The sequence below is a fragment of the Nelusetta ayraudi genome, unplaced genomic scaffold (assembly GCF_046127955.1).
Source record: "Nelusetta ayraudi isolate G7.1 ecotype Tasmania unplaced genomic scaffold, CSIRO-AGI_Nayr_v1 ptg000092l, whole genome shotgun sequence".
NCBI classification, from domain to species: Eukaryota; Metazoa; Chordata; class Actinopteri; order Tetraodontiformes; family Monacanthidae; genus Nelusetta; species Nelusetta ayraudi.
The window spans coordinates 5,380,796-5,488,495 of record NW_027466142.1 but is presented as its reverse complement, the minus strand read 5'-3'; the positions used below and the strand labels follow the sequence as shown (position 1 = coordinate 5,488,495).

The 107,700-nt window shown below is 47.4% G+C and overlaps 2 protein-coding genes and 1 long non-coding RNA gene across 6 annotated transcripts; 2 read left to right on the top strand and 1 right to left on the bottom strand.

Annotated features, from left to right (window-relative positions):
• The first annotated feature begins 5,318 nt into the window (after positions 1 to 5,318).
• LOC142902263 (LIM homeobox transcription factor 1-beta) lies at positions 5,319 to 61,204 on the top strand. 4 transcript variants are annotated; one of them, XM_076047180.1, is made up of 10 exons: positions 5,319 to 5,833; positions 5,985 to 6,107; positions 6,592 to 6,778; positions 31,005 to 31,031; positions 50,129 to 50,361; positions 54,302 to 54,477; positions 54,980 to 55,057; positions 55,504 to 55,570; positions 58,408 to 58,569; positions 59,838 to 61,204. In XM_076047180.1, exons 2-10 carry the CDS (start codon positions 6,038 to 6,040, stop codon positions 59,993 to 59,995), a joined length of 1,158 nt encoding a protein of 385 aa, XP_075903295.1. In that variant the 5' UTR covers positions 5,319 to 5,833; positions 5,985 to 6,037; the 3' UTR covers positions 59,996 to 61,204. The 4 variants fall into 4 exon arrangements, with proteins under 4 accessions (XP_075903295.1, XP_075903293.1, XP_075903294.1 ...); XM_076047178.1 differs by having other exon boundaries at positions 5,320 to 5,605; XM_076047179.1 differs by having other exon boundaries at positions 5,320 to 5,823.
• Positions 61,205 to 93,255: 32,051 nt separating this feature from the next.
• zbtb34 (zinc finger and BTB domain containing 34) lies at positions 93,256 to 105,247 on the top strand. Its single transcript, XM_076046946.1, has 2 exons — positions 93,256 to 93,414; positions 102,750 to 105,247. Exons 1-2 carry the CDS (start codon positions 93,397 to 93,399, stop codon positions 104,376 to 104,378), a joined length of 1,647 nt encoding a protein of 548 aa, XP_075903061.1. The 5' UTR covers positions 93,256 to 93,396; the 3' UTR covers positions 104,379 to 105,247.
• Positions 105,248 to 105,299: 52 nt separating this feature from the next.
• LOC142902115 (uncharacterized) lies at positions 105,300 to 105,947 on the bottom strand. Its single transcript, XR_012929053.1, has 2 exons — positions 105,422 to 105,947; positions 105,300 to 105,389 (listed from the first exon to the last, which is right to left on the bottom strand). It is a non-coding gene; the product is annotated as an uncharacterized LOC142902115 (long non-coding RNA).
• Between the last annotated feature and the right edge of the window lie 1,753 nt (positions 105,948 to 107,700).

Genomic DNA, 107,700 nt, shown 5'->3' with positions numbered 1-107,700 from the left:
TTGTGGCAATAGCATGGACGTTGTGTGACATTTCATTGGTCGAAAAAGCAAGTCCATAGTTAAGTCATTAAAAACTTAAAATGAGTGATTTAGAAGTTTTCTTTGCTGGGAATATAACATTTGAATTCAATACTGTGTGGGTATAAGTTCAGAAACAATGTCTTTCAAATGTAAAAAATTTTAAAAAAGTAAAAAAAAAATAAAAAAAAAGTAAAAAAAAAAAATATATAGCAGCAGTGATACAAGGCATTGCCAGCATTAGGAGGGAAAGAGATAGACGCTAATCATTACAACACGATGCTCTGTTGTCAGTGGATTGTCAGTAGATACCACAGTGAGGAGATGCAGAGGTTAGGAGTGAGCCATCAAACAACACGGGCAACAACACGCGGTCCGAGGCCCTCAAGCACTCTTTGGGTCAAAGTTTTTTTCAGGATGTGGTGCATCAACCCCCCCATCATGCACTTTGTACACTTTGCCATGTTTTCAGTGGGAGAAACGAAGGAGGCATTGATGCTGACAAATACAGTCAGGCAGTGTCTCATTGGATAGAAAAGTAACGGACGTGACGGATTTTAAAGGGTTGTGTTAAAAGAGGCGTTTCATTCAATCAGACTATTTGCAATCAATGTGTTGACAACCATTTAAACCGTATCACCTATTGTCAACCTCAAACTCACCACTTAATATTGTTTCTGTTAATCCATGACGAAAATATCCTAATCCCTTCTCATTCGTATCTAGTTTTTTTTTTTTTTGTCGTCGTCGTCGTCGTTTTTATCAAAAAGGTCGGACATACTTGTGTTTCCTGCTTTTGTCCAGTAGGGGGAAATCTTGTAATTCCGATGGTGGCTCGGATGCTCGAAGCCCCCCGAGTTTATAGACCGAGTCCGGAGGTCCAGGCACATAAATCTGACTGCATCCTGGATCACTGTCATCAGATGAGCTGCTCCAGCGCACACTTTCTCCGGACGGCGCTTTCAGACTTGTGGCTCAGAGTGATGATGGGGACCGGTGATGAGGGCTAAAAATATCATTTGGGTAGTCAAAACACGACTTATTGCAAAGTGTAATCATTGGGAGATTTAGTTCGGCACTTCCCAAATTTTTTATTGGAAAGTAAAAAAAATAAATGGAGACCTTTAAACACTGGTCACTTTTTTTTTTTTTTTTTTTTTTAAAGATATTTCTATTCTAGATATTTCTATGTGGTATGGCCATTTCTATGATTCTAGATTTTTTTTCTTAAAAATGAGTGTCTGCAATCTACATACAACGACTGGATTTCTCATATTCCAACCAAAGATGCAGATCGATGTTCAGTGTCCAAGTGACTCCGATAACGTGTTTCTTAAAATGATACGTTTATAAAACTGCGAAATTATGGTTTGCAACAAAAACAACGTCCTTAATAATCTTAATTTCATCGTATTGGGCGTTTAACTGCAAAGCAAAAAAATAAATAAATAAAAATAAATAATCATCCATCGTCTGGCCTATATGGTGATTTTTGGATGATAAGAGAATTAAAATCCCGGCCGCAGTTTCGATCCATGTTTTAACAAACGACAAAAACGCAGGTAAACACTTTTCAGGCGTGTGCCTGAGCTCGCGCTGTCACACCGAGCTCTGTCATACCATCTGTCAAGAACTCAATAAATTTGTCAGTGGGGGAAAAAAAAAAAAATCCAATAAATCATAACGTAAACAAATCTAGCCACGGGTTGACAGTGCTGTATTATACTCCATCTTAATCCCAGGGGGGGCTGCTGGGGATTATCCGGGAGTATCTTTTTTTTTTTTTTTTTTTTTTTTTTCATTCTTTCTTTCTTTTTGGCTGCCTTCTCCAAAGACGTCGGGGCGAATAAAAGCAGAAATATGTGAGTGAGTGAGTGCACAGGAAGGGGGATGTAGATAACTCAGCTGATTATCCTGTTGTGGAGCTGTGAGTGTAGGGGCGTTTAATGCTCGTAATTCGCTTTAATAGTCACACTTTAAAATGGTGAAAATCAAATGGACCCAACTTGTGTTTTAAATTAGAAAAGAAAAAAAAATGTTATTGGCTACTTAGGTATTCAGGAGCCCTTTCTCGCCCGTGGGGCTCGCTGTATATTATTACAGCGGCAGAGTGCCTCGCGGTGGAACAATGTTCATGTAAAAAAAAAAAAATAATAAAAAAAACTACAGAAGCGTCCAAAAAAAAAAATAAGAATAAAAAAAAAGATGCAGCAAACACAAAGAGTCAGCAAAGACGGATTAGATTCCGGCTGATTTGTGGCCCCGCAGACCTTGGGATCAGCCTTGCTGCTGATCCAGGAGCTTCTCGTGCGTTGAACTGCCTGGGAAGAAACTCACTGACTGAGGAATAGAAATAAAGGAGAGGGAGGGGAGGGAGGGGGACTATATCGAAATCCGTAAAATACATTTACGGTCAGAGATGATGTTTGCCGCAAAGGCCGGGCTGGTTTTACCGCTTGAAGTGATGTTTTTTTTTTGTTTTGTGTTCCACCGTAATAAGCTTTAAAAAGGAAAACAAAAAAACAAAAAAACAAAAACAAAAGGCCATAATGGGTCATAGTGAGGCTCATTAGAGATCAAAGTTACTTTACAATCAAGGTCTGAAATTACACTCGGAAGTAGACTCTGTCTGGAATTAACTGTAAATACACTCTTACTTCTCGTGTTCGTTTCGAGGTACTTTATTTATTAATAGCACGGTGAATATTGTGAATAAAATGTTCGCAATATTCACTTTTTAGATCATCAAAACTGTTTCAAAAAGAAGAAGAAGAAGAAAAAAAAAAGATGCTAAGGAGTCGGAATTTTCAAAGTGCAATCACGGCTCGTTATTAGCAGGGGAGTTCCTTCTGAGCAGGTTTAGCCTCCGGGTTTGAGGCCCGACACAGCAGGAGTTATTGAGTGCTCTCGCCTGCTTTTTCGGAAAAATAAACAACACGGACATAATGCAATTTGAATTGGTGAAGTGCCTCTATTTTGATATTGAAATTTGATGGATGCGATTCCGAGCGATCGAAGTCCCGTGAAAATTGAATATTTGTATCGCTTTGATCGATTTGAAATAAATTATTTAAAAATATAATAATGAGTTCCGTAGAATGCATAAGATACGGGGTATTGACACGAATTATCACCAATCTTTATTATCATTATTATTTAAGGTGGAGTCTACCAAGTTGGACCAGCACATGCTCAGTTTTAACTTAACCTACAAGAGCGCGCAATTTTACGCACAAAATTGTTCCCAATTCTTTTGAAACTTTTCCAGCGGCCACGCCGACGTTCCTGCTGGAACCTTCCTGCGCTCCGAAACACGTCCGGTCCCCCCAACCCACTCCCTCTCGATGCCCGCTAATTCCTCTCCCCGCGTGCGTTTAATCTCCGCAGTGATGCGCATCAAATGCGCGAACGGCGCGTCACGGTGATCTCTTACCTTGGCCTTTACGCGGACGGAACACTTCTCGGTCGCTTTTGGGGGGGAAAGTTTTTTGGAGTGAACCGTTGCCTTTGTGCGCCGCACACCTGCTGCCCGAGGTAAAAAAAAAAAAAAAAAAAAAAAAAAGGGAGGGCCTGTCACGCAGACGCTCATTAAACACGCCGCCGGCTAAGAAGCTGGCGGATTGATTTATCGGATGAATGTCTGATGTCCTCATTCACACGAGTGACCTGACCGACATCACAAGGGAGCAGAGAGCTTCGCAGCTCCTCCGTGTTTCTGGGGAGGAAGAAAAAAAAATGTATTGATTATATCCTATTGTGTCCGGCTCATCATGCCTCTTAGTGGTCAGATAATCCAATATAAACAGCATACACGGTGAAGCAGAGGGAGTCGGACCCCATGCTGACAGAGGTGTTGGGAGTATAGCGGAGGGTAAAATGTGGAATCTGGTGACAGACTTTGGCTTGATTTCATCTACTAAATACACACCGCGGCTGCGTTCTTAACACGTTTCCACCTCGCAGGTTTTCTGCAAGTGATCGGTGGCTGGAAGGTGAAAATAAAATGACCGAATGTTTGGAATACTTAGGGCTGTTCCCTCGCTGGCCGGCAGAGGGCAACAGCAACAATCTGCGCAGTGTTTCCTCTGGAGTGGACCGCAGGTCAGGATGCTTCATGGACGGCGTCAGAGAAGCCGACGCACGGTCGACTGATCACATTATTATTATTATTATTATTATTATTATTATTATTGGGCTTCGAATTGCCACGTCTCCCTTTAAAGCGCATCTGGGCGCATCATAACGACAGTGGATTTATATCGCGATAGGCCCTTGAGACGCCGCATCCAGTCTCGTATTTTCTCGTGCGGCCTGGCGCTCTCTCTCTCTCTCTCTCTCTCTCTCTCTCTCTCTCTCTCTCTCTCTCTCTCCTTGTAAGCATTGATAAATTCATATGAGAGTATAACGACGACGCCCGGAAACAGCTGTATGATTTCTGATGGGCCTCGCCACCTTTCTTCATCAAATCTGGACGATTTCTCGCTGTTTTCTCGGTCCACATCTTTAAAACCGCCTCGAGCTCATGTGCAAGTCAGAGGGAGATTTTTTATTTTCCTATATTTTCCTATAAAAAAAGGTGCATATATATATATATGTATATATATATATGAACAAGGACCCTTCGCTGTCCGAGGCGGCCAGTATGTATCATAAATATTACCGATAGCATTGTTTCGCTGTAATCCCAGAGGCTGTCTGACAACAGCGGCCTCCTCCCCGCTGCTGCTGGCCAAGGCGCGCTTATCGCCGCTGATCACCAGGTGCATCAGCTGAAAAGGCGGCAGCTTGAACTGGAAACAAGGGACAAAGGAGCAAAGACATGTATCACAGCGCAAGAGCATCGCCAATGTTCATTCGGATGCTCACATTTTTTTGTGTGTGTGGGGTTAGTTCAAATGTATGTATTTTGCCAAATTGGGATGGCGGATCCCATGAATTAAAGCCACCAAGAGCTATTATTCATTTATTACTACTGCTATTACTGCTATTATTATTATTATTATTATTATTATTATTATTATTATTATTATTATTATTATTATTATTATTATCATTATTATTATGTTGCCCCGGACTATGTCATCCAGCTCTGCTTGCAATATCATTTTTCTCTGTCTTCTCTCTGTGTGCGCGCGTGTGTGCGTGTGCGTGACTTGTTATTGGACTGTGTGCAGCCGCACACTGTACTCTGCTCCAATAGCATCCCCATGCCAGTGAATGGGGGTGAGGGGAGGAGGGGAGGGGAAGGGGGGGGGGGGGGGAATCAAAAAAAAAAAAAGTGCAGCCATGCATGCAGGAGTGGGAGGATCCACTCGCTTCAATCTCGATCTCAGACTTTTGCAGCGAGCGGGGCACAACCAGCCAACCGAGTGACTGCCGGGACGCCTACCACGGTTCTACATAACAAACACTCCGCCGTGTTGTTTTGGCTTTTTATTATTATTTTTTAAATCATTGTTATTTTTCCGGGGATTTCTTATCAGCTTGTTCCGGCGTCTGGTCGAGTGTGTATATCCCCGCGAAGAAGAAGCCCGCCGTCGGCTTGAGGAGAAGCGAAGCTTTGCGCACAAGTTGCGATCCTTAACAGGTGACGCTTTTGAGACTTTTTCCGCCTCAATTCTCGGCTTCCCCCCCCACCCCCCGTCTTCCTCTGAGGATCCGCGTCTGCTCCGTTTACCCACCGAGCGCCGTGAACGTCAACTTCAATTTTTTTTTTTTGACTTTTCATTTCTTGCCCTCTGTATTCGATACCCCTCCTCCGAACTGCGGCTGCTGCTTTGTCACACGGAACACCCCGAAAAAAAGGTTTCGACAGGTTTAGTCAACGCTCTTGCTCTTGTTCACACTTATAAAGTGACGGCGGGATTTTTTTTTTTTTTTTTGCTTTATTTTTTCTTCTTCTTCTTTTTTTTTTTTTTTTATAAATCGTCTCCAGTCTGACCGAATTCTTATGGATATCGCAACAGGTCTGGTGTCACTGGAACGCCTCTCCGCGGGACGGCAGCCCGAGACGTGCATCATGCTGGACGGCATAAAAATTGAAGATCACCCCCTGCGCTCGGGACAGGCCACGCTCGGAGTCATGCTCGGTGAGTTGTTGTTTTTTTTATTGGGCAAAAAAACAAACAAAAAAAAACAATACATGTAAATCTCCACTTTTATCTGCAAGCACGTCTCGCGACGCCGCCTTCAGCGTGAACCGCCTGCATCATCCGCTCCTGTTTTAGCTATTTGCACCAAATATCAGTAAAAAGTCCAGAGTGTTTGCACAGCGCGGGTTATTATGAAAGGATGATTTAATTCTGAGGTGCTTTTTGCTTTTGTTAGTTCACTTGGGGAAATATAATCTAAGCTGTTGAGATATCTAGAGCCTGGATAACTAGGCCCCAAGTGATGGCGGTGTGAGGGGAAATATCCCTCACAAGGCAACTATTTTTTTTTCTTCTTTTTATTTAAAAAAAAAAAAAAAAAAATGCGTCTTGAAAGCGCAGAAATGAACGGAACCTTCTGTATGGACGTTTCTCCCTGATGACTGACCCCCAGCCTTGTGTCTCCTCCGGCCTTGCACCGCAGGGAGCGACTGTCACCATCCGTCGGTGTGCGAGGGATGCCAGCGGCCCATCTCCGACCGCTTCCTGATGAGGGTCAACGACTCGTCGTGGCACGAAGAGTGTCTGCAGTGCACCGTGTGTCAGCAGCCCCTCACCACCAGCTGCTACTTCAGAGAAAGGAAACTTTACTGCAAGCACGACTACCAACAGTAAGCGGCCGTCTCTTCTCCACCCTATACCCCGTCCCCGACCCACCACACCCCCGGCCCCGTCCCCGTCCCCGCCCGTCGCTTCCTCTGCCTCGGCTCGCTGGCATCGCCCGTCATGGCTGGTTTCACTATTAATATTTCCTATTAATTGGAAGACATTTGGAATTTTTTTTTTTTAATTTATTTGTTGTTTTTTTTGGTTGGAGGACTGTTGTATTTATTTTTATTTAAATGCACATCAGACGTCCTGGCGGAGGTGTCGTTTTAATTCGAAGTGATTTCACGCGCTTCGGAAATCAGCAACGTGGACGTGTTGCTTCATTTCATTTTGCGTCCAGCTATTTTTTTTTTTTTTGCAAATCATGGACGAGCAATACAATATGACACGAGCCTGCTGTGAAATTGAAACGATGAGTCAGTCAGTGTGTGTGTGTGTGTGTGTGTGTGTGTGTGTGTGTGTGTGTGGGTGTGTGTTGGCTGTTTTTTGCTGTGTTGCTGGTCCATATTTCCAGTGTGTGTCAGTGCGGCGTGGTGTGACTAAAAGATGCCACTCGGCGGCTCCGTGTTTAATGAATGTCGTCCTCGGCCGCTGCTGTGTTTCCTGCCCGCGTCACGACGTGGCCTTTTCCCCGTCCGGCACCACGCGCCGCCGCTTCACGTTCACTCACACCCGCCGAAAACGCCGCTTTCACAGGTTTCAAGAGGGACTGATTTTTTTTTTTTCCATTTCATTTTTTAAATGTATATAACTATGGAATTAATTTTAAAAACGAGTTCATTTTCATTTGTTTTGTAAATCAGAGCGTTTTAAATAAAACGCCGGTGTTGTTTTTTATTTAAAAAAAAAATAGATCTAAAAATTACAAATCATGCGCTGCAAGATTTTTTTTTTCCCTTTGAATTTTAATCACCTCTAATTCGAGTTATTTATTATTTGAACGGCTATTCTAATTCGAAATATTTTTTTTGACTGAGCCTTTTCGGTATTTTCAATATGAATCAACCCCACCTTTTCTCGTATAGCGCGGATTTAGGTAGCTCTTAAAATAAATGATAATTACGTGCCGTGGTACTCGCCATCGGCAGGATGAAAAGGGATTGATAAATAACGGTGTAATTGCACGTTTTTCCCCTTATTTTGAATTCTTGCTGTGGGATTTGGGAATGTGTTTAAAGGCAGATTCATTAATTTGATAAATCACTGCAATGCAATGGAAGGGGGAAAAAAAACAACATAGCATAAATAACAATAAATGCAGTGTAATAACCATTTAGAAACACGCGTACAAATTAATAAATTACAGTGCACAGATGCCACCATCATTTCTTGATAGTAAATTCCAATGAAATGTGTATGAGGTGTGACAGAACCTAACATGATGGCTATTAACTAAGCAGAGTGTTGAAAGGGTGAGAGAGAGAGAGAGAGAGAGAGAGAGAGAGAGAGGGAAAAAAATGAAATGAAATGAGTGCATCATCACATGGCAGAGATGGCAGATGCGGTAAACAGGGAGGCTGAGGAGGGGGGGGGGCAGGAGCTTGCGAGGACCCCCGAGCTGCCCCTGTGTTTCTCATCGCATGAGCGCTTTTCATGCTTGTCACCGAATTTCCAAGCTTTTTGTGTCGGGCCCTTTCAACGAGCCCACCTCCATTACGGGGACACGGCGGCTCCCCGCGAGATGCCCTCGCACGCAACAAAAGAGCTACATCGATTGCCGTGCGTTGCTATTCAGCCGGGCCTGCGACGCCAGGGTGGTGGGCTAATGACAACAGAGTGTTGGGGTGGTGGTGGTGAGGGGGTCGGGGAAGGGGGGGGAAAAAAATCATAGCGGTAACTATGGGACACCGGGGCCCTGCCTGGCGTGACGGCTCGGAAGGTGGCTGGGAGCTGAAACAGCCCCGGAACTCTGCGCCTGTTGCAGCTCCGTCCACTTGTGGCTTCCACCAGACGAGAGAAGATGCACCCTTGCGTTGGACGGTCGGGTTTTTATTCCCTGTTTTTTTTTCTTCTTCTCCTTCCTCGCCCTCCTCTGGCTTTGGAGGGGCCGCATTTGATGTATTTCCATTCCCCCTGTTCGGTGCGTTTGTGTGGCAAGTGCAACCAGCAGCCAAGCACAACAACCTGCTGGGCGACGTCCTGCTCGGAGTCTCGCACGCTGTTATTCATCACACCTTTTAATTCCTCACTCTCCTCCTCCTCCTCCTCCTCCACCTCCGCCACCTCCTACTCCCACCCCCTCCCTCTCACCCCTCCCAGGTTTAAAGCTAACCGGAGGGCCCCTTCCATCACTCAAGCATCTTCCTCCGTTTCTTGTTTATTCCGTTTCCATTGATGGGCTACTTAAAGATGTAATTGGCACCTTTTTGACTTTTATGACACCCATTTAAGATGCATTTGTCAGCCCACAAACTGCTTTGGGCTGTGAGGAGAGCTCTCAGCATTACGGAGGTCTCCATTCCTAATTACATTCCTACAGCAACTGATTCATGCCCTGTAATCAGCTCTTTGCTGGCGATAATAAATCACGGGATTGGCAAGCAGTCTTTTTTGGCACCTTTGGAGCAGGTTTAAGTGCAGACGAGGGAAAACAATTGTGTACTATGTTATTAAAACTCCCACCAACTCTGCGTAGCATCACCCCGCTCCATACAGTGCAATTATGTATTAACAAGATTGGAGCTTATTTATCCCATATGTTAAGGCCCCTATTTATGTCACGCAGCCTCACCTCGTTGGCCACCCTGGAATGTGGATGAGGAATATTTTCAATTCCAAAAATACGATGAGGCCAAAATAGACGGGTGCTGTTTTGCTAATCGGGAAGGTTAGAAAGAAAAAAAAAAATTGTTGTGAGTAAAAAAAAAAAAAAAATGCACGTAGAGGAGGGATATTTCAGAGCGAGTTGGGTCGAGCTGCGATGTTGGACGGCAGCCACAGCCGCGGAGGAGGCGACAAGCTGGGACGAGACGGCGCGGTATGTAAAAGGTAGAATGGAATTACGCCGCCGCCGAGAGAGTTTGTAGTGTCCTGGGTGTTTGGAGGTCAATTATACGTCATTAGAAAAGAGAGAGGGGAGATCTTTTCCCCGGGGAGAGAGGCTCCGCTCTGCTCTAACCCACCCAGCAGATGCTTTGAAGGTGGTGGTGGTGGTGGGTGGGGGGGAGCGGCAACGTAATGAGGCCTATCACTGGCCGAGGTGTCGGACAGCACCCAACACCCCCCCGCCCCCTAATGGACTGCCTTGTTAGAAAGTGCCAAGGGCCGCGTCGGCAAAACTTAGTGTTAAGTGACTATATTCTGCTGCCCCCCCCCCCCCCACCCAAACCCCCCTACTGAAAACACTACTTTCACGCCCTATTAAGTTTTAACCGCCCGGCAAAGTGTATTTGTCACTTATCTAAATACATCAGCGTGCATTTGTCCAATGTATATGCTTGTGTATAATTCAGGAAAAACTAACTAAAAAAAAAAAAAAAAAAAAAGAAAAAAATTTCAATACTGTGAGCAAACAGAATTTAGGTCACACATCGTGTGAGTTAGTGGAAGAGCACAGCAGTGATGAAGCCATAAAGGCAGAGAGCTCCCAGCAAGCAGGGCCGGCCTCCCCCCGGCCTCACTGGACGATCCCCCGGTGTGCTGAGAGCTGCTTTTTTAAAACTGTTTGCAGTGCCCTCCTGTGAAATTGTTGTTTTTTAATTAGCCGTGCTCGGGACGCTCGCAGCACCGCGCGGCCAATAGATGCTGACGGCTGGTTTTCTCTGTTAGCCCGTGTGTGTGTGTGTGTCTGTGTGTGTGTTTAGTGTTCTTTACTCGCAGTTGGACGCTCCCGTGGGGCCTGGCACTTCGTCCACAATTACATTCACCCCCCCCGCCCCCCCCCCCCCACGACCCCCCACCCCACCCAAAAAAACTCCCAAAATCCTAAAAAGCAGCAAAAGATAAAATGAAAAAAAACAAAAAACAAAAAAAACACAAGGCAACAAAAAGTAGCATGTGCTTTGCGTTGTCACCTCAGCTTGGTTGTTTTGCAGTTAATTAAAGAGCGTTCAGGTCCTCCGCATTTTTGTGCACCCGTCTTTGCAACCTCCGGCTTCGTATTCCCTCCCCTTTTTTTTCTCTTCAAAATTCACCGTGGAATGATAAAACACTGCATCTTCAGCCACAACTCTTGGATGGATAAAAAGAGGACCTCGACAGAGAGATAAATCTAATGTCAGAATCACTAAGCCGGATAATATTACCTTGGCTTTCTTTTGATTTTATTCTCTCTTCCTCCCTCTCGGCCTCGGCGAGGAGCTAGCTTAAACTGGCCCTCCGTTCCTCTGCACGGAAGTATTGGGTTCTGTGTCAACACGGCCCGGGCTGTCCCTGCAGCAAGCGGACGAGGATACATCATTTGTCATCTCACCATATTCACACCACTGAAGGACCTGTTGGAGAGGAGCATTCATGTGCAAACCTCTGCAGGTTTTCCTTTCTAGCTTGTTCTTGCAAGCTTGATATTTAATGAAGCGTGCAAAATGTCTCCCTTGTGAATTCTAAATCTACATAAAAAAGATTTCCACCCTTTTTTTAAACATAAAAATATAATTAATACATAAATATGTACACACGCATATGCAAATTTGAATTTCCTGCCTGCGTTTTGGCCTCAGTACGCAGGGCGGACGCCCTGCCTCCGGTGAGCGTGCGCTGGCTTGCAGCAGTCGGAGCAGCACAAAAGCACTTTGCAGACGACGCTCTGGGAAGCCACAGAGGCTCAGCCACCGTAATGCCCATCACCACTTTAGAGGCCGAACTGGTGGCGAGGTCTCTGCGGCTGGGCTGGGCTGGGGAGGGTGCGCGTGTGTGTGAGAGAGAGAGAGAGAGAGAGAGTGAGGGAGGGAGAGGAGGGGCGTGAGGGGAGGAGAAGGATCTGCGCAGGGATCTGCCTGGTGTGCTCACATTACGGGCGGATGATAGCGGCGGGGCTGCGCAGGAACTCGAGCATGCAATTTGTTGGTAGCCACAATTTAACCTCATCTCCTAAAGCCGGCTGTTAGGCAGCCAGTGGGACATGTCAGTCAATGGGGAGAGCTAATCAGGGACGGAGGCAAGCGAGAGAGAAAGAGAGAGGGAGAGAGAGAGAGAGAGAGAGAGAGAGAGAGAGAGAGAGTAAAGTGGTGGCTTCAGAGTCGCACCACCGATTTTCATCTGCGGCTCGCCATCCTGGAGTGTTCAGGTTTATTTTCACTGTGTGACAGGTCGTCATAACAAAGTATATATATATATATATATATATATATATATATGTATTTAAAAAAATAAAATAAAATAAAAATCAAGACAACCACAAACCTTTTAATGCAATGTCCAAATTAGATTTTTGGCTAAATTCTTTAAAGCAGACGAATATAAGCAGGCTCGGCAAATACAGCTGATTGGGATCTAAAGCAGCAGAAATCAAACATTCTTCAGGCCGTACTGGCTGGAATCAACGCCTTCAAATATCTCCCACGTGTTATTGACAAGGTTCCGGGGACGTTGCCCGCTCCCACCTCCCAGCCCCCCCCCTCCCACCCCTCTGTTCCCAGCATTTCCTTAATTTCACTTCCGCCTTGTTTTTGCCTGTTTTTCTCTCGTCCTCTGAAACCGCCCCCCCCCCCTCCCCCCGGCTTGTTTCTCCAGGCAGCCGGGTCGAGTGTGCATGAGAAATTGAGACGGCGGCCTCGGGTCGGCTGGCTCGCAGCGCGGCCGCTGGCCCCGGCTTGTGTGTACGTGATCCCGCCCTGGAATGTTTTTCCAACACGTGGGCTTTTCGCGTATACACTCGAGAGGGGGCTGGCACGGCGGTGGCAAGTGCTGCGCTCAGACTGTTGTGTGCCCGAGGCTCACTCTCGCACCCGCGTCACACATTCGAGCTCTACACGGCAATGGGCAGAGCACCGTGTTTGTCTACACACACCCCGGGGTTTTTTTTTTTTTTTTTTTTTTTTTCCGTGTGTGTGTGTGTGTGTGTGTATCCGTGTGCGCGCGCTGCTTCCTCTCTCTGCCCCTTTCGGTCTTTGTCTCCGGATGGGAGCCGCCGCTCCCGCCGCCTCATATTCTCTCTTTGTGTATTTTTGAAAGACGCAAACCCAATAACTGAATTTCGGTTGCCTCTTTCTTTTTTATCCCCCCCCCCCGGACAAATGCGGCGAAACACATTTCTTTGTCTTTTCCCTTTTACCCCTTTTAATCTTCATCAAATGAGATTAACCCTCAAATACCGGTATTCCTGCCCAAAGTGACTGACAGAGATTTGCACTTTTATCATTAAGTGTGACACTAAGCTGCTCGGAGCTTTGTCTTGAATGGAGGGCCTGACGGAAACGGGGGCTCCTAATCCTTTTATTTGTGTCGGGCCCAAGAACGGGAGGAAGAATGGGGGGCCGGGACGGGGGGCCGGGATGGGGGCCGCAGAATGCCACGGCCCTTAGTCCGCCCCCCCTGCCTCCAGACCTCCACAGCCAAGTGAGCATGAGACTCATCTTATGTGGCCCATCCAGGCGAGCGGAAGCACATTGTAGCGCAACTTGTGCAATCTTCCGCCGTGGGGTGGAGGCGTTTGGTGACACGACCGTATACGCCACCGCCCGACCCCCTTCGGGCCCGACCCCCTTCAGCCGGACCTCCCGTCCCGAATGCGTCCGTCCTATGAAAGCCTGGAGCGGGAGGTTTTCCGACCGGGGATGAGATTAATAAAGTTTGCCGGTTCCCTGGTCGAGGTCCAACACCAGGACCTTTTGTTCTGCGGCTCACATCGGTGTTCGGGGGGGCTCGGGCTTCCCCTTTTGTGTGCGCACCCTCGAGGTAATCCATCTCCAGCGGGAGTCCCCCCGGGCACTTTATTTACTCATTCAACTGTTTGGAAGTCTGTTAGACCGCAGATCAGATGCAGTGAAACCAATGTGATTACTTTAACCAGCACTTCCAGATTCCTGCCCGCCGTCTTTCTCCCACCCCGAGTCGGCATGCTGTGTTTGCGGGGAGGGCGGAAGGTCCGTGACAACGCGACCCTCTCCGACCTGGTTCCTGGGACCTGGAGGCGGGTTCTCGGCGAAGAACTAAAACGGTGGTGAAGAGAAGCGGTTGAATTTGCTTTGCTGGCGTGAATATGCAGCAGCAGCAGCAGCAGCATAAAAACAGCACAATTATTCTTTAGTTTGCTGTTTCATTGTTTGGTGATGGGTTACTGGAAGTTGAATTGGATTGAGATATTTGCCAGAAGACAATCTACACAAGTTTAAGTCTTCAAATATTCGTCTCTTTATTCTCCCCAACTTTGTCAGGCATTGACAGGTTAAAAAAAACTTGCTGCACTGTAAATGAGTCTTCACTGATTTAAGAAGTCAGAGATGTCAAAATCTCACGTGTCTCAATGCTTGCTTGGTGCGCTGTCATAAAAACAATCAGTATCTACGACTTTCAAATCAATTAGTATCAGGATGATAAAAAAAAAAAAAAAAATCAAATATTCTATTTAAAAAAAAACAAAAAAACAAAATAACAGTCCTCCTAATGCCTCCTGGTGTCTATGGAGATAGAGGACTTGAATCTTTCACGGTGCCGATGCATCACACTGTGGAAGCCGGAGCCGGCGCTGTCATCTAGCATTTGTCAGGTCTGCCTCGCGCTCCAACCATAATTCAAGCAAACTTCCAGTGCGAGTGTGGTGTCACAGTGTAAAAACTAACATCTCTGTTTCACGGCAAACAATGAGACAGATTCGGTTATCCATCCATCAACATAAACCCAGAACTTTGTATTTGGGGCTAAACCCCCGTGTTAAACCACTGCAGGCTGTCAGCCTCCCTGAATTTACTCTCCGTCTCTTCCCCTCGCCGCCGCTGGGGAATTCGGCTGAAGTCGGCTGCCAGGAGCCCGCCATCGGCAGCCAGGAGCCTCCTTTGACTCGCTGTCAGGGACCAGCCGCTGATCGGCGAGGGCTGCCATTGGCAAGAAAAATAACCCTGTGAGGAGGCGGGGGCGGGGGGAGGGGGTGGAGGGAGGGGAGGAGGAGGAAAAAAAAAACAGTGCAGATTGGGTTTCTGCGCGTCTGACTCACTCCCGTCCTCTCTGACTGGCTCCCCCGCTGCCGGCCGGCATGATTTGTGCAAGAGGTCCCGTGACCCATGGAAGCTTCAAAAAGCAGCGAGGGGAAATATTTGGATGATCCTGACGGGTGGAGGGTGTGCGGGGGGGGGGCGGGGGGGGGAGTGGAGACGTGGGAGGGAGGGAGGGAGGGAGGAGGCAGATGCTGGGGAATCGGGGTCGGTGCCGTGATGATGGGTGAGGTTGAAATGCCGCCTTGGACCAGCGTCCCAGAGAAGAAGCACGAGCAGCTGCACGGAATGAAATGCAGCAAGGCAATAAAAAAAAAAAAGAAGAAAATGTTGGTTGGGTTTTTTACGGTAGAACTTTACAATGAGGTACCACGTCACCCAGTGGCAGAGCCAGAAATGTTTCCTTGGACCGGCCACAGGGTGAGGTCATGACTCACACTGTGGTGGCAGTAAGTAGGCACCTCAAATGACGGCATGGATGTTTATATCATTCCAACTGTTACTGTAGTTGTGTTTGTATTTATATCGTATAACAGTCGGCGTATGAATCGGAGGACGTGAAATCGATGCTAATATTAACATAATAAACCTATCACAGCTTGATCCTACTGTTCTAGGATCAGGGTTAAATATTTATTCTGAGTGTCTTGTTTCCACCAGAACGATGGATAATCATCAAGTCAAAAAAAAACCCAAACATTATACATATTAAACACATACATGTGTTGGTGCATGTTAAAAAAAGATACTGTACATCAATGAACAACGGTATGACTTGAGATGCTGTAGTGCAGGCATGGGCAAACTGCGGTCCGGGGGCCATAATCCAACCTGCCAAAGTTGAAGAAATGGTATTAACAGTCAGTCAGTCATAAAATAGCCGTGTTTCATTTATTTTGTCAGTGTCTTTTCCGTCAAGAGCGAAATACTGTGTAGCTTCAAAAACGCATATTTTCTTCTAACACTTTCTTTCTTATCAATAGACCTGTTTTTCACATATCCCATGATATATTTTTTCCTCCTATGAGGTGGCTCACCAAAACACTCCATCCATCTGCTGCTGCTCCGGCCCCTCTACTGTCAAATTTTAGAACCCACTGTGGTCCCACCAGTCTAAAAGTTGTCCCTCCCCTGTTGTAGTGTGTTAGCGTGAAGGCCTTTTGTCAAATGATCCCCCCTTGGCCATGCCCACCACCTTGGTGTCACCATACCAGCCGTCTCTACCCTCACCCACCCACCCCCCCACACCCACACACCCCCCCTTACCTCGGCTCTGCCCGCCTGATATTAATTCTACCCGGCGAGCCGCTGCGATCCGTCTTCGCCGGGAAAATTCCTCGGCTCCGGCGGGGGAAAAAAAAAGAAAAAGAAAAAAAAAACCTCACGTCTGCGAAATGGATGGATAAGGGGATGAAACATAAAGATTTTTCAGAGGGCTCCCGGTGCGTACGCGATTTCGGCAGCCGCTGCCGAAGAAGGATGGCCCGCTGCAGGTGAAGGCTGCAGTTTGTTTTGCGCCATACGTTTGGATTTTCTCCTGCGGGCCGACGGTGCCGCGGCGCTTTGATTCAATCTCGTCCGCCTGGCGTCGCGTTATTTATGCACAGAATCTGCCTCAGGGGAGGGGTGGGCGGTTTTGGGGTGGGGATTGGGGGGGGTGGTAGGTCAGTCAGTGGCAGCCCTAGTGATCAGGAATGGCCACAGTCAGTGCTATCAGGGATGAAATAAAATATCTAATAAACAAATACATGAAATGGTGATATTTTTCAAATAGTTTGAACTATAAAATAATTTTCCATTTAATTGTAAACATTCGACTGCTTTTTTTGTTTGTTTGTTTTTTTGACTGAATTTTTGCATTTCCATTCAAATCCAGGGAAGAGACGCACGGTGAGGCAGCAGCAAGCTGAGCCTCACCTTGGATTGTGAAGTCCTTCACAAACTAGACATATATGTGCCCCCTGACTTTCCATAGTTTAGCTGATGCTTATAATAGATATCTGGGACCTGTTTCGGGTGCTCCGCGATCTTGCAACAGGCAGTCAAGAGGCACTGGGTGAGTCAGGGAGTTCTCTTACCTAAAGGTAGGGGGCACTGGTGAGCCCAGACGTTGTTACGCGACACCACTGTTGTATTAGAATCAATGGAAGTAAGATTTTCATCTTGTGATTTCTGCAAGGTTTTCATAATCAATATCTCAACATCTGTCTGAACTGCTGTCGCTTTGCGGGGCAGCTGCCACTGACATGCCACTGTGTATGTGACACACAACTGTGTGACACAACTGAGAGATTAATGAAGAAAACCAAAATGAATGCAAAGATCAGCAGGTCCAGTGCAAGACTGACTACTGTTTTATGAAAGAATAATTGCTTGCGACAGAAGCAGTCGTGTGGCAAGTCAGCTGCCTCAGACACCGGCGACTAGATTGAATAGCAGGAAGCAGGAAGTGCCACTATGGGCTGCCACTGCCACAAATTGCACCAGCCCCTGCTGTCAAATGGTGAATAATCTACTCTGCTGGGTTCATATAGTTCATATAAATCTGACTCTGATGAAGTCAGTGCCTCACCAGCCATGAACCTCAACAGACACTGGTGGCTGCCGCCGGTGGACTCAGCCCCAGGGCGTCAGTCTGGCTTGACGCTGCCCCTGCAGGCCCACCCTCACTGGGGAGCGATGCAGCCCCGGCCCTGAAACCAGATCTCTAAAGTTGTGTTGTGATCCCAGCTGGAGGGACAGCCCCCCCCAAACCCCTCCGTCTCAGGGGTCATCGGCGGCCCCCTCGACCCCCCCCCGCCGCTTCCACTGCGCTCCTGCCGAGCGTTATTTATCGACCCCCTCGGTTGGCTCTTTTAAAGGCTTCACAACAAATATGGGTGAAGTTTTGACGAGGTCGCGTCATCAGTCACATCTGGGTTTCTCGGGGGCGGACGGCGTTTCGAGTGCGGCTTCGCGCTGTCAGTCAGTCGGTTAAGTCTGCGTTGGATCGTCTTCCTTCTGGAGTTCAGTCTGCAAAGTAACCAGAAAATCTGGTTTGAGGGGAAAATGCCACTTTGGGCTGCCTGCGGCGCGAACGTATCTTCACGCCGGACTTTTCTGCACTTCCTCGACGCGGCAAATTTACCCCCGGTGCCTTGGAAGTGGCGGCTTTTTCACTTTATTTATTTCTTTCCGACATTCCTGTGTGAACGTGCATGCGTGCGTATGTGTGTGTTTGCGCTCTGCCCGCCTGTGTGTGTGTGTGTGTGTGTGTGTATGTATGTGTGTGCGTGAGAGCCACGGCTCTGTCACCCGGCCAAGCGTTGGACACGGCGTTTGGCAGGCGACACAAGTCTGCGGATTCTCCTCGTGGTTGCGCTGCTTGTGGAGGGAGGGGGGGGGGGAGAGCGGTGCGTGCCACCCGAACCACCGCCGCCAGCCCAACCTCCACCCCCACCCCGACATGGCCATCAGCAAACGGGCCCGCTCCCAGCCCTCCCTCTCCTTCCCCGGGGCCCCCAGCGCCCTGGGCCTGTGGCCCTGTGGATGAGTGCTACATCCTGGCTGTCAGCGCAAGGGGGTTAGCTGGGGATCGGGCCCCGTGCTGGAAGTGCAGTATCAGGCCCTGTCTGTCAGCTCCTCGTTCCACTTCCTCCCGCCCCCTCGGCACTGCCGGGCGGCGGCTGCCGTTGCCGCCTGGGCTGCAGTCGGCGGCGTGAAAGCGAAAGCATCGGCCCCTCAGAATAGCCATATTCATAGCGGTGCCAGTAAGAAAAAAAAAAGAAAAGAAAAAGAAAGCAGGGGGGACTGTTTGAAAAAAAAAAAAAAGAAAGCCTCTAAGTGCTCCGGGTGTTGTGTTTTTAAACAGACCGCAAAGAGCTTTGACAGATGGTTTCACTGTATCAGCCGGTGTTTTATTTCAACTGTCACGTTCTGACATCCGACGAGCCACGCCAGTCACCCGCCGGATGGATTTGCATACAGTTGCAGCCGCTTCTTTCCGTCCTCGCCTGCCCGCGCGCCCGCTCGCCTTAGCTTACGTGGATGAGTTTGCCCAATGCCAAGTCATTTATTTTATTTTCGGCGTTTATTTGCTGCCAAGACAAAGATTTTGCGCACACGCGCAAAGTCCATCTGTGTTTGGATTACGTTATCTGAACACACACACACACACACACACACGCACGCACACACACGCACACACACACACACACACACACACACACACAGGTACACGCGTGCTCACACATGGATGCCACATCTGCATCGCACATGGCGGCGAGACAGGCCTACACATGTCGGAGGATTTGCGACTATAATCAGATTAATTGGTTCATCTCTCCTTGGAAACGTCGCGTGCGCGATGCGGGGAAAGAAAAAAAAAAAAAAAAAGGCCTCTGGTAGCCTTTAACCGGACGCCGCTTACACAAACCAGGGGCCAAGCAGCAGGCGCTGGGGGTCGGCGGGGTCACGGCACGCTCGCCGACATCAGCATCTCTTTTATGGCTTACATGTTCGAGAAATTATTGCGGCCTCATTCCGCCTGACAGAGGAGGAATTTCTATCTGCTGCTCCGGAAAAGTTGGGCTCCTTCGAGCTGCAGTTAAATTTAACAGAGGGACTTGACTTCTCTTTTCTTTTTCTTTTTTTTTTAAACAGCACAAACATGAAAGTTAGTGTTGCTTGGCTGAGGCCACGCCCCCCCGCAAGGCAACTAGCAAAACACGCTTGTCCTTTGCAAACAATGTTCTAAGTGCATTAACCCGGATTTTTACTTGCGCTCCCCAAACTCACACACACACACACACACACACACACACACACACACACACACACACACACACACTGTGTTTTCTTATCGGCCGCAGCTATGTCTGCGTGGAGCTACGCACACAGTTCTGCCAGGCGCGATTTTATTATTATGGAGATTTTATTACGACGGGTGACTTACCGCACGAGGGATAGCTAATGCTGCCGCTCTGTGTCCTTCTTGGACCGTTACCTTGTTATTGTTCCTCGGCGAGCTCAACGTATTTCTGCTGTGCGCGCTTGTGCGCGTTTGTTGTGATCGTGCTCGAAGGCTGACAAATACACGTTGCATTAGCAGGAACGTTACCTTCCCATCTGGAGTAATGTTATGTATTAATCCTTTTAAGGGTCAGCGTGTCAACATCACACTGCTCCCTAAGCCCTGAGATGTGTCAATAATTAGCTGCAAAGTTGAGTTTGATCCGTTGTTTTCGAATTCGTCACGTTCCTAAAGACTGTTGTAAAAATGTTACGTTAGTTATCCTTTGAAACCACTTCCTCCTGAAATACCCATATCAATTTTTAATTGTATTTCGAACATAATTGACAGTGTAAGGATATTTCTGATCAATATAAAGTAGAAACAGCGTATATAATATATAATACGATATATGTAAGAAACTGAGACAACAACTCTGAAGTCAGCCTGAGGTGAACGTCCTGTAGCAAATCTGAGCCACAGTCGTTCAACGCCGCTAAAATGGCTTAAAAGAATAACAATGATGATGAAAATACAGAATGGCGCAAGATGTCGCCAGGATCTCCTAGGGTTGATCCACAGGCTGCTTCAGCAATATCATCACATGCAGAGAAATCTTTCGGGCTGAGTGACATTTTCTGACAATTTCTGGAAGGCGTTTACGTTCGCTGGCCAACCAATCAACACGCATCAGTAACAGCAGTTCGAGTCAGAATGAAAGCGGCATCAACAAGCTGCACCCTGAACGCTTTTCACTTCGTATATTTAAATTACATTTATGTTTTTGTACAATAACCTGCAATGGCTGATAAGCATCTTATCATTTGTTGGTAAAATAATACACATTTTGATATGAACCAAAAACACACGTTCTAGTTTTACACATGGCTGTGTGAAAAGAAGAATGTGACCCAGTTTAGAGCTAAAACATGATCCTCGTGCACACAAACAAATCATACAAACAAAAACGAGGCTCAGTTTCCTTTATTTCATCCGTCTATAAATAGCCACTGGATGCCTTCATATGCCAGACAAGGAATTTTCCGTCAGCCAAAGGTCACCTGTCAATCACAAGCCTTCCACCTCATGTCTGTACTTCAGTACTAGCACTTACATAAGCGGAACTATTTATATATAAAAAGCATTTTGTATATGACTTTACCTGCCTTTTATTTTGTTCTATTCTGGAGCTAAAAAAGCTCTGACACACCCCAAACAATCCCTCCTCTCACAAGAGCGAGCGCAGCGTGCAGCGGTGGTTTTGGCCTTTGGAGGAAGCCTGCGGTTCTGGAGCCAGAGAGAGAGTCGTGCCCTGCCGTCCCACTGAGATGACAGGAAGATAAGACGGAGAGGTGGCCCCTCAGCACAAAAACATCCCACCAGGAACTAACTTAACCTGGGGGAGAAGAGGAGGCTTTTTCAGGGGGGTGGGAGGGGGGGAGGGGGATTCCTGTCAAAAGCCATCCTCACTGGAGGAACTCCGAGGGCTACAAAAAAGAGAAAATACCCCAAAAAAATAATACAAAAATATTTTCCTTGTCATCCGGTGGCCGTCACAATGCACCGTATGTTCTACAACGTCGACGTCAAACCTCTACCTGAACTCTCTTGACCCGAGAGCCACGGAAACAAAGAAGTCGAGCACAGCGACCAGGAGTGAAAACGCTCGTCGTTTCGCAATATTTGGTCGAAGCGAGACGGCCGAGACAATGGGTAACGAGGTGACCGCGGGGGAGGGGAGCGAGAACCAGCGGGCGGCTGCGTGGAAGCGAGGGATCGGCGCCATTAAAAAGAGATTTACACCCCCGGCTCCTCGACAGTTTCTCTTTTGCTCAACGGCTCGTCTTTTAAAGATATTTTAAGGAAGCAATAAACGGCGCTGACAAGCGTCGGCGCGGCTCGGAGTCGTCCCTCCTGGGCGACGACGGAGCTCCGCCTTTTCCTCCAGCTGTGCGGCGGCGGCGGCGGCGGTGGCGGCGGCGTCTCGGCTTCGCCCGGGATTCCTCGCGTCGGAGAAATCTCGCCGTAGTCGCTATAATACATCAGCCGCCGTGCGTCCCAACCCCACCCCCGCCCCCTCCAAGGGTGAGTTAGCTCAACATTTATCTCCGCGCGAGCGGGGCTGCCTAGCGCCGCTGCGTTTTTTGAGGCGCGCCGACTGTTTTTTTCCCCCGACGGCGGAGTTTCTTTTGAAGCCCCGTCTGCACAGTCCAGAGTGAGGCCCTGCACAGTGTAAGATGTCATACTCCCACTGCGCTGACCAACATGCTCCCTGGGCCCTTGACGTGCCCATAACATTTAATGGTGCCTTCCTTGGCAAAGGCTCGTGGAAACTCTTACTTTGCCCCGGCGATCGCGTTTTATTTCCCTCTCTCAGGTTGCTCCTGTTTTTATTTTTTATTCACCGCGGTCGTTATTCTTTCTTATTATTTGTTCATCTGAATTTTTCATAATCACGACCAAACGGCAAAAGGGGGCAAAGAGAGGACTCTCTGCTGATTGCTAAGGTGAAGAATGGGTTGGAATAAAGTGGAACAAAGGAGGGGTGGGGGGGGGGGGGGGGGGGGGGGACGTTTGTCTCGAGTTTTTTGCGCTTTGTTCCTCCGCACAGCGGGGCGGCGCCTCACCGGGACAGCCGCGGTACCGTCTCTTAGGATGTGGGGCTGGAACGAGGGCGGGGGGAGAGGAAAAAAGGGGGTAGAGGTCATGCCAAGGCATGTGTACGTCTCAGTGTGGGATGAGGCAACCACGCAGGTTCGAGAAGAGAGGGCCTGCTCCGTGTTAAGTCAGCGCGATCGGCGGCGATAAGCAATTCCTGCGGTCTCCTGCAGGAGCGTCGCTGGCGGCTCCTCCGCTCAGACACGCTGGGTGCTTCAGGTCTGCATTTTTTTTTTGTTGTTTTTTTTAGAATGGTTCCAAAGAAAAGCGATCGGAATTACCGGCACGCCACCGGCGGTGTTTGAGTCGCTGAATGCATCATCGCTTGCTCAGACGGAGCTCAACTCGAAAAATTCCTTCAGTGGCCGGCGACTTTTCACTCGGCTGTGCTTTCGTTTTTCCTAACGTGTGAGTAAATACTATTTTTCCCTGCAACATTGCATTAATGCACCTTATTAAACCCTGAAATGCTCTGCAGCAGCAGCTGATCACGGCTGCGCAAGCTTGTTGCAACTCATGCTGCAGTTCAAATTTATGGTTTGTAAGCTTTGTTACGAGGTGGCCAGCATTTCCACAGGCCAAAGCCCAATTTATTATTTCTAGAGATGCACATAGATATTTATAACATAGATATTTATTGATACTAATATCAGTATCAAGTATCAGTCCTGAGTACTCTACTCATATTCACTTTTCTTAACTTAACGTTAACTTTTTGGGGTTTGAAGCTGTAAAAAAAGGACGTTTCCAGAGCGACAGCAGTGCTATCACTCACAACCCGACAACACCGAGCTGCATGTCCCAGACCGCTCGGACGGAGTTGGAGAACTGTTTTATTTGGAGACTCTCTTGTCCTCCTTGCCCTCGCCGGTAACAAGCCAAGTTTATCTGTTGCCTCACTTCCGTGCAGATGCCTTGCGTCGAGCCTCCGGGCGATAAAAACGTCTTCGGGAGGTAAGTGTTTACGGTGAGGATCCATAAGGTTAGCGGGGATCAAAGCTCTGCCGAGAGGACATTAAATGAAGAAACAGGAATAATAAACAAAACAGCCAGTTAGTCATAGCCTGGCGATTTATGGCACGGCGAGGCCGCGAGAGGGAGGGAGGAAAGGAGGGAGGGGTTCTTTATTGCTTTTTTAAGAAACAGCCTCCGAGTCCCAAGAAAACAGGCCCGTTAAAAGGAAAGAACAATAGCAGTGAGCGAGCGAGGGAAGCGTCGGCGGTTTCTCCTTCTGGTGCCGCCAACCTTGATTGTTGAAACGGGATGCCGAAGGGGTGGAAGGCGCGTTCCTTTTCTTCAGCCTCAAAACTGAGGGCCCGTTTACACCGAGACGGTTTCCTCTGAAAAGAAGTCACATTTTCGGAAACGCTCTCCAGAGTGGATCACTTTGAAAGCGCCGCCCTGCCCGGCTTCGTGGAAACGCCGAAACCGATCTTTTTGGTTGATGTCACAGCTCTAAACCCCTCCCCCCTCCTTACAACCTGAGCCGCTGTGAGGTGCAGACGACCACTCACAACAACAACAAAAACAACCACGCCAGGCAACGGACTTGTTACCGCAAAATATAGTGAACAATAACACATGGTGCTTGTGGATTGTGTGCAAAGTGAAAATGAAAGCGATTTGCAAACTTCCTATTGTACTTTCTATTGATTTCTTGGGGCGGTGGACTGGGATATAGCACCAGAAAACCTAAATGACCAAAATGTCAGCAACGTTTACTGGCAAGACTCCCTGTCAGCCTTAACATGGACCTTTGAAGGCTTTGTGTTCTGAAGTATCTCGAAGCAGAAGTTCAACTCTGTCGTTTATCCGCACTGTCTTTTCGCGGGCGATCTTTGCTGTCTCTGAGTTGCTACGTCGTTATTGAGCTGCCACTTCTGTAAACGTGCTGTGCTCCAGGTCTTCTTCTTCTGCCTTCGGGGAGGAAAGTTGCAGCGCCACACCAGGCCTGGCATAGGTACTACATCGTTTAAGTCGTTTCCAGCCTCTCCGTGTAAATATATGTGGATATTTTTAAGACCGTTTCCGAAAATTCTCGGAAACGTCGTTTCCGTGTAAAAAGGGGCCTGAGGGGACAAAAAGGTTCAGCCCACCCCAACCTTGTGTGGAAAGAGGAAGGCGCTTTGTGCGGAGCTCAGCTCGGGTTCCAAGCGGTGCTCCTCAAAATGGGAAGGAGCTTGATTGAGTCGTTGAGTTGAGACATGGGGGTGGGGTTGATTCCCCTACCGCCAACACACACTCCGGCAACAGGCTGGAAAAAAAGAAAAAAAAGAAAAGTCCTCTGGGGGAGTGAAGACAGATACTGTTTTCTCATGTGGTCACGTTCATATCGGGTTTTTTTTTTTGTTTTTTCGTCAAGGGATGGGAGTGGCGCTCGGCGTGGGACAGCCGTTCCCGTCACGTCCCGTCCTGCGGTTTGCTGCAGGCTGCGGCTCTAAGTGGGAATTATTGCCGGCCAGATAGCTGCGGAGATAAGGCCGTCCTCTTCCTGGAAGACGTATGAGGTGTCTGGACACTGGCAGAGGTGCACCTGACCTGGAAATAAATAACGCCGGGGTGGAAGTGCAGTGCAGGAACCTCTTTTTTTTCGGGGGTTTTTTCGTTTTTTTTTTTTTTTTTCATTCCTTCTCTCGTGCACACCGTGTCTTGTAAGCTCCCCCGACTGGGATCACAGAGATATCACCAGGTGCGGACAGCTGTAATTTGTGGCTGCTGGTTTTATTTTTTTTGTTTTTGCTTGTCTCGGGCGTGAGTGTTAAAGAGTGCTGCTCTCTCTGCTGCAGGCGAGAGCGACCGGGTAACAATGGCTGAATGAAACTGGGGATGCACAAGATTTTTACATTTTCCTCTGGGTGGGTAATATTTATGGCGACCCGTCCTCTGACTCAGCTAAACCTGCATTCACCCCCGTCATATTTCAGGATTTTATTGCTGTGTCTGCCCAAGCGGAGTCGCCATAAATAAGAGGGGAAATGCAGTGATGAACCCAATTTTGTGGAATTTTAAATTTAAAAATTCCTGCAGCTTTTTTGTCTTCTTTTTTTTTTTTTTACTATAGCTGTCCTGCTCGGACCACTTTTTACCTCAGATTTATTTGACAACGTTGCCTAATAGCTTTGTTTAAAAAAAAAAAAATTGCTCCAAAGTGGCTCAGCTCTAAATTTACATCTATAAACTAGCTTATTTAAAAAAAAAAAAAAAAAAAAAAAGTACGAAAAAGAGGTGCCAGTTCTGGAAAACGACCGCTGGAAGGACTTAGCTCCAATTCAATCTCAACATGTTTAAAATGGGCAAAAATACTAGATAAGTGTAATTTATCTCCCCCTCACACTTTGATTGTCTTAAACATTTGGCACCAGACGACTTCACCGCTGTCGCAGAATTACTGAGCATAAATGAAAGACGTGAGGCTTTGACCAAAGTTGAGGTCTATCACGTTGACGTGGAAGATGAAGGATTTTTAAACACAAGAGCGAAACCGTAAAGAATTTACAATGGTGACATTAAACATTAACGTGCGTCTATGAGTGTGTGTGTGTGTGTGTGTGTGTGTGTCGTGTGTGTGTGTTCAATTTTTTTTTTTTAACAAATGAACACCTAATTAAAAACCAATACCATTTCCTTCTGCTATACAAATATACTGTATATTTTATATATATACATATATATATATTATATGTGTGTGTGTGTGTGTATGTTTGTGTGTGTTTAATTTGACTGGTTACATTTGAACATTTTCAGCTGCACCAAAACAAGGGAAGAACTTCTCTTAGAGTGAATTACAAACACATGCATGAATAAAGATGACGGCCATTTTTTTTTTTTTTTTCATTGTACGTAAAGGAAATTGATTAGGCCGCCGCCTCTCTGAGGTGTATGGGAGAGGCATTCCTCCTGCTCGCTATGTTAATTCACAGCCGCGGGCGCCTCGTACCAGCCGTCCTTCCTTTGATCATCCTTCCTCTGCATTCAGGTGAACCTGTGGCCCCTCAGCGCCTTTATTTATTGGACGATCCCTCACGTGTTGGCGGAAAAAAAAAAGAAAAGAAAACTAGATGATAAAGTTGACATTTTACGGGCAGGCGACGCTTTTCGCACCTCGAGGAAGGTGGGCTCATCCTCCTCCCCCAACCCCCACCCCCCGACAAATTTGCGCTTTTTAACGTGCCAGCGGAGGAGTCGGCTGGTTGGAGGGCTGCCAGGGCCGCTACAAAGCAGCCAAAGCGGCAGATCATTATGATCTGACGCTGTCAGCGAAGCAAAGTGCCGACTGGATCCTTTTCTATTTACTCGTAATTATCACTTCTATCACTTAACAAATCCCCTCAATCCTGTCATCCTGCGGTGTTTGAGCGCGCCGAGCATCAGCGGCAGCAGCGGCGGCAGCCGCAGCAGCAGCAGCCGCAGCAGCAGCAGCAGTGTGTTTCTTCAGACGTCCTCTCTCCTCCTCCTCCTCCTCCTCCTCCTCCTCTTCTTCTTCTTCTTCTCCTTCTTCCTCACTGGTAAGAATTATTGTCCGCCAGCCAGCTAATGTCCAGAAAGGTCACCCGCTGTTATGATTGAAGTGAGGTGGGCGCAGTGGGGCGGGGTGGGGGGTGGTGGTGGTGGGGTGGGCGGGGGGCGCTTTGACACCGACCGCACAAAGTGGAGTTTATAGGTGGTCGGTCAGCTTGTCAGTCAGGCTGGGTGGTGCTGCTGGTGGTGTTTTTTTTATTTTTTTATTTATTTTTTAATCATTTCATCTTGGCCGGGGGGCTCTCCCGAGACCCCCTCGCAACGTTTAGCAGTCTGCGGCTCGGGACCCCGGGGCTCGTCTAAGCCCTGCCCGGATCGGCGCTGCCATTATTAGCTCTGCTCTCCAGAGCGCCGCTCATCTCTCCCCCGAGAGGCAGCGGCGGCTGAGAAATGAAGCGCGCCGGCTGGGCGCGGTGGCGGCGGCGGCGGCAGCGGCGAGGCCAATAGCCCGACATGGAACAGTAATTACTCCATTGATATTCCTCGCACAATAACGCTGTCATCTCTCATTTGCATAGCGCCCACCCCCCACCCCACCCCCCACCCCACCCACCACCTCCGCCCCTACCACCTCCGCCCCGACCGCCCCCGCCGCCCGCCGCGGCAGACGGATGTGGGCCATCTCGGCCCGGGACTTGTGACCCATGTTGTATTTTCCATGCTGGTCGAACGACGAGGAAAAAAAACAAAAAAAAAAATTTATTTTGAACTTTTCCCCCCAAGATCGCAGCTGGATTTGCGGCGTCGGAAGGAAAACGACAAAATGGAGGGAAGGAGGAGGCTGTGTGTGTGTGTGTGTGTGTGTGTGTGTGTGTGTGTTGCGTCAGGGTTGCAACTCGTGTGCGGCGGCGGCGGCAGCGGCAGCGGTGGTGGTGGTGGGCGGGGGGGGTCGGCGGGTGTCACAGGCCCCTGTCTCAGCCCTCGGTTAATGGCCATTGGTCATAGGCTGTCTCCCCTTTATTTCTTTTGCTCCCCTGCTCGATCCTTCCAGGTCTCCCGCTGGAGCGGCGCCCTCAGGCAGCGCATCATTTATTGCTGTCATGGAGTCACGGGGGTGGGTGGTGAGGGGGAGGAGTTGGTGGAGGGGGGCGGGGGGGGATGACGGGGGTGGTGAGAAGAAGAAGAAGGAGAAGAAGAAGAAGAAGCGCCGCAGAGAGGAGCCGGCGGAGGGCGGGCGGCGCGGAAGGCTGTCAAATCTCAGCCGTTGAATATTTAATGGAGCCCGGAGTGTTTATTTAGTTAGCCTGTCGATTTTTACTGCTCTGTCAATAGCGGCTCCCGTGTAGCCTGCTGATGATCTTTAGTGTCTCTCTCTCTCCCCCTCTCTCTCTCCTCCCCCCCCACCCGCCCCAGGAGAGGCCCAGGCACTAAATGCAATTATGGATTTTTCCCTGCACCGCAATGTGTTTGATATTTTTACTGATCTAATTTGCAATCTGGTAGTTTATTGTTTGGCATTTTAGTGGCGCTCAAGTGGCGAGGCAAATTTGATTTCCCCTCATAATTCTTTATAACTTCATTAATGCCGTTAGCACGCTGGCACCCATCTTAAACAAAGCTCGGGAAAAGGAAGCCGCCGCGCGGATGAATGCGTCTCTCCTGTTTTTTTTACGCTCTCTCTCCCTCCGATTCCGCTTCTAATTAAGAATCATCATCCCGGTGCCGTTGCCGCCTGTGAGAAATATGAAATCGCAATCGCGCCGCGATCTCCCGCGACTCTGATGTGTCGCCGGGCCCGAGAACCCCGGGCGGGGATCGGAGCCGCCGACCGTCTCTCGCCGCGTTGAGCCGCTTTGGGAGATGAATGCGGGGCATTAGCCAAGCGGCGGCGCGTGATTGTGCTGCGGAGTGGTATCCGCAGAGCCACAGGATTTCCACCCCTGTGACGGATGCGTTAGTTAGAGGGGCGGCATTAGCCGTAATGCTGTTAGCATGTAGCCGCGTGAGTGATGTGCTAGTTAGATGCCCGGCAGTAGGGCTAATGGTGTTAGCGTGTTGAGCCTTTCGGAAGGGATGCAATCGGTTAAGGCGATGATGGATGAGTGTCGCGCCGCCGAGTCCTGCAAAGCCCCCACCCCACCCCACCCCCCCTCGCTGTCAGCCTCTTAAGTGGAATTGCGCAATTAGCGCCAAAAAGAAATCATAGCCCGCTAAATCGTAGCGCCGAACACCCGTCCGATGCACGTTGCCTGCGTTCGCTTGTCGCTACTGAAGGCAAGTCTTTATTTTCAGAAGCTTGTGGCTGATAAAAAAAAAAATTACACAAGAGGGCAAAGCAGTTTGCGGCGCAGCTCTTTTCCTCCGAATGAGTGAACGATGTCATTCCGGGTCAAAAGCAGTGGAATTGAGCGGATCACAGTTCAACTGCAGGAACTGGGAACAATTCCACACTTTAGCGAGTTTTCAAAACAAACAAAGGAAATATCGAGGACACTGGCTCTGCAACAAAACCTGTTCTCCCCCCCCCGCCCTCCCACACACACACACACACACACACACACACACACACACACAGAGGCTCAGGGCCTCGTTCCCGGGCTGCCCAGGCTGCAGCGCCTGAGAACAATCCACAAATGAAATTACTGTGCGCGTGCAATATCACATCCATCCTGCCTCCATCCAATAGTGACTTGACATCTTCAGAAGAAATCTGTTTAGGAATTGTTTTTGAATATTGCGTTACAGTGTTGTTATTTCGGTTGCCCATGGCGACCGTTTGCTGAAGGGTCTTTTTCAGTCAAACTGCAAATGACGGGCAATTTTTTTTTTTTAAGCCAAATGATGCGTAAAAACGGCTGCTGGGTTTCGTACAATTAGGAAGCGGGGACGGTCGACGGTGTTAAACTGACATTTGAAGGGTCGACACTCTAGTGGAGATTTTTTTATCAGGTCACAAAATAAATTTGACAATTTATTTATTTATTTTACATGTTTAGTTTTCGACAAACAATTTATTTAATCCTAATGGGAAATAGTAAATCCCTTAAATCCCTCCTGTTTTTTTTTTTAGTTTCTGTAGTTTCTTTAATTCTTTTCAGGAACTTATGGCTGCATAACCCTCTGGGCAGTTCCATTCAAAACGTTCTGCGCTAATCTCGCCGATTGTTCCGGCAAGCTTCTCTTCTCACCGAGTGGAAGCCTTTCCGACAGCCGGTATCCCCTCTCTAATTGCGTGCTGTCATCGACTGGAGCCCAGCTCCAGCCCTTCTCCCTCCACATCGCTCATGGTGTCGGCAGAGCGTGGGGCCGTATCTTAATGATAAAGGCCGAGGCGGAGACGTTTTGCAACCAAAATTCATCGCCCTTATCAGCCGGGGGAGAGACGAGAGGGCTGAGTAGGAGTTCTCTCGCCGGAGCGGGGAGATGTCATTTCCCTGTAATAGTCTCTGATTCATTCCTCCACCTTTGACTAAATAATGAGGGATGACAATTAGAGCGGGCCCCGCGAGCGGGAATCAAAGGGGCCGGGATTCTGCCCTCTTGGCAGGGACGAGTCAGGCGCAGTGCGCTCCGTCGCAAACTGGATCCAGATGTTGGGAGTCTGTGCCTGCCATGTGCTGCCACACAGTGGTCCAGTCTCCTGGCAGCCCGGCCCGCCGGACCCAGTGGCCCTGCTAGCAAACAGCAGGGGCGTCTCCCGGTGCAGCGGCTGCGCTCTTAATTCACGGCCCTTTCAGCCGAGGATAAACGCCCTGTTTTATAAACGGCGGTGCGTAAGACTGCTCTGTTCACTTCACCCAGTGAGCCCAGGAGGATTCGCACGTTCTCACATCGTTTCTGCTGCTTAGATTTGCTTGGATCATTTCCGGATTCATGAAATAAGTGATTACTGACCCAATGCTGCCCCACAGTGAAAGACTATTGCGTAAATATGCATTTTGAGTGAACTGTTCCTTATTATGTCTGAATTTAGTTCATTCTGTCTTTTCTTTGGGAATACCACCACGACCAACATCATGTGACACTCTAATGAAGGCTGAAGAATACGCCGAAACATGTCAGGTAAATAAAAACCTTAAAAATCTATGTCTGAGATAAAAAGAACCCACGGGAAATGTTCCTTTTTTATTATTATTATTATTATAACTTCTTAATCCAGCCACACCTGAAACGTGGACAGCGACTCTCGCCTTGCCAGTATTCCTCCCACGCCAGTAGTTTCTTTTGTAATCTCTCTTGGAACAGCTGATTAGCAACAACATTGTGTAAGGACAGAGTTCTCCACGATCAATCATCTCCATGCCCAAATTCCACACTCAGCCTAACCAACAGAGGCATCGAGTACTAGCCAATTAGAGGCGGCGTAAGGTGGGCCGTGCCCTCGCCATCCTATGACAGAAAACCAGAGCACTTGGCTTGCAGACGCCACTGAGCGATGCGCATCAGAGGGGGGGTTGAGAAGTGGGTGTGCGCCATGCTGACGGAGCAATAAGCGGGCGTAGCCTGTGTACCCGCGTGTACCCTGCGCTACACCACTGCCTGAGATCCCCCCTCCCTCCCCCGCCCCCATCAAAATTCCAAATAAAAGAATTCCAGCTCGTCACGGCCGCAGAGCCAGGGGCAGCGGTGCTCTGCCTCTCCGCACGCTGTGATTTATCTGCCCGTCTGTTTGTGCCTCCGTCCTTTGTCTCCTCGCGCCCTTTACTTTGTGTCTCCTTGTGCACAGGAGGAAGAGGGGGGGGGGGGGCGAGGTGGGAGGGAAGCCGGCAGAGGCTTAAGCATAAAAAGAAAAAAAAACGTATTGACGCGAGTGGGGCTTGTAGCAGGTGTAACACATTCAACCCCCCACGTGTGAATTTGATCGCGCTTTGACCCCAGATTTACTCATGTATTTATTTTTCCCCGGCCATTTCCCAGAGTGGAAGTACAGTGCCGATCGCCACCACTTGATGTTGCCGGAGGTGGCTGAGTGGAGGCGGGGGGGGGTTGGCCGGTGTCACTCAGCGTCGGTCCCCAATCGATGCCCCCATCCCCCATGCCCCCGCCCCCTGGGGGCGTAGCGCAGGAAACAAACAACAACAACAAAAAAAAAAAGACGGGGGGGGGGGGGGGGTTGGTGGCGGCGGACCTCTATTGATATGTTTAACAAATTAGCCGCCATGATGTGCAGGTGTGATTGTCAGCGCGGCGCCGGGGTCAGCCCGTCATATGGTGGCTAACAGACACGATATTGCTGTGTGTCCTGATCTCTCCATTCCCTCACAATGGCATTAGGGGTACCCCGGGGAAATAAAGAGTCCCACTCCCCTATCCCCAGTGCTCTTCAAATTAACTCCCCAGAAGGTTAAGCTCCCCGATTCATAATTATTCAAGCTACCGGCCCCACTTCACATCCCTCGCTCTCTCCCTGCCACTTCCCCTGAGTGGCACTTGGCTTTTTGGGTGGGAAAAGCCCCCCGGAATTAGATTAGCTAAGCCTGACCTGCGAGCGCGCAGCCAGATGACGGGAGCAGGATTGGACTTGATCTCTGCCTGTCTAGCTGTCTCTCTATTCAATCTAGCTGTCTGTCTCTCGTATGGCACATTATTGCTGGCGAGCGTCCCTATGGATGAGACATTTCCAGCCGCGGCGAACTCCGCAATTGCATGCACGGCTCTCCGAGGAGCGGCCAGTGTCAGGAGCGCATCTCACTCGCGTGGACGTGATTTGAATGATGGCGGGCGCGATTGGCCTTCAGTTTCTCCCTTCGCGGGGCCCAGTGGAAGTCTCAGCGCTGGCCTGCTCATTAAATAAGTGCCAAGCTTAAATGGAACATATTGGCTGTTGAAGGGAAGACGGAGTAGGAGTCGGCACCTCGGTGCCGCAAACACCACTTTCAAGTTTCCTCCTATCGAGACTATTTTTTTTTTTTTTTTTTGATGTTTTCACCAAATCTGCCACCAATCATTTTTTTAATTGTGGCTTTTGTTGGGTTTTTTGATGTTTCTCTGATTTCAACAAATGGCTTCTGACTGTTGAATGAAAGCTTCCACTTCAATACATGTTGTGAGTAGGGCTGTCGGAAGTTCTCTCAAACTGCTTTTAATGGCACTATTTTTTTTGATTAATTTTTTCCAGCGCGATTAACGTCTGGTGCCGCGAAGATCGAACGGTGCCCGCTTCCTTTCTGCGCCCTTGCTAACCAAAGGCGTCCACGGCAAACTCGAAGCGGAGGCTTGCGCCGTGCGGCGATCGTTCCGGCGTCCGGTCTATTTCGTGCGCAAGCCGCAAGCGAGTCGCTCAGAGAAACACGAGAGAATCCGTGTTTTCAAAATAAAATACCGCGATTGACAAACGCGATCATGGCTTGAGAATACTTTAGCTAGCTTTGAGGTTGTTTTTTTGTTTGTTTCTTAGAGTTTCTGGACAGTATAAGTATGTAATCGTTTTGGAACGTTCCAATGAAAGTAAAAATAGAATATTTCCAAAAAGGAATTATTATTGTCATCTCCAATTTTTTCCTAGAGTATAAGAAACATATAGAGCAGGGTGGGCATTATGCGATTAATCGCGATTAAAGATTTTAATCGACTGACAGCCTTAGTTGTGACCCACTTGGAAATAGCCTCTTGAAATCCAACAGTCCATTATTCATCATCATTCATCCACCCATTCATCATTCATTCGTTAGTGCGACAGCAGGGTTACACTCTGGGCACACAACAGCAACTTCAGAAATGGGGAAAAAAAAAAAAAAACTTTTGTGCATCTGCTCATGGGCAAGAAAGGAGGAGAAAGCAAACACGTGCCCGTCATCCCCAAGCAGATGCACGTCTTCCCCTGCAGATGCACATCCCAGCCCGCGAGAGAGGGAGGAAAGCCTGTCTGAAAACACAAAGAAGTAGTTCGGGTGACATTAGTTGTCAGCGTTTTCAATCAGCGCGGGGATTCCTTTGAGGAGCCGCGTGACTCTGAAGTCAATTGGCCTCCTCCAGAGGGCCGAGATAATGTAATGAGGGAGCGCTCCAGACCAAGAGCCCGGGCTCCCTCTCCCCTACAATCACATAATTAATCTCCTGATTCTACCACTCACCCGTGTCATGACAGATATGTTTGTGTTTGGTGCATAATGGTGAAGCCCTCCACGTTTCCCGCGCGCCTCCGTTCGGAGGAATCGGCTCGGAAGCCCGTTCCTCTGCGGCCTTCGGAGGCTTTCCAACGAAACGACGCTCCCTTTGGGCCCCATTAGGAGACAAAGAGAAACACACACGCACTTCCCAAGCAGGTACCCTAATAATACGTCGGCAATTTAGATAATGACTGGGAGTGAGATAAACTGAAGTGTGTTTTACAGGTAATTGGATCTGGAGTCTGTTGGCTACCTAAGCATGTGTGGGGTAGCGCAGTTTACTTGGAAGGGCCACTTGGAGATGGTCGCTCAGCGATGCGTACTGTGAACGTTTTCTGTTTTTTGTTTTTTTTGGTTTTGTTTTTTTTTTCAAAAGCATTTGGAGCCGTAATGGCCGGTTTGAAATACGTTCCATGGATCATGAGCGCCCAGAAGGCAAATCAGAACCGGTTCTGGAGGCGCGGCCCAGGACGAGTCCGACTTTACATCATTTCTCTCCTCAGATTCCACCGGCAGCGGCGAGCACGTCCACTTAGTCAGAGGATGACAAATACAACACCCGGGGCTGTCAGACAGAACAGGTGGAGAGAATCTCTCCCTCTCTCTCTCTCTCTCCCTCTCTCTCGCTCTCTCTCGCTCTCTCGCTCTCTCTCGCTCTCTCGCTTTCTCCCTCCAAGGTGAAGGCGAGAAAAGTTGGAGCCATAATGAGAGTTGTCAAGCCCGCTAGGTGAGGCGGGCGGGGGCAAAACGCAAGGGTGCCTTTGGGGGCCTTGGTGGGCCGGATCTCTTTGGCCTATAAAGAGATTACCTTGGCAGTGTAAGGAGCAGGTCCACCCTGAGGGTTTAGGGCGAGAGAGGCCAAGTAGGCCATTACCAAAGCTGCAGAGGAGCCTCACAAGCTTCATTAATAATCTGATGATGAATCGCTTTAATTGGGCCTTTATAGCCGTTGCCTGATCCCAAATCCCACCTTCTCAACCCCGTTCTTCGCAGACGAGCGCTTTGTTTTTTGTTTTGTTTTTTTATTTCGCACCATAACAATTTGTTATTGATGATGTTTTCGAGCGGCTGCATTATTGATCAGTCAGGGAAACGTGGCGGGAGCCGTGGCCGAGGTGGTGGCGTCTGGGCTCTCCCGACGCCCAATTTTTGTCCACACGCTTCGGAGCGGCGTCTAGTTTAAGACGACTCTCAGGGTCAGATTTCTCCCACTCTTAATTAGATCAGGGATGGGCTAATTAAATCAAATTCATTATCCTCAGCTCAAGAAATCAAGAGGCTCTATTGGAAATAAGGTTAGGCTCCCCCTCATCCATCATGCCCTAACTAACCAATTTACGGGGCAGCCTTTTGCATGAGGCATTATTACCTTGTCATAAACACTTTCCTTTAAAATCCTCGAATCAAGCCGCGATATGCCAAGCTTTTATCGCATTAGTCTGCGCTCTTGTGTCAGCCTCTTTCCGCCCAAGATGAAGTAGGCTCCCAATAATTATATTAGCCACAAAAGGCGGAGACGGTGCAAATGACTGCTATTTAAAGCCGGCTGATAATTCTGCATAATTAAGACATAGTACAGTTCCTCGAGCGGAGGAGGGATCGAGGGCTTTTTCCGAGGTGAAAAAAACAAAGAAAAACACCGCAGCCATTTGTGTATTCGGGCAAAAGTGTTGCGAATCATTTCCTAATGGTGAAGAATTCCTCCCCGCACTTCAGCTCGGGTCCCTCCGCATCCATTAGCAGGACTAAAACTAGCGCTGCAATTGTTCTGATCTTTAAAGAATAACAACAACTACAACAACAACAACAAGACGCGAGCCAATCAGCGTGCCTCGGTGTTACAAAAAATAAAATAAAAGTTCCCCTTTAATAAAGTGTCATGGCGCAGCATCCCGGCTGCGTTATTTTTCATCCCCGATCGGCGCCGATTTAGCATTTTGCGAATAGCCGTGGCAGAGAGTGCTGGCGCTTTGAATTTATAACGGTCCACCGTAGGGCCACAAGCCCCCTCTAAAGTGCCCGTCTGTGGCCCGAGCCATATTCTGCAACACATGAGGCCTGTCCTCCGCTCTGTGTTGAAAAGTGAATTAGTGAGCTCCATTCTAAAGCCGGTGATAGCGACGGGCCGAGAGCGGTGATTTGTTGCCGGCGTATATTACCGCCCACAGTCAGGGAGCGTGCGCGCTCACATGCATGTGCGTGCGTATATGTGTGTGTGTGTGTCTGAGGGATAGGATAGGGAGGGCCTTATCACTCAGTGTTTACTCACAGTAAATTGAGTTGAAATAATAGTCTTTCTCTGAGGCCAAACAATGGAGCAGGCTGCAGGCCGAGGGCCCGGCCTGGTGCGCAGGAGCCGGCCCTGCGCCGCCCCAGAATGAAAGGCTGAGCCCGAGGGCCAATGGGGGGGTGCGGCGAGGAGGGGGAGGGGGGAGTCAACCAGCCAGCCAGCCAGCCAGCCAGCCAGCCAGCCGCTTGCGCTTTTTTTTGGGTTGTTGTTTTGTGCCCTTCGCGGCGCAGACGCCCCTCTGACAGACACCTGGGTGGGACAACAGGGAGCGAGATGAGCGTGGAGCTGGTGGGCGGGCGCGATGTTTAGGAGCCGTGGGGGTGGTGGAGGTGGGGGGGGGCAGTCGGGGCAGAGTGACGAGGGCCTCGGGGCCTCTGTCATTAGGGGTCGGAGGCGGTGGGGAGGAGGACTACTGGCCCCGGGGCTCGCTGGCTGCAGGAGCGGCGGCGTCCTGGTGGGACCTGCCGCAACCTTTGCTTCTCCCCTGGCGGAGGCTGGTGACTGGTGGGACCCCCCACCCCCCACCCCACCCCCTCGCCGCCGCCAACACACACACAACAACCCCCCTTTCCTCAGCTCCAACAACACGCTCTCATAACCTTTGCTTACATGTGAGCTCCAGGACTCTGCAAAGTGTGTGTGTGTGTGTGTGTGTGTGTGTGTGTGTGTGTGTGTGTTCTAGAGAGCGCACGCAGGCCCTCATATGCCATTGTTTCTGCGTGTGTGTGTGTGTGTGTGTGGGTTTCAGCTGCAGCTCTTCCCCTTCCTTCATTCATCATTCTGCAACATAAAGTGCCGCGGCGGCATTATAGAAACAGCTGCTTTGCTCAGACGGCCGCGGAGAATGGGGCGGCGGCCCGCCGCACAAAAGACGCCCAGAGAGGGTGTAAAATTGCCCGTGAATGCAAAAAAAAAAAAACCCTCTCTGCCCTCGCCGAGAGGGCCGACCGCGGGTGTCACGGCGACCGGGGGGGGGCATTGTCATCGCGTCGGGGTAAAGACGAATCAGCGCCCCACGATTGGCGGGTGGGGGTGGTGGGGTGGAGGCGGGGGCACCTGTTGTCCGCGGCGGCTAAATGTGCATAACTACAGCTGCAGTCACGCCCCCCGCAGCCCCCCAACCCCCCCCCCGGGGTGGTTCATAGCAGGCCTCGCGCGTGTCTGGTACGACTGGTCCCAGTGCACCTTGACTGGTGTGTGTTGGGAGGAAACCAAGCCGTCCCTGCTCGTCAGGGCTTATAACCATGTAACTACACCCCTACCCCACCCCACCCACTTTTTTTTGCTGCAGTACCTCGAGCGACCACCGGGAGAAATCGGCTAGCCGCCATATTGCCAGTCCGGTATCCATTTCTTGGGGTGGGGTATGATGCAAATACAGTGTGGTGGGGGGGGGGGGGGGGGGGCAGCAGTGAGGTGGAGGGTTGGTTGGGTGGAGACCCGACGTGCTGCACCACGCTTCTCCGTCCCGCGCCGAGGCCCCTCGGGGCTTCACGTGTTGCGGGGGGGAATTTCGTCGAACCTGTTCTCCTCCGGGTGAAGAGACGAGATCTCACACTGTGAGAGGTGATCCGCAGCGCTCGGCGGAGGCGGAGGGGGTTGCATGTACGCGACACCAGACGGGGTGGAAAGGGAAAGAGGGGAGAGGGCATCAGACGGCTCCCCACCCACCCACCCACCACCACCACCACCCCGAGGCTTGAACGCATGTCCGAATACTTCTGAGACAAGAACGAAACACTTTTACCGTCATTTCAGCTGCGAGGATGGAGAGCTTTGACAGAAGACTCGCACAACTGTCACACAAGTCTGGACAACTCCGTTATTGTTTTGTTATTTTTTTTTTTTCTTTTCCCCTTTGGCACAGTTTGACAAAATTAGCACAGCAACAGACAGAGAACGCTGTTGCGGGAATTTTTTTTATTTTTTTTTTTAGACGCTGGGTTTTGATTTTGCCCCCCCCAAAAAAAACACATCTGGAAGAAGAAACTCACTTCAGAATCACGTCTTCTGACCAGTGTGAATATCACATCTTTACGTAGGATTAGAAATAGCTGTAATTTAACCGGTTTATTACTTGTGTTTACTGCGTAGTTTCCTTACATTTTTCATCAAAGTGTTAATTTTATAGATCTATCCTAGATAGATAGATAGATAGATAGACAGACAGATAGATAGACAGATAGACAGATAGATAGATAGATAGATAGATAGATAGATAGATAGATAGATAGATAGATAGATAGACAGACAGATAGATAGATAGACACTGTGAACCTCTTGTCTTCCCTCCACCTCAAGATTGCTGGAATTTGTAGGTGGTCTGAATAATGTAGCCGATGCTCTTTAGTGAAACAGCAGGTTTTTAGTTTGCTGTGTGGTGTGTGTGTGTGTGTGTGTGTGTGTGTGAGCGCGCGCTCCCCTCTGTCTGTTTGACACATTCCAATGCCGCACCGCTCTCCGCGGCTCCTAACTACCAGCCGGTCCCCATGGTAACAGCCATACATCCATGCCAGCTCCTCCAACACTCAGAGACATATTTGTTTGGCTAGTGTAGCTACGTTCCCCCCCGACAAAAAAACACAGCTTTTTAGCATAACACCTGCTAATCTCGGGATTTAGCCCTTTGAAGGGGACGGCTGATCAGAAATTCAAACATATTATTTGAATGCTAATCTGAATGTTAATCCCCGGACCCCAGGTCTTAGAGCATCCTGTCTTTTTTTTTGGAGGAGCCCTGTTGATCTTTCATTTGCTTTTGCTATTCTCATTTTCTCCCGCAACCCCTCCTCCACCCCCCCTCCCCCCTCCACATCACCACCGCCACCATCAACAAGAAGTAATATACCTCTGCAGTCTGCTCTCTATAGGATGCTAGAAGCACAACGGAACCCTGCAGATGCTTTATCATTATTCATTATTTTATAGACGTTGCGGTAATTGTGGATGTTTGCCGTCCCCGTCGACTTGTCAGATTCCCAGATAGTCTCACTCCCCGACAGCCCAACTGATTGTAATTATACTATTTTTTTTTTTGCAATTGCTAGCTTTTGTTTATTACCTTTACAAAAAAAAAAGGGGGGGGAAATCCAACACGAATGCCGCTATTGTCCAGACTTCCGGATACGTCCCTTGTTTGTTTTCCCTGTGAATTGTGCGGCCGCTTTTCCTCGATGCTATCGCCGTGGCAGTGCATCTTCTGGGCTGGACTGTTATCGTTTGAAGGAGATGAGTGGGTGGCTGATGTGGGTCTTCTTTAAATTGTGTTTTAATTCAGACAAATAAATGATAAAGAGGGGGGAGATGATGACAGAGGGGCCGTACCAAAACATATACTTCCTTAGAAAAATGTCTGCTGCTTATTGACTTATATGGAAAGCGAGCCTGATGTACATCAGCCTGTAATTCCTGGCTATATATCACCGCAGTGCTTCCACTGATATGTGACTCTGGTGCGCTGACTCGGGGGCGGGGCGGGGGAGGGGTTGAGATGCGGGGACGGAGGATCGCAAACACTCAAATCCGGCTCTCGTGAACAACATCTGATTCCCGGTTGCCTCGCATTCGCCTTCTCCCCCAAACTAATTTCGGGCTTAGACTGAATCTCTCTTAAATAAACAGAGGCCTCTTCATCCAACAGGCCTCCGTCACAATGATCTCCAGATCATCTGTGGCCATTAAAACCTGGGCAAACACTTTACTCCGCACCAATATAGTGAAGACTGGCAGAGAAGAAGAGGCTGGGGGGGGTGGGGGGGGGGATTTTTTTTTTTTTCCAGCCTTTCCCAGATTGTCTCTCTGTCTCCTTTGCTACCTATTAATCCCGTATCTCTCAGTCCTGGTAAACTCCTCAAGATGGACATTGCTTGGTTGAGGGTGGAAAGGGGTCAAGCTCCGCTGGCCTCTGCACAGAGCTGTGGAATTTTTCATTAGTGCACAGCTGGGTCACAAGTGGCTCCAAAGCCGTCTTAATATTGTGTAGGCCCACAGATTAGGAGCGCAGAAAAGAAGCCAAGGCGCGATGCTCTCCACCAGACCCTGTCTTTGCATATTTGCAGGACTTGCGCTTTAGAGCACCTCATATTACTGTTTGTTTTATTTCTAAGACCCAGAACCTCAGGGTCAATAGTAATTATGAAGCCCTCCAATCCAAATGTTGTTTTTTAACCATACCGCTGCTGATTCCGAGAGATGAGTCCATTTATTTTCTCACTGCGGAGAAAGTAACGCATCTCAGAGTGAACTGATGCGTCTGTTTTTTTTTTGTTTGTTTTTTTTCTTCTAATGGGGATGTGAGAACATTTTGATCTCTGCAAATTAGAGGCACCATGATCAGATCATTATTTTACCTGTCTCGAAAGCAAAAAAACCCCAACACTTCCCCCTTTATTATTATTTATGTTTCCTTTGTCATTTCTAATAGAATCAAAGGCACTTTTAATTCCCATGCGTTTAGCCCGAAACAATTCCAAGCCATTTGGATTTGTAAACTTGAAAACTGATCCTTTTTTTGTTTTTGTTTTTGGTGTTTAAAAATATAATTATAAGTGAAAACAACGAGGCCAACAGTGGGTGACAGAACGCACATCCGCAATAAATTCAAAACAAGAGATACAGCTCAAATTGAGCCAACACCCCATAAACAACACGCACACTCACATAAAAACAGAGGAGAAAAAAAACCCCAGTGTGTCTGTGGGCAGTTACATTCAGCCACAGCCCTGTGCCATGTGAGAGCCATTACACTTATTGTAGCCATCACTCTGGCCGCTGCTGCAGCTCCCTCACAGGCAGCGATCACTCGCAGCGGCTCGTCAAGCTGCGCAAGCCCCTAATGGTTCATCTCAGAAAGAGCCGACAAGCAGGAATCTACTGATGGGACGTGGTTTTTTTTTTTTTGCCGTTGTTTTTAGGTAAAATAAAAAAAAAAAACGACTTCAATGGGTTCAGATATTTTACACTTGCCGTAAACGGAGCGGTGGATGGATTTTTGCCGCGGTGGGGCCGCGGCGTTATAAACATGTCACGTCTCCAGCTGTGACGGCCGTCACGAACGGCGGTGACGAAAGACAGAGCGCCGCGGTTCAGAGTGGCTCTGTGCTTCAGGTATTTTTCAGGGAGCCTTAGAAACAGAGGAGGGGAAAACAAAGCAGAGCCAATCCGTCCGGCTGCTCCCTTCAGGGGCGCCGCAGTCGATTGATTCACACTTTTGTTTCAGCAGAGGTTCCAAAAGTACTCACCTCTGGTAGTTCAGTAAAAGTAAAAGTAACATAGTACTGGTTCTGAAATGTACTTGAGTAATAAGTGAAAATGAATGTATTTTTTTCTGCATTTAACGAAACAACGCGTTTGTTGTTAGATACACTTTCAATAACAATCAGCTGTTGTTTTCTACATGTTCATTTTTCTCTGTACTGAAAACATACCAGAGCCGAGATACTCTCATATAATCTCCCATTATAATATGATCCACTTTTATGTTGAACTGAAATGTTGAACAGCATCGTTCAAATAGCTCCAGTCCAAGCAACAACTACTATTGTATTAATAAGTGAATCCCTTTCAACAGAACGTGCGTCTTTGAAACACTGTTAAACACGAGAGTAACGAGCGTGTTTCTCCAAGGTAGTATAGATATTTCTGTACAAAGCAAAACGTTGTCCGAACGAGTACAGATCCCTGAAAAATACACTAAAGTACGGTACCAAAGTATTTGTGCTTCATTACTTCCCAACTCTGAGTTTCAGTATCTCGGTTGGCCTTCCTGACTCAACGCTAGCGTTCACCCGGGTTGGAGGACCAGGAAGGAACTCGAGCACACCCCCTTCAGGCTGCTTTTCTTTATGCGATCTGGTCGGGGACTGAACCCGAGAGCCGCTAGCGGAAAAAAAACAAACCAAAAAATTCAAAAACTAAACAACCAAAAAAATGCATCCCTTCATCACCACTTCCTCTGTGACGCTGCCGCTGCTGCCGCTGCTGCCTTGTTTGCCCTGAGCTCTAGAAAACTGAGCCTAGATGCGATGTCGCACTCATTTTACATACTCGGCAACACCAGCTGTCCAAACAGCGTCGTGTGTGCCTGCCCGCTCACTCTTGTATTTAGATGTGTACTTAGCCTCCTCCGCCGCCCAGCACACTGTCCTTTTCACTCCGCTCAGCTTTGTTCTACCTGTGTGGTGGCGGAGGATTATTTCCGCACTGTTTTCCCAGTGACTCATTAGCCGCCGCGCACGGACGGACTCGCGGACTTTTGGCTCGGACGCTCATCCGGTGCGTTTCCAGTGCCTCATACAGTCATATAAAAGGCCCAGCAGACTGACTGATCTATTGGTTGATTGATTGATTGATTGTTCTTTTTATTTAAGTGTCAAACACCATGATTGGTGCCCAGCCCTCATGGGCTTATTGGACACTGCTCTGGTGTCAATATCAAATAAAATTCCCACAATTACATCCCTGATAGCCAACAAAACTAAACGTAACAAAACCTATAAAAACAGAGACACATACAAATAAAAATTGTTGTGATGTTGATGTGATAATGGATACAAAGTACTTTTCCGCCAACACAAGCCATTTTCTATGGGTTTTGCCAGAGAAAAACATAATTTTCATGCAACCAGCACAGAATCTCACCTTCATATTTTCAAAATATGTCAGTTTTTTGTTTTTTTAACTGAATTGATTCAAAATCTATTCACAATATAAATGACAGTTGAAAACAACAAAATGACATTCATCTTCCACCGCCTGGAGATAAAAAAAAAAAAAATTCACACAAAATTCAATGTTCCGGTGTCCCTTTAAATCGATCCGCTTCTACTGCCAGAGGTAACATACTGGTTCTCAATCCGGCAACTGAGAGAAAGTGCGAGGCTCTGAATGATACACGTGCTTCTTTTCGTGCACTATATGGAGAGATCTCCAGTTCCTGGATCCGGAGCGTATCTGGAGTCATCTGCAAAAAGAAAAAAAAAAAACCCAGCTCAGACTCCGGAATGAGATCATTTGAATAACGACTCAGGGGTTTGGATTTCTTTGTGCAGCTGTGCAGCGCCGGGTCGGACGCAGATACGGCCGGGGACTCGTCTGAGGAGCATTCCAGACCACGGCAGCTCAGGCTGCCATAGGAATAAAGCGGCCGTATTTATTTTTGGGGTGGGACAGTGGTTCCTGGATACCCTAACCCAACCCAACCCAACCCAACCCCTCCCCACCCCCACCAGAACCATGTCCACTGCCTCTTTACACCTTCACTACGTTTCTCCTCAGCGGCGACTGTAATAAGTGTGCACCCCCTCCGAAGGGGGGGCCTGCCAGGTGCGCACGCGCAGCGTCGGACGCGCTGCGCCGCGCCCCTCCCCCCGCCCCCCGCCCCCCGACCGCCATTATCTTTTGCTGTGCCAAGTGCAATCAGCTCCTCTCATTCCTCCCCAGCGAGCCGGCGGAACAAGGAACGCGCGGAACCTCGTCGGGCCGAGGCCGGCGTGATGAAGAAGAAGGCACCTTTGGGCCATTAGTGGTGTACACATCCTCCCGTTAATGTGTTTTACTTTTACCTGCTGGGAGTTTAATTAAAAAACAAAGAGCCTCAATTTAAAGGCCATTATTATGCTAATGTGGTAAGCACGGGATGGTGATTAAGCAGCTTTTAGAGCTGACTGGAAGCCGGCCCTTGGGAGTGGAAAGGACGGCACTTTTTTTTTTTTTTTTTTTCATCCGGCTTCATTACTCTCCATGAATCGACGCTCCGAAGAGGAAAAAAATACGCTGAGACCACTAAACAAGGTCAGCAGCTACGGAGCTCTTTTATGAAGGCTAGTTGCTCCTCGCCGATGAATCGAGGGGGGGGACGCGCTCCCGCCGCTGGTGCTCGGCCCGTGCACGCCGACATTTTGCGAAAGTAAAACTGCCTTCAGAAGTCCCCTTTTATCGCTGCGCCATCTGCGAGCAATCAAACGCGCGCACGTCGGCGAAAACTGGGGTTACTATTTTTAAACCAGTGTGTGGCCGCCGGTGAAAGACAACAGGGCACCGCACAGAGCAAAGTAATTTTCACGATGCAGAAGTTGGAAAAACTATTGCCGTCAACATCTGGGCATCAAATGTTTTTTTCTCTTTTCTTTTCTTTTCTTTTCTTTTCTTTCTTCTCTCTCTCTCTCTCTCTCTCTCTCTCTTTAGTGAAACCAATTTTCACATACTCAGGTGTGTCTCAAAGCAAACCACTTAACAGCCCTCAGAGCTGCAGCATCTTTCTCATGCAGACACGTTTGTTGTCTCTTCAGGAAAAAAAAAAAAAAAAAAAAGTCAAGGCAAAGACGCCCCTGAACATTTTGGGTTGTGAGAACTTCTAACACGGCGATTGCTTTTTCTTTTTCTTTTTTCTTTTCTCTTTTACAAGGCCACAGCTTCGGCTTTTGCAGCGTGCGGTCGATTAGTGTGACTCGGCTGTAACGAGTATAAATCAGCCTGAGCAAACCAAACCGCCCAATGAAGCCTTCTCGCCGAGCTGACAGTGTATCTGTGCACAGATAGGTTCAATGGATTACTAAGGAGATCAGGAAGCATAATACTATTGGCAATTGGTATTATTATTATTATTATTGGTTATTGTTGTATTTTGTTCGTCATTTCACAAGAACAGCAAACAAAGACCCCAAATAAATCATGTTGGTTTTTTCTTTAAGGAGGTATTGCGTAGGATTATTTCTGTAATGTCATATTTTTAAAAAAAATAAATCTTTTTTTGCACTGATTTGGAGACGGGCTGGCTATGCTAAGATGATAACAACCTCCTCCGCCTCGCTCGCTGACGGAGGAGTGGTTCCAATCTTCTCCTTCAGGTCTTGGCGGAAAAACAAATAACCGCAATTCGTGGAAAGTTTTCGCTTTTAAGTCCTCGCCTTGTTTTCACACTTAGTTTCACCAAACTGCTTAGCTGACCAGCTGCCGGCTGAAACGGTAACAATTTCGTTGTCTGATCCTCGCCAGGAATCCCAAGAAAGAGTGAAATATTCCGATGTAGTGAAACAGACAAAGAGGCGAAATCGGGAAATTTCGAGGCGGCTCGTTGGAGGCGGTTGCCAGTTCCCTCGTCTCACCTGCCTCCGAGGCCGGTGGCTGGCGTGGCCGCTGGTCTCCCGCTCCGACGCGAGCGCCCATCTTCAAAGTAATAGCTTACAGCTGCCTCCTGGATGATCCTCACCCCCCCCCTCCTCCCAACCCTCTGTCTTTGAAGAGATGCGGTGACATAATGGCCCAGAATGCTCTCTGGCTAAATCGCTGTGGCATCTTTCCGAGTGTTGCTGGATACCGAGAGCAGGGGGGGGTGGGGGCGGGAGGCAGGTGAGGCTGCACGTGTTTGCCAAACGTGGCACGATTCGCTCGCTGAGTGCCCCCCCCCCCCTCCCCCAACCCCCTTCTCACCCCTTCCTCTCATTCTTCTGGGCTCCTTCTTTTTCATCCCGCCCGCTCCCTTCCTGATGCTTATCGCCGCGGCAGAAGCATTAAACGTAATGTCTGTGGAAGGGGGAAATCATTGGCAACATGTGGCGAGAGCTTAAGACGTTGTCACACTCTAAGTTGCCCGTAATCTGTTCAAAGGGGAGCGTGCATAGTTCTCCAAAGTGCCGAGGAAGAAGAAGAAGAGAAAAGGGGGCGCGGGGGGGGGTGTTGGGAAGCGAGGGAGGAAGCAGAAGTGGCGAGCGGAGGAGTCTCTGAGCTGCACTTGGCCGAGGCCCTCGTCAGACAGAATAACTGTCGTCGCTCCCAGTCGGCTTTTGTCTTCTTCCTAATGCTTTTTTTTTTTTCCCCCGCCACGAGTTTCCCATCTGCTGGCGGCGGCGCTACGCTACGGCGTCGGGGCCTCGACGGTGTGATAATCTGTCACGTGAGTGAGGAGGAAGGGCAGGGGAGGGCTGCTGATAAGGCCAGGGAGGGAGAGTGGACGAGGGATTACAGGTATGTGAACACAGGATTAAAACGCGGCGACGTGATGATTCCAGCGGGACGCAGCTATGTGCTGAGACAGGCTTTTTTTTCTTCTTCCTCCTCCTCCTCCTCCTCCTCCTCCTCCTCCTCTTCCACCTTCATTTATGAGTCCAGTCGTGGGGAGGCCCGGGTAAATATTGACCGGCCTCCGTCCTCCGTTAGATGCAGCCATTGATCCGCACAAGAGGGTCTTGTTGCATGATCTGCGCGTTCAGGTGCGGGTGCGGGAGGGTGGTGGGCTGGGTGGGTCGTGCTGGTGGTCCTCCTTCTTTAAACCCGGCTCAGCGGCTGCTCGGCGGGACTCCCTCCCTCGGCGACACCGGGAGTCGCGTTACACAAGGCGGCCCCAGTCGCCCCCAAAGTGGATTTCCGAAAGGAAAACAAGCCGGAGCGTCGGGGCAGGTCGGGTCAAGTCGGGTCGGGACGGGCCGGGCCGGGCCGCTCGCACCTTGATGCGCTCGGCATCCCCAGCAGAACCTCGGCAGGACCGAAAAAAAAATCTAAAAATCTGCCATTTACATCTCCTGCTCCGTCTCCCCACCTCAAACCACTAATCAGGTAATGTCGGGGAGGTTGAATGGCGACCGCCCCCCCACCACCTCCACCACCCCACCCCCCCACCCCCCCGGTCAACCTCCACTGCTCACACAGTGGTGTTGTTTTAAAGAGCATTCTTCAGCAGCTGAACTTGGAAAGGTATTAAAGTGGGATTAGGCTCCTCCACAATCCGCCGCTTGTGTCATTCAGGGAGTTTGTGTTCTCCTCCACCCCCCCACCCCCACCCTCCCGCCTCCGCTCCTCCTCCTCTGTTTGATTGTGGCGAGCCGCAGGAGTGGGACCGACTGTGCCTTTTTCAAAAGCGGAGGGGTAGGGTTAAATCCCTAGTCCACTGCTCCCTGCTAATTCTCCTTGTCCCGCCGAGGAGGATTTACTTCTGCTGCCAGCTCCTCAAAGGTCCCCTCGCTGCCCATCCGAGAAGTCGCCGTCGCCTTCCTGTGGAGGTGTGGTTGCCATAGAGGGGGCGTCATGCGTGGCCATTCCATCCCAACCCCCGCTGAGAGCGGGGGTTGCGGGGGGGGACCGAGAACAGGCCAGAAAGTCCGGATTAGACGCGAGGACAAAGCAGGACAGGAAGATTCCAGAAGGGACGAATAGGAATTACAGCGGCAAAAATAATGCAAAGTGACAGAGAGGGGAAATAGAAAAATAATGGCTTACAAGATTAGGCCCCGGCGAGGAGAGAGAAGAAAGGACGGAGGGCTGAATGAGAATGTTTTCATCCAGATGAGAAGGTTTTTTTTTTTTCACGAGAGCGAGGCCGCAAGGTGAATGCAGAGTCCCGGACCTTATCAAAAACCGCGCTAACAAGTCATTTCCTCGACTTTGCCGCTTTTCTTTCTTCGCCTAAGCCGCCGATCATTAGCTAAACACGAGAGCCGGCGCCGAGGAGCGGCCTTGACAGATTCATCACCTCTTTCTAGCCCCGATCCCAGCATGTAACGCGCTAAACCCTCCAAAATCTACCACCAAGTCCCTGAATATTCTTTTTTTTTTCTTTTTTTCTTTTTTTTTTCTACCGGCGCTCAAAGAGGGTTGAGCGAGATTTCCCCTTCTCCTCCACCCCCTCCCTCGTTTGTTGTTCTTGCCTTTTGTTTTCAGCGTCTTAAAGTTGGACGTCTGTTTAGAAGACAGATCCAGGTTGGCAGGTCACTCGCAGCAGAAAGCCGCCCGTTTGAGAAACACGCCAAACTTTTCTTTTTCAAAGGGATTACGCTCCAGGTTTTTTTTCTCTTTCTTTTCCATAGTTGAATAATAATCTTCTTAACTTATTGTAATAAATGAAAGATTAAAGGCTTCGCTGAACTCTGCAAGGGCCAGTTTCTGATATCTTTGTTGTTTTTTTTTTTTGTTGTTTTTTTCCCCCCCTCCACCTCCTCCTCAGCTGCCTTGATGGATAAAAGAGAAAACTGGACCAATGGCTGCTCTGCCAACGCGGCGATTTTAATTAGAATTAGGGAACAAAAAAAAAAAAAACTGGGATAACCGGCCAATCAATTGATGGGATGTAATTAACATCGCAACGTGCTCTCCTGATGTGCATCCGACGGACGCAAGTGAAGCAGTTATTTAATGAAACGTGCTCGTCTTGTCTCCGGCAATGCACGCAGCTGCTCACACACACACACACACACACACACACGCACACGCAGCATATCACTACTCAATCAGCACCTATAACAACATTACCATAACAAAACCACCCTTTGGTTTCCCTCCGCTCATATTTACACATTATATTCATCACTATCGCTCATCCCTGTCCCGGGCCGGCGGGCGATTGCTTCTCTCGCTGCCTCCCCGGCCGCCGCGCACAATGAAATAGATGTTCGACACAAATAGATAGGCGGCTGCCAGCTGTCTTCCACGCCGGGGCAAACAAAGAGGCCACTAATAAATCCAGCTTTACGGCTGGACGAGATCGACCGCACTCTCTTGCCTCCTCGCCTCATTTGATGTGGCTCCTTCGGAGGGAGAGAGAAAAAAAAAAAAAAAAAAAAGGCGCGACGCAGGAATTAAATGCCTCTCAGTCGCCCAATAAAACAATGCAAACATCCTTCTGAGAGGGGGGAAATAAAAGAAGACAGCGGGCGGAGGCCGTTGCACAATGGCGACGCGATATTAGGCGGCAAGATGAAATATGAAGAGCGGGGGGGGGAGTGGCCCCCTGATATGGTATCTGATGCATACAGAGCAGCGTGGATATGAAAGGAAATGTGTTAAAAAGTGTCAGCGGAGGTTTTTGATTGGGATCGGGAGGAGGACTGTAGGACACTCACGGCCCGAGCTTTTGTGGGGGGGGTTGGGGGGGAGGGTTTCTTGCATCTTGCCCACGACTGAGCTCAGGCTAAACGGACGCAGGATCGGTTCCACCCCGGTAATCGTAACAAATGAGCTGTTGCTGAAGGAGGAGGAGGAGGAGGAGGAGGAGGAGGAGGATCCAACCTCCTCCCCCCCGCCACCCCTCCCCCGAACTCCCAATTCCTGGAGCGTGAGCAAGACGACTGGATTCATAATCGAAAACAATTGTCGAGCGAGTCAAGTAAAAAAATAAATAAATAAATAAATAAAAAATAGGCACTGGTCGCTCAGGACCAGAGCCAATCACAGACTGGGGTGGTGGTGGTGGTGGGATTCTGGTGGACGCGCACAGTGAATGACAGTGTGGAGGTACACGGCCCTTCATGAGAGGCTGCGTCGCGTCGGCCCTCGCAGATGAGCTAGCGTTTCTGTCGCCCGAGGTTGCGCCTGCCAGACCTCAGGGTGTATTGAAATGATGAAGGGTTTATTATTTTTTTTTCCCTCGTGTCACCTGTTGGGATGTGTGCTGTCACCTTATCAGATGTTCAGTTCACCGGGGCCAAATACAGCAGCGACGCTATGCAGTGAATTCAACTGAATTCCAGCTCAGCCTGTTGGATGTAATGTGTCACCAATCAGTGAAAACGGCAATTCAAAGAAATCGCGAGCAAGATTGTCATTTCCTCAAGACAATGTTTAGCTTGCTGTGTTTGACATTTACAGTTAGCGCGCCGTATGAAGCAGCTCGATGCGACGTGCTAATCCTGCTAATCCCCACATTATCCTTTTTCATCGCATTCCAGAAAAAGGAGCACGAGAGTTTTTCGACGCATCTTTTATTTTTCTTGAAGTGATTTTTATTGGTTTAATCGTTTCAATCCTAATCCTTAGCGATTCTCCTCCCTCAGGCTCTTCGCAACAAAGTGCAGCGGCTGCACGGAGAAGATCGCCCCGACGGAGTTCGTCATGCGCGCCCTGGAGTGCGTCTACCACCTCAACTGCTTCTGCTGCTGCGTGTGCGACCGGCAGCTGAGGAAGGGCGACGAGTTTGTGCTGAAGGAGGGCCAGCTGCTGTGCAAGATCGACTACGAGCGCGAGAAGGACCTGCTGAGCTCGGTCAGCCCGGACGACTCGGACTCAGGTGAGAGCTCGCCGCCGCGACCTCTCGCACCGCCGCGAGGACGGCACCGCCGTGCGACCATCATGTGGCACCCGGGTGCTGCATTCTTTGAGCGCCGTCCCGCCGCCGCACGGCTGGAAGGAAACTCCGTCTGGCTCCTTTCCAGAGGTGCCCAAAAGCGCGAGAGATGTGTTGAAACAGTGGTGTGGTGGTGCCTGGAGAAGTGGGTCCACTCTTGATCCGTGCCCCCTTTTTTTTAAGCAGCGCATGAAGCAAATGATAAACACAATGATTATAAACAGTGCTGTGTAAGACTGCTCTATTGAATTTACGCTCTGCCCCACAGACAAGTGGAAGACAATGACATCATTATGCATTCTAAGTGAATCATTCCTTCTTTTTTTATCCGTCCCCGCCTGAAAATTGGATGACTGCTCTCTTACCTTGCCACTATTCCACATAGACCTGTAGTTTCCTTGCAACCCTAACTTGACCTAATTTAACCCAACCCTGACCCAACCCAAAACTTACCCTAACCTAACCTAATTCAACCCATCTAACCCATCGGCCAGTAGTTTCTTTGAAACCCTAACCCAACCCTAACCTAACCTAACTTAACTTAACCCTAGCCCAACCCCAACCCTAACCTCACCCAACCGTAATCCTAACCCTCGCCCATAGGCCAGTAGTTTCTTTGCAACCCTAACTTAACCCAACTGTAATCATAACCCTAACCCTAGCCCATCCTTAACCCTAACCTAACCCTTCCCAAGCATCACCCACCCTACTCTGCCTCTGATTGGCTCATCAGTCTTCGTCATGCCTAAATGTAACCAATCTAATCAGCAAACGCAGCTAGTACTGGCCAACACTGTTGGGCGAGTCATGCCCTCACCATCCTGTGAAAGAAAATTGGAAAACCACCACTAAATTATGCATATTATAGGGGATTCAGAAGTGGGTATAGGCAATACTGACTGAAAGATAAAGTGGGTGCACTCCGTACGCTCTCGTGCACCCTGCACTACACCACTCTGCTTCCACTCTGGTCGTCCTCGCACAAAAAATTCCGAATCTCAAAATTCCGCGGCCGCAGTGTTTCAACAGAGGACGGTGCTCTAATTGGAGTGGGGGAGGTGAAGAAGGGGGGGAGTCGCAGGTTTGTGATACAGTAGGAAGTGGAAGCGGGGCCGAGCCAAGCCGGCGCAGTATTAATGGCTCTGGGGTGCGTGGGCAGGCGCGGCGGTGCTGGAAAGAATGAAATCACTGTATCACGGTGAGTGACGGAGGGATTTGGGGCCTTTCTGCTCCTCGCGCTCTTATCAGCTCGAGTGTTCCTCTCGTCTGCAGCCTCCGCACACAATGAGGCACCTCGCCAAGCCTTCGCTGTTCGCTACCATCTGGCTCACATTTAGACATGCACAAAAGCAAGGGGGGTGGGGGGTGGGGTGGTGGGGGGCGTGAAGGGGAGGCGGGAATTTGTCAAATACATCTGTGCCTGTGTCAACTTTTGTCAACTTCTGGGAATATTTGCTCGGCGGCGTCCTCCTCCTCCTCCTCCTCCTCGCGCCGCTTGTGTCCCGCCGCCGCATCGCACAGGCATGTCTTTTGTGAGCCGTCTCCGGGCTCCGGGAGCGGGAGGGGAATGTTGACATGAACAGAGGTTAACCTCGACATGTGACGGATGAAATGTAGTTTTTTTTTTTAGGTTTTGGTTTTTTGTTTTGTTTTTTTGGTGGAGAAACGTAGATACATATCAGATAACGGGAGACACCGACAGGACGGCGTCCCGCACGGTTGGAGATCATCAGGATTCATCAGGAGCAGCACTGCTTTACATTCTGTTTTATTATTCTGAATTTATTTTGATAGGGGGGGGGTTGTTATATTATTGGTGTAGGGATGTGCTTATGAGCTTGTATTTTATTTTATAATGACTGTGAAATATGAGTTTGGTGAATGAATTTTAGGCTGCAAAAAAACGCATTTGATGTTTGTTTTTTTTAGTAACGTATACAGACGCCTTCATTTCTCTGTCAGAATTAGATTTTATGATGCTGCCGGAAAGCAGTGAAATAAAACTTAATTTGAGGACCAAAACACTTACAATAGTTTCAACAGTCTCAACCTATATTGCATCTGGTTGTGTCTCATCCTGTCAAAAAAAAAAAAGTGAGATATTCTACATATTGCAATATCGTTGCATATCAGCTGCTTCAGTGTCATATGTAACGCAATCAATGCGTTCATCGGCCACAGAGCGCCTTTGCACCGGGTGAAACAAAGTTCACAAATGACGCCTGCACTGCTAATGCTAACGATGTTGTCAAACCAAAACCCATTGTTAAACCAATTCACTGAAAGGAGACCATGGATTTTTTTTGTTTCAAGCTTCAAGTTTAACTGGGATATTTCTCCAGAACCAATGTGTGTGTGTGTGTGTGTGTGTGTGTGTGTGTGTGTGTGTGTGTGTGTGTGTGTGTGTGTGCGCGTGCAGTTCGCATTACGGCTACAAGCAGCAGGCGATCAACCAAACTGAAAGGCATTTCCTGCCGAACAGCAATATCTAAAAGATGATTACATGTAGGAGAAAACTACCCGGCGACAGCAGCAAGCGCAGGCTGACGGCGAGCGTCTGTACAAAAGCGCTCGCTCCGTGTCACGGACAGACGCATTTCCCCCACGTGAACTCGTGTTTCCTTTTCCGTGTTGCCCTCGATGCAGCAGCAGCCTTATCAGAGATTGATTTAGTGTAAATCGGACAAAGCTGAGCGCCATAAATTTCCCCGTGACGCGGCGTCCCGCTCCATGACAAATGCCCATATTTCACCCCCAGCTTCCAGTAAGCCCCGTCGTACATGTGTCCGTTTCCTTCGGTAATAAATTGATAACAAAGTATCAAAAACACATGTGTCTGCTTTGATTACGCCCGTGCAAGAGGACAGGAAAAAAAAAAAAAAAAAAAAAAATCATCCGTCTTCGGCCGCGAATGTTGCAGCGGCCGCCTCGACTCCGCTCGCTTCTACTTTCTTTGTACTTTGCGCTGCGCTGTTTGCCGTCGAGAAAACGCAATTTCGGCGCTCTGTGCGTCAGTCAATCCATCAATCAACTTTTTATTTGCGCGGCGCTAAATCTCATCCAGAGCGCTTCGTACGTTCAGAAGGAAAAGCAACTGGGACCGTCTTGGAGCGGCGAGGTGCGACGGTGGCCAAGGAGAAGCTCCCCTGTGGGAGGAAACCTGGAGCAGATCCAGACTTCAGAGGGCCGCGGGTCGTCTGCTAGGACTGGTTGGGGTCCAAAGGAAACGCGGAAAATGTAGAAATTGAGAGAAAGGGACGGAAGCGGTCAGAGTGGTTGCAGGATGAACAACCAAATCATACAAAAGCTCTCGTCATATGTCAATGTAGATACACTGTATATAGATACACAACGCAGTGGTTAGCGCTGCCGCCTCACAGCAAGAAGGTCGTGGGTTCGATGCCCGGGCCTGGGACCTTTCTGTGTGGAGTTTGCATGTGCCTGCGTGGGTTCTCTCCGGGTTCTCCGGCTTCCTCCCACACTCCAAAAACATGCACGTGAGGTCGACTGAACATTCTAAATTGTCCGTAGGTGTGCATGTGAGTGTGAATGGTTGTCTGTTTCTATGTGGCCCTGCGATGAACTGGCGACTTGTCCAGGGTGTCACCCTGCCTTCACGCTCCAGCTGACCCCCGTGACCCTGAATAGGAATAAGCGGGTATAGAAGATGAATGGATGGATAGATACACAATTTAAATATTGAAAGATAAGCACAAGCATATGACGTATATAAATATAAATATGTATATTAAAAAAAAAAATCATCAAATTATTACAATATTCATATCGACTTGAATGTATATTAGCGGGGCTGGTAGTGGCTCGTGTGTGCGTCGACGTTAAAGCCGCCTCCGAACCTTCTCGCCCCCCCCCCCCCCTGCAGAGAAGAGCGACGACGAGGAGCTGGACATCAAGCCCGAGAAGGGCATCGGAGGCCCGGGCAAGGGGGACGACGGGAAGGACCCCCGGAGGCCCAAGAGGCCGCGGACCATCCTGACCACCCAGCAGAGACGAGCCTTCAAGGCCTCCTTCGAGGTCTCCTCCAAGCCCTGCAGGAAGGTACGACCGCCGGCCAACGCCTTCGCTCTCGGAGCGCACGCTAACCGAGAGAGGGGGGTGGGGCAACAGTAGTTCTCAGGAATAAAATTCACAAATTAAAAAAAAAAGCCTACCCGCTTTTGAAGGCGCTTTGAAGTGGGAGGGGGGGAGAGCGGGCGCTCTGGTCTGTGTTAACCGAGGCAGCCTGGTGTAACGCCGTCCGTCTGCAGCCAATGTCATACTGAGATAGCAGAGCCGCCTCCGTTAGCCGGGGCCCTAAAAACAGGCCTGAACCGGGGCCAAGGCTTTGAAGAGGCGAAGAGGCGAAGAGGGTCCGAAAGAAAAAAAAGAAAAAATAAGAGCCTGGAAAAATCAAAGGGGGCCAGCGGCTGCCTGTTGGAAAAATGCAAGAGGGAGGCAAAGTACTTCAGCGTGCTGGGGACGGCGGGTGGGGGGGGGGGGGGTAAATAGCTAAATAAATAAATGTGAAAATTCTGAAAATTCTGTTTCCGCATGCTTTCAGGTGAGGGAGACGCTGGCCGCCGAGACGGGGCTGAGCGTGCGGGTGGTGCAGGTGTGGTTCCAGAACCAGAGAGCCAAGGTGAGAACAAGCGGCGGCGCCGTCTCAAAAAGCAACAGCTTCGCTCCATCAGGCCGCGCAATAAATCAGCGCTGCGACGTGTGCTAAAACTTATCGCCGCATTCCTCCAAGGAGGGTTTTAAAAAAAAGAAGAAGAAGAGGAGGAAAAAAAAAAAGAAAAGAAAAAGGAGTTGCAAATCTCACTCGTCCCCTTGCATTAAACGTCTACGCCCTCCTCTCTCTCTCTCTCCTGATCGCTATCTGAGGAGAGGAACCTTTGATAGTGGACGATGGAGTGCGCTGGGACGGAGATTTGGTTGCGGTTCACTCCGGGGTGAAACCGCGAGGAGCATCCTTTTTAAATTAAAAGAGCGCATGTTAGTTTTAGGTGTTTTTTTTTTTTTTTTTTTTTTTCTCCCCCCCCCCCCCTTTTTTTTTTCTCACAAGTCTCGACTCCTCGGTTTCAGATGAAGAAGTTGGCAAGACGACAGCAGCAGCAACAGGAACAACAGAACTCTCAGAGACTCGGCCAAGGTACGACGGCGCACACGCAGCCAATGGGAAGCTCTCTCTCTCTCTCTCTCTCTCTCTCTCTGTCTCTCTCTCTCTCTCTCCCTCTCTCTCTCCCTCTCTCTTTCTCTTGGGAAGGGGTGCATTTTTTTTTTTAAATCGTCGTCGTTGTTCAACACGGCCACGGACGCCGTCAAACTTTTTTAACGTACCGCTGCAAGAATGCGAAGTCGGCCTTTCCAACTTGTTTTCGTGAGGGACGCGGTGACGTCACAGGTTAGCTGGCTAGCTAACCTAGCTAGCCAGCGCCGGTCGGAGCCGAGCGCGAGGCAAACGCCCACACACACCCACGCGCACTCAAACTCACCCGCAGGTGAGGTGTGGAGACACGCAGCGCTCATAGCTCGTGGCCCCTCAAGTGGATAATTTAAAGATCCCCTCCAGAAGTGTATTAAAGGGGAATTCCAGTGTTTCTAATCCCGCCGCTTTCGTGTTGACATAATATGGTGTGTAAATGGCCGCGGGAGCTCTGCTGCTCATGGTGTCCCTGCAGAGATTTGAAGCGTTTTGTTTTATTTCGCTTTTTTTTTGTTGTTTTATTTGTTTTTTTTTTGTTTTTAACCAGAAACACAAGTTGTTTCTTCTGCCAATGTCACAAGCAGTAAAGTGTTGAATCATAATGCTGCTCCGGCATGTAAAATCCAAACTTTTCTCTGCGGCCCTGACACACCCTTCCCGTGTTGTCTTCCCGCTGCAACCAGCTTCTTTGCTAGGCCTCTTAAACAGAATGATTTTTTATCTCTGTAGGATTCTTGTTTGGACCGCTGTCGCCTGATTGTGTCAGTTTCAACCTGTTGGTTGGACAAAAAAAAAAAAAACTCTTTTTGTGGACATAATATGATCTTTGTAATTCCCAAAAGGATGAGCAGCTGTGAGCTGATCTTATTTCTGAAAAAAAAAAAAAAAAAAATCTTTTATCCCATAATATACAAACATCCATGTTTAGTTTTCCCTCAAAGGTTTTTGTTTCTGTCAGCAAATAGAATAGAATAGAATATAATGCTGATATACTTTATTGATTAAGGAAGATGTCCTTAATTGCCATGTAAAAGTTTCAGATCACAATTTTTCTTATTTCTTCTCAATGTTGTCGAATGTTAGTGAACCTAAAGTTTTCTAGATTTCCTGTACATTTTGCGCTCCTGGGCTGGACTGAACGAGTAGTAGCGATGTCACAGAAAGTGCCACCACTTTGCATTACTCTTCAAAATAAAGCTCTCAGGAACAAGAAGAACCCACTCCATTGACAAAAAAAAGAGGTGCCAAACGAAAGACTTTAACAAATCGACAGTCTTTGAAGCAAAGCCATCGTTCTATGATCAACGAGGTGTTCCCTCTGCTCCAGTGGTCCACGTGAACGCGTGAACAGGGTATCAAAATAACATCAAACTAGTGTGGAGCCATCCATCGTAGCTTTTCTTAGGCTGCTAGTCTTAAGTTACTACAACGGGAAACAAACAAGTTGCAGCACAAGCGGGCGGCAGTCGAGTTTAAAAACAACCAAATGCACTTTGTTGTGTGGAGGCCAAGCGCAGTGAATGTTGAGGCGTCATTCTCGCAAAAGCCACTGCAAAGGAAAAGTGCTCGGTCGGGGGTGGGGGATGGGCTGGAGCGACGGAGCCGCAAGAGTTGTGTGTGACGTCAGCGTGGAGAGCAGTGTTTGTGAAGAGAATTATGGGAGAAGCCACAGGAAGGACTACTGTAAGTTTCCATGGAAAAACTAATATTATTCTCCCCCAGCGTGGCTCCGCTTGATTCCACCCGCTTATCTTCCCCCTTTTTTTCAAAAGGGAGATTTACCTGATACTCGACGTTTCATGCCAGCGTGAGTCAAGGTGCACGAGCCAGGGGTGATTTATGTATAGGTGGCTGCACTGGTCAGAGGCAACTGTCACAAAAATCGACACAAGCTTAATAAGCCGTGGCCGGCCCCCTTTTTTTGCTCTTCACTCTTCCTGAATGAAAGGACGAATACTTAGAAGCTGATAAAATATTAACGCAAAGGGGGGCTTGGGGGGGCTTTAAAACACTATAAGAGTGGGTGGCTATGTGAGAACAGCGAATTTGTCTAATCCCAAAACAAGAAACACTAGCATACAGGCTAAGCTAATGTTTGTAGTATCGCAATCCGTCTTTGCTGACATTTGCCCAAAGGAAAAAAAAAATGTGATATGGATGAAACAAATTAGCTGTTTAAAAGTTGTGTGACTTAAATCCAATACCCTAAAAATCCACAATACGAGGCACAGGCGGGCGGCTACAAGTACGCTAACATTAGTTCTTAGCGTCTTTGCTCGAGCCCAATATTTGCTCACAGCCTGCAACTTACACTTCATCATTTTTCAGCCGATAACCGAGGCAATAAATTAAGTCAAGCATGGGTCCATTTTTTATTTTTTTTTTCAGTTTTTAATTAACATCTATGGAGTGGCCTCTTGCTGCATATAACGAATAGTGCAGATTAAGATGAACTTCTGCATTAGGTGGGCAGCCTACGTCGCTCTGCTTGGAGGCTTAATCTATATTTAATGCAGTGTTTTCACTTGCGTGAGTGCGTGTGTGTGTGTGTGTGTGTGTGTGTGTGTGTGTGTGTGCGTGTGTTGAGGGGAAGCTGTGGGAACTCGAATCGTCGCGTTCAGTCGCGGAATAAGACGGCCGCACCTCCCGTTTTTTTAATTAGCAATTAGCCTTAGCTTCCTTTGTTCTCTGTTCCACCACGTTTCACCACTTAACGTGGTCGCGGTTCCTCCCCGCGCCTTCACTCTCAGCGCTGACACCGTCAATTCCTGTGTTGTTTCCAGAGGTGATGTCCAATCGGATGGAGGGCATGATGAACTCCTTCACACCGCTGGCGCCGCCGCAGCAGCAGCTGGTCGCCATGGATCAGAACGGTTACAGCACGGACCCGTTCCAGCAGGGGCTCACCCCCCCACAGATGCCCGGGGACCACATGAACCCATATGGTGAGCTTCCACCGGCTCAGCCCTGCCGTAAAACAACACACACACACACACACACACACGCACACACGCCTGTCCCTTGATCAACCTCCCAGCTCCCCAGTGTGGGACACGTGTTCTGGCCGCTGGCCCCTCCCATCCCCCTCAATCTGATATTAGCAGCTCGCAAAGACAAATGAGCTGCTTTTGCTCCCCAAGTGGAACTCAACAGAATGATTTTTTTTTTTTGTGCTTGTTTTGAAGTTCATTTCCATCCAAGTAGCATCGCTTTAGCTCTGAGTCCTCTTGTCCCTGCTTGAGGCGCGTGTTGTGCGTGGGGACAGCTCCAGGCGAGAGCGCAGCCCGAAGCGGCGACCGAGGGTTTTTTCTTTTTTGCGTTGGTTTTTGCGAATCGAGAAGCGAGACGACGACAAGTCTCCGAGCTTTTCCCGGCGACGCGGGCCTCGAATTAAAGACGCCAAACAAAATGCAAAATGGCCGGCGGAGGAACATCAGTCACTCAGGCGTTGTTTCGTCCGCCAGATGAAACCCGGGAATAACACATTTCCGAGCGATGTCCTCAACAAGCCCCGCAGGGACCGTTTTCCCGAAGTTCATAACTTCTTTATAATTTGCCTCCCATTTAGCTCTTCACGGTAGTCGGAGCCCAAGTCCCCGGTCTCATCACTCTCCTTTGGTTCGGGGAAAAGAAACAATATTGGCAAGGCATTAAAAGATGTGTCTCAAATCACTGTCCCCATTTTGTGCAACACTATCATTAAGATCCAGAGTGTAATAAAGTTAACTATTCCCTCCAGAGAAATAACATGTTGGGGTTTTTATGAAAGGCAGAAACGCTCGCTATTAACCAGATCTTTCTGTGTGTGTGTGTGTGTGTGTGTGTGTGTGTGTGTGTGTGTGTGTGTGTGTGTGTGTGTGTGTGTGTGTGTGGGTGGGGAGGGTGGGGGGGGTTGCTCCTTGTTTACATGCCGCCTCGCCGTGCACAATTGTCCCGGCGAGGGCAGCAAAAGAAAACAAACAAAAAAAAACAAAACAACAAAACGCCGGCTCCTGATCGTAAGCAACGCAACGGCTCTTCCCAGTTGTGATGACACACAACAGCCGTATCTCAGAGTGACTATTAGCCGCGATAATTTCCCAGCGCTGCAGTAAATCTGAAGTTGTGAGGCCAGCAGGAGGCGCCGCCTCCCACCACCACCACCACCACCACCACCACCACACAAGCCAAGCCCTGACAGCCTTGTCCTGTCCTGTCCCATCTCTCTCCGCAGGCAACGACTCGGCCTTCCACGACATCGACAGCGACACGTCGCTCACCAGCCTCAGCGACTGCTTCATGGCCTCGTCGGACGTGGGCTCCCTGCAGGCCCGCGTGGGAAACCCCATCGACCGCCTCTACTCCATGCAGAACTCTTACTTTGCGTCGTGAAAGAAGGACTCGAGGGAGCGACGAGGTCGACGCCGGTTATAAACGAGAACTCCACCCCCCCACCCCACTCCCCCCCTAACCCCTGGACCCCGCCCTCCCCCCTCAACCACCACCGCCAACCCGTGGCCCGCAGGCAGAACGACGGACGGCACCGCCGCCGAGAAGCTCGCCGGCCGCGTGCTCAAGCTTACACAAAGATAGTGAGAACAAAAAAAAAAGCGACAAAAAAAAAATTGGAACCACTTGTTGTAGGACCGGCAGAATCCTGTAGGGGAACAAAGACTTGATAACCATTGTTAGAGATTATCTGGTGGGATTTGCGTGTGTGTCGCAGGAGATGCTACTCTGTCCTTCGCCGACTCAAAGAAAAGCAGTTAGAAGCCACTTATGACACACCCTCCGACCAAATGACGCAGTTTGTTTATACAGTGCATGATCAACTGTAAACTAAAGCCTTTTTTTTTTTTTTCTTGGTAAGGCCCCGCCCACCGCCGCCGGCGAGGATGCGGGCATCGGGACTGTTTTCTCCTTTACACTACGCGGATCTCCATGTTCTTCACCGTTAGCATTTTGATCACTTTTCAATAGGTTTAGATATATTGTGTTCATAGTGAATAGGTGCAGCATGTCTGCAAGCGTGACTGTACATTACGTGTATGTATGAGAGAGTTTGCGGCGAGGAAGAATTGTGTAGAGGAGGAGGTGCAGTTAAAAGCAGTAGAAAAGAAAAACAAAAAAAAAGTAAAGTAAAAAAAAAAAAAAAAAGCAGAGCAGACGAGCAGTGAAGTGTAAATACTCTCCCTGGGCAAATTGGATGTGCATGTTAAAAATGGAAAGCATTCTATTTATTTAACTATAACAGGCTCTTGAAGGTGCATATTAAAACTGAAAAGCTTTATTTAAAAAGGAGAGCATTTTTTGTGTTCAGCAATTAGTGAGTTCATGAGTATCACGACTCATCCGTAAGCTTTTTGAATATGAAGATTAAACCCTTTTGTTTTGAATAGGTTTTTTATTTTATGTTTGTTTTTTTGTTTTTTTTCTCCAGCCAAGCTGTAAATGAGCGATGTTGCTATTTATTTGGTACAGACCGTAAACCTTCTGTTGTCATTGTCATACGTACATTCTAAAAAAAAAAAAAATTGTTGAAGTTGCTAATTGACCAAAGTTGACTGGTTTGATGAATAAACAATGTCTTTCTCCTGATAACGTGAAATAAATCTCCTTCAGTGACCGTCCACATGGTAGCGTTCAGCCGTCCAAGTGCAAACGTGCCCTGAGAAGCAGCACTGCATTGCTTGGACGACCCCCAAAAACAGGAAACTGCGAATGCAGTATACTGCAAGGTTGGAACTCTTGTGCCTCAAGAGATGTTACTCTGCAGGCCGTAGTTGTAATCAGAGGTACTGTTGTCTCCGTTGTGCTCTCCTACCACCACTGCGGCTGCTCGCTTGATATTTTCTCTTTTTTTTAGGACCGTTCTCTCTAAATCCCAGAGATGGCTGTGTGTGGAAAATCCCAGCGGATCAGCAGTTTGTGAAATACTGAGACCAGCCCGTCTGGCACCAACAACAACCATGCCGTGTTCAAAGTCGCTTAAATCCCCTTTTTCCTCCCCGTGCTGATGCTCGCTGTGAACTTCAGTAAACCATCTTCGCCAATGCTCAGATGCCGTGTGATTGGCCGATGAGCTGTTAGCGTTAACGCGCAAATGAATATTCTACCAAAGAGAGTGGCCGATGATTGTATATTTCAGGGCTTTTCCCAAGCTGAAAAATGGAACGACTCAGTTTTAGCTGGCGCTGTTTTCAACACAGTGGCCATAGTAAGAAAGAAAGAAAGAAAGAAAGAAAGGCACCACACTAAGCTGCCTGCCTGGAACAGAGGTGTTCAAGAGGATTTATAATTAAAACATGTCAATCTTTGCTGTTTTTTCCCCCCAATATTTCGACATGTATCTGTTATTTTTCCAAGATACATGATATTATTCCTAGATACAAATGACCTGGGCTGTGGAATGTTGCGAATAGCGATCAGTCTCACAAATGGATTTATGCTGGCTAAACACCAGGCTGACGCCAATCACGTGGGTGTTGCCTGGTGAACACGGTTTAGTCACTGAGGATTAATTGTGTAAATTCTCCTGAAATTTATGTTGTCAATATCGCCGCGTTATCACTCCTAATGGAGTATCAGAGCCTCGACGGCCTCGAATCCCACACAATAGCCAGGGAGAGGAGTCATTATTGGCGGGAAGGCGGAGCGCTTTTACGGCTACAAACCTGGTGGCGGAGACTCGCAAAATCGTTCCCCGAGCAGAGTTTATTGGAGATAAAAGGAGAGCGACTAATTCAGCGGCGGCGACAAGCCAAGTGCCGGCTGAGGATTCCAAACTATCCACCACTTTTTTTTTTTCTTCTTTTTTATTTTTTTGTCGCTCCGCCAAAGTCGTTATGCAAGTATCTCCATCCAACACGTCGTGTCTGTGGTCAAACCCGCAGACCTGATAATTGCCTTCGCGAGGAGGGAATCTCAGTGTCGTCATCAAAGGACGTGCCGACGAGCGCAACGTTTACTTGCCGCTCTGATTTTTTTTTTTTTTTTTTTTTTTTTTTGCTTACAGTAAAAAAAAAAACATTAACAACTTCGCCCCGTTCACGTGGGATATAAAGAAACGGCGGCGGCTCTGTTTTTCGCGCGGCCGTCTCGCTCCGCCCGTGCACTCACTGCACCGCAAGCACATTCTGTTCGTCGGGGACGCTGCAGCAGGAACATGTTGTGAGGGGTGAGGTCGGGGAAGAGTTCAGGTGACATACCAGTGCAGCTGCGCTAGACAAGACAGCCAACCCCACCTATAACCTCAGGGCCCGGCGGCTGCTTGGAAGTAGCATCTGGGTGCTCCTTCATCTCTTGACAGTTCCTCAATGTGGCCAGGCAAGCTTCTTAGCTCGGTGTGTGTCATCATGTGACCATACTGCCAGACACCTCTTTATATACATACATATATTTGCTGCTATCATGACCTAATATATCCATTTGGTGTGACTGTGACAGACTTTAATAAACTGTGCGATAAAAAATATAAGGAGCTGCTGAAAGTGTCAGATAAGTCTTAATTCAAAGCGCGAGCGTGTATATATATGTGTATATATATATAATATATCCACTATCAAGACTTCAATCTGACAGCCAGGTGTTGGACTTGTTGGCGAGGTTAGACTGTCATTCATCTTGAGTTGTCACGCCGTCAGGCGCGCATCCCTCCGAGCCACGCCGTGACGTCGCTGTCTGGAATCCGATTGGAACGAGACTTGTCGAGTGCGCGAAAGGAAGAGAACCGAAAAAAAAAAATAAAAAACAAAAACGGATCAGACACACAAAGAAGAGAGACAGGAAGTAACACTGGTCTTTTCATTCTTTGCATGTTGCACGTGGGCCCGTGTGCGACACGGCGCGGCTACAGGCGAAGTTGGGAGGAGCGAGCGTCCCGGGTGTACGTCTGCCTCGGCTTGTGTGCGAAGGTGGAGGACATGTGGGGACGTTAAACAGGCTTGCATATGGTTTTCTTAGATGTACGGCGGCAGATAAAAGTGGAGGACTGAGCACACAGATGCAACAAAGGCTCCCATTTACAGTAAACACGGACGGGAGCCGAGAGGCACGCACGCGGTGTTTGCACGGAACATTCGGCACAATTGGCCTGAACCTGTCTTTTGTCGGCCGGGCAAGGTGAACTCCCACGGAGGTGTTTGGGCGTGGGGGAAAGAATAAGGGCATGGAAATTTGAGAGGGAAACCTCAAAAAGACATTGATGTCGCTACATTAAAAAAAAAAAAAAAAATAGGCTTCAAAGAAACATTTTTGAAAAGCTGTCAAAATAACACAGCTAGCGCCCAAAAGACGTAGATTTCCATTGTAAACTCCTACAAAGTTGTTTTAACAACTTGCTTTTCAGAAAATCTGAGACAAGCTGGAGCTGAGAAATCTGAAGAAGTGACGCTGCGCCAGACAAATTAGGAAACTCTCAGCTGCCCGTAGGTGTGAACGCAAATGCGAAGACTTGTTTGTCTTTGCATGTGTGGCCCTGCGATAAACTGCAACTTGTTCAGGGGGAAACCCCGCCTTCCGCCTGAAGACAGCTGGGATCGGCCGAGCGCAGCCCTGAGAGCAGGAAAAGTGCGCGTAGAAGAAGAATGAATGAACGTAAAGAATCGCTCACTGATATGGAAATCCCCCCCCCCCAAAAAAAAAATATATATATATATATCTCACGACTACAACTAATTCCATTTGCCGTTGTTGCAACCAGTAGAGTCGATGCCAACCCATCCCCAGCCGGCTGCAGAAATGCACGTCTGCAAGCTCCATTCATATTTCTCAGAACAAAGACGCTGTTTTTCTTCCCTTCCTCTATTTGTTACAGGGTGGAGCGTCTGAGCGAAACGCGATACTGCCGCTTCCCCCGGCGAACAGAATCTCTCGATACCATTACCTCAGCGTCATCTTTAATAACCTATGGACGTTTTGAAAAAACACGCTTCTTCTGCCCACCCACGGTGTGTTAACAGGCAGACTGTGAATGTTGGACAGGGGCTGTTTCCAGCCTTCGGTCCAGGTCTACGTTAACGCCTCTCCTTTTGACGCGCGCTTTTAAAATGGTGCAGATTCTTTCACGCCGCTCAACGCGAACTTCAATTCTCTATTCCATAAATATCTGGTCCTCAACTCGGCCCAGCCCGAAGCTCTGGGCATGCACCGCTTGGGAGCAGACGGGGGTAAAAATAAAATCATTTGGCCAGGATGTATTTTATTGGCAATTTACACCTCCACACTTGAAGTGTTTTTTATGCGTGTCTGCGTCGCTGTTGCCTGTCTGTCTCTCACTTTTTGTGTCGCACAAACTGCCACACACTGAACTGCGAGTGAATGTGCCAGTGTTCCAGCCCTCGGATGTGAATGGGACAAAGAAGACACATAGATGTTGATGTAAGTGTGGCGGCCTCGATATGAAAACAGCCTTTCTGAAACCTGAGCTGAAGACACACACACACACACACACACACACGCACGCTTACTGGGCGTTAAGCGACCTTTGGTAAACTGTTCACACATTTACTCTTCTGCCGTTCTGGCACCGCGTAGGAAATGAGTCTAGCGACAATATTTTTGTTAGATAACCAAAAAATCCTGAAATTTCCCACCTAAGACACAATTGGGGTCTTGTGATTCATTTACTCTCATAACTTGTCGGCTCCTCTCGGTCGATCCGTGGAGAAAAAAGAAACGCATGGAGCCCATTTCGTTTAGGGAGGGCAGTTTGAGGAAAGGATCTCTGCAGCCGCGACCTGACACGGTAGCCCGAGAGAGTTTAGCGAGAAGACCGTGCACCACCACTTCACTCCACTAAATCAGCCAAGGGAGTGACTCACAACAAACCGCGTGGCATGTTATTATGAAACAGCCTCCTAATTGTCGTTTCTCAACATCCCAAATTTACAACACGACGCAACAATTACATTTCTTCTGGCACGCCAAGCCTAATTAATTGTTGCTTTTCTGGCCCCAAAAGACGCTCAGACGATTTTTGCGGGCTCGCTACAGCCTCCGTGTCTTCTCATGGGTTCACAGGAGTTCACAGCAAGTCCCCGGTGGGGGTGGGGGCTGGGCGGCTTTTGGGGGTGTTTTCATTGGGCATTTTCCATGGCGTGTGGTTAATTGTTGAGGGAGACTTTTAAAACGGCGTCGTGCACATACTCCACGGCCCTGGAGGGCTGCTGCGTAATCGGATGACAGCCCTACGCGCATGCGGTTTTCTTTTTTTTCTCCTTTCGACCAAAGAGACGGGGGTCACAGCCAAAACATCCAAGTATGTCCTCACAGCAGCGCGCCGCTTTGGTGTGTCAGTCAGCGGCGCAAAACACCGCCGCCGCAGTGTGAGGCGTTGCTCGCGAGCAACAAGCAAAACACGACCGGCAGCAGCAGGGGCCCGTTTGACTTGAGTTCCACACGCATGCACAGGCAAACAGGACGGGAGGGCAGCGGTGATTTTTCTTTTTTTTTTTAAAGAAAAAGAATAGAGAATACAACAAAAGCTGCAGTTTCGAGAAGCATCCAGCTTCCTTATTCATTCCTCGCGTAGGGAAGAGAGGAGTGGCCACTTGAACCTCGCAGCACAAATTTCTGTGACGTGTAAACATATTGGTGCAAATGTTTCTTCACCTCCTACCTCTGTGGCAGCGCTGAGAAAAAGACGGCGCTGGATTCATCCCTCCGTACCCAGAGGGGGTGCAGATAGAGCCCTGGATAGGGCTCGGTAATCCCCACCACTATTGGAGCCCATCTGTTTTGGTTTTCATTTTTCTGCATTATTGGTGCTTATTGGTACATGGTCTAGGAATGTAGCCAGGGTGTTTGAAGTCAAGGAGGAAGGTGATGCCAGGGGCATTAGCTGAAGGAATGATGACCTTAAGGTCTAACATAAGCCAGCACTTCTAACCTCCAGGAGCCTCTCCCTTGATGTTGGAATCCAGCTCTTGCACCCTCGGACGCCTCAGACTTTTCAATGTGCCATTTGTGTGTGACGCTCATTGAATCCATATTTTTTTTTTTTTCCCCGAGCTATTCTGTACTGAGAACTCAGCGAAATCCATCTTGAGTTTCAAAAAGCAATGAAAGACATCATAAGACAGCTGTAATCAATGGTATCATTATTATTAGTAGTAGTAGTAGTAATTGCTGTAGTAGTAGTAGTAGTAGTAGTAGTTTTTTTTCAAAATTACACAAAGTACGAACACTGCATGCCTGTTTCAAAAAATTAGCCATTTTGGCTAACCAAACCTCCGTCACCAGTTTGCATCCTTTGTCAGAGTGAAGCGCAGAATCAAATCATTAAGCGCGCTTACGTGGTCAATTGTTGGCAAGCTGATTCAAATGGAGGGATCGTATTGTTCTTTTTAACTAAAGCGACTGGATTGATTTATGGTTTCCTCAAATGCTGTGCCAGTATTCAAGATAGAGGTGTTAGCCAGCCTAATCAAGCTAGTGTTTCTTTAGCGCTCGTTTTGACACTGTCACACCAAAGAAACACTGCGCTTGGCTAAATATCGACGGGCGGGTACGTAGTAATCATCTTCATGATGATGTGGTACGATCGCTACCCTGTGGGGCAAACATGCAAACAAAGCTCCAAAAACAAACAAACAAACAAAAAAATTGTAATAAAGGAAGCAATCTGATGTGCTGTTTACATGGAATCTAATTGCACCAAAAACAAAGTTACACCACTTCCTCTGATCTCATTTAACATTTTCAGATAGTAATTCCCGTTACTTGGAGGCAGACAAGAGCAGTACGGATATTCGCAATTAAAAGAGAGACACACACTATTGAAGTCATGCGATGAATTATGACTTTCATGTATTTAAATACTCTTTCACATGGGACACTTGCAGATAAAAGAAAAGAATATATTATGTGTTATCAAGGTTCTGTTTCAGTCTCTGGGAGCTTCTTTTCCCCAAAAAGATAAAACAGGACAGCTTTTTTTTTTTTGGAGGGCAGAAAATCAGCTTTTGCAAGTGTTGCACCTGAATGCAGAACACATTGGCAGCACAAGGTGAGCCCCGAGCTATATATTTAAGTTCTGGATGTTACGACAGAACTCACCTGCAAGGCCAATAAATCACCGGCAGTGTGCGCGCCGCGCCGAGCGAGGACAGTAAATCTGAAAGTCAACAGTCGGCGGGTGCTAAACCAAACTGTGTTTGCCACCTTCCCCGTCACGTATGCCACGTGTACGATTTCACCTTGATGACTCCGGCGGTAGGTTTTTTTTCCCGAAGGCCGTGAACAACAAATACGAAACGCATTTGCTGTGAAAATAAAGCTTGACCTCTGTCCTCCTGCTTGCCACTCGTAAAAGAAGTCTGCCGTGCGCTTGTTTGTCCGTGCCCGTTGGATCCACTTTAGTGATTCTCGGAGACTTTTATCAGACTGTAGCCGGGAACGTAGCGGCTATTGCGCCGGGATCGCCCTAATGACCGCTGGGCCTCATTTGACCTCCTGCGTGACCCACTCCGAGTTGAAAATCGGTAGTTGGAGAAGACAAGGGCAGTCACTTTTTGACCCGGCGCGACCTTTCCCATTATGGCGAGGAGCGGCGTGATTATCAGTTCATCATGACAATTATAATCCATAGCGCTGCATATGAATATCATTTGTCAGTCGTGTCATTTTGCCCAAGTGCCTCCCAAGAGGAGGGCCCCCCCGCTAATAGAGCTTTGATTCAAAGCACATTGATTAGCCTCGTCCAGTTAACGGCGAACTGCTCTCCTTTGTACGCCGCGCTGGCCTTTCAATGTAGTTTTTTTTTTTTTTTTTTTGACAGTTTTATTGTCAGGGCTGAAATTGCCCAAATAAAGCACAGATGAGCAGCCCAGCTCCTCAAAAGGTTAGTAAATTTCACCGTATAGATTTTCACCCCCCTCTGTTTTTGTTGTTTGTGTCACTCCCAAATGTCAAGGCTTAATTATTAACCATGGGTCCACTTTAAGGAGAGATTTGCACTCTTACAATATTGTTGTGCCTGGTGAGGTTAAGTGTTTGAAGGCGTGGGGATGCTATTGTCCTTCCTCCCGTTTTAATGAAGATGGATTTAGAGATGAAATGTTGGGTGTAATAAAAAACAGCGTGACCTTTCCAAAGCCTTGACACAGGTAGAAACACTGGTTCCGGCGCACAAACATGGTCAAAGACTTCAAAATAAAAGGTTAAAAACTTTCCGCTGATGTGTGGAGCGAGCGGTGCATTTTTAAAAACATATTATCTGCCTGCTGCCTTCTGTTAGCGAGAAGAATCATTTTGCTTTTAAGGTCAGCGAGTTCCTGTAGTTTTTTGTTTCAGTTTTGTAATATTAGAAAAACTGAGGACGAGCAATGCTGCTCGATGTGCCACCTATACGTGGAAACTGGAATTTTGAACGGGTAAATCAAGATAAGAAACGGGCTCACGTCTCGCGTCTCAGTTACCGCTAAAGCTTGATCTGCGTGTCCTCCTGTCCTTGCTGTTTTCGCGACTTTTTCGCGACTCCCTGTTTGGTGCTGACGGGGACTCTCCCGCTGGCAGTTGGAAGCGATTGCGTCACTGAGCAGCAGCACGGCGATAGCGAGACAAGATAAAGACTGAGAAACGTGAAACACGTGTGGCGCTAACGCTAAAACGAGACAGTGTGAAGACGGTCAACGTCGCAGCAGTGGGCGACAACTTCACGAGACCTTTTAATGGTTTTATTCCAACTAATATAAAAATATACCTCTGGCTTTGAAATGGCCCCAAAGTCTGAGGTTGGGATTCATTGTATCTCCGCTGACAGCACAACGGCTGCCCTTCTTTCTCCCGCTCAGTCGATCACGACTATGAGCCGCAACTCAAGATTGCAACCGGTCACGAACACTAAAGGTCGCGACCTCCCAGTGTGGCTGTTATGAGTAAATATTGATTACACTGCAGCCAGTCAGCTAAGTGGAACCACCAGAGCAGAAGACAACCGTGTACTGTGGGATTTTTATTTTTTTTTCTTCTCAGGGAGTAATATGTGTCCTAATCCCAGGCCCGGCCCTGCCCTCGGCCCAGCCGGTGCACTTCTCTCCGCTGTGCATATCAGCGTGCGAGCCTCCGCGCTGGGGTCGGGTTTCTCCGAGCTCCTGCTCCATGCAGTCAGACCTCCGCAGCGGCGCGTCTCCTCGGTGCTCCCGAAACTCCTCGCGCTCCGGCTACTTCAGGGCACTGGCTGCGCAAGAATATGAGTTTGCGCACTGTACCCCCCCCCCCCCTCCCACGCCACCCCACCCCACCCCTACGCACTCCACACATGTCATCGGACTGGCCGTGCCCGGCTCACTGAAAGCTCTCTGTTGACTTCCTCCGCTGACAAGTGAGACGTGACCGGCTCGGCGGCGTTGAGCGCTGAGCGGCGGCCTTGTCACAGAATAAGTAAAACTCTGTTATGAAGCACTCGCCGCTGCCAAAAAAACCGAGATGTTACCTTTGCTGCGGGCTCGCGAGTGCGTGAAATGGACTCTTTGGAGAGCAAGCTGTGACGTTTGATTTGCTTGTGTCAAAGAAACTGTTCAACCCCCCCCCCCTCTCCAACCTCCCCCATTCTGCCCTCCTCCCAAAAAAAAAAAAAAAATCTAGAGAAACATTTAAAGGCCACGGAAATGGAAAGTGCCCTGCTGTTTACCTCAATGCGTTGATAGATTATCAAAGTCCTTTTTATGATGTGACATAGATGCTCCTGTATCCCAGTGTAATTAGGACCTAATAAACATATTTTAGACACCAAGCTAACGGTGATTAGCATTGGCCACGCAGAGTGGTTCACGCGAGGCAAAAGTTTCGACACAACTTATTGATGTAAACCAAGGTTTGCAATGTTTCCATCAATCTCCTGACATACAAGAGTTTTTTTTTTTTTTTTTCATTACGCGCAACAGGAAGATAAAAGTACGTGATAGGTTGTTAAAAGCAAATTGGTGCTCCTCCGGTGTCTTTTTGTGAAATTACTTTATTTTACCAGGAGGTTTTTTTTTATTATGTTAGCTTAGCATTTGAAGGTCTCTTTTCACTATTACAGACAATAAAACACTTGCTATGTTATAATGTCAATGTCATTAGCAGTTGTCGTAGCCATAATTATGCTGAGACAACTTTTAACGGTTCTTTTCAACATTCTGCCTCGAACAAAGCAAACAGCAGTTGTACTTTCTTTTGTTCTCCTGGCAAGAAAGCAGATCCCAGATTCCCCCAAAACGTCAAGACGCTGCTCCAGGTTGTTGTTGTTGCAAGTGTCCAGGCATGTACGGTGATAAAATGCTTTCATTATTTATACGAACCCCCGCAACAAAGGAGGGGACTGCTCGCCGGGCGGCGGCGGTGTCAACCTCTGGATTGACGGAATGACCTGATTTTCTTCTTCGGGTGTTTTGGAATTGGAGGCACAGGAGGAGGCAGCAAGCCCTGACAGAGAGCTGCCACTGCCGTGTAGAAACCTTCCCACAAACCCTTTGCCTGTGGCCTGGCCTTTGAAGGTGCATGTCTCTTCTTGACATTTCTTGTCAACTCGCCTTGGGAACATTGGATTCCATCCTCGGTCCATGTTTCGAGTTCAGACAGTCGGGGGAAGGTTGGTGGGGTGGCGGAGTGGGAGAGGGACTGACTGATGCGGGACGTGTACAACGTGCCGCTCAGAGTGTTTAGTTAAGTGCGTATGGGGAAGATAGCGACAGGGCTTTTGATTCCCGCCCGGCCCCCTCGGTGCGCAGCGTGGCTCGGTGCATCATTTGCATGCGGCGCGTGGAGACGCGCAGCGGAGGTGACGGGGGAACGAGTCATATTTTTGTCACCCGGGCAAATTGGAAGAGAAGAACATTAATAGAGCGAGCGGGTCGTAACGCAATTAAAAGATAAATATGCAGAGTACACGGGGGCGCCGCTGTTGTGCCCAGACAGGTGCCAGCCGTCTTTAGCGCTGACGGCAAAGATCCCGCAGCACAGGATTCATCCTCCAGATTTGAGCGCCGCCTCTGCCTCTCGAGCAATCTGAGGCGCTTTTCTTCAGCGTAGAGGGCTTTTGATTAAAGGTTCAGTGTGTGATTTTTTTTTTTTTTTTTTTTTTGTTAAAGGAAAGCACGTTTCGTATTTAGGGCCCGGTCAGGGGGGCTTCATTGAGAAATGATGGCGCAAGATGGTAGCCAGCTAGGAGCTAGCTAAAACCCTTATTGCTCTATGTATATATTTAAATATATATAAGGAACCATTAGGGTAGGAAAACCAGTTGGCTTCTATTGTACACACTTTTATTCATGTATTTGTGGGCAGTTTGTTCAGATTTTACCACTATAAAAATCTGAACTCAAGCTGAATTTTCCACAGTGGAAACTTTCAATGCTGAAGTTTTTGCCTCTTTTCTTTTCCTCAAAGAAGAAGAAATACTTCGGACGTGTTGGAGAAAAAAAAAATTAATGGTTTAGCTTTCACTCTTTTGTCCTCTTCTTATGTTTCCCTGATATGAGACGAGGTGTGAAAGACACTCTGCGTGTCTGAACAGGGAGCTCCCTGTGCTCTCAGGCGACGGCGGGGTGATCCAAGAGAGTGAAAGCTCACAGGGTCCCGTCGCCTCGACCGGCTGCGGCCCTTTGACATTCCTCTGTCATCAGCCTCGCGCTCGGGATCCCCCGCGTTCGACCGATTGGACCGATCGAGCGCGTAATGTTCCCGTTGGCCACGCCAGCAATTCCCAGACGTGCGCCAATTGTCAGCGGAGCGGTGACCGTTCGATAATACAGTCTCTTTTTTCTTTTTCTTTTTTCACCTCCAAATCCCCGTGCCAAAGGAAGGACCTGTAGGCCATTACAGAGCCATTAGCAGTGAAATCCCTGTCTGGACAAGTGGAGGGGAAACTAATGTGTTACTGTGACGAAAGGTTCCTTTCTCAGCGTGTGAGGGTCGCGGCAAAGAGCCCAAAGTGGCGAGATAAGATCAGCTGATAATTATCAGTTGTGAATGCGGCAAACTTGCAGCAGCAGCAGCAGCAGCAGAAGAAAAAGAAGAAAAATGAAAATGTCTGTAGCGTGTCTGTCACATAGCAACATTGCTAATGGACCAGTAAGGCCGACCACTAAGTACAGAAAACCACTAAATTAGTCAAATGCTTCCAACTCACGCCAGACTTTAATCTGCTAATGACATTTTTTCACATATTTTTTTTTTATTGTTATTGCCAACACACGCTAAAGTGGTCTTGGCAAAACATAAAATAACATTTTTCAATGAAGTTTTAAGAGCACAGTGCGTTTTGGGATGGCTGGATTTCACCGGACAACCGTCCGTACTTTTATTTTCCAGTTTTTAAAAAAAATGACCCCTGCCACCTGAGTTCCTGCACTGCAACCTGGCTGTAATCGTAACTGGACGAGCAACGCTAAGACAGCATATTGGAAACAGTGTGAGTGTTCACCCCTGTTTTGTGATGATGATCTGATTGTGATGTCTCAGCTGGCTCAAATCACAACGCCGGGTTCCTTGGTGGCGCAGTAAGGTAAATGTAAGTGGTTATTTTTGCTAAATGACAAAATAATATGTATTTTTGTGGCTTCATCTCACCATAAGGAGTATTTTATTCTCCATTTCTCCCTAATGGATCCCTTTGTATGCAATGTGCCGGGCCTTTAAGGGTAATGAGGATGGAAGTGGGAAAAGCGGTGCGTGTAAATACCTTCGCTGCATTCTGTCCTCCTTCAGACGAAGACTGTAATAGTTTTGTTTTGTTGCTTTTTTTAAACTGCGCTAACAACTCTATTGTTCACGAAAACCCTTCATAAGCTTTTCCCCAGCTAACCGAGGTCTCGTCATTCAACAATCAGCTTGACACGCTCCGGGTTTCGGGCTGTGACGAATGGGTCTGACAGTGGAGATTGACACAGCAGCTCCTGCACATTTAGGTTTTGGTGAAAAAAAACAAAACATGACAGCCGCTGACAGCTGCCCGACTGTATTTTGATTTAAAACCGTCGCAAAAGTTTATAAACGGGTGCTAAATGGCAGCAAATCTTACGTTACGGTGCAGCTGCACTCCGCAGGCCCAGATCTGGACTCGTCGGGATGAGCTGGCCTTTGTTTTATTCGACGTGATTTCTTTTTTATTTCTTTTTTTTTTCGGTCGTAAAAATCTCTCCGTCTAGACGACGTCACGGCCGCTGCCGAGCGGCGTCCCGCACATCTGTCTTTGTTTTCCTGCGACTTTCCACCGTCCATTACAGTGTGGTTTCCGAGAAGGCGTCGGGTGTTTTCTCAGAGTGCCCACCAAAAATCTTTTCCTCTCAAATAATACGTTGACTTCCTTGCTATTTTTCCTTCTTCTTTGTGTCTGTGGTAAACCATGCTTGTGTCGAGCCCTTCTCGCCGATATTTAGCACGCCGTTAAAAACGTGTGTTTTTGTTTTTTTGTTTTTTTCTTGCATTAAAACCATAAATTGTCCTGACGGTGAAACAATGGACGGGCTTCTGTCTGGCCGATAATAGAATTACTTCAAAGCTTTAAAACACAATCTGGCCCCGTCAAATGTAATAAAAAATGAACAGCGCAGCCGTGACACTAAATGACCGTGACATTAAAGCGTGTTAGCGTCCACTTCTCAGATGGGAGAAGCTGGAGGTTTCATGGTGAGAATGTGTGTGAAGTGTGTGTGTGTGTGTGTGTGTGTGTGTTTGTAAGGAGGTTGGGATGGTGGGGGCGGTTGAAGGGAGGGCCTGTGTCTTGGATTAATTAAGACGAGGAACTCCCAGTCTGGCCAGCTTAGCATGTGCAGGTTGATGTTTTCTTCTTGCATTTTCTTTTCTTTTTTTTCCTTCCACAGGGATAGGTTTGCACTCATCTTTGATAGTTAACCCCACGTGACCTTTCGCTACAACCAGTCCCACTCCCACCTCGCTGCTCCTGCTTCTCATTAGAGCCTGTCCACTTGTCTGGTGGTTTGACCAGGCCGGCGTTCAGGCCACTGAGGCACCGGACCCCCAACTTAAAACATTAGAAAAATACTGTTTGTGTGCGGGGTGCTGGGGGGTGGGGGGGTGGGTCGGGGTGCTGGAGCAGATTGTGTCGATTCACAGTAAGTTCTTTCCAACACAGAGCAACCTCAGTTTGCCTCTAATTCCGGTTTGTTCATGCAGATTTTGACAGAACTTAATATGGGAGGACGAAAGTGCAGACTTTCTGCTTCCAAATAACATTATCTATTTGTCATTAGGCATGGAATAGATTCAAATGAATGGCTCACATGGACACAAACTGAGGCATATTGCCTCACTATGTATATATATATATATATTTATACATATAACCACATCAAACATCTCACGAGCAAAACACCACTGAAATGCCTTTGTGATGATTCTTCCTTTCTTTTCTTTTTTTTTTTTATCAGCGACAGGGCTGAAATTTTGCAGCTGAGTCATTAGCCTGTATCATTTGCTATCTCTGTGTACGATGAGACGTGAATTTGTCTGACCTCCCCGGGGCAGCACAAAGGGCTGAATTCAATGCGGGGGGGACACCCAGGGGCCAAGCTGGCGGCGGGCCCAGCTGAGGAGCACCAGCCAGCCACCACCTGCATACTAGCTGATGGCCCAGTCTCCCTGGATATGAACTCCACCCCCCACCCCCGCTCCCACCACCACCACCACAGCACCCGCTCACTTCAGCTAACCCCCCTCTGACCCTCCCCCGCCCCCCTCCTCTGTTCTGCTGTGACAAGACTCATCTGCTTCCCGGTCGTATCCCACTCCCACTCCTCGTATCTGCATCTGATCTGTCCGTCAAAGCAGCCTGGATTCTGTGTGACGGCGACACTGTGGCCTCAGCTGCGAACCCTGTTTTCATTTAGACGCCGAGCTGATTTTGGGGGTGTCATTTGTTCAGCACCACCACACTGTGTTTGATTTTTTTTTTTATTTTTTTTTTTTATCCTTATGATCCTGGAACTATTTCAGAATATTCATTTGAATGTATTTAATTGAAGAAATAATAGATCTTTTTGCCTAAGAAAAATAAATTCACGCTCTAACGGCAGCCCTGTTTTTCCATTTAAGCCGCTTCAACTTGATAAGACCCGAAACGTCACATTTAATGTCTCCTATTTCAGCTTTAACGTTCTGCCCTGCTTTTCTGAAACGGTAATTGTGCTTTAAAACTCTGCTCTCCCTCCTGCATCACTTAGAGGTGTAATGGTTGTAGATTATCTGAGGAGGCCTTGAGAAAATCCTCTCCTAACGCCACTTGAATCTAAAGAAGAAACAAGCTTTAAGAGACACCTATTTCAGCTGCATAATCAGGATAATGGTTGTAAAAAAAACAACAACAAAAAAAAAAGCATTGAGTTCGATATTTTAATGAGTTTTTATTTGCCTCTATTTGCCTCTGTGCAGCTCAATGTTCTCCCTCCGCTTGAGAGAAAGATTCAGGATTGTCTCTCTCTTGGTTAAATAGTGCCCCCTGGAAAATTTTCGGCGTACTGCGGGAGCGCAGCAAGATTATGGTGCAAAAAAAAAAGATGGCAGCCCCCTGGATCCATTATTACTCGCAGTGTCCACGGCCTTCAGTCAATTTCCAGACAGGATGTTTTAGCACTTTCACCGTGGACGTTGCAATTATGACCGAGACCACACACACGTGATAGTAGAACTGAAAGAACCACCCGTGTGTTCTCTGGGAAGATTGTTTCAGATAATTGTGAGGATGACATCATGGTAAGCACACGCGCTAATAACAAAGACCTTCTTCATCTGCTCTGTTTATCCTCCCCGACTCGAGAGCAGTGTAAATTTTCAGCCTTATTATGATCACTGTTTGCAATTCATTTCCCGTCAAACTCGCACGCCGCTGCCGCGCATGACCCCTGCCCCCCCGAGCAAGAACAATATCAAAACATTGCGGGGGTCGAGTGGGTCGGGGGGGCAATGGAGCCAGACATGGAACACCGGGATGCCAGGGGGAGACAATGAAAGGGCCAAAGCGAGGATGGTAGGAATTCTCCTCCCAGCTGTAGACCTTGTTGGATCCCTATCCCGAAATTCCTGAGCTGTCTGGAGGAGCCCTCGGGGGCTGGCAGAGTGGCAGGGTGCGTGGTGGGAGTCTGTCCTGTTTCTGTAAGCCCAGGCAGGGGGTCCCAGTTCGCTTCGGATTGTGTGATAACGTTGCATTTTTGACCCCCTCTTGTTCTTGCCGTCTTCCCTGCCGCAGCGTCTGACTCATGCGGAGGCATCGGCGCTTTTCCTAGAGCCGCCTCTGAGATTCACGCCAAGACTAATTCACAGGCTTGTTACACGCAACCGTGTTTGGCGCCCTGTATCGGTTTCCAAGTTGGGCTATAACGGGGAGAGTTCAGCGGAGGTTGAGGGATTAGCGCGCTTCGCTAGCGCTCGAACCTTGATCGCCGAAGGTAAAAAAGGAGGGAATGAAAACATCGTACAGGGCCGTGGCAATTGCGTCCATGTGTGTGTGAGTGTGTGTGTGTGTGTGTGTGTGTGTGTTTGAATATGGCATGGAGGTAGCAAATCGAAACAAGACCAACAACCAGCCACATTCCACCACACCAACAGAGCTGCAGCCTGTTATCCAGCACCACCAGTGTTGGGCAGTAACAAGTTAGATGTAATGTTGTAAACGTTGTTTTGTAATTTAATTACAAAATAAAGGTAACTGTAATCAGTTACATTACTGGGAGAAATGCGTAATGAAATTACAGTGTGCCTTGTGGAATTATTCAGGATTACAATTACAATTACATTTTGACCAATTTTTACATTTTAACAACAATTTATAAGATTGTAGGTTATGCTGCCCTGATTTTGCATCTCCGAGTGAGCTCACAGTAAAAAGAGGTACTGAAATTTGGCCTTGTTCTGGATGTTATTTGTTGGTGTTCGTGTTGTTGTTGTTTTGCGTACTGCTGGAAACTTAACACTGTCAGGTCTGAACAGCGGAGAACATTTATTAAAAAATTTAGTAAGGTAATCAAAATGTAATCAAACGCAATTAGTTACACTACTTTGATTAAGTGAAATAATGACACTACTATTACATTTCAATAGAGTAACTTGTAATTGCAACTAATTACATTTGCAAAGCAATCTTCCCACACCCTGAGCGCCAGTGTTGACAATGATTTCCACGAGCAACAACAGAACCACCTCAGGCTTTCCAGATTTACCATGAAATCTGCCTAGAGAAACACGAGTGACGGCTAAGTTGCAAGCAGTGGCAGAAGTGTTGCGCTTTCCCCTGGCAAAGTGAAAGAAATCGCTCCAATGGAAACCTGATCTTGTGCGCTGCTGCTTCAGCAGAAAAATAAAATGAGTGGAAGGAGCTCACCAACGCTTATTGGCGCAGACTGCTGGCTGACGATACCTACACAGTTCAAGCCAGAGGCTGATCGGAGTGACTGGTGGCGCTGCTGCGACGTGTCACAGGCAGGCAACCTGAGAGGTCGTCGCGCCTCGCGAGCAACGATGCCGCGTTCCTCAGCGTGGCCGCGGTCTCTCGCCAGGCCTCGGACCACAGCTGAGCCTCGTAGGGGAGGGGTGGCGGGGGGGCGGTTCTGGAGGTGATCCATTATCAGTAATGGGTCAGGGTCACACAATGGGGACACTTTGTCAGATCTGTCGGGGATGCGCTGCGGTAGGCAGAGGGCCTGCTTTGATCTCGGTGCGTATGTTCACCGGAGTGTGCCATGTCTGAAAACTGAGCCGCCCCGGTGACATTTCCCTCCCGCAACCATCTCAGGATGGATGGGTTCTCTGGAGGAAAAGGGGAGTTTGATGCAGAGTTTAAAGTTTAAACTACGAAAGATGAAGGTGGATAAAATCATTGTCTTCGCCATTGTCTGTCTATTGTATCACTGCTAAATAGGCTGTTAACACACTGTGTGTGTGTGTGTGTGTGTGTGTGTGTGTGTGTGTGTGTGTGTGTGCGTGTGCGTGTGTGCATGCAAGTGTGCATTTGTGTGTCTCAGACAGGACAGCCCAGTGTTTGTAGTTTTTGTGGTCCTAAGGGCCCCTGGTGGGTGTGCTCACTTTAAAAGAGCCAGTGAACTGTGAGGACTTGAGACATGAGACCGTGCCGCCCAGCTGGCCCCGGGACACGGGTTCACCCGGAGAATGTGAGCTGAGCATGAGGAGCTGGGCTGAGACCAGCGAACGAATGCCCGCAAACCCCAAGACCATTCCTCAAGACGGCGAAGCCACCTGGAGGCCTCGGCTCCCACTTGTCAGTGGGAAACTCGACCTTTCTGCGGTCTGATAAACATCTCCGCGTACGCCGCCCTCGCCGCCCGCGACGGGGCTGCGCCTTTTGCTTTGCATATTAGCTGAGGACCCAAAGTGCGATGATGAATACACCTGTCTATTTCAAAGTCCTGCACACGCATATCAGAGTTCAAGGCTTTTAGTCGCTCCTTGAATTGGTCTTTGGTCAATCTAAGACTGGTGGAGTGGAAGAGGGTTGCGGGTTTGATTCCGGCCCGGGAGACTTCTTAATGTGGAGTTGGCATGTTTTCCCTCCGTCTCCGTTGGTGCTCTTTAGATACTCTAGTTTCCTACCCACCGTCCAAAGCCATGCAAGTTGGCTCAATTGGAAGCGCTAAATCACCCGTCCGCGCAAATGATAAAGTGAATGGTTGTTTGTGTGCTGACTCTGCAACGAAACTGCAACGTGTTCCCGCGAAGACAGCTGGGAAAGGCTCCAACGCCCTCTGTGCTGGATACGTGGTGGTATAGGATGGATGGATGGGTGGCTGGATAAAGATGATATATAATTGAATCATTTTCTGTTAAGTTTACTTTAAAGGAACGCAGTAAACTTAGCTGCCAAGTCACAGTTGCAAACTACAAAGCCGTACAAGCAAGTACTCAGAGGCCTGTGGTGCAGAAAGCACTGAACAAACAAGGAGAGAGTGGGATCATCACTGTTTGGACAATGTCAGTTAATGAACTAAGCGACCGTGCAAGCAGGAGGATGACTGTTGGCATTTGCTGCATTGATTCTTTTTCACTGTAACACCCTCTCGTCTAAATGTCATGATGCCACTAGTTCTGCACAAAATGCGCACTCCTTAAAGTCTACTGAGCTGAATTTTATTGGGCTAATTTATTTAGCTTTATTGAGCTAGTCTATTGCGCTAACCCTTATTTAAATTGTTGAGTTGCTTGCTATTGCACTGCAGGTAAGTTCACAAGCGAAGGTCCATTTCCTTGTCCAAATCAATGCCAGGATGATTACATAGAACTTTTGACTTGGTCCGGTTTGCATTCACAAAGGCAAAATGCAAACGGTCCAGAAATTGTCAAGAAAAGTCATGTGGCCTCAAATGTTGTTTGGTTATTGGTCATACAGTGTAGGGGGAGGGGCCGATAACTAATCCCTCGCAATTTCATCATCCAGCATCATCGCATCGCTTATTTTCCTGTTGCTGCCGATCAAGACTGCACATCAGCAGACGTTTATATGAACGGCTGGTGAGCCTGCAGGTATCATGTAATTTATTAATGCATGCATGTCGTGGAAGATGCTCTGCAATCAGGCGGTAATTGCACAGACGACAACAGGCATGAATGAAAGCCTACCACTTGATCAGTGAGGTAAGTGGACAATAGTATCAACTCACAAACAAACAAATGAAAAAGTTACGATTCAAAATTATGAAGTTGAATCATCATGAAAGCAGCTTTTGTTTACTGAATCTGGTCTACTGGAAGCACACCGTTTTACGTGTTAGTTCTTGTTTTGGTAAGTGACAAAGTTAGCAAGCTTCTGCTAATGACTAGCAAGGGAGAAAAAAACCTGGAGTTATGAAGAAGCAAAATTCATTCAGTATTTTTTAAATGTTGAAAACATCTCACAATTAATCCAAAATGCATGATATGTATGTAATAATTCATTATCAAATACCCACAGAGTTAGCATTCGTTCCTTTGCATGGTCTATCAGCATTTAATGGTTTAGTTATGGTTTACTTTGATGTGTAGGTCAGACCAGCACCAGGAATTGCAAGGGTTTTTGTTGTCTAAACACCTGGACTATGACCAATAACCAAACATTTGAGTTGAATTAAAAGAAGCACTGCGCGATAACAAACTGTCTCCATTGACAGTGAAGAAATGAGATAGAATGTCCGTCCATCCCCTCTATTTTCTTTTTCATTTCTTAAACAGATCCACCCTTCCTAAATGTTTTCTGAGGGCTCTATTCTATCTATTCTAAATTGACGTACCTAAAAATACACCTAAACCCCACTACTTGGTTTGTTCAAGAATGAAATAGTTCTCATCATAAGAGAAACCACAGAAAATGGGGGTAGCTGTGTTGCCGGGTAGCTGAGGCACACTATAGTCGCCATGAAGAGGTAAATGTTGACACAACTGTGGACAGTGTTTGAGATTTGACGACTTGAGTTGGTGGAGAATGAGAGAGGGAAAGAGGAGAGAGCAGAATCTTGACCTTCTGGACTGGACTAGATTTGGAGTAAAAATATTTATTATACTTCTATTATTTTTCACTGTCCTCCACCTCACTGGTGGCCATTTTAACAGTATGAAGATCTTCTGTATTGAGAGGCTCTTTATTCATCTGTCCTGTCCCTACTATACCGAGCCTTGTTCCCCACACCGCCATCCAAACTTCTGCCACAGCTGCAGAGAGCTGTATGCTGGATTTATTTTTAGCCACGTAGCTTTGGGAAGCCCATATAGAGTGCACCTTCCCGGGGGAGAAAAACAGAAACGGCAGAAGTGAGACGGACCCCAGCTGAGTGTCAATATCAGGTTATGATGTTTGCTGTTTTAACACAAGCCTCCTTCCCCTTCCCTCCTGTTGTTTCTTCTTCTCCTCTCCAAGAGCGAGCAGACAGACAGACAGACAGACAGACAGACAGACAGACAGACAGACAGACAGAGCCTGGGGTCTCGACCTCCCCGGCTGGGATCTCAGGTTGAGCTCCAAAGAGAAAAACATCGCTTTTGTTGACTTTTTTGAAGCATTTCCTTATTTGCAGCTCTCCTTGACGCATTCCTCGGGACTATACCAGGAAATGGTTTTGCTGTTTTGAATATAATCTCGCCTTTTTTTTTTTTTTTTTTTTTTGGCAACACGCAACTATTAGCCGCTATTTTGGCAGCAGTTTTTTCTTTTATGTCAAAGGTTAAAAAACTACCAATGCTGCCTGCTGAGCTCCTTCCTGTATATTACATTTGACAGCAAGAGAGCTCAAACTGCCTTCAAAATTTTACTGCAGTTTTCGATGGGTTGTACTTTTCTCCCCCTTCAGTTTTCGCAGCGCCATTACTGTTGCCAGCATGACTTCTTGCCATCAAAGACAAAGCAGCAAAAAGAAGAATGGTTAAATTACTGCAGTGATTTTTTTTTTCCCCCCTCTGTTTTATGTATGAGCAAAAGTGGATGAAGGTCTCCCCTGCTTATTTCTAATCTTTTTCCGGCCTCCGTTTTTAGCATTGGCCTGTAATTCTATTTTCTCATCGCGTTTGCACCAACTTGAACGAGAAAAGTAGCGGACCCAGCTTTGCAAGAGGGACAGACAACACTTTATGTTACCGACTATTTTAAGATGCAAGACCAAATATACATATTGCATTGCGTAGAGGAAAGCGCTCTCCCAAGCCTGCGCCATCGCAACCACCAGTAAAACCATGTGATCCCAACATTTTTGTGAGTCCCAGGGGTGACGTGCATCTATTTTATGTTCCACAATCACTTGAGCATTTGCTTGGTTCAATAAATCCTTAAACAAGGCCGCAAAAAAAAAAGAGAGAAAAATCAATGCCTGCTTAAAGGTAGGCTCCCAGTGTAGTGAAAACAAGTTCAGAGGGAGAACAAGTCAAACTGAGGTGAGGTCAAAGGAATACAATATGCATTTGGAGAAAGATAATCTCAACAATGTCGTCTTTTAAAAAAATAGAATAGGTAGAAATCTGAATATTTGATCGTTGTGGTTAAATTGGAGACTAATTCAAGTCATGACTGAGAAGCGGTGAAAGCAGCTCTCACGTCTTGCTCTGGCTTGAAGTCTGACGGATGTCAATTAAAGGACTATTTAAATATTTAAGCAACAAAGTTTGCAAGTCGTCCCCTGGGTGCAGTTATTGGCAATGCTGGCCTCAGCTCTCCAAGGGGCAGTAGCAGGATGGCTGGGCGGGCGGGGGCTGGGCGGCCGGGCGGCGTGATGGTCGGGAGGCATCGCGGCTTAGGTTACAGTGTGAATTAAAGTCGACACTAAGAAGCGCTCCTCACAATGACCCGCAGAAAGGAGCGCACAAAAGGGCCCATTTTGGAGCGGGACAAAGGGGAGGTTAGCGAGGATACCTGAGCCACGGCGCGGCTAGTCAGCGTGTCTGCGGAGGGGACGGGCGGCTGGTGCCGCGGGACCACCGCAGCTCGGCCGCCACATTCCTGCACAGCCACCAGCACCGGTGAAGACGGGGCCGCACACAGTGGAGTAGCCTATACGTTTGGGAAATATCACTTTTGGCCGTGGCTGGTTGGGCAAATACTCACACGCACACGCGCGGAGCGTGACGGAGAGTTTTCCGAACACTTGAAAACAGGCGGAGGTTGTCAGCAGTCTGCTCGGCACCCCCGCAGGACTTTGTCATCGATGAGGCATATTTAACCTTTCAGATCTTTGCACAAATCTAATTTTGCTCGCGGCAAAACTTAACCCAATCACGACTATTGACATTCGCCGATGATATTTACACGATCCAAAATACTTCTGAGGGGTGCCGCGAAATCTCTCATGGCAACATCCCCTCAGCCCTGCCCCTCCCCCCGCACACACACACACACACACACGTACACACACTCTCCACACACACAGGGTAAAAAGAAAACTCAACACCCACCCAACTCTGCCAATGAATGCAGCTGAATTCCTCGGGAGTTTGCGCTATCTCCCCTTCATCTGCTGTCACCATGGCCCTGCGCGTGCTTTCACCTCCATCCTAATCCTCCACTTCATCTGAAATTTTAGGATGACAGCTTTGGCTCTTGTCCTCTCCGCGTGTTTGCGTTCACTATTTCCATTTTTTTTTTTTTTTTTTTTCTTTTCAACACCATCCACCTGTCCTCGGAGTTTAAGCAGGGACATGGCTGGTTTGGGCATTTAGAATAACTGGCTGAGTCTGTATAAGGTCATGCTCCTTGACCTTTATCCTATAAGCCACATCTATGCTTAGAAAGAGTGATCCAGGAGCCTTTTTTCCCTCTGTCTTTGACGTTCTTTGGTGTTCACAACATAACATGCCCCAATCTAGGCAGTTAATTAGAGCAAGTGTGCCACCACACTAGCGGAAGCTGAAGGAGTCCAAACATATGACTGCACACAACAATTTTAGGTGTTAATGAGACATTAAGAGAACCTTACTGGACTAAATTGGGGATTTTAAAACCTCTAAATGTTTTTCACAGGAGCAATTTCATCATAAGAAAAACACTGAGAATAACTCTTAAATATATCAAAAAATAGAATATAAATAAAAGTATTACTATCAATATACCTTATGAATGAGTCTTTATTTTGAATATAAAATGTATTAATGTTTAAAGGGACACAGTGACATATGCACATTTATTTTGGACGCGCTCAAAAAATTAGAGTCTTACAATTCCTGCATTGTCTTTGTAGTGTGTATGTAACAGCTGTTTTTTAGGTTATTTTCTTTTCTTTTTTTTTATTGTAGACTTCATTTATTTTGACCTTCTTTAGAACGCCCCAGTGAGAAATGTGGAAAAAATACTGAGAAAACCAAACATTTGCTTCATCATATGAAGCTTCCAACATATTAAACAGTGGAACCAATGAAACTCAATTCATTCAGAACAAAAATAAACAGTAAGGATGAATGTGATTTGTTGCCCTTATGATGATGTTATATACATTAGGTCTTTCAAAGAGATATGCATGACTGACTAGACAGTAAAAAGAATACTAATCAATACAATAATCCACACAGAATAATCAGTAAATAAACCTCCACCCTTTCAGCCCTGTACAAATTAATTACAGCCAGCTTTATTTAAAGCAGCCCAGTCAGTGGTAATTTCTTTAACCACAATTAATTTTTCAGTGGTGCACACACTTTAATATAGCATACAAAGCGTGGTATGAGAGCGCAGTCAGACAGAGGAGCCCCAGCAGGAAACCAGCAGCTTATATGTCTCCGGCCTCAGCTGATTAACATGGATAACTTTGACCCACGGAACGGGTGAGGATTCCTGTCTAATTGAATTACTGTCAGTCTCCCAGCCTCCAAATATTGTCTTGAACTTATACCCCTCTCTGTTGCCAGGAACTATTTACATTATATATGTGCTGTGGTGGTGGTGGTGGTGGTGAGCGTGTGTGTGTTTGGAGAGAGTTGATTTTTTTTTTTCTTTTAAAAACTGTTATTCTCATCGATGGCAATAAAACACTCTATGTGTTACACAGCAGAATGAAGAATTATCTGATAATGCCGTGATGGAAAAAAAAAGGAGAAAAATTTGGATCGGAAAAGACAATCCGGTAGGGTTGTTTTAGGACACAGTATGAAGCCTTTAAGCTCATTATACTCCACTAACCACCTGCTGTGTTTTGGCACCGACAAACATTTTCGATTTAGAACTAACTCATGAAAACACAAAGTCTTAAAATCTCGAGCGGAGATCTAGTAGAGGGAGGACAGACCTTTGGGGAGCTCGTCTTTGAGCCTCTTTCGGGTACGAAGGCCAAACTTGTGTCACTTATTGCATTGCTGGGGAATGAGGTGCAAAACACCGGCCCCTCCCCCGTCCCTCTCTGGCCCACCCTCAGGCCCTTGAAAACCCAGAGGCGCGACTTGTGTGTCTTGCCGCGCATGTTATCCACTTTGCATCATCGGGGAACACAATAAGAGTCCCCTCATCAATACGAGTCCCCGGTGGTAAAAACATCCCAGTGCCCTCTTGTCAGCATCCAGCAACAGCCCCCTCATATAAAATGCATTCGACTTGGACATTCTAGTCACACCGACGTGCGCCTCCTATTAAATATGCATATCTCTGGTGGCCTTGTCTGATTCCAAAGTGGACACTCCAAGATTTATGGCACCATTGACCCTCATTGCTTCTCTGCTTTCTCAGGAGAACCTGCCACAGGGCTGTGTGCCAAAATGCTTTAAAAATTTAACGAGGTGATGAAGAAACTATCCAGAGGAGACAAAAACACATCAGTTCTGCCACAATAAGACTTTTCTCTTCCTTCTTCCCAGCCTCCTCTCGCCAGATGATCCCCACCGGACTCGTGTCTGGGTGAAATGAAGGAACCCCATGGCTTGGCTTCTGTTAAGCAGCCCTCGAACGCAATGGCATGTAGATGAGCAATAAAAACCCGGGTTTGGCATATATTGCAATCCTCATTATCATAAGTGCGATAAAATGAGGGAGTTCTTTGGACTTTGGGTTTTGGTCTCCCTTTCATTTTGTGTCTTGGATTGTGAATGAACCACAAATGTCCAACCTTCAGATAATTATTGCAATACAGGTGACAGAGTCACATCCACAGGGGGCGATCATAACACCCAACACTAGACACAAAGTCAACAGAGCGTTATTCATTGTTATTCAACCATTAACTCTAAAATCTATGACAGCTATTGGGTTACCAGTGTTAAGTACTTACGCTCAAAGTCCTTACACACCAGGCAATAGGTGATGTGACGCCAATAAACGACGCGGAAATGCAAATTCTTCCTGTACCCACCTAGCGTGAGGCGATCACGTGTATAAAAATCCCCAAAGCGAATAAAGTTTGACGCTCTTTCTTTTGTGCCGAAGGAGAAACAATAGAATCAACTACCTCCTCTACTGATGATGTCCTGGTGAAGGTTGGATTAAAAAAAGAAAAGGAAAAAGAGTAGAAATCTTTGGGTACACCCAATATTGGGTGAGTTCAACACGACAATAAACTTTTACCCAGTGAAACTTCGCCAGTACTTTAGAAAGTCCGTGGGACAATTTGAAGGACTGCTCCGTCAACTGGCTCCACGTTTGCAGAGGGAGACAACAAATTACAGAGAGCCGATTGATCCGGAACAGCGGCTAGCGACATGTCTGAGGTAAGGTATTAATATAAGGCTAATAGGCTCTTAGTAATTTGTTCTCTCTCTCTCCGCACACGTGGAGCCAGTTGACGATGCAGTTGTTCATATTGTCAGACGGACATTCTAAAGTACTGGCAAAATGATCTGCCAACATCATTGATTGGTCAGTGGTCCAAGCCCGTCTAGCCTCTTTTTCACCTCCGCAAAATTCGAAACAAGAGTGAAAAAATAACAGCCCCTTTTTCGCTCCGCAGAAATTCGCTGCCGGTGTGGAACGTTGCATTAACTTCAAGAGGTTAAAAAAAAAAGCTAATTATTTGCCTCGCAAATTCGCTCCCGGTGTGTAAGGACCTTCACTCTCACCTTTCTTACTACTTAAAATTTGCAAACATACCATGTGCCACAATGCCGCTAAAACTTGTGTCCTCTTCTTCTGTGGCTATATAATGACAGCTGACTGGGGAAACATTGCCCCCTGCTGCTTATTGCCATGGACAAAATCAAAAATATTCACACAGGCAGAAATGGATGTGCGTTCTATTTTTCAGAATTTCTCAAAAAATGTTCAGCTCATATTTGTGATACACCTCATGCAATCAAGCTGAATACAGCAAGCCAGTAGCCTCGGAAAATCCAGCTTTTTTTTTCTTTTTTTGGGGGGGAAAAATGCTTCCAGGAGAAATAGATAACTTAGTCGCAAACGTTTCAGGACTCAGGGAGTCAGTCTGGCAACCAAAGCAAAGGATTATGATTATCACCATACTCAAAGCGTGGTCCAACTCAATCCAGAGTGATGTGGGAGTTCAGAGAGGATCGCTGACTCGCTCCAGACACAAATCTTGTGAGGAGAAAAAGGCTCAGGGACGGTGGAAGAGAGAGGTTACTTCCTCAGCAAACACCTGCACTTTGTCAGCCTCCAGAGGACTCACAATGTGACCTCGGAGCACAAGTAAAAAAGTTATTAACGTCTTCAAAATGCCAGAACGCCGCATAAATCTCTTGTCTCTGACATGTTCTCGCCACTGTAGGGGCAGAGAAGGAAAAAAAAGAAGCATTGCTCTGAAGGTGGCAAGGCTCACATCAGAGAGCAATAGAGAAAATACGAACTCCCACATTCTCACAGCACTTCCTGATTTGTCTGCGCTCGCAGGTAAACTGATAGAGCACTGTGACAATACCTCAGGAGAGTCAAGTAAACGCTTTGTATTGACCCTAAATTATTTGCTGACCACAAACAGAGCTACGACAGCGGGGGAGGGGCCGCTCTCCGGCAGGCACACCGGATCGCCGTCTAGATGTTGTATACTTTCAGCGGCACCTTCCACGGCTCCGGGCCTTCAGCTTACCAATCTCTCCCATGCAGAATGGATTCGGTTCCAGGACCCTGGGCTCTCCTGGGACTGACCCAGGGGGCTCTCAGGGGGAGATCACAGGTGCTTATATACAAAATGGCAATTTTCCTCGTCCATAATTCCATGTTACTGCATTACCAGATCTTATCGGGAGGCCAGTATCTCATTCCTGAGGTTTTAGACGTTAATGAAAGATGCTTTGCCTCCGGCCACTGGGGGCTAAATCAACAAGTCTAGGATTCCTGTTGGCCTTTGTAGGGGGAATACCAAAGGCAAGGAGCAGACCGAGCTGAGGTCACAGACAATGCATAAAGCTGGAGGTGGAAACACTGCACCAAACAACTTTGTTTGCAATATACTGCCGCGCTTTCAACTCTCTCCATTTTTTTCCCCACCTTTTTGGCCAAGCCAATAGACTTGTTAAGTGAACTCACGTGACGCCGACTGTCACATTCAAAATGGGACGGTATTTACTTGGATTTAGAAGGTAGTGTCGAGTTACGAGACTGAAATGCTTTGGCACTTTGGGACAAGATGCAGAGGGGGAACAATTATATGTCAATACTTGAATTCAACCGTTCTCTTTGTATTTATGTCACAGGCACTATTATAATAAACCCTTTTAACAGGACGTCGAACTCTACCTACCTACTGGATACAGTTTAGCCTTGGGATAAATTGTTTGATGCTCAGCTATTTAGACCACTTAACACTAATCTTAGCCATCTGTTGCTATACCTAAAATGTATTTTCACAGTTTCTAATTTATTCTGAATTCATCCTTTAAGCCAAGTTTTTCAACAGCGCATTCATATGCAACACACCAAAACAGATTATCTGTTTAAATTGATAAACAAACAAAAGATATTTATTTTTTTAGAGCCAGTTAAGAATTGTTTGCTGCATCTCCACAATATCAGAATATTCTTACACTTGATTTTTAGAACTACAGCAATTTACTTTGTACTCCAACACTACTGAAAGTTATCTGATCATAGTTTTGGCTATTCCTGGGAAAAAAAAGACATTACTGTATCTCCTTATATTATTATATAATGGCACCTTGTCATTGCAATATTATTATTTCTGACGGACAAGGAGCAACTTTCTGATAATTTTTCTCTTTCCTCGCCCTCAATGGTCCCTGGTATCAGACTAAATAGGCCCAACAATACACATAGAGGATATGTAATTTCAGCCACTTAGGATCATTAAAAAGAGATCATATTAAATATCACTTCTCGGGGAGGGAAGGAGAAAGCGAGAAAGGAATAAAAGAAGAGATTTGTTTGTCAGTCAATCCTGACCCGCTCAATCTCTTCAGCTCCGTGAAAGCGCGGCGGAGAGAAAGGGTCGGGGTCGGTTTTCTGTAAATCTGCTGATGAAATGTTGACAAAACAGCCAATTTTCTGTAATTTTCCTGCGGCCATCTCTCAGCAGCTTGGTCACTCAGAACCCCCTCATTTCAAACAGCGGCACGCCGCGACCTCTGACATGCATCCCGTCCTCGACGTCTTTGGCCTGGCAGAAAGACAGTAACAGTTGTGCCTTTTAGGTCAGGTGGATGCCATTTAAGGAGGCGGCCCCATGAAGGAGCCCTTTGTCTCCCGCATGGGCTCTCCCGGGCCCCAGTAAAAGGATAAGAAATGTAGTTAATAGCTCAGGAGTGGCCTAATCATCAGCTGCCATTACTGCTCCAATATCGGCAGAGATGACAGACTTATCAATAACAAAGGCCCAGCTGAAGCCTCCGCCGCTCTGTCATTTTGATCTTTGCTCCACTAATCAGAGCTTTCATTTGAGCTAAGCACCAGGCAGCACACCTCTCATTCTCTTCATGCTGTGCCAGATATCACTCATCTTTACAAGCCACACCATGTTCCCTCAACCCCAGGCCACCATTTCCACAAATTGGCTTAATTTCTCAGGCAAATATATGACGCATCTGAGGGCTCATTATCTTCGCAACGCAACTGATTATTCTATTTACCGCTAAGGGTCTCCTAGCGTTTGCCAGGTTTTTTTTTTTTTTTTTCCTTCACCCGCCTTGAGCAGCTTTTGCTGGAGTCCAGCTGATTCTTGAAATGAAATGTCGTTATGTTAAGCTGAATATCTTTCTGACAGATAAATATTTTATTAACATCTGCTGCTTTCTTCTGTGCCCCATCATGTTCATGGGGCCACAGAGGAAATATGCCAACAAAAAAATAAATAAATAAATAAATAAATAAAAGATTGCGAGGCATGTTGTCCATCTCATACGAAACACGGACAGGAGTAGAAAGTCTGCCACATGATCGGACATATTGTAAATCTAGAACAAAAAGAGATGAGAACATGTCTTGAGTTATCAGCCTTGAGACGGCGTCGCTCGGAGCAGAATATTCCATCTCCTCAAAGAGAACGATGCACGGTCCATAGCGTCAATATACATACTTCATGTCAATATTTCTCTTGTTCATTCTTCCTAAGGAAAAAAAAAAAAAAAATCTCCTCCATCAAGGAGAAACCTGAGAGGGGCAGAGAGGTGCTCCTGCACCTGGACGGTCTGGCTCTTTCATTTAGAGTCACGGTAAGGATCAGGCACTGACTGACTCAGACACCTGCTGTTGGGAAATATGCTCTCCATCAGTGAGCCGCGGCCTATTCCTGGACAGCAGCACTGGGAGACCATTGTTCTCTTTCGCACCGACAGCCAAGGTATTCTGGGACTCTTGGCACTCAGGGAAAACAATGTGTTATTCATGATAAGCTTAAAAAACTGGACGACTCCCCCGGCGTTACCTGATCGAGCAGCGGTTGGGTTAGTGGCTGTGGTAACTTGTTTACTTGCTCTCAAACTTTTTGCTGCTTTACATTTGTTAAAAAAAAAATATTTCAAGGCTATAACAATGAAATTACAAACGAATGGTGCTTTCTAGCCCAAGCACTTCTAATTTAGGATGCGGTTTCATTTTTTTCCTCAAGAATAAATGACTGTCTTTCATAATGGACATAAGCTATGATGAGAGGATTAACATTAAACAGTGGAAATCCTTATGGCCTCGGTTTGATACACGATATCAGCGCCCGAAACCGCCGCCTGGTCTCTGCTTATATACAGTCTAATACAGGGGCAGGGGGCCTGGGCTTTTTGCAATGTCATCTGGGATTAAAAAAAAAAACGAGCTGCACATCGGGGCCCCAGGCCACGGCACCTGGAGCCCTCCTGCGCTATCACAAGCAGCCCCATTAGCTTGCCACCAAATAATTCCTGGTCAACCGAATGACACCGAGCAAACAGAGCCCCCGTTTCATACGAGATTACGCGTCTAACAGGAAACCCTTTGATTAGGATTTTTGTTTGAAATGTTATCAATACCATGATCGCTCCTGCGGATCAACAAAACTATCTCTAATCAGCGCGCCTTGGCTGTACCTCAGCTCGTGCATCAAGGCGGGCAGGAGGTGGGGAGGCAGCCCCAGTTGAGAATAGGGGAGTGATTTGTTTAACAGGGAGCACGTGCAGTGACAAAGCGATTCCTCGGTGTGTGTGTGTGTGTGTGTGTGTGTGTGTGTGTGTGTGTGAGAGAGAGAGAGAGAGAGAGAGAGAAAGAGAGAGAGAGAGAGAGAGAGAGAGAGATACCCACCTGCACACAGATTGGGTCAGATATTCACCTGAGCCGCCAGCTCGTCATTCACACTCAGTAAGGAGAAAAAGGGGGGGTAGGGGAAGAAACGCACACTGCTTGCATTCAGATGATGTTGGTGCTCTGAAAGTTGAAGGAACACAAGTGCATAAACCTTAAAAGACATAGCGCAAAGTCAGTCTCATCCAAACCCGAAGATGAAGTGCAGTGAATTATGTCCGACAGTTCAGTGAAACTGCTCCGCACAGAGTCAGTCAACAATTGGATTGAAATATTGGGCTTGGGTATGTACGGGCTAAGCAATTACAAATAATTAATACATGCACTGCTCAAATGGTACGCCCAAAGCTCTGTAGTATGCTTAGAGAAGATTACTACAATAAACAAATCTTGTAGTAATTGTCTACAATGGGTCAGGAAAAAAAAAACTGTATTCCAGATCGGCCCGCAATCACCCGTGATTGGTGGTTGGACGTATACTTGCTTTGAGACTGTAGAAAACATCTTGATTTTGAATCACCAAATCCTACAGCCTACCTGCATGGTCTATAGGTCTATAGTTTTCAATACCACATTAATCACGCTTTGGACCCTCATCGTGCAAAAGTGAACAGACGTCATTTAAAAGACCCAAACCCAAATAAATATTTTCTGTTCTCAATTTTTTTTTATTTTTTTTTTTAAATTGCTTAATTTATTTTAGGGTTTATTTTAGGTGTAAAACATTCACATTGATCCCCATGATATTTTTACATTTTTTTTTAAGGTGAAGTTAAAAAAAAAAAAAATTGGAAAGAAAAACAAATTGTGGGGAGCGCTGCACGTTTCTTCATCATCTTAGCCTGTGGCTCCCCCTAGTGGTGACTACGCAGAACTGAGTTACGGGATCTCAAGATCAGGATCACCAAGTACAGGAATAAGATCTTATTACAGTCTAACAAACTAACTTCATAGTAACTGTCACTAAACTAAATTGCGTCTTCTTTTTTTTGCTGTTGTTGTTGAAGTTGACCATTCGATATACATTTCTTTCTTCTTCTTTAACTTCGATCTCAACGCCTCAGTTTTCCCTTTGGTGTCATAATTACCACAGTAAAGTGAAGCAGGGCAAGAACGAGGCTTCACACACACCATATCAAAGTTGCTGTTGTTACAACTTAATTGTCATTTAGCGCGTTTAATAAACTCAACTCCTGTGTTTATCGGGCAGGTTTTTTAGGAGGCGCGCAGTGTGACAGCTGGAAAAGCCCCCCGATGAACGTCACGTCACATTCATCTCGAGAACCGTGTATAAAACATAATTTATGCGACACTAATCTACGCCGTAATCCATTACCATCTCATTGTGGTCGGAGGAAAACGTGTTCTGATGGTCTGTGTGTAGCACCACATCATGGGTGTTGTCACTCATAATGAGTAATAAAAAGTATTGCCACGGTTTTGTTTTTTGTGTGTGTGCAAAAACTATTTTGCGTCCGTCTGCAGGGAATTCCGTATTCTTATACAATGATAATCCAGCGCGACGACGAATTTGAAGAACACGATGTGTCACACCGAGTCGAGCAAAGGGAGGGGCTGCTGCATAACACCCTGATAGATTGAATGCCAAGAGCCAAAAGAACACTTCCTGTTGATGCAAAAAAATTGCAGCAGCAACTGTCTGACACATCTGGAGTGGAGAGGGGGGGAGGCCTGGCTGTAGCGTTGGCGAACTCGGAAGGGGAATGGACAAACATTAATGCAGACCTGGTTGACGGTAAGGTTAACGGACGAGATATTATTCTCAGATTAACGGGCGTAACAATGTTATTACGGTGTGCGTTTCCTTTTAAAGCGAAAGACTCGTATGGGGCCGCACGTTAGCGGTCGCTAGCTCGGCGCTAGCCGCTACTTGGACGGCTCGCGCACAGCGCTACATGGAATGACGGCTAAAGTAGCCGAGTGCACTACTAGCACTGGCTCGGTAGCATTGTGGCTAATATATGACAGCCGCAATCAACGTTGCTCTTTGGTTGCCGATACGTCGACTATTGTCAAGCTGGTCGGGATACCATGATAAATCATTTTAAATAAGTCAACACGAGTGACTGTGTCCCATGTCAAAGTTGTTTTCTTTTTTTCTTTTTCTTTTTTTAAAAAAGCGATCGGTCCCTGGGAAAGCTAGTAGCTAATTTGCTAGCTAGTGCTTCGATGTTCGTTAGGCGTTTCGACCTTTTGAACCGATGTAATGTGGCTTAAACTGCCAAACTAAATGGAAGTTATCGTTGAAATGGAGAATATGTGTATGGAATGCGACGGGTGAGGGTTTTTTAAGTAAAATCTATCATTGGCTACTTGGCAAATGTAACATATGTGCACAGTCAATAACTACTAAAATGTTGACGATAAAGTTTGATCTACCGCAAGATTGCTCCCCTGTATATCCCTTAAATGCGTCTAAGGCAATGTCACCAACTGAACAAGCCTATTAGTAGCCAAGTCAGAGAAACAAGAGCCTTGGTGAGGCGCCAAGGGAGCTAGTTTAGTGTTCAGCCAACACTTGCAATAATTTACCTGGTTTGGTTTAACTCGAGACCACCGGAAGCAGCTCTGTATATGGGACACAGATTCGAGCAAGACACGTAGCATTACCTCCGAGAGAAAAATCCCCTCCCCAACCCTGCGGGAGATAATATGCAAAGATACGTGTCCATATTGTTGTTTGCAGCCGCCACCGGTACGCAATGTTATGGCAGGAGAGGACAAAGTGCAGGAACATTATGTTATCCTGTGCACCTGAGATCACCTCTGTCATGGTGGACTTGGTGTCTTCAGTTTTTTCCCCGTCTCCCATTTGCTGTCACATCCCCCAGTCTGCTTCGTTTGAGGCTCTGTCAAACTGTCTCGATGCTTACTTGCAACAACCGTGGCAGAGTTTCAAATGCTATGGCACACTAGAACATATTGTCGGCAAAACAAATTAAAACGCTTGCTCGAACAGTGCTTGCTTTATGGTTTTCTACCCATTCAACTCTATTCCTGTACGTGCCAACCGCAAAATCCGAATTTGGATTTTAAGTGAAAACAGGGACTGCGGCGCAAAGGCGCGAGGCTCGTTGTCTTCGTTGAAATGTGTCTGAAGATGCAGTCAGCCAGGAGGATGTGCTGTGATACCTGTGCAACGGAATCGGACCCTTTGCCATAAATGAAACCTGTATGAAGGGCGTTGTGCTGCCGTTGCTGCTGCCAGCTGTAATTGCAGCAGTAACTTTGCTGCAGAGTTGCTTTAGGAAGGGGGGCGGTTTGGTATGATAATAGACCGGCTGTTGCGTTCACTGTCGTTAAATGGTCTGTTAACACTGCGGACAAGATAAAGCGAATCAGTGAAGGCTGTTGGTGCCAAACGCGCAATAGTGATTTGTGCTTTGTGGGGACAGAGCAGCACTTTCATGGAACAGCGTTTTTTTTGTACTCCTTGTGATTGAATCGCTTTTTGCGCACATCTTCTTTCTCCTTTAATCCCACTTAGGGGAACTTGATTGTGTACATACCCCTCAAACACACCCGTACTGTACAAGTCATAGCAGCTCAGCCCATACATTCGGAGGCATCACTGTGTTTGCACATGCATGCCCTTTCACTCTCCACTTCAAGGCTGAGCATGCTGTTGAAAAAGCATAAATAAGATCCTTTAAGTGTGTGGCCAATATTCATGTGATGGCCGTGCGTGCGTGCGTGCGTGTGTGTGTGTGTGTGTGTGTGTGTGTGCTCAGGGAGAAATTAAGAAAGAGTATCATGGTAAGTAATTTGCTTCAAGAACACACCCAGAAGGCAAAGAGTACACAGCACACGCTTCCTGACAGAATACTTAACTTGACTCATAAGCCCGTCTTGTTATATCTTGTCTTTTTATTATCAGTTCTGAATGCTCTCCCAACTTATGCCTGTGCAGCATTTCTCTCCCCTCCCCCGCCGATGCTGATGTGGAACAAAACAGAGAATCCTTGCTTGCTGACTTTAATTTGTAGTCCCCTTTCTCTCTCGCTCTCGCTCTCCCTTTGGCTTGAGTTACATATGGCAAGGATTTTAATTGCCCCGCACAACGGCGAGCTCGACATCCTTTCTGCATCAGGCAGTCCGTATGAAAATGGTTTATTACCAGGCAACAAACTCGCACCACCGAAAGAATTTTCGAGCCGAGTTTGAAACATTTTTTGGGGGGTTTTTCCCCACATGAGCCAAGCATGTGACCCCCACTCAGCATGCGCATCTCAACCAGCGAGCGTGCATTCTTTGGCTTCACTTCAACTTGGCACTGTCCAGTAAGCAAGCTGTTGGCAATCACGCCGATGTGCTTTGGTAAACTTGGAACATGTTTTTTTGGAAGCGGGCGATGGGAGATGCGCCCTCCTTTTGTGGTCCACTACATCTTTACCCCGTGTCAGTACGAGAGCTCATTGTTTGTCGGACAGGTGTTTTTTTTTTTTGTTTTTTTTTTTTTCAAATTTGTCAACCTTGACAGCTGGAATATGTGTTTACACTGTAAAACCGCTGGTGGAACTGAAGGACCCCGCTGAGGCACTAGAATGAGGCAGGCCAGATGAGGGAGAAGGAGGCTATGTGGTCGTAGAAATGGGAGACGAGCAGATGGAAGGGGAGGTGGCAGGCTTTCAACTGGATAACTGACATTCATTGAAGTTTTGCTCGACATTTATAGTGAAACGCCAACACGGTATCTAATCCCATTGTAGATTTGTAGCTTTCCAAATTGTGGACGAACCTCGCATTTCTGGAAGGCAGGGCCGGCGTCTGTCTGTTAATGTTTTATCAGCCGGAGCAGTCTGAGTGTTCTTGTGCAATACATACCATGGGAGGAATGTGTTTTCAGTCAAGCCTAAATGTTGTGGCTTGCATTGTAGGAAACATTTAAATGAAGGGAGTGGCTGCGTCATTCAAGGTGTACGAGGTAATGACAAGATTAGCCAGCAGCCATCGCAAAACAATGGTTTAAAACCTCCAGTGTTGGTTTACCAAGCAATGGGGAAGCATTCTGTTGCTTTTGGACAATTAAGAAGTGCGCACACGCAACTGTGAATTATGTGTTTCAGCAAACTCTAAAAGGCTTTGCCCTTTAGAGTTCACCAGCCGGTAGTCAACTGGAACTATCCATTACAACGGAAATCACCCTCGATGTTGGAATAAAGTGAGGAGGCACTATAAGAGTGAGCACAGTGTCAACAAGTGTCTTAGCGGCAGTTAAATGGGTGTGTGTGTGTGTGTGTGTTTATATAAATGGTCGTTGCTTGATACGATATAATTGTTTGTAATCATCGTTCAAAAAAAAAAATTTCCACCCATGTCAAGTCTGAACTAACCCGCATTAATGACAACTTAAAGGAAGCCGTTGCTACCAGCGCTTTGGAAAGCTAGCTCGCCCCTTACCTTGTGAGCAGAACCGGATTGTCTTCTTTTTGTGCCAAGCGCGACATCACCCTATGGCACTTCCGTAACACTGCCTCGCCACGGTTCCTTTGTGCCTTCAGAAGATTGCTCCATGGCATAGTATGGTAATTTGTAGTTCTGCTGGTTTTCCCAACAACATTATCATCGCATTTTCCGGACTATAAGTATACAGTTGCACTTTTTTCATAGTTTGGCTTACACGCATGTGCGATTATATGTATGTGTAGTTTTATATTTATGTGTGTATGTGTGTATGTTACTCCCGTACCACTGAAAAGTAATTTAAACATTAGCTTAAAGACCACTAAGACAGACTGAGCACGAGTGCCCCCAATAAGAAAATGCCATTCTGCAGATTACGAGCCGCAGGTAGTTAAATGTGCAGCCTAAAGGGTAATCGAGCGGCAGAAAGAAAGTTTGGAGTGAGTGAGAAACTCCTGAGGCACTGGCAAAAGACGGAGTTTAACTCTGACTGCAATGAAGAAAACAAAGAAAAGTTACGGATGGGCAGAGCCGGAGGACCGACTTCACACATGGGTGCTTGAACAACGTGCTGCCGGGAGAAGATCTTCAATGGTGCAGTTACTTAACGTTAACATGCAGCACACCTATTCAGCCTGTTGTTCTTTATTCTATTGTTATTATAACTCACCTTTCCAGATGAAATGTCTCTTCTCGGCCTTGGATTTTGTAAAATAACCCCCCCCCCCAAAAAAAAAGTGACTTATAGTCCAGTGCGACTTAGATATGTATTTATTCTTCTGTGTGATGCATTTTTTGACTGATGGGACTTCTAATCTGGAGCAACATATAGTCTGAAAAAATATAGCAATTTACGTTTGCAAATATTATTATCATTGTAATCGTGTGTGTGTGTGTGTGTGTGTGTGTGTGTGTGTGTTAAAATGATATGATTCCATAAAAGTGGCATTCCATTGTTATTATGATGCAAATTTTAAACATAACCCTTAAGGTTTTGCTGATCTCACTAAGTTCTAGCGCCTTGTTAAGCGATGTAATCGTCATAGGTGAATAAATACATTCCTCGAACTCGAATTGTCTGGAAAGAAACAGCAACTCTAAATTGTCTGTAGGTGGGACTGCAAGTGTGAATGGTTGTTTGTTCCAATGTGTCTCTGGGACATACTGGCAACTTGTCAAGGGTGTAACTACGATTTAGCCCCAAGACAGCTGGGAAAGGCTCCAGCAACCATGCAAGTCTGAGTACCGGAGAATAATACTATTCGGGGGGGCGGGGCCGAGCGCTGGAGGAGGGCCAGTCGGACCGGTGCAGCAGCGACAACAGCGCGTCGGAGCACGAGGCGGCCGAGACGGAGCAGGTGGAGCTGATCGGCCGGGACGGCCAGGTGACGGACGAGGTGCGGGTGAAGGTGGAGAAGGTGGAGCGGCCCACCTACTCGGACAGCTCGTCGGCCGGCGGCGACGACGGCTACCACACGGAGATGGTGGACGGCGAGCAGGTGCTGGCGGTGAGCGTGGGCTCCTACGCCGCCGCTGCCACCTACCCCTCCTACCCGGGCCTATAATAATAATAATAATGGATGGATGGATGGATGGATGGATGGATGGATGGATGGATGGATGGATGGACGAATACGTTGTTCTCACCGTAATGAAACATGACAATGGCGACACTGCCTTTGCCTCAAGTTGCAGTACGTTGTCGGTTTGGTTCCTTTGTCTAATCTCCTGCTACCAAACTGCATGTTTGTTTAATGAAGAAAAGAAGACAAGTAAAATCTTAATACGTTTTTAGTGAAAAGAAGAACAAGACATTTGTTAGAGAGATGTGATGGAGAGATCTCTGGAGTCGAGTCCTGGCAGACGCCGGAGTCAGATGGACTCCTTTCTCCCAAGAAAGTCCTTAAATGAAAAAGACAAGCAATCTGACTCCTAATTTGAACGTCTTCTCAAGCGTCGTCCTCTGATTGGCTGTCCATTCTTCACCCTTCGGTCGTTGGGTGTTACTGTCGTTGTTTGTGAGCCAAACGGTCCCTCCTTCCTTCCGGCGTGACCTGTTGAAACCATTCGCGGCGAGACGAGCCTCAGGTCACAGGTTCCCATCCCTGTGACTGGATGGGTGGCAAACTTTATGAGGGTCGCAAAGGCACTTCCTTCAGCTGACCACTCTCTGGTCACCCCAGGTCACTGTTTATGAGGCTTAATGAGTTACACAGTCTTTGCACACAAGGTCTCGAACAGCCCCAAGACACTGGTCATGATCAGCAAATATACACCAAAGCACTACATATAGTAACCTTCAATACATTGATACATTCAACTCAATCGAATAATTCCAACATATAAATGTCATGTTACCAATATAATAGTACAATATGCTATGATGCATGATGTTAAATATCTGATTCCAACAACGTCCAGATTTGTTGTCAAATGCTCGATACAATATTTCCTACAGTTCTTTAGTAATTCAGTAGTAGTTCTATAGTAGTTCAGTTCTATAATAGTATAGAACTGACAGTTGTATGATATATATTTGTAGAAAGGGTCTTGCTCAGAATGGCCGTTTCCTATTTAGGCCGGGACGCTCGCATTGTCTTCAAATTAACCAAATGCAAAGAATAAATGGTTATTTACTGTCACTCAAATACACTACATTTTTTTGGGGCATAAGTGCCGTGCTGACTGAAATTATATACAGTTACCTGTATTTACAGTTCACCTTTCGCTCTGTGGTTACTGTTTCAATGACTAGAAAGCTTTCCCGTCTGCTTTGTTCACATCACAATACAAACACATTATCTCCTTGGATTTAGAATTGATTTTTCTGGAAGCTATTCCAAAGGTCATTGTTTCCAAAGTTTGGAGTCGTAGTTTGTGGAACTTGACACTCTTGTTGTCGACGACATCCTCTTGGATGCGAAAAAGACAGCCGGAGATCACTGGCAACCTCAGAAGAGGTAACACGTCGACACAATGTACCTTTTGAAAAAAAAAAAAAGACATTTCCACACAGGCAACAAAAGTTCATTGCACTTTTACATTTATTGAGTGTGATAACAAAAAACATTTATATTATGACTAATTTTTTATTTATTTATTTATTCATTTATTTATTTTTATTTATTTTAATCAGTCTCACTTTCGTTGCAATTGCCATTTGGCTGTTGTGTTTAGCCAAATTTTGATTTTGTTAAATTCTATTAACTGTTAACTGCTTGGCTGATTCCCAAAAAAATAAAAACGGTCTTTGGTGCCGAGAATTAGCTGTTTGAGATTGGGCAAAAATTAAAGATAAAAATAGCGATCACTGAACGAGACTTGAGTTGTCTCTGTTGGTGTCTTAAGCGAGTAAAAATTGACGTTATACTAGATGGTAAAAATAAGTCGCCAAAAAATAGAATATTGAAAAAGCAAAACTGAGACGAGGACAAAAGACTAAACAAAGACCAACACTGAACGAAAACGAAACTGAAGACCAAACTAAGACTGAGCAAAATAACTAAATCCTCTAGTTTAAGGTTCGAAATGGGGGCGGTGTCTTGAACTCCAAGATTCAATGAAAATGTATAATATAAATGTATATATAAGCCTATCTAAACATGTATACATAAGCAGGTGAAGGTTTATTTATGTTTCTAAAGAAAAAGATGTATTAAACATTTATGAACTTTTATGAGCATGTATACATGAATGCATTTAAAATATTAAAATATATATTTATCTATGAATATATATATATATATATATATATATATATATATATATATATATATATATATATATATATATATATATATATATATACGTATATATATATATATATATATATATATATATATATATATATATATATATGTATATATATATATACACATATACACTATATTACCAAAAGTATTTGCTCACCTGCCTTGACTCACATATGAACTTAAGTGCCATCCCATTCCTAACCTGTAGGGTTCAATATGATGTCGGTCCACCTTTTGCAGCTATTACAGCTTCAACTCTTCTGGGAAGGCTGTCCATAAGGTTGAGGAGTGCATTTATGGGAATGTTTGACCATTCTTTCAAAAGCACATTGGTGAGGTCACACACTGATGTTGGTGGAGAAGGCCTGGCTCTCAGTCTCCGCTCTAATTAATCCCAAAGGTGTTCTATCTGGTTCAGGTCAGGACTCTGTGCAGGCCAGTCAAGTTCATTCACACCAGACTCTGTCATCCATGTCTTTATGGACCTTGCTTTGTGCACTGGTGCACAGTCATGTTGGAAGAGGAAGGGACCCGCTCCAAACTGTTCCCACAAGGTCGGGAGCATGGAATTGTCCAAAATGTTTTGGTATCCTGAAGCATTCAAAGTTCCTTTCACTGGAACTAAGGGGCCAAGCCCGACTCCTGAAAAACAACCCCACACCATAATTCCTCCTCCACCAAATTTCATACTTGGCACAATGCAGTCCGAAATGTATCGTTCTCCTGGCAACCTCCAAACCCAGACTCGTCCATCAGATTGCCAGATGGAAAAGCGTGATTCATCACTCCAGAGAACGCGTCTCCACTGCTCTATAGTCCAGTGGTGGCGTGCTTTACACCACTGCATCCGGCGCTTCGCATTGCACTTGGTGATGTATGGCTTGGATGCAGCTGCTCTGCCATGGAAACCCATTCCACGAAGCTCTCTGCGTACTGTACTTGGGCTAATCTGAAGGCCACATGAAGTTTGGAGCTCTGCAGCAATTGACTGTGCAGAAAGTCGGCGACCTCTTTGCACTATGCGCCTGAGCATCCGCTGACCCCTCTCCGTCGGTTTACGTGGCCTACCACTTCGTGGCTGAGTTGCTGTTGTTCCCAAACTCTTCCATTTTCTTATGATAAGCTGACAGTTGACTGTGGAATATTTAGGAGCGAGGAAATTTCACGACTGGATTTGTTGCACAGGTGGCATCCTGTGCTTCCACGCTGGAAGTCACTGAGCTCCTGAGAGCGACCCATTCTTTCACAAATGTTTGTCAAAACAGTCTGCATGCCTCGGTGTTTGATTTTATACACATGTTGTGGCCAGGCCAAGTGATTAGGACACCTGATTCTGATCATTTGGATGGGTGAGCAAATACTTTTGGTAATATAGTGTGTATATATATATATATGTATGTATATATATATATACATATATATATATATATATATATATATATATCTGTGGTTGTCGACTCATACAAAGTATATCTAAATCGAGGTAGAAGTCGCCTTCGTGTAACATGGAGAGCATTGTCTGATGTTCAGTTGCTTGGTAAGATCCGGTGATGAGAATTAGAGAATTAGAGAATTATAAACCAACTCACTATAATACCTGTATATTAACTATAATAAACAATAAAAGGTTCATTATAGTCTGTTAAAGTAAATAGTGAGTCAAAAATAGCAGCAGAGCATTCTGGGATTGTATTTCTGGTACATGTGCTGGATAATACCGGCGGGGCCATCTCTAGTAGTCATGTAATAGTGCCTCGCGGGCCAAAAATAATTATGCCGCAGGCCAAATTTGGCACCTTTGATCCGGTCCAACAGTTTTATCCTTCCACGTTGGTTTATTGCATTGCAAACATTTCAAACCCGGGCCGTGCCCTTTATCCTCATCGTTTTTCCTTTTCCTCCCCCGTTCCAACAGGCAGTCGGCAAACTGGAGAAACGCATCCGAGAGATGGACGACGGCAGCTACATCGAGTTTGATGTGCCGGAGTTCAGCAGCACCGTCCTGACCCAGCTCAACGAGCTGCGGCTGCAGGGCAAGCTGTGCGACATCATCGTCCACATCCAGGGCCAGCCGTTCCGCGCGCACAAGGCCGTGCTGGCGGCCAGCTCCCCCTACTTCCGCGACCACTCGGCCCTCAGCACCATGAGCGGCCTCTCCATCTCGGTCATCAAGAGCCCCGAGGTGTTCGAGAAGCTGCTCGCCTTCTGCTACACGGGCCACATGTCGCTGCAGCTCAAGGACATCGTCAGCTTCCTGACGGCCGCCAGCTTCCTGCAGATGCAGTCCATCATCGACAAGTGCACCAAGATCCTGGAGAGCATCCACTCCAAGATCGGCCCGCCGGCCGACAAGGACGAGGGGGGGCAGCTCGCGCACCGGGGCGGGGGGGTCGCCTCCGCCGACGACGGCGACCTCTTCGTCAACCCCACGCAGATCTCGCCGCCGTACTACCCGCGGCCGAGCCAGGCGGCGGCGGCGGCGGCGGGGGGGCGGGGCCGAGCGCCGGAGGAGGGCCAGTCGGACCGGTGCAGCAGCGACAACAGCGCGTCGGAGCACGAGGCGGCCGAGACGGAGCAGGTGGAGCTGATCGGCCGGGACGGCCAGGTGACGGACGAGGTGCGGGTGAAGGTGGAGAAGGTGGAGCGGCCCACCTACTCGGACAGCTCGTCGGCCGGCGGCGACGACGGCTACCACACGGAGATGGTGGACGGCGAGCAGGTGCTGGCGGTGAGCGTGGGCTCCTACGCCGCCGCAGCCGCCGCCGCCGCCGCCTACCCCTCCTACCCGGGCCTGTCGTCGCCGTGCTTCGTCAACCTCAGCGGCTCCAGCCCCTCGCGCTCGCTGCTCAGCGGCTTCCGCGGCGGGCGGGCTCGGGCCAAGCGCACGCTGGCCGTCCCCGCCGGCCTGCTGGCTCACGCCAAGGCCGCCTCGGCGGAGGACGCCGACCTGGCCGCCGCTGCCGCCGCCGCCGCTGCCGCGCACGCGTCCGGCGCCGCCGCCGGCGGGCTGGAGAACGACGTGCGCGAACGCAGCCTGCGCGGCCAGTGGTACCCGTACAGCGAGCGGCTGGTGTGCATCTACTGCGGCAAGACCTTCAACCAGAAGGGCAGCCTGGACCGCCACATGCGCCTGCACATGGGCATCACGCCGTTCGTCTGCAAGTTCTGCGGCAAGAAGTACACGAGGAAGGACCAGCTGGAGTACCACATCCGCGGCCACACGGACAACAAGCCCTTCCACTGCCAGATCTGCGGCAAGTGCTTCCCCTTCCAGGGCACCCTCAACCAGCACCTGAGGAAGAAGCACCTGGGGGCGGACGGAGGTGGCGGCGGCGGCGGCGGCAACAACCACCTCAACCACCACCACGCCGACTCCCCCGAGAGGACCGACGACGGCGGCGGCAGCAACGGCGGCGGCGGGCCGAAGGACCACGAGGACACGTCCTTCCAGGCGCAGTACGCGGAGGAGGCGCCCGCCAACGACATGGAGGAGAGTTCCAAATGCAGCCCGGAGGAGGCGCAGGCGTCCAGATGCGATTTTTAAAGGCACCGGGAAACGAAAAGAAATCGGAGAAGGAAAAAACGTTTTCTGCTCCACTGGGTATATCGGTATATCTCTCCACTCCCGCCATGGCGAACTAAGGTCTTCTCGCAGGCAAAAGGGTTCAAATCTGTCAATTTCGTTTTCTTTTTCTTTCTTTTTCTCCTTCGAAAGTTGGCCGACGCAAAGAGCAAACGGGTGCTTTTGGTAGATTTCCTACTTTGGCGCAAAGGGAGTAACAACCTACTATTTTTCAGAGGTCACAGTAATCAAGACCCTCAGATCGATCGCTCTTTATTGTTCCCTCTTTTCTTTTCTTGGGGGGAAAAAAAAAAACATATTTACGGAGTTATATAGGCATGTTGCAATAATTAAATAATGTGAAAGCTCTGGTAAGATGCTAGTCATATCACCTTTTTACCTGACCTGTTTTTGCACACGTGGCCGCCGGAGGCCACTTAACTCACAAGGAATGATTTTTTTTTTTCAGCCAGTGCAAAGCTTTGTGTGACATTCAATACCTCATAATACAACTACATACTCATCACAGACAGTATTTTCAACTCAAGAATACTCACCGTGGTTCTACCTCATAGCCAAGAACCTACTGGGCACAAGTACCTTCACCGTTTTGAATTCCGTTATAGATTTTTATGCACGCCGTCTTCTTTGCCAAATAACCACGCAAACGATATGCTGTCAACACAAGCCTTTGATACTTAGTGGAAATATTTCTTGTTGATTGTATGGATTAAGGACAAAGTCCTTGTCAGATGTTTCATGATCAACCAGGTTAACTTGATGATCAAGAAGGTGCTATGCTAGGAGTTCATTACATCTGCTAGCTTTCCTCTGTGTGTCTGGTAATGGGGAGAAAGGAGTAACTTAATGGCCCTGTGTAGTTTCAACATGACTTTTCTTATCTTTTTTTTATTTTTTATTTTTTTTATTTTTGCCGTCTGAAAATGTTAAAACACTTCACCTGTCTCGTCGATACTGGAGAGCTCTCTCTCTCTCTCTCTCTCTAGGCCAACACACACACACACACACACACACACACACACACACACACACTTGTATGTTTCATGTTGCGCCCACCCATGTAATGGGTGAACCCCTCATCCACACGCGTCAAGTCATTATTTTTTTTCCCCTTCATATTTTTAACCCTCTATATCCTGATTGTAGAAACACGCTGACTCGTCCTCTGTCGACTGTAAAGACTGTGCCCGGCGGAGGCGGGAGTAATCACCGCCCTCGCGGCACTGGCGCGGAGGGATTTCAATCTGTGCACACAAACAATCCACTAGTCTGAACAATATGCAAACAGGTCGAACAAAAGGAATCCCAGCCATGCGACCACATGGTTATTCTTCCGTTCTTTAAAAGAAAGGTTTGGTCTCGTTTCCTTTTTTGGGTTTTTTCCTTCTTTCACCCCCCCCCCGCTCCCCGACGTCTGCTCTTTGTTTCTCGGCGTCCGTCGGGGGTCGAGCATTTTGTCAAGCCTACTTTTTTTTTTTTTTTTTTTTCCGGTGGGGGCGGGGGGTGTTGACGTTAAGAGGTTAATTAATAGCAAGGCTAAAGCTAAGAGATTAGGCGGCGATCCAAAGTATCGATGCACTTTGCAGAGTTTAATAGCGGCGGCAGACGCCGTCCTTTCGATGTGTGTGCTGCTTTCTGTCTTAATTCTGGCGGCGGCGGCTGCAGTGTGGAGCTCACGCCACAACAGCTTTTCTCCTCCTTTTGCTTTTCTTTTTTTTTTACGCCCCCACCCCGAGGTAAAGTGTTGCCAACTTTAACGAGACTCTGCAACCACGTGAACACTGTCGGCTACAAGTCATGGATACGGCAACGTTGTATTTTATCTAACCAGTTTGAACTGTGGGGATTTGTGGGGATGGGGATCTTGTTAGTATATATAGAGATATTGGTTTTATTTCCATTGAGGCTTAAGGTAATGTGCTTTCACATTCTAAAAAAAAAAAAAAAAAGGCACTTATAAGGCCTTACTGATTATTCTGTCACTTTCTGCCAATGCGAAGGATCAGTTTGTCAGGAAATCAGAAACATCGCCTTTCCTCTTACACGTAGCGTTGTGCAAGTCCATCAGCCTGAATTTCACCACCGTGGAAGACCAAGTCGACTGTATGATAACATTTGATGTTGTGATCAACTCAGATCAACGCAGTCCCAGCGAAGCAGAATAATCATACTACAGGTACGAGAGGAAAACGCGGTGTTTCCGGTTCCCTGATGAACTGCCCCTTTCTAATTCGGCTGGATGGCCATTTTTGTGCTGTCCCTTTTATGTTTGCCATCCAGCTGTATGATAACTTTCTAAGAGCACCTGCTAATATGCTTTTCGCCCCTCCCCCCCCGGTCCCGTCCAGTCTGCACAGAATTTATGTAAGTGAAAATGAGAATTATCTGTTTTGTTGATTTTCGTCTGTTTAAGAATGCAGTATTTTTATTATTATTATTATTATTATTATTATTATTATTATTATTATTATTATTATTATTATTATTATTATTATTTCACCAAATGTGCTGTCATCAACCTCGCTCATTGGCAGGCAAACCAAAACCTGTAGGGAATTTCTGCAGAGGAAAAGAAAAGAAATATCACTTTCGTTCTTTTCTCTCCTGCTGGGATTGATCGCAAACATTTTCATGGCCACCAACAGTCTGCATGTTTTGCGTAATTTTGTAAATGAATGTTTACAAAGCCGTTCCTGTGACCACAAATGTGATCAGCAGGTTTGACATCTACTCTTAAGCAGTAATTGACTCGAAATCTGCCTACACAAATATTGCCCTTCCACCTAAAAAAAAAAAAAAAAAAAAGATCTTCTTGCATCACCTTCAGTTTTCCTTTTCTTTTTTTTTTTAAAAAAAAAACAAAAAAAAACTGCTTACACAATTTTGTGCCAATAGTTCACACCAAAGACTTTTAGAAATTATTTCCACAGTAAAACATTGTACCTGTGACATAGAATGAAATACTGATTAGCAAGAATAGTTTCTTAATTTTAATGTATAATTTGCTATTTGCAAGGAATGTACATTTCCCAGCTTAAAACAATCACTCGTGTGACAATTTGAGCAATTTGACAAAGGGCAGCAAAAAAAACGACAATGACATCACACAGAAAGCCATACAAAACCTATGTAAAAGTTGTGCAATACGTATTGGAATTGTTTGAAACAAATGTAAGCAAATGTGACAATACAAGAGTGAAAAAAAAAGTGGCATCTTGAACTCAGTGCCTTGCCACGAGCTTTACATTTCACAATCTGGCACTTAGATTCCCGTGCCTCTTCT

Bases quoted from the DNA above. Each gene is read 5' to 3' on its own strand.
- LOC142902263 (XM_076047177.1), top strand. From the start codon at position 5,969: ATGGATATCGCAACAGGTCTGGTGTCACTGGAACGCCTCTCCGCGGGA. The intron at 55,058-55,503 runs GTGAGAACAAGC...CCTCGGTTTCAG, and splicing joins TCCAGAACCAGAGAGCCAAG to ATGAAGAAGTTGGCAAGACG. The intron at 55,571-58,407 runs GTACGACGGCGC...TGTTGTTTCCAG, and splicing joins CTCTCAGAGACTCGGCCAAG to AGGTGATGTCCAATCGGATG.